The sequence below is a fragment of the Eleutherodactylus coqui genome, chromosome 11, assembly GCF_035609145.1.
Source record: "Eleutherodactylus coqui strain aEleCoq1 chromosome 11, aEleCoq1.hap1, whole genome shotgun sequence".
NCBI classification, from domain to species: domain Eukaryota; kingdom Metazoa; phylum Chordata; class Amphibia; order Anura; family Eleutherodactylidae; genus Eleutherodactylus; species Eleutherodactylus coqui.
In genome coordinates this window covers 48,408,227-48,552,405 of record NC_089847.1, presented here as the reverse complement: position 1 = coordinate 48,552,405, position 144,179 = coordinate 48,408,227, and positions in this window count along the sequence as shown.

Sequence of the window (144,179 nt, the reverse complement as noted above, 5' to 3'; positions counted from 1 at the left end):
TATTTCACATGTTTACTGATGAAAGCAAGGCTATCTGCCATTTCACGATCAGGAATGCCAAAGGTCTGATCCAGGTGTGTGATCTGTCTGATGAAAGGCTTCAACCAGTTGGCCAGTACTTTTGGCAGTAATCTTGTGGTCCATTTATGTTAGAGAGATGGGATACTATTTTTTCAAATCCTGTCCTATAAAATCCCTCTCATATGCATAAGATCATGATCATTTCTTTTCTCAATGACTGCCCTTCAACACCATCCCTGTGTCCAAAATGTCTGGGCCAATAAGATCCCAAAGTACTACAGAGAACTCTTTTAGGAAACTTTCCCTGTCTTGGATCCTATTGGGCCTTAAAATTGCATCCATATATGATTTTCCTGGTGGATAAAAAGTGCTAGTAATACCTGATAGGAAAACATCAGCTACATCCACATCAGTGGCCCTTAGGGAGTACAGATTTCTGTATTAGTCTCTGATGCCTCTTATTACTGCCTTGCCTTCCTGCCATTTTTCCTCATACCATTACTATAGATGACTAACTGTCATATGTGATCTCCCCCCTGACCATCACACTAGCAGTGGGAGCAGTGTGCCACCACATAGCAAAGGTAGGATTGAGGCGCTCACCCTTAGGTCTCTGGATATGAACACAGCTGTCATCAATGACGAAACTAAACCCGGATTTGTAGCTGAAGACAACTGAGTTCCACTACGTAGTAGTTAAGTTTAGTCGTTTATGACTCTACTGCAAATGGAGGTGACGGCTGATGGTTGTCTAAGGCTGTACTCTTAATGGGTGCCATGAAACCAAATGTCCTTCTGTCAAGTGCCTGGAAATGCTTCTGAGAAACACAAGGCTTGTCAGATGATCTGACAATCCTCTCTATTGGTTGTCTGTCAAGGGCATCCTGAGCCCGTTTGCCTTGTGTGCAAGCCCTCAAGCATCCACTGCTCCCAACACTCTCTAACAGTCTGGTCAGAACAGCCCAGGTTGTTGGCAATTTGTCAATGTGACCATCCAGCTTCTCGCATTGCACTAATGCGCCCCCCACTAAAACTTTGTTAACTGGGTGAAATCTGTTTGATTGTGTCATGGAGGCATGTCTAGTGGTCAACAAGCTCTACACAGGCAGAACAAGAGGTCTACTACACACAAGTGGCCTCTGAGAGCCTTTTTATAGGCCAAGTGTGGAACCACGTTTAGGGCCTCAGGTGGCAGTCTGTTCATCTAATCACACCACAACTCTAATCATTTGCATATCTGCTTAAGATGTCACTGCATGCCAAGTTATGCAGCAAGACAACAACTCCTTCTATGTGCTTGATTTTTTCCTACAAAGAGTGCACTTCCGGTCTTATCTTTCAGCTCAGTCAGGTGCGTGTAGATGGCACAGAACTTCTTGAAACAGAGAGAGTTATATTTTCTTTGCACTGCTTGTTGGTGTTTTTGACATCTATTGGGTATTACCAGGATCGTAGCTAAAGGCTTAGCACTCTGGGGGCAAATGTTTACCTTTGGCTCCCCCCACCTGTATCTGTACTCAAATTTTATATATGAACTGTGATTTCTGTATTTTTGTGCAGTTTTAGTACCACTAATAGAATTTTGCAGCAGAGACTTGTACTATTATTTTTAACTGCGTGCATAGAACCTTTTTCTTATTCCTCTTTCCCATCTAATTTTTTTGGCTTCTGTAATTTATGTTTTTTCTGTTTTCATTGATTTTAGATTTTAAATAAATGCATCACAGAAGGGGAAATCAAGAATTAAAAACAATCACAGAAAATGACCTTTACTTACTGACTGAGGAATGCATATAGATGCATCCTCCTCTCACCATGCAGGTAGCTGACTACCAAATGGAGGAGCCAATAACACCTGTGCAGGACACCGATATAACAACCACTCACACTGCCTCCTGATAATGAGGGGGGTGGATGCTTGGTGTATCTATTATTCACATGCAATGTGGCATTAAGACTCCAGGGGGAGCCCAGGGTGGCAGTACCAATGTGGTTCACTGATGGATATGTAGGGCAACCCGCCGAATTATCATGGCGTCATTAATAGGTTGCTGGTCTGCATGGTGAACTACATATATCAGAATGGTCAGGGACCCTGTATCGACTATGTGTGGGAGTTTACACCAAGCATCCACCCCCCTCATTATCAGGAGGCAGTGTGAGTGGTTGTTATATTGGTGTCCTGCACAGGTGTTATTGGCTCCTCCATTTGGTAGTCAGTTACCTGCATGGTGAGAGGAGGATGCATCTATATGCACTCCTCAGTCAGTAAGTAACGGCCATTTTCTGTGATTGTTTTTAATTCTTGATTTCCCCTTCTGTGATGCATTTATATTAGTGTAGGGACCCACTACAATGCAAGGAACCGTGAAGTGGTTAGTGGGCTCATGTATCTTGGCCAACATCCAACCAATGCCTTGCATTTATTATCTATCATTCACATGCAGTGTGGCATTAAGACTCCAGGGGGAGCCCAGGGTGGCAGTACCAATGTGGTTCACTGATGGATATGCAGGGCAACCCGCCGAATTATCATGGTGTCATTAATAGGTTGCTGGTCTGCATGGTGAACTACATATATCAGAATGGTCTGGCACCCTGTATCCACTATGTGTGGGAGTTTACACCAAGCATCCACCCCCCTCATTATCAGGAGGCAGTGTGAGTGGTTGTTATATCGGTGTCCTGCACAGGTGTTATTGGCTCCTCCATTTGGTAGTCAGCTACCTGCATGGTGAGAGGAGGATGCATCTATATGCACTCCTCAGTCAGTAAGTAACGGCCATTTTCTGTGATTGTTTTTAGATTTTAAATAAAGAACAAAAAAGAATACAAAACCACAAATACAATACAATATACCGTAACATCAGGTCACATGACATGAAGTCAATAAGTAAAGTGAAAAGACTATAAAGAGAAAAAAAAAACATATAAAGCCTATACATGCATTCCCTCCTAAATAATTCAATATTTATGAATTAAGAGTTGCTGGAAGAATAAGCACTGATAACATCTCCTTCTGCTAGTTCCGATGGGGGTGCTACTAGATACTGACAGAGGCTATTGTATTTTATGATGATATAGCCTTCAAATATGATTTTGTTTTTAATTTGGATTTTAAGATGTGATATTGTGTTGAGCTTAGGTTGTGTAACTCATACATATAATACTGAAGTTATGTTAGATGAGAACTTCAATCTCATGTTGTCTAGACCTATGGTATGGATGCAGCTAGTGGAATGCAGTGTTACAATGTAACCTACCTACTTGTAACTTTGTTTAATTTGCCCTAGTTGACATATTAAAACCAGTATAGACTGTTTTCTGATTAGCCAAGCATTAGAGTATAACATTTTTCACTATTAAAAAAAATAATTAGGAACTTGTTTACAAAAGTATTATACAGTTGTATTATTATTTTCCTAATATGACACGGCCAATAGGATTAGGGAGCTATTTAATAATTAACCTTTGGGTTGCTGCCAATAAAGGATGAGAGCTGTTTATGGCAGCCTGCCAGCATTTGCTCTGTGACTATAGAAACATAATATCAATAAATTGGCAAATGAAAGACTGTATATCTGTATATTTAAGTTGTAGAACAACAATAGCAATTAAGTACAATTCAATTTTACAACAGATGATAAAGCATGCTTTGTACTTTGATCAGACGAATTAATGTTCAGTCATTCTTGTGCTATCAAAGATTACATATTTAGCTTATTTTTTATTTTATCTAAGACGTTACAATTACAGTAGATTTACCTTACTATATTATTTCATATTTCACCTAAAAAAGGAAAAGCATATTGCTCTCTATTTTCCAAAAATAATTTCTGTAAGAAAACCCTTAAGTCTATACAAAAAGAGGTTAAAGTTTGGAAATACTGGAGGTCAGTTTCATTATGCAACTTTGCACTTTTGTACCTCCATAAGGCTCCATGTTCACATTCTGAACTTGTTAAAAAAAGAATGATGACTGCACAGAGACTTGTACTGAGCTGGGAAAAAACAGCTCAATAGCAGCACATACCTTAAACAGTTGAATACATGAATACAGACTAGAGATGAGCGAGCATCAAAATGCTCCCGTGCTCGTTACTCGAGACGAACTTTGCGCGATGCTCGAGGGTTCGTTTCAAGTAACGAACCCCATTGAAGTCAATGGGCGACCCGAGCATTTTTGTATATCGCCGATGCTCGCTAAGGTTTTCATTTGTGAAAATCTGGGAAATTCAAGAAAGTGATGGGAACGACACAGAAACGGATAGGGCAGGCGAGGGGCTACATGTTGGGCTGCATCTCAAGTTCCCAGGTCTCACTATTAAGCCACAATAGCGGCAAGAGTGCCCCCCCCCTCCCAACAATTTTTACTTCTGAAAAACCCTCATTAGCAAGGCATACCTTAGCTAAGCACCACACTACCTCCAACAAAGCACAATCACTGCCTGCATGACACTCCGCTGCCACTTCTCCTGGGTTACATGCTGCCCAACCCCCCCCCCCCCCCGCACGACCCAGTGTCCACAGCGCACACCAAAGTGTCCCTGCACAGCATTCAGCTGCCCTCATGCCACACGCTGGCCTCATAGCCACACCACCCTCATGTCTATTTATAAATGCATCTGCCATGAGGAGGAACCGGAGGCACACACTGCAGAGGGTTGGCAGGGCCAGGCAGCGACCCTCTTTAAAAGGGGCGGGGCGATAGCCCACAATGCTGTACAGAAGCAATGAGAAATCCAATCATGTGCCACCTCCATCAGGAGCTGCACACATGGGCATAGCAATGGGGAACCCATGTGCCACACACTATTCATTCTGTCAAGGTGTCAGCATGCCCCAGTCAGACCAGGGTTTTTTATAAATAGTCACAGGCAAGTACAACTCCGCAATGGGAATTCCGTGTGCACCCACAGCATGGGTGGCTCCCTGGAACCCACCGGCTGTACATTAATGTATCCCATTGCAGTGCCCATCACAGCTGAGGTAACGTCCGACTAAATGCAGGTGGGCTTCGGCCCACACTGCATGCCCCAGTCAGACTGGGATTTTTTATAAGTAGACACAGGCAGGTACAACTCCCTATTGTGAAGTTCCTGTGGACCCACAGCATGGGTGGCTCCCTGGAACCCATCGGCGGTACATAAATGTATCCCATTGCAGTGCCCTGCTCAGCAGAGCTAACGTCACATACAATACTGGTGTGCTTCGGCCCACAGTGCATGCCTCAGTCAGACTGGTAATATGTACCTTAACAGTAACCGTGTTGGTGGGAATGTGGTGGCGACTGTGGACCTGGTTTTATTTAGTTGGTTTTCGGAATGTGGCCAGGATTAAGTGGGCCATGGCGGGGGGGGGGGGGGGGGGGGCTCTCTTGTTGTGTCGGTAAAGGTGAAATTCTTGGACTGCCACGAGACGGACCAATGCAAAGGTATTTGCCAAGAATGTTTTCATTGTTGGAGGAGGAGGGGGATGTTTTTGAGGCACTACGTGTCCTCTCCACGTGTCTGTGGTTATATGCACCTTAACAGTAACCGCGTTGGTGGGAAATGGCCTCGCCACCATCATGTCTTTGGGAAGCTTCCGTTTCCACACCCCAGTGACATAGCATTAGCAGCGGTATAGGTAGAGCCCAGAATTAGTAACATTTCAGCGGTAGCATTAGGGACAGGCCCCAGTAACATATCACTAGCAGCATTATAGGGGGAGCACAGTATTAGTTCCATTTCAGTAGTAGTAGCAGTCCAGACACGCCCCAGTAACATATCACTAGCAGCAGTATAGGGGGAGCACAGTCTTAGTTCCATTTCAGTAATAGTAGCAGTCAAGACAGGCCCCAGTAACATATCACTAGCAGCAGTATAGGGGGAGCACAGTTTTATTTCCATTTCAGTAGTAGTAGCAGTCTAGACAGGCCGCAGTAACATATCACTAGCAGCAGTATAGGGTGAGCATGTCCTCTAGGCCTACCCCTACCCCTCAGCATGGTGTATTACGAGTAGAGCAGAAACAGAACGGTGTAAATAAATGTGCCGCTTATTGGCCTGTGGTTGGAGGCTGACTTCGCTTACGGAACGCACAGCAGAGCCAGGAAACAATTTTGCGCATGCCTGTAGTGAGACGTAGGTGCGTATGACTAAGCTAGTGGAATTTACAGCACAGAAGCAGTCAAGTGGCCAAAGGACAGTGGTAGGCCTTAAGTATTTTGCTTCAATTTTTTTAAATGGTGAGCTGAAACACCAGACAGATACTGTATGCAGCGTATATTATGTATACTGTTTCCCTCTGGCGCTATGACGGCGGTGATGTAACGGGCACAGCAGAGCCAGGAAACAATTTTGCGCATGCCTGTAGTGAGACGTAGGTGCGTATGACTGAGCTATTGGAAATCACAGCGCAGAAGCAGTCAAGTGGCCAAAGGGCAGTGGTAGGCCTTAAGTATTTTGCTTCAATTTGTTTAAATGGTGAGCTGAAACACCAGACAGATACTGTATGCAGCGTATATTATGTATACTGTTTCCCTCTGGCGCTATGACGGCGGTGATGTAACGGAGACAGCAGAGCCAGGAAACAATTTTGCGCAAGCGTGCTGTAACGCTTAGCTGCGTATTAATTAGGACTACTACCCCCAGCAGACACGCAGTACACTGAAGACGGTCACAGGCAGCCCAAATATAGTATTTTTCCCCAATTTTTTTGAAAAAGCCCACTGCCTATATAGACAGTATATCTCTTTCTCCTTTCCCACTGTCCCTGCCTCACCAGTACTGCCCCTATACTCTGTACAATGACTGCAGACTGAGGACGCAATGGTCTGCACGCCCGATATACAAAAAAAAAAAATTGTGCAACACTGCTAAAAGCAGCCTCAACAGTACTGCACACGGTCAGATGTGGCCCTAAGAAGGACCGTTGGGGCTCTTCAAGACGAATATAACACCTAACACTCTCCCTATAGCAGCTAAAGCAAGACAGCACTTTCCCTGATCTATGTCAGAATGCATCTGTGGCAAGCCGCGGGCAGGGCAGATTTTAATACTCGGGTGTCACCTGATCTCCCCAGCCACTCACTGCAGGGGGGTGGTATAGGGCTGGAACGTCACAGGAGGAAGTTGTAATGCCTTCCATGTCTTTCTATTGGCCAGAAAAGCACGCAAATGTCTCAGAGATGAAAGTGAAAGTAACTCGAACACCGCGTGGTGCTCGTCTCGAGTAACGAGCATCTCGAACACCCTAATACTCGAACGAGCATCAAGCTCGGACGAGTATGCTCGCTCATCTCTAATACAGACATGTTCATGCAGGGAGGCTTCTACATTTCAGATCTATTCTAAAGTTTTTTTTTAATTGCCAAAAAAAACATTCTATCCCAATAGGAGAAATGACATAAACAATTTTTTATACAATAGATTTTTTATAGAAAATATTTTAACAGGGCATACAAAAGACTAAAAGTAAGCCAATATTTACAAAGATGTAGGTAAATGTACATGAAAAGTCACAATGAAAACTTTGTGTTTAAATAAACAAAAGTACTTATTCACAGGGGCAGAGAAATCAAAAATACTAGCTAGTCTATTCACAGAACAGATTACTAAAATATAACTTTTATTAAATATTTTTTTTAAAAATGGGGCTTTAAAAACATAAACATACACTAAGGATACGACAAAAAACCTAACAACACAGGCACACAGCAATGTTGTACGGATTGTGGGGGTCAATTAAGAACAACAACTAGGACTGTGAATTGGAGGTGTGTCCATATGTTGGAAGCAGTAACCAGTGTATTGGAGAGGTGGTATCCCTCTGTACGTTTTTTGGAAACCTGGACCTATTTATCCTCTGTTAAAATCCACATAATCCACATAAAGAGGTTATATTCAACCACTCTTGCTTTAAGTAAAAAGTGGTATAGCAACACACCAGTGCTTACTGTGAAATCCACACTACTTACCATGAAGCATACACTGACACTAAGTATTCTGGGAAGTCGGTGGGGCTCAAATCTGAGGAGGCTTCATTGAATTATCCCATTATATAACACCTTTGTATGAAAACATCATTCAAAACTCAGGCTCCGCATTGGTAATGAGAGGAATTTTGCGTGCAACACACTCCTGTCCACGAGTGTAGGACCAGAGTACATGGAATACCACCTCTCCGATACACTGGTTGCTTCTTCCAACATATGGACACACCTTCAATTCACAGCTCTAGTTGTTGGTCTTAATTGACCCCCATAATCGGTATGACGTTGGTGTGTGCCTGTGTTGTTAGTTTTTTCATCATATCCTTAGTGTATGTTTATGTTTTTAAAGCCCCAATTTTTTAAAAATTATTTAACAAAAGTTAGATTTTAGGAATGTGTTCTGTGAATAAATTTAAAAAAAGTAAAATTAAGAGGGTAGAGCTTAGTCAAATTAGGCATAAAAAAGTTATGGAGCATCAATGGGATATAAGAGTGGGCATGTAACAGTAACTACTCTGTAGCCAGACTGTCTAATCTTTTCTAAATGTTTCTTTTTTGTTAGAAACACTTAGATTTATATTTTCAAACCAACAATTGTTGTTGACCAATCTAATTATCTCAGATATAGAGGGAATAAAGTTGCCAAGCAATGATGGACAATGCTTGTTCTACAAGAAATAAGAATATGGAGCTAGGGAGTACGTTGAATAGAAGGCAGTTGATCAGCATCTATATTTAACAAAGCCACTGCTAGATTGGGTTGAATTTGGATATTACTGAGCTTTGACATTACCTGAAAGGCCTTGCTCTAGAGGTCTAAGACATAAGGACAATCCCATGACAAATGCATAATAGAGCCATGCATTGAACCACATCTCCAACAACAGTTAGAAAAGTGAGCCAACATTTTATTAAGAATCTGTATAGTACTTTACAAGAGTACTCAAAGTGATTTGTACATCTGGAGACTGAAATATCTGAGATGTATGCTTCACCCCATTGATCATCTGAGATCAAAAATTTTAAGTCGTCTTCCCATTTCTTTTTTATGCTATCCATGGGATCCAAAAAGGGTAGTTTAGAATATGGTAGAAGACAGAAAGACCTTTGTTAGTTCCCTGGAGAGAGAATAACCAAGCATCAAGTTTAGAAGTGATAATGATATTTGTAAGGAGAGGAAAAGGTTTAAAAGTCTGAAGAACTTGGAAATATTTAAAATGGTCTAAATGAACGATTTTAAATCTGGTGACCAAACGGAAAATAATAAAAAACTCTCATTAAACCAATATTGGCTGATCTGAGTTAAACCTAATATTTTTCATTTAAAATGAGAGAGGTTTTCAACTGCAATCTCTAATAGATCTATATCAGCCTTATGTAAGAGAAATGAACTCAGCTTCTTCCTTTTTACTACTACATTCCAAACATTAGCTATAGCAAGTAGGGTATCCAAATTAAAGGGGAGCTTAGAATTAAAGTACAATTGAGCTAAAAAGTGATGTTTTAAAGAGTGTTTACCTAACCTAGAGTTTTCAATGTAAACCCAAATTTTGGTTGAATCATTTACTCATAAAGGTCTAAGTTAATTCAGAATAATGGCCCTATGCTAATGAATAATTGAAGGAGAACCAAGGCCTCCATCTTTGTGATGTATGTAGAGTATATCACATTTAACATTGGGATTCTTTTTCACTTATATAGAGGACAGTAAAATAAATTGAATATTTTTGAGATAGGAGATTGGCAGCCAGATAGGAACATTTCTGAAAAATTAAAGTATTCTGGGAAGGATTTTCATTTTTGCTGCCCAACTAAGAAATCTGAGGTCTCAATGTGATTATTTCCATTTTAGGCCTTAGTCAGACGGGCGTTTTTTTGCGCGATTTGCACATGCGCATGCGTCCGGCGATTTTTTAAAACCATTGCTTTGCAATGGTATCGGACACATGAGCGCTTTTTATGCACTCGTCCGATAAATTATAGAACAGAAATCACAGATCGCACCTATCTGCGATCTGCGATTCCTGTTCTCTTCACTATATGCGCTCAATGGGGCCGGCGGCAGCAGCGCCGACCCCATTGAGAACATATAGAAGACAAATCATTCTTCTCTGCCACAGCTGTAACAGCTGTGGCAGAGAAGAACGATGTTTGCCCATTGAATTCAATGGAGCCGGCAATACAGCCGACTCCATTGAAAGCAATGGGCTGCCGGTGTGCGCGGGATGAATTGTCAGGAAAGGCTTAAATATATAAGCCCTTCCCTGCAATTCATCCAGAAAAGTGTTAAAATAAAAAATATATACATACTCACCTGCTCTTGGCAGCCGGAGTTCCGCGCGGCCGGCCTGCAGTGGGTGTGAAGGGGGTGTGAGTCAGACCTGCCCCCTGATTGGCTCAGCGCTGAACCAATCAGGGGGCAGGTCTGACTCACACCCCCTTCACACCCACTGTAGGCCGCGCTGAACTCCGTCTGCCGGGACAAGGTAAGTATATATATATTTTTTATTTTAACACTTTTCTGGATGAATTGCAGGGAAGGGCTTATATATTTAAGCTCTTCCCGACAATTCATCCCACACTCGCCCGCAGCGCATTGCTTTCAATGGAGTCAGCTGTATTGCCAGCTCCATTGAATGCAATGCGCTGGACAGCTCCAGCCCGTTACTAATGAAACGCGGCTAGAAGCAGATTTTTGGGCGATTTTCGGGCATCGGTCACGCGATTTGTGGATGCGCATCCATCATGCGATCCGCAAATCGCGCGAAAAAACGCCCGTCTGACTAAGGCCTTAATAGGTGAAAGAAGAGGTGTATAATTAAAATCAAATAAATTAGAAGATGGGGAAGTTAAATGTATACTCAAATAAGGAGGAGCTTCTGCAAAAGGTTCCATTATTAAAGCAAAAATTAAGGTTACAAAAGAATAGCCTTGTCTAGTGTCATTACTAATTAAAAGGGGCTTTGATATAAATCCTGGGGAGTAAACATAATCATTAGGGGTGGAATGTAAAGACAGCTGCTGATAGAAAATTCCCTTGAAACCACATTTTTGAAGAACAGCCTGTAAATATCTGCAATGTATCCAATGCCTTTTCCGCATCTAGTGACAAAAGAAGAGAAGGAGTCTGATTAAGCTCAGCGATTTCAATTAGGTTGATAAATCATCAATTTGCATCAGAAGAATGTTCATTTTTATTAAAACCTATTGAATTGTTTTGAATTAGGCTTGGTAAAATATCTGCAAGCCTAGAGGCTAAGATCTTAGTGTAAATTTTTACGTCAGAATTTAATAATGATATTAGTCTAAAATTTGTAGGGGTAGTATGTGATTTGCCTGCTTTAGGAAGTGTGATAATTAAGGCATTTAACATTTAGGAAGGAAAAAAACTAGTTTGAACAGCATGGTTAAAGATCCTTAGAACTTACACGGCGAGATTGTTAGCAAATTTTTTATAGTTTTCATTTGTAAGTCCAGGGGATTTGTTAATTTTTAAAGAAGTAATAGTATCTAAAATCTCCAATATAGAGAAGTCTTTATTGAGAAATTCAATTTGTGTACCAGAGAGAGATGGAACAGAAATACCTATAAAAATTCATCAATGATATGTGAGTTGTGACACATAATATTTGGATCATCTTTCAAATTGTAGAGTAAACTATAATATTGAGAAAATTCCTCTGCTATATCCTTAGGGTTCATAATTTTAATGTGAAAATCAAGCAAAATGGGATTCTACTTTTAGCTTCTTCCATTTTGATTTTATTGGTGAGAAGTTTAAAAGCTTTATTTTCTTGGCTATAATTAATACTTTTAGATTCACGAAGATGGAGCTCATATTTATTTTGCATAAGGCTATATAACTGGAAATGCATCTTTTTAAGGTCTAGTAGGAATTTATCAGAAAAAAGATTTTGTTTGAATCTTCCAGATGTTTAATATTCATTAACAGGTCATCCATTTCTTTTAATCTACATTTTTTCACAAATGCAGCTTTTTTTTTTTTTTAGAAAGTAACCTTTCATTACTTCCTTGTGTGCACAGCAAATAGATTTAATTAGTGTGTCACCAAAGTCATTCAAATAAAAGTAATCCTCTAGAACTTTGTGAAATTCCATTGAAAAGCTTAAAATTAAGGAGGGAGATATTGAGCCTCCAAGGTGACAAAATAGTCAAGTTGTATTCTTCTTTAATAGTTGTAGAAATAGGGGCATGATCGGACCAGGTCATAAGATCTGCGTGAGATGAAAGGACTTTTTATAATAGTCATCTATCTACTAAAAAAAAGTCAATACGTGAATAGAGTTTATGGGGGTGTGAGAGGAAGGAGAAATCACACTCATTATCATGTTGTATTCTCCAAACATTGTACAGGCCTTCCCTACATATTAAGTCTTATAAATTGTGTGTCCATCTGAAAAAGATGTAATGTTTCTGTCCATAGAATTATTAGGATCTATATTAAAGTCTCCACAAATAATTACAGCACATTGTTTGATTCTAGTGAATTGGTCTAGTAAACCACAGTCTAATGTAATTTGCTTAGTATTTAGATAATAAAGTGTAAGGATAGTAAATGGAGCATTGTTAATTAGAAATGTTAAGATAATAAATCTTCCCTCATCATCTGGGACTACATAAAGACACTTAAAAGCTACAGTGTGTTTAAAAACAATAAACACCCCTTTTTATTAACAGCATGAGAAAAAAAGATATGGGGAAAGGCTTTGTTTTTTAATCTGACAATGTCTACTGCATTAAATGGGTTTCTTGTGCATAGAGGATGTAACATTTTTTGCCTGTTAGCTTCCCTCCAGTAAAAGGAAAATTATAAAGAGCTGTTGAGGCCTTTAACATTTAAAGAGGAAATTTTAAACACTGTTATATAAATTGACACATTATTCACTGTATCTTCTGTAGATATAACAATATATCCCCATTTTTGACAAAAGTAGCAAATTCTTATAACACAGAGCACTTTGGATAAGAACAATGTTGCGCCTATTTTGGAGATGATTGGCATAAGCCCAAGAAATAAACCATGAACAGTGAAGAACATGAACAGATATTAAGAGCAAGTTGAAATTTGTTATTAGTACTGGTTCTACATGAACCATTATTTTAAACAGTGCAGATACATTGAATAATTCACTTGTACTAATGGGATAATGGTGGTGGTGGTGGTGGGGGATATATATGCAGAGAACAAAACAAAAAGACTTAAGGCCCATTTAGACACAAGGATTATTGCTCAAAATTTGCTCAAAAGCCATCTTTTGAGCGATAATCGTTGTGTCTAACTGCACTGACATTGTGCAGTTTCCGTTAAGCCGTCGCTCATTGTTGTCTTTCAGCATGCTAAAATAAAACGATGAGCCTTATCAGGGATTCACAGTGGGATACAGCTGATATTATTGTTTCAGCTGTATTTTGCTCCCTGATGACAGTCTGGGTATGAAGAACAGAGCAGTCCAACTCTGTTCTCCATACCCCGCTCGCAGCACTCGGATGTACAACAGTCGGGCCCCGCTTGTTTTCTGCATCCTCCGCTTGGAGCACAAGGTGATCACTCAACATTTGAGCGATCATCTTACGCTGCAAATGACACAATGATTGTCGCTCAAAAGTCGCTCAAAAGACTTTTTTTGAGCGATAATCGTTGTCTAAATGGGCCTTTAGGCTGACCCCTGGAGGTAAAGCAGAATATCATGACCAAAGCACATAGTATTTACATGAACAAATGAGTGGCAAATCTGTGTCTCAGGTAGAGGCTCTGGGAGAGTGTTTCTGGGACACTTTAGTCCATTCCTGATAAATGGAAGCAGGACATTTGCTTGGCTTAGCTTTAGATTTTTAGCTGCTCAAATCATGATAAATAGAATCTCAGAAAAACATTGGGCCAGTCACTCCTGGCAGATTATTTATAACAATATTTATTCTCATTTATGTCGGAAGGTACATATTTAAAAGATTGTGCAGAAAGGAGACCTCGTATGTTAAAGTCTTAGAAAATCGATTCAATCTTTGATGTAATAAGGGAATAAAGCAGAGGTGTATAATGGTTTAATGTAGAATCTACGAGTCTCGCAGGGCTATGAAAGCCTCAGCAAAAGGGGAGAAAAGACTTACAGGTACCCTCACTCACTTTTAAATTCCTGCTAGATTCTGGACTCCTCTTAAAATGTGAGGTCCCCAAAGGTTGTGGTGGACCTGAGGCCCAGAGTTAGTGACACCCACCTAGCAGTACATGGCAGCTGGTGTTACCCAACTGCAGATGGTATCAGTAGCAGCTTGGCAGCAGTGCTATTACGAATCTGGCATGGGAGTGGAGTCTCTTGTTGTAGCTACTAATGAAGGGTAGTGTAATCGAGGAATAGCTGAGATCTGGTACATGAGATGGCGGGGCAGTACAGAGGGTTTGAGCAGAATCATAGTCAGGAGATAGCCGAGGTCTGGTAATACAGGAGGATGATGTAATTGTAGAGAGGCAGATATGCAAGGAGGAAGATTGGTAAACATGCAAGGAGGGGAGGAACAAGGCCAGTTTTATATAGTGTCTCTAATCAGGGCAGGGTGGAGCCAATTTAGGAGCAAGAAACTGGAGCATGGTTTAGGCAAATGAACTATCCACAGGCTGCACAGCTCAGTAGGTGCACAAGAGGTCCCAGGTTCAAATCCTGACAAGTGCGCTTTGAACGGTGCAACTTAGTTTGGGGGCCAGCTGCAGGAGCCTGATAAAGCAAGAGTGCCTGAAGCTCAACCTTAGTCCTTCACTACAGGATCCCAGCAAAGACCCTCAGTAGGTGAGTATAGTACAGGTGCCCTCCGGAGATGACTCCTTGGAGTTGCCCAGTCTCTGCAACAGAGAGTCGGCAGGCAGCGACAGAGTGTCAGCAGGCAAGCGCCGGCACCAATAATGTGTCCCACATTAAGTAGGATAAATGCTGTGCAGGAAGCTGCTTTTTGAGCTCTAAAAGTAGGTGAAAATCACCTTATTCCTCCTAGGAATATTGGAGCTTCCCTGATGGATGTCTGTTCCACTCTAAGAATAATCCATGTCCCCAATAATTTACAATGGAATATGAATCTGAACTATTTCTGCTCATATGAAAGGGCCCCAATACTGAGTGAGAATATCACTTAAATACTCTGATGTTTATTTGTGTGGACAATAACATTTGATTTACTTTAATGAAAAGAGAATATTGAAAGAAATAGCATATATTTTATACTGGTTTATTATACCGAAATATGAACACCATTTTATCATTCAAGTGAATCTCCTGTTAAAACTGTTTTAAAGATTTTTTTAGTGATTAGGTTTTCTCACACAGCAGTTCCATCAAAAGACTGTATAGGGACAGAACTAGCCTAGAGTCATAGTGATTAATGTGTGTAATGGAGACCTTTTTGATCTTTGACTTTAAAATTACACGGAGAGAAGACCTAGCTCATTAAAAAAAGACATATACCCTGTATATAACCTGAAAAGCAAAAATAAGAGACAGCAAAAAAGTATAAAGTCCTAGAAGTGATTAACAAGTCATTGGTTAATTTGTATATCTAAATCCCTAAGCTGATCACTGAGGGCTTGGCTGCTATATAGAATTGAGCAAACTGAACCAGTCAAACCCTGTTTCGGGTCAAACTTCGCTAAAAGTTGGGTTGGTGGCGAACCTAAACCTTTGGCGGTTAATCCTGGCCAAACCCACAGAAGAACAAGAAGGTGGTGGTGTTTGTCTTGTGCAGCATCCTATAGGGTGACTCTGGACACAAGGCATATGTTGAGGAGCTGGGAGGGTAGAGTGGTCACTGTGGCACCCACCAGACTTTCTCCCAGAGGGACACACGTAGCCTCGGCCAAAGCAGCGCTGGGTCTCTTCCGGATACACCTAGGAAAGGGATTGCCAATAAACATAAGAACAGGAGATAACATTGTCACTGGTGACACCACTGTTCCATTACCCATTGGAATGACCCTCGGCGGTACATAAAGAAGCTTCAGACTGGATTAATGTACCTCAGGCCCTGGGAACGGTCAGAGCCTGGCAAAACTTTACTGAATAACTTTGCAAAAATACACTTCCTAAAATACTAGTACCGGTAGGCAGGTCAGGGATAAAGCTCATAATGAAACGGGCCCTGCGATCCCAGTTATCTGCTAGGCACTGCTCCTGGAAGGGGAACTCTTCAAAAGAGGATAGGGGTAGGGTCACTCCACAGACACTCTCATTGTACAGTACCTCTGCACGATGAATTTGGTCTTTCTGCTTTCACGCTGTCTCTCTCTCTCTCTCTCTCTCTCTCTCTCTCTCAGTCTTTCCTCCTTTCTATTCAGTCCCTGGCATTCGGATTCTCAGGTTTCCTCTGTGCCTCTTCCATTCTGTTCACCACATGAGGGTTAAAGGTACCCCCATGTGGACGGCACTGCACTCCTCTCTACCGTTGAAGAGGATGAACCTCTACTACACCCAAAACACTCATACTTATAGACTACACAAATCACATGACTTGACAGATATTGATACATTTACAAGCATCTCCCAGTCTCATGCAAACATTAACCTCTCATTTGCTGCAGCTGTGCAATACACATAACAAGAAGACTAGACAACTTTGCACAGCACATCTACAAAAGACATGACATTTATGACACTTACGGAGGGGCCAGCAACATAGACTTCTGGCCACTACACTTGTAGTACAGGGGTTAGCACTGTTGTTCTGCAATGCTGAGGCCCTAGGGTCAAATCTAACCAAGTAAAATATTTGCGTGGAGTTTGCATGTTCTCCCTGTGCTTGTGTGTACCATCTCTTCATAATAATCACCTTTATTTATATAGTGCATGCATTTATTGAGGAGAGAAAGCATTTTTGCTTTGCAGCACTGGGGTCCTAGGTTCAACTCTGACCAAGGGCAAAATCTACATGAATCTGTATGTTTTTCCTGTGTTTGTGTGAAAAGATAGCATTTGTGTAAAAAGGTAGCATTTCTGACCCGCGTCATAGGCCTCTCACTAGCAAAGCCAGAGACCTATTGCACACTGATGGGCAAACACCCCAAAACAGATGTCTGTGCATTGAATCTAGCTTGGCTTTTAATTCCTAGTCATTGTTAGAAGGCTTGTATAAAGAGTCTAACATTGATTTGAAGGAATGCTGCCTTCCAATAAGTGGCGCTGCGGAGGTATTGTTTAGAGATGAGCGAACGTACTCGTCCGAGCTTGATACTCATTCGAGTATTAGCGTGTTCGAAATGCTCGTTACTCGAGATGAGTACCACGCGATGTTCGAGTTACTTTCACTTTCATCTCTGAGACGTTAGCGCGCTTTTCTGGCCAATAGAAAGACAGGAAAGGCATTACAACTTCCCCCTGCGACGTTCAAGCCCTATACCACCCCCCTGCAGTGAGTGGCTGGGGAGATCAGGTGTCACCCGAGTATATAAATCGGCCCCTCCCGCGGCTCGCCACAGATGCATTCTGACATAGTTCAGGGAAAGTGCTGTCTTGCTGGAGTTGCTATAGGGAGAGTGTTAGGAGTTATTTTAGGCTTCAAGAACCCCAACAGTCCTTCTTAGGGCCACATCTAACCGTGTGCAGTAGTGTGGAGGCTGCTTTGTGCAGTGTTGCACTTTTTTTTTTTTGTATATCGGCCGTGCAGAGCATTGCGATCTGAGTAATTTTACATTGTCCAGGGCCAGTAGTGGTGAGGCAGGGACAGAAGACATATTTAGTGTATATAGGCAGTGGGCCTTTCCAAAAACATTTGGGAAAAAAAATCTATTTGGGCTGCCTGTGGCCGTCCTCAGTGTACTGGGTCTCTGCTGGGGGTAGTTGTCCTAATTCATACGCAGCCAGCTAAGTGTTACAGCAGGCCTGCACAAAATTCTTTCCTGGCTCTGTGTTGCCTGTTACATCACCGCTGTATTCCTGTCCACAGTGAAACAGTCTGCAGTAATTTTACATTGTTCAGGGCCAGTAGTGGTGAGGCAGGGACAGAAGACATATTTAGTGTATATAGGCAGTGGGCCTTTCCAAAAACATTTGGGGAAAAAAATCTATTTGGGCTGCCTGTGACCGTCCTCAGTGTACTGGGTCTCTGCTGGGGGTAGTTGTCCTAATTCATACGCAGCCAGCTAAGTGTTATAGCAGGCTTGCGCAAAATTCTTTCCTGGCTCTGCTGTGCGTTCCGTAAGCGAAGTCAGCCTCCAACCACAGGCCAATAAGCGGCACATTTAATTACAGCGTTCTGTTTCTGCACTACTGGCAATACACCATGCTGAGGGGTAGGGGTAGGCCTAGAGGACATGGACGCGGCCGAGGACGCGGAGGCCCAAGTCAGGGTGTGGGCACAGGCCGAGCTCCGGATCCAGGTGTATCGCAGCCGACTGCTGCGGGATTAGGAGAGAGGCACGTTTCTGGCGTCCCCACATTCATCTCACAATTAATGGGTCCACGCGGTAGACCTTTATTAGAAAATGAGCAGTGTGAGCAGGTCCTGTCGTGGATGGCAGACTTCTGCGCCGTCCACTGCTGCAACTCTGAATCCTCTGGCTGCTGCTCCTCCTTCCTCCCAGCCTCCTCACTCCATTTCAATGACGCATTCTGAGGAGCAGGCAGACTCCCATGAACAGCTCTCGGGCCCCTGCCCAGAATGGCCAGCAATGGTTCCGAATCCTCTCCCACTGGAGGAGTTTGTCGTGACCGTTGCCCAACCTTTGGAAAGTTCCCGGGGTCCGGGGGATGAGGATAGGCAGACCCCTGTAACATTTTTGTGGCTGAAGTATAGGCAGACCCCTATAACATTTCGTAAGCAGACGTAAAGGCAGACCCCTGTAACATTTCTGTAGCTGAAGTATAGGCAGACCCCTGTAACATTTTTGTTGCAGAAGTATAGGCAGACCCCTGTAACATTTATGTAGTAACAGTATAGACAGACCCCAGTAACATTTCTGTAGCAGAAGTATAGGCAGACCCCTGAAACATTTATGTGGCAGAAGTATAGGCAGACCCTTGTAACATTTTTGTAGCAGACGTATAGGCAGACCCCTGTAACATTTATGTGGCAAAAGTATAGGCAGACCTCAGTAACACTTATGTAGCAGAAGTATAGGCAGACCCCAGAAATATTTCTGTAGCAGGAGTATAGGCAGACCCTGTAACATTTATGTGGCAGAAGTATAGGCAGACCCCAGTAACATTTATGTAGCAGAAATATAGGCAGACCCCGGTAACACTTATGTAGCTGAAGTATAGGCAGACCCCTGAAACATTTCTGTAGCAGGAGTATAGGCAGACCCCTGTAATATTTATGTGGCAGAAGTATAGGCAGACCCCTGAAACATTTTTGTAGCAGAATTTTAGGCAGACCACTTTAACATTTCTGTAGTAACAGTATAGACAGACCCCAGTAACATTTCTGTAGCAGAAGTATAGGCAGACCCCTGAAACATTTCTGTAGCAGGAGTATAGGCAGACCTCTGTAACATTTATGTGGCAGAAGTATAGGCACACCCCAGTAACACTTATGTAGCAGAAGTATAGGCACACCCCTAAAACATTTCAGTAGCAGGAGTATACGCAGACCCCTGTAACATTTATGTGGCAGAAGTATAGGCAGACCCCAGTAACATGTATGTAGCAAAAGTTTAGGCAGACCCCAGTAACAGTTATGTAGCAGAAGTTTAGGCAGACCCCAGTAACATTTATGTGGCAGAAGTATAGGCAGACCCCTGTAACATTTTTTTGCAGAAGTATAGGCAGACCCCTGTAACATTTCTGTAGTAACAGTATAGGCAGACCCCAGTAACATTTCTGTAGCAGAAGTATAGGCAGACCCCTGTAACATTTCTGTAGCAGCAGTATAGGCAGACCCCTGTAACAATTCTGTAGCAGATGTATAGGCAGTTACTTGACAAAGACTCTTGTAGTCGAAATGTCGTGTTTTTCTGTCTGGGAGGAAAGAAATAAAGAAACTTCATTGCTTTGCAACTTGATCTGCTGTTTCCACTACTTCATCAACATTTGTACTAAAGAGCGGCTTGGCTTGGATCCCAAACCCAGTGGGCGTGCAGGATACCTGTTCAAACCATATGGTACTCATATTGTGCTGCTGACAACTTTTTTGCCTGTAGCAGCAGTACAGGCAGACCCCAGTACCATTTCTGTAGCAGCAGTATAGAAAGACCCCAGTACCATTTCTGTAGTAGAAGTGTAGGCAGACCCCAGTAACATTTCTGTAGCAGAAGTATAGGAAGACCCCTGTAACATTTCTGTAGCAGCAGTATAGGCAGACCCCTGTAACATTTTTGTAGCAGCAATATAGGCAGACCACAGTAACATTTCTGTAGCAGCAGTATAGGCAGACCCCTGTAACATTTCTGTAGCTGCAGTATAGGCAGGCCCCTGTAACATTTCTGTAGCAGAGGTATAGGCAGACTCCTGTAACATCTATGTAGCAGCAGTATAGGCAGACCCCAGTACCATTTCTGTAGTAGAAGTATAGGCAGACCCCAGTAACATTTCTGTAGTAACAGTATAGGCAGACCCCTGTAACATTTCTGTAGCAGAAGTATAGGCATACTCCAGTAATATTTATGTAGCAGAAGTATAGGCAGATTCCAGTAACACTTATGTAGCTGAAGTATAGGCAGACCCCTGAAACATTTCTGTAGCAGGAGTATAGGCAGACCCCTGTAACATTTATGTGGCAGAAGTATAGGCAGACCCCTGAAACATTTTTGTAGCAGAATTATAGGCAGACCCCAGTAACATTTCTGTAGTAACAGTATAGACAGGCCCCAGTAACATTTCTGTAGCAGAAGTATAGGCAGAACCCTGTAACATTTATGTGGCAGAAGCATAGGCAGACCCCTGTAACACGTGTGTAGCTGAAGTATAGGCAGACCCCTGAAACATTTCTGTAGCAGGAGTATAGGCAGGCCCCTCGTAACATTTATGTGGCAGAAGTATAGGCAGACCCCAGTAACACTTATGTAGCAGGAGTATAGGAAGACCCCTGTAACATTTATGTGGCAGAAGTATAGGCAGACCCCTGTAACATTTATGTAGCAGACGTTTAGGCAGAGCCAAGTAACATTTATGTAGCAGACGTTTAGGCAGACCCCAGTAACATTTATGTAGCAGAAGTATAGTCAAAACCTAGTAAAATTTCTGCAGCAGGAGTATGGGCGAACCCCTGAAAATTGCGGTACCATGACTGTAGGCGAAGGCTGGAAAAATTAGTTAGTTAAGAGTATAGGCGAGGGCCAGAAAAATTAGTGCACGGAATGCACCCCCGAAAAATTGCTCAACTGAAAGGGCAGGTGTAACCCATAAATATTTTTTTAAAGATACAGCTCGCTGTTGCTTAATTTGTAACACAGCCTGGAGGCAGCCCTGTTAAAAAAAATTGGTTCATATTAAAGTATCAAAGCTTTTGAAACGTTGAAAAATTGGAAAAAAAATATTAGATGAGCCTTTTGGGCCACAGAAAAATTGGCAGTTCAGCGTGATGACATCATGTTTCAGGAGGAGGAGTAGAAGGAGGAGGACTAATATCACAGACAGATTGACAAAGCTAAATGTCCCGTTTTTCCGGTGATAGAGAAGAATTCTTTTATCTGCGGTTGCAGCAAAAAGAATCTTTAGGTTCTGCTGCTCTCCGCCGGTGGAAAAGAGAAGTCTGGGGAAATCCAGGCTTTGTTCATCTTTATGAGTGTTAGCATGTCGGCACTGGTAGTTGACAGGCGAGTACGCTTATCCGTGATGATTCCCCAGCTGCACTAAACACCCTCTCTGACAAGACTCTAGCCGCAGGGCAAGCCAGCAACTCCAGGGCATACAGCGCAAGTTTATGCCACGTGTCCAGCTTTGACACCCAATAGTTGAATGGAGCAGAGGCATCACGGAGGACGGTGGTACGATCGGCTACGCACTCCCTCACCATCTTTTTACAGTGCTCCCTCCGACTCAGCCTTGATTGGGGAGTGGTGACGCAGTCTTGCTGGGGAGCCATAAAGCTGGCAAAGGCCTTGGAGAGTGTTCCCCTGCCTGCGCTGAACATGCTGCCTGATCTCCGCGCCTCCCCTGCTACTTGGCCCTCGGAACTGTGCCTTCTGCCGCTAGCGCTGTCAGATGGGAGGTTTAGCATCACTTTGTCCGCCAGGGCCCTGTGGTATTCCATCACTCTTGTACCCCTTTCCTCTTCTGGAATGAGAGTGGAAAGGTTCTTCTTGTACCATGGGTCGAGAAGAGTGTACACTCAGTAATCCGTAGTGGCCAGAATGCGTCTAACGCAAGGGTCACGAGAAAGGCAGCCTAACATGAAGTCAGCCATGTGTGCCAGGGTGCCAGTAGGCAAGACATGGCTGTCCACGCTAGGAAGATGACTTTCAGGATCCTCCTCCTTCTCCTCCTCCACAGCCCATACACGCTGAACAGATGAGAGGCAAGCAGCATGGGTACCCTCTGCAGTGTGCCCAGCTGTCTCTTCCCCCTCCTCCTGCTCCTGCTCCCCCTCCTCCTCCTCCTCCAAAACGCACTGAGATATAGACATGAGGGTGGTCTGGCTATCAAGCGACATACTGTCATCCCCTGTCTCCTGTTCCAACCGCAAAGCGTCGGCTTTTATGCCTTGCAGGGCATTTCTCAACAGGCATAGCAGCGGGATGGTAATGCTTATGATTGCAGCATCGCCGCTCACCATCTGGGTAGACTCCTCAAAGTTTCCGAGGCCCTGGCAGATGTCTGCCATCCAGGCCCACTCCTCGGTAAAGAATTGGGGAGGCTGACTACCACTATGCTGCCCATGTTGGAGTTGGTATTCTACTATTGCTCTACACTGCTCATAGAGCCTGGCCAATATGTGCAGCGTAGAATTCCACATTGTGGGCACGTCACACAGCAGTCAGTGCTCTGGCAGATTAAACCGATGTTGCAGGGTCCTCAGGGTGGCAGCGTTCGTGGTGGACTTGCGGAAATGTGCGCAGACATGGCATATCTTGCCGAGCAGGTCAGACATGTGCGAGTAGTTTTTCAGAAACCGCTGAACTACCAGATTGAAGATGTGGGCCAGGCATGGCACGTGTGTGAGGCTACCGAGCTGCAGAGCCACCACCAGGTTACGGCCGTTGTCACTCACGACCATGCCTGGTTGGAGGCTCAGCAGCGAAAGCCAGAGGTTGGTCTGCTCTGTCAGACCCTTCAACAGTTCGGGGGCCGTGTGCCTCTTGTCACCTAAGCTGATTAGTTTCAGCACGGCCTGCTGAAACTTGCCCACCGCTATGCTGCTGCGCCACGCCACACCGACTGCTGGCGACGTGCTGCTCACACTTCTTAATTGAGAGGTAGAGGTTGCGTAGGAGGAGGGGGATAGTTTAGAGGAGGTGGCATAGACCGCCGCCGATACCAGGACCGAGGTAGGACCCGCTATTCTGTGTGTGGGTAGGATGTGAGCGGTCCCAGGCTCTGACTCGGTCCCAGCCTCCACCAAATTTACCCAATGTGCCGTCAGGGAGATATAGTGGCCCTGCGCGCCAGTACTTGTCCACGTGTCCGTGGTTAAGTGGACCTTCCCAGTAACCGCATTGGTGAGGGCACGATTTATGTTGCGGGAAACGTGTTGGTGTAGGGCTGGGACGGCACACGGGGAAAAATAGTGGCGACTGGGGACCGAGTAGCGCGGGACCGCCGCCGCCATCATGTTTTTGAAAGCCTCCGTTTCCCCTAAGCCTGTACGGCAGCATCTCCAGGCTGATTAATTTGGCAATGTGCACGTTTAAAGCTTATGCATGCGGGTGTGTGGTGGCGTATTTGCGCTTTCGCTCCAACGCTTGCGCTAGCGACAGCTGAACGCTGCTCTAAGAGACTTTGCTGGATGGGGTTGAGGACAATGGAGGCGAGGGTGTGGGTGCAGGCCGGGAGGCGCTCATGCCTGTGTCCTGAGAGGGGGGTTGGATCTGTGTGGCAGGTTGGGGCACAGGGGAAGAGGCAGTGGTGCGACCCGGAGGTGGTGAACGGCCTTCGTCCCACCTTGTGGGGTGCTTGGCCATCATATGCCTGCGCATGCTGGTGATGGTGAGGCTGGTAGTGGTGGCTCCCTAGCTGATCTTGGTGCGACACAGGTTGCACACCACTGTTCGTCGGTCGTCCGCGCTCTCACTGTAAAACATCCGCACCTTTGAACACCTAGCCCTCTGCACGGAGGCTTGGCACGAGAGTGCGCTTAAGGAAACAGTTGGGGGATTCTTTGCTCTGGCCCTGCCACTACCCCTGGCCACCGCACTGCCTCTTCCAACCTGTGCTGCTGCTGCACTTGCCTCCCCCTCTGAAGACCTCTCCTCAGTAGGCTTAGCAAACCAGGTGGGGTCAGTCACCTCATCGTCCAGCTGCTCTTCCTCTGAATCCTCTGTGCGCTCCTCCCTCGGACTTACTGCCCTTACTACTGCCTCACTGATAGACAACTGTGTCTCATCATCATCATCCTCCTCACCCACTGAAAGCTCTTGAGACAGTTGCCGGAAGTCCCCAGCCTCATCACTCGGACCCCGGGAACTTTCCAAAGGTTGGGCATCGGTCACAACAAACTCCTCAGGTGAGAGAGGAACCATTTTTTCCCCACTCAAGGCAGGGACCCGAGAACAGTTCCTGGGAGTCTGCCTGCTAATCAGAATGGAGTGAGGAGGCTGGGAGGAAGGAGGAGCCAGAGGATTCAGAGTTGCAGCAGTGGACTGTGTAGAAGACTGGGTGGCCGATACATTGCTGGATGCATTTTCTGCTATCCACGACAGGACCTGCTCACACTGTTCTGTTTGTAATAAAGGTCTACCACGTGGACCCATAAATTGTGATATGAAGCTGGGGACCCCAGAAACTTGCCTCTCTCCTAATCCCGCAGCAGCCGGCTGTGATTCACCTGGACCAGGAACTCAGACCCTCACTTGGACCTCTGCATCCTCATCCGCGTCCATGTCCACGTCCTCGACCTTTACCACTACCCCCCATCATAGCGGATTACGAATAGAGCAGGGGCCAAATAAATTACCCCACTGTACAGCACTGACAACTGGGCCCTAATTCACTGCATACAGAGACTTGTAGATAGCGGAGGCTCTATGCTGTGACTAGGAAAAAGTAACCCGCTGTCTCGCGCTGATACCTTGGGGTAATTTACTGCTCGAAGAGACTTGTACATTATAGAGGCTATGTGGAGTGGGAGAAGACTGTAAAGCCAGTGCATAGTGCTGGTAACTGTGGACGATCTCAACCCCACCAACGGAAATGGTATTATGGGACGCTCTGCACAGCGCTGAGCTGAAATACGTTGCAGTGGCCCCGGTAATATTACAGTACTGTTTAGCGGTGAGACCGCTGTCTAATTCACTGCAGACAGAGAACTGTATAAATAATAATGGAATTATTTGCGTACACTTTCACGCTGACAGCGGTATTGTAACGCAAACTCCAGCCAGAAAAAAATTAAATGGAAGGCTGCAAACAGGCCTAGCTGCATAATACTGAAGCACTACAACTCCCAGCAGCCACCCAGTAAAATGCACACGGTCAGAGGTAACCCTAAGAAGAACCGTTGGGGTTCTTGTAGACACTTTCCCTATACTCTGTATAATAGACTGCAGACTGAGAATGCTATAGCTTTAATAGCCTGCACAGCCCAAGATGAAAAAAAAAAAAATTGTGAAAAACTGCTCCCAGCCAGCCACAACAGTAATGCACACGGTCAGATGTGGCCCTAAGAAGGACCGTTGGGGTTCTTGAGGACAGGATCCTACACTAACACTTTCCCTATCTTGTCAGCAGCACTTTCCCTAATCTCTCCCAGTGTGTGTCTAAGGCGAGCCGCGGGCGGGACCACTTTAAATACTCGGCGGTCACTTGATCTCGCCAGCCACTCACTGCAGGGGGGTGGGATAGGGCTGGCACGTGACAGGAGGAAGTGGTAATGCCTTCCCTGCATGTCTATTGGCTAGAAAATGGCGCTAAACATGCAGGGAAGGAAATGGAATTGACTCGAGTACCGCGTGGTGCTCGTCTCGAGTAACGAGCATCTCAAGCACCCTAATGCTCGAACGAGCATCAAGCTCGGATGAGTGTTCTCGCTCATCTCTAACTAGTAGTATTGTCCATCTATTTTATTTTACCTCAAATATTTTACCCACAATAGAAGTAAGACTTACAAGCCTATAGTTTCCAGGTTCACTTTTTGATTCTTTTGTAATATTGGCACCACATTGGAGATGTGCTAATCCAGTGTAAACTACCCTGTCAGTATAGAGTCCTTAAATAAAAGAACAATGTTCTCTTTATCACATTAGTTGATTCCCTTAGAAACAAGGGGTGCATGCCATCCACGCTTAGCAATTTCTCAATTTTAATTTCTTATGTCTGCACCTCTTCTTGGGTTAAACTGGTGAAATTTGGTGGACAATTTACATTATCGCTCGGCATTTCATTTGACATTTCATTTTCCTCTGTGAATATACAGAAAAACTAATAGATTTGCTTTCTCCCTATCAACATGAGCATTATTTTTTTTGCTATTTATATAATTGAAGAACAGTTTAGGGTTAGTTTTACTCTCTCTTTGGCAATGAGTCTGTCTGTTTCCACTTTTGCTGCTTTTATCTGATTTTTACATAATATATATTTTACCTTATAAATTTTTCATACTTCTTCACTGCCTTGTTTTAGCAGTCTAAACACTTTCTTGTATTGTTTATTGTGCCCTTTACATCTTTATTGAGCCACATTGGTTTTCTCCTATTTCCAACCCTTTTATTTCTGTAAGGTATGAACTGTTCACAGTAAGTATTTAAAATGTTTTTAAACATTTCCTATTTATTGTCTGTACTCTGACTTTTGAGAACATTGTTCCAGTCAATAAGATTAAGGGCATCTCTAAGCTGATTGAACTTTGCCTTTCTAAAGTTTTGTATTTTTGTAAATCCCTATAAAATTTTTTTGAAAGACAAGTCAAAATTTATTGTATTATGTGTAAGTTGCAGATGACTGCGTATTTTGTGCCTGGTTAATGTAATGCTAGTGCCTCTAAAAAACGGACATGTCTATTCACAGAACAGATTCCTAAAGTATAACTTTTATTAGGTAATTTTAAAAACATTGGGGCTTCAAAAACATAGACATACACCAAGGATACAACAAAAAAACTGAAAAACAGCCAACACAGGCACACACAGCATTGTACCAATTGTAGAGGTAAATCAGGACCAATAACTCGGACTGTGAACTGGAGGTGTACCCATATGTTGGGAACCACAACCAGTGGAATCATAGAGATGGTATCTAATGTACTCTGGTCCTACACTCCTGTACAAAGGTGTGTTAAACTCAATATTTCTCACACTACCAGTGTAGAGTCTGAGCTTTGATTGATGCTTGCATTCAAAACCTGAATACAAAGATGTTATATACTAGGATGTATTCAATGAAGCCTCCTCGGATTTGAGCCTCAATGACTTCCCAGATACTTAGTATCAGTTTATGCTACAAAGTAAATGGTATGGATTTCACAGTGGGCACTGGTGTGTTGCTATGCCACTTTTTCTTAGAACAAGCATAGTTGAATATAACCTCCTTCTGTGGATGATTTATTTTAACAGACGATAAATAGGTCCAAGCTTACAAAAAGGTACAGAGGGATTCGACGCGTTTCCGTCGGTATAACCAACCTCATCAGGAGTCAAATAATCTGACCAAAAGATCAGGTCCTCTATAGTTCTAGAGCACCTGTAAGCCCTCTAATTGAAATGTCCGTAGGTCCTAATAGGGTAGCCAATAGATCTCATGCTACTCCTACTGGAACAACCGAACCATTCCACATAAATTACGCAGGGTTAATCAATTCTATGTCTGCCTCATGAGGCAACCTCAGTGTAGGTGCACTCAGCATAGATCGATAACCCTGCTACTTTGTCTTTTTGTAAGTCTGCCTGTAGAGTTCAAGAATAACTAATATTCCCCAGGAGCGATATACCAGTGGGTAGCCTTGACCACAACAGTTTGTAAGTAGAGATGAGCGAACGTGCTCGGCCACGCCCCTTTTTTGCCCGAATACCGCGATTTCTGAGTACTTCCGTACTCGGGCGAAAAAATTCGGGGGGCGCCGTGGCGGCATGGGGGGTAGCAGTGGGGAGTGGGGGGGGGAGAGGGAGAGAGAGAGGGCTCCCCCCTGTTCCCCGCTGCTACCCCCCGCACCGCCACGCCTCTCCCCGCCCCCCGGCGCCCCCCGAATCTTTTCACCCGAGTACTGAAGTACTCGAAAATGGCGGTACTCGGGTGCGTAAGTACTCGAAACGAGTACGTTCGCTCATCTCTATTTGTAAGCAAATCAAAGAAAAAAAGAAAAGTAAAAAGAAAAATGCAGAAAATGGAGCATAGCCTCCAGCCTTGATGGTAGGTTGGAGACATCTGTTTTCGATTCCTCTGCCCCTGTGAATAAATTAAAAAACGGACATGTGACCACTTTCATTGGAAAGCATTGGTTCTAATAGAGCCGATTTTTAAGTTCGCCTATTCATGCGCTAAAAAATTGCTCGTCTGATCACCGCCTGAAACAGCTTCTTTATTGGTCCCCTTCTCTGGCTTACGGTCCTCAGTGAATGGCTATTATCTATTATATCCATATATCTCCATTTATAGTATATACATACAATGAGAAAATGTACCAAAGCGGACACCAGCAACCTTAAATATCTTGTGTGACACCTTCAACTTTGACTGATGATTAGGATTGATGACCCCACTCAATTCCAATATGTTAACATTTTAAATGTAGAAAAACACAAAATCATTTTTCTCTTTTGATATACTGGTATTACACCACCAAAATTGTTATTGCTCTGGGGATGGGATATGTATCTATTATTGTTAGAGGATGTCATATTATAGCAAGTGAATATATGTGTTCATGATTCAGGACTCCTATGATGAATCACACAGCATGTGGTTGCAAAACACATGTTGCTCCCGAACTACTGGTTGGACCACTGTGCTAGAGTATATGCTGCAGTGCAATATGATTATATCCACTATCCTGTGAATTAAATAAGGTATTCAAAGTACCCTTACAGTATCCAAGAGTAGCATTTCTATCTCTTATCTCCACACATGATACATAGACATTTTTCAAACTTGCATATAAGCATTATCATCCATGCATTCAGTCATTTGCTGACCTGTAGCATACAATATAGATCTCGAATGCATTAAAGTTAAAAATAAAAGCTCCATTTTTTTTCTTCTGCAGAAAATTGGACATTTTTATGTGGATCAATAGCTCATTTCCCTGAATACCTCGGCCTAAAATACAATAACAATTGAGTCAAATATGCTTTCTTCTGTGTTTACCTTTTGGCCATAGGTATACAACAGGAAACAGAAATATGATTTAAACATATGAAACAAGTGCTCCCATAGAAATGTATATAAATGGTGATAAAGATGTTAGTCATTTAATAAATAAGTTTATTAGTCATTTATTTTATGCAGCAGAAATGTATTGAACTACAATATGCCACTAAAGATGCAATGGGCATCCACTTACAGTAGCTATAATCACAATCACTAAGAAATGGCAAAACAGCTAATTTATCCAATTTTTTTCTATTGAATTGATATATTCAGAATCATTATTATTCTGCATGCTTTACATTCTGCTACAACTGACTTAAAGGATTCTAGTCAAGATAAATAATTCAGTAAACAGACGTTCTTGCAACAATTAATAGAATTCTGACAATAATTTATGGTGCTTGGTTAAGATTGAAACATTTTCACTGACGTTTTCTAGATCATTTGCCTACTACAACGTCTCTCATAAGTGATATTTTATAATTATATTCAAGCGACCCTCCGGTCCTGGACAAACTAAAAAGATGGCCACATCACTTACAACAATACCAGAACAGGATGATTAGAGGACTAAATACTTAATTAGTCCACTGATAAGGATGTGAAAGTTTTGTGGTCTCTAAATTGGTGTTAGAGGGTCACCAGGCCAGTGTGTTATCTGTGCTATAGATTTCTTATATGCTCCAGTGTAGCATGAAGCCACTTGAGAGTGTCAAAGATAGTTTGAAACTTGTTCTACCAAATTCTTCTATTACATTGACATTTGAAATTGCCTTTTAATATAGTAACCTACATGTTGTATCCATGAAAAATGCTCAGCAACATGTAATTCTGTCTTTCTTTAATTAATTTTGTGGCGGTGAGACTTCAGGTTTTTGTCCAATTTCTCCAACAGGACATTTACTGCACAGGATCAGATACACAACACTAGACATCTTATAGTCCTATTATGTGTTGGGAATTTGTATCTTGTCCGTGGTCAGTACATGTGAACAGGTTTCTTTTTAGTGTGCAGATTATAAAGTTCCACAAATTTTGAGGTTGCCTCTAACATAGGAGGAAAGGAAAGTGGTGGAGCTACTCCATGGGTGGATGTATATAGTTCGTTGATGAATAGGGGTACAATTGTGGGAGGTGCTACCTGCCAGATGTGTACCTGTACAGGTAAGAGAAAAATGGCTCAAGGTGCAAAGACTCCAAAAATGGTGATGATGGTGAGATATAAAGATTTTATTATATGAGGAGTAAAACCAGCAGAAAAAACTCATATCGAGGAAAAACCTCTTCTTTAGGAATTGCTGGGGCAAAACAACACGGTGGGTATTTAGGCTGTCATGCCAGGGAAAAGACTAGGCTGCAGGTGTGGCTTCTGATGTCCAAAGTGTTGATATATCATTTTTGGAGTTGTTGAACCTTAAGCCATTTTTCTCTCACTCACACTGTAATATAGGAGGGAAGGGTCCAGTCATCTCTGTGATTGAGTTTCTTTGTAGTTTTCCTTAGGACAGCTAGCTGTAAATTGTAGGTCACTACTAGAGGTACACAATCATTTTCTTCATAAGTCTGGCCCTGCCACTCAGTGCAAGTTTATTCTGCTCCAGGGTGTTTGATTGAGCTTCTAGTTGCCTGCTATTGCTACACTACTTCTCAATACCGACTCCTGGCTTTTCCTCCTACTACATTACCCATCTCATCCATTTTACTGCAACCGAGACTTCCAAATATTTACTCCTGGCTTTTCCTCCTGACTAGGTTACCCACCTCATCCATTGTACTGCAACCAAGACTCCCCCTTACTGACTCCTGGCTTTCATCTGACTACTCTTTAGTGCCCTGCATGGCTACTACTCCTGCAGCTCCTCTTCAGCGCCGGTAAGAGATTACATCTTCTTTCTCTGTGTATTGGAGTACTTGACTTCTTGGTATCCTGGTGGCTCTGGTGATTTGATCATCAATTGAGGTGGGATGGTAGCCTTGATTTAAAAATGTCCTTTTAAGATGATATAAATGTTCATCTCTATTGAGTTAGAGCAGATCCGGTTGTCTCTGATGGCCTAGCTGTAGACAATGGACTTTTTAATGTGTTTGGGGTGGAAACTGTCCCATCTGGGGTATGTGGGATGATCAATAGGTTTTTGGTACAGGGATGTCTATATTGAGTTGTTTAAAATTGTTATGGCTGTGTCCAAAAAATTGATTTCTGTGTATGAGTAGTTAATTGTCGTGCTTATGGTGGGGTGAAATGAATTGAATATCTCATGGAATTTTATTAATTACTGTTCATTGTTGGTCCAGATGATTATGATGTCATTAATGTTGGGGAAATAGGCCAATGGTTTGATGGAGCAGGAGGCAAGGAAATCACTCTCTGATTTTGCCATGAAAAGGTTGGCACATTGCAGTGCCATTTTACTGCCTATGGAGGTTCCGTTGGGTTGAAGGTATATTTCTTTGCTAAAGGAGAAATTAGTCTAAGACACTTCACACTACTTTGATTGGCCTGTGTGCCCATGTGAGCTGCATAGGCCAGCCAGATCAAATACATACTAATGCACAGTGTTCATAAGCTTCTCAGAGAAGCGGTGCGCCCATCTTTGTCCAGCATCAGAGGGTCGCTTTAAATAGCTGGTATGTAATACGCTATGTGAATATTATTTCTACAAAACTGAATAGTAAAGCCTATAGAATTTTATTCTAATTCATAGTATTTACAAATAACAATTATGACAATCTTTATTTAATTTCTTGGCTTTTGGCCAGATTAACAGGGAAAATGTAATTTATGTGTATAAGGGCTCAGTCACAGGGGCGTTTTGACGTGCAAATATTTGTGCACATAACTGATGCATTCAAAAATTTGTGTGACCGAAGCAGGCGTCACAGCGGATAAACTGCATTTAGCAGCGATTATCCACTGTGACAGCTGCAGCAGGGGATTCCTTGGATGTGAAACCCCTGGATGCTATCACATCCAGGGGTTTCGCCTGTGGTCAGTGGGGCCGGCAGCAGCTGTGACGACCCATTGACATACAGAGAATATCGCACTCCTCTGCTACAGCTGTGACAGCTGTGACAGAGGATTTCTTCATCTCTGCGGGGAGTCCCTTTGTCACTGAGCATTTTGAAAGCAATGGGCTGCCAGCAAGCCCTGCACTGATTTTCGGGGAAGCGCTTAAAATATAAGCCCTTCCCTGAGAACCATTCTAAAAATGTGTAAAAAAAAATCTATACTCACCTATCTGCAGCTGCTGGGGCTCAGCCACGTCCAGACGGCTCTTCTTCTGCACTGCTATGAGGAGCTTTCAGCAGGTGGAGATTTAAAATCCCTGCCTGCTGAAAGGGCTGCCTCTGATTGGCTGAGCACTTTGACCAATAAGAGGCAGCTCTCAGCTATTGAATGACAGCTGAGAGCTGCCTCTGATTGGTCCCTTACACGTTTTTAGGATGGTTTTCAGGGAAGGGCTTATATTTTAAGTCCTTCCCAGAAAATCAGTGCACAGCTTGCTGGCAGCCCATTGCTTTCAATGGAGCTGGCTGTATTGACCAAGCAATTTAATGACCAAACATTTGTTTTACATTATTGCATACGAAAAGCTACAGTTTTTTTAAAATGTTTCCACTGTTATAACCGTATCAGGGCCTATTTTTGTGAAATAAACTTTACTTTTCAATCACACCATTTTAGGTTATGTATTATTTATCTCTCAGTTCTTATCCATTTTTGGGGGTGGGGAAAGAGAGAGGAAGGCATACAACAAAAACAACAAAAGCGTAATTCTGACATTGCTTTTTGCTGTGCACCAGGTGGTAAGTTAATGTTATTTAGCTTCTTAGTGAGTACAGCAATACAAAATATGCATACATGATATATATTGCATTGTAGTCTTTTTGCACAATATAAACATGTTTTAGGGTGCGTTCACACGAGCATGTTTTTGTGCGTACATACGTCCACACCTGGGTATGAGCAAAAACATGTGTGAGCACAGTTGCGTGCTTGTTGTCAATAGAGACGCGGCTGCTGCCGGTGGCTCCCTTGAAAACAATGCTCTGCCGGCCCCCTGCATTCTTTTTCAGGGAAGGGATTTACATATAAGCCCTTCCCTGAAAAAGAAACATTTTAATGCAAAACCCCCCCCAAAAAAACTTACCTCTTCGCTGCTGCAGTGACCCCCGCGGGCATGAAGAACACATCTGCCGCATGTGACAGATGTTTCCTTCACCCCCGCTAGTTAAAAGAATTCCCTGCTGCTACATCTGCCACAGATGCAGCAGAGGAATTCTTTAATTCTCAACCACAGCTGTCACACATGACAGCTGCAGTAGAGAATCCTGCTGCCGGCATTCCCGTCAATGGCTTTTCAGGGAAGGGCTTCATAAGCCCTTTCCTGAAAAGCAATTGAAAAAAGTGTATAAAAAAAAAATCAATACTCACCTCCCTTCAGCTGCCGGGGCTCAGCTGCGACTTCTGGCGCTGTCCCAGGCTCCTTAGTGCTGAACTATCAGCAGCCGGGAATTTAAAATCCCTGCCTGTTGGTAGCTCTGATTGTGATTGGCTGAGCAGTTTAGCCAATCACAATCAGAGCTACCAGCAGGTGGGGATTTTAAATCCCTGGCTGCTGATAGCTCACAACAGCAGTGCAGAGTAGGGGATAGCAGGGATAAGCCCTTCCCTGAAAAGCCAATTAAAAGTAGTTTAAAAAAAAAATTTACTTACCTGTCGGCCACTGCTGTGTCCCCCGTGGGGATGAAGAACTCATTTGCATGCGGCAGATGTTTCCTTCATCTCCGCTAGTTAAAAGAATTCACTACTGCTACATCTGCCACATCTGTGCCAGATGCAGCAGAGGAATTCTTCAATTCTCTACCGCAGCTGTCACGCATGTCAACTGTGGTAGAGGATTCTGCTGCCGGCAAATGATTTCAGGGAAGGGCTTTGAATATAAGCCCTTCCCTGAAAATCAAGTAAAAGTGGTTTAAAATGCAAAAAAAATAGATACTCACCTCCCTTCAGCTGCTGGGGCACAGCCACATCTTCTCCTGCTGTCCCCTGCACTGTGGTGTTGATCTATCAGCAGGCGGGGATTTAAAATCCCCGCCTGCTGAAAGAGCTCAATGCGATTGGCTGAGATGCTCAGCCAATCACAGGCAGCTCTCTCCCGTCATTCATTCAGAAAATAACAAATTACAAATGATTAGCATGTATATGACGATTTGTAAACATAAGTAAATCAATGTGAAATACAATAAACACTTTGGGTAACTTCAAGTTAAAATTAAAGAAAACAAGTAAAACAAGTATGACAGTTTTAGGCATGATCAGGGTTAATAATTTTTTTTATTTTTATACTTAATTTTTTAAAAAATCGGACCAGGTCATCACCCCATACACGGGAAGAGGATATATGGGGTAGGTCCATCTATCCACCAAGGCCATGTCTATTCTGGAGTAGGATTTATGCCTAGATGAGTTGCAAAAAAAATTCCCTGGCCGAAGCATTTAAACACCTGAATATATCAAAGAAGGCTTTCTCTGGTGCCAAGGGGACAATACCGGGGTGTATATAGCAGATCGTCCTGTGGAGTCTTGATTTTATCCGGTACAATGAAATCTCCAAATATAATCAGTTTTCCTGCCTTGAGGGCCCCTTACTTTTTTGAGAATTTTGTTTAAGAATTGTATTTTTCTATCAATAATTAAATCCTGTGGTGTTGCGTCAGGAAGTTTCTGAGGCAGGCTGAGCAGACGAAGGGATAGCTGAAAGGAAATCTTCTCTGCATGTGGGAACTGCTGCATTTACAGATTGTTGTTCCCTTCTGGGGTGCTGTTTAACTGGGCTGGCAGTGGGGAAGCCTTCTTGCTATACATGTGGCTCTGGTCTGTCGGCCATTTTAGCTGTTGGCACTGTATCAGGAGGCTGGGAGCTTTGCAGGCTTATGGGGCTTTCAGGAGAGGAGTTTGACAGTGTCTGCCGACTTATCATTGTGCCAGAGCGCAGTCTTTGACTTACTTTCATATTTGCTGCTTCCTGGGCTCTCTCCTCCACTGACATGTGGTGATGCAGGGAATGCTGGCTGAGACATACCCAGGCCTCTTGTGCTGCCTCTCCGGGTGATGAAATCCTGCAGTTTGCCTGGCAGGGCCAGGTATGGACACCTTCTTGTCATTCTGGAGGTGAGAGGAGGTTCAGCTATCATCAGGTCTCGCCGTGGGTAGCTATAATAGTCGCTTTAGGGATGTTTCCTTACAGAGCTCATCCAGGCCACGGCTCCCGGGTTAATAAAAATTTAAAGTAAAAGAGATGGATGGATGTCAGTGATCTAAAAGAGAAGGCATGTAACACAAAGTACTCTGCAGCCAGGCTGCCCAATCTTTCCTAAATTTTTCTATTTTATTAAAGGCACTTACACTCTTATATTCAAACTAGCAGTTATTATTTTCTATTTTGGCTATTTCAGATGTAGAAGGAATGGAATTATTTTTCCAGTGGTAAGCTATAGTTACTCTAGAAGCAATGAGAATGTGAAACAGGGAAGTGCGAAGTGGACTAGGTAGTTTTATCTATATTCAGTAAAGCCATAGAAGGATTTGGTTGTAGTTGAATGTAGCTAAAGTTTGACATCAGCTAAAAAAACTGTTTTTAGAAGTTCAAAATATAAGGGCATACATCCCAGAGAACTCTTTTTGCCTTTTCTGCATCAAGAGATAAAAGTAGGGAGGGATTCAACTAGATTCAGCTATTTAAATTAGGTTAATAATACTTCTAGGTGCAGGCAAGGAATGCCTGTTTTCATGAAATCTACTTCGTCATTTTGGATTCAGTTAGGTAGGATATTTGAGAGCCTTAAACCTAAGATTTTTGAAAATATCTTTACATCTGTATTCAGTAATAGAGATGAGCGAGCACCAAAATGCTCCGGTGCTCGTTACTCGAGTCGAACTTTTCGCGATGCATTGAAGTCAATGGGCGACTCGAGCATTTTTGTATATCGCCGATGCTTGCTAAGGTTTTCATTTGTGAAAATCTGGGAAATTGAAGAAAGTGATGGCATCGACACAGAAACGGATAGGGCAGGCGAGGGGCTACATGTTGGGCTGCATCTCAAGTTCCCAGGTCCCACTATTAAGCCACAATAGCGGCAAGAGTGCCCCCCCCCCTCCCAACAATTTTTACTTCTGAAAAACCCTCATTAGCAAGGCATACCTTAGCTAAGCACCACACTACCTCCAACAAAGCACAATCACTGCCTGCATGACACTCCGCTGCCATTTCTCCTGGGTTACATGCTGCCCCCCCCGCACGACCCAGTGTCCACAGCACACACCAAAGTGTCCCTGCGCAGCCTTCAGCTGCCCTCATGCCACACGCTGGCCTCATAGTCACACCACTCTCATGTCTATTTATAAGTGCGTCTGCCATGAGGAGGAACCGCAGGCACACACTACAGAGGGTTGGCAGGGCCAGGCAGCGACCCTCTTTAAAAGGGGTGGGGCGATAGCCCACAATGCTGTACAGAAGCAATGAGTACTCCAATCCTGTGCCACCTCCATCAGGAGCTGCAAACGTGGGCATAGCAATGGGGAATCCATGTGCCACACAGTATTCATTCTGTCAAGGTGTCGCATAGCTCAATCCACACTGCAAGGGGAAAGCCGTCAGCGCTCTGCCCTCTACCCAAGTCAGTCAGTGCCTTTGTGCCAGGCAGGTCAAACACCGCGATGGGAACTTAGTTTGAACCAACAGCATAGGGGGGTCCTAGGAATCCCAAGACATGAACAAAAAATTGATCTGAGCGGCCAAACATGGCAGACTTGCACCGCGCCCACGACATAGGCCTCGGCCCACAGCTTCAGCAATCCTAGGCAGGAAGCGGACTTTCACTGCACCAAGGACATAGGCCTCTGCACAAACCCTCAGCAATCGCAGGCCTAGAGCGGACTCCTATGCTAGCGTAGCTCTGTATGTCTCATTAGCGCTGTATTGCTCCTGGAGTTTGTCCCAATGCAGTGCCCCGGACAGTAGAGCTAATGTCAGATTAAATACAGGTGGGCTTTGGCCCACACTGCATGCCCCAGTCAGACCAGGGTTTTTTATAAATAGTCACAGGCAGGTACAACTCCGCAATGGGAATTCCGTGTGCACTCACAGCATGGGTGGCTCCCTGGAACCCACCAGCTGTACATAAATGTATCCCATTGCAGTGCCCTGGACAGCAGAGCTAACGTCAGATTAAATGCAGGTGGGCTTCGGCCCACACTGCATGCCCCAGTCAGACTGGGGTTTTTTATAAGTAGACACAGGCAGGTACAACTCCCTATTGTGAAGTCCGTGTGGACCGACAGCATGGGAGGGTCCCAGGAAGCCACCGGCGGTACATAAATATATCCCATTGCAATGCCCAGCACAGCTGAGGTTACGCCAGATTAAATGCAGGTGGGCTTCGGCCCACACTGCATTCCCCAGTCAGACTGGGGTTCTTTATAAGTAGACACATGCAGTTACAACTCCGTGTGGACCGACCGCATAGGTGGGTCCCAGGAAGCCACCGGCGGTACATAAAAATATCCCATTGCATTGCCCAGCACAAATGACGTTACGTCCGATTAAATGCAGGTGGTCTTCGGCCCACACTGCATGCCCCAGTCTGACCGGGGTTTTTAATACATACACACTGGCAGGTACAAATCCCTAATGTGAAGTCCCTGTGGACCAACAGCATGGGTGGCTCCCTGGAACCCACCGGCGGTACATAAATAAATCCCATTGCAGTGCCCAGCACAGCTGAGGTAACGTCAGGTTTAATGCAGGTGGGCTTCGGCCCACACTGCATGCCCCAGTCAGACTGGGGTTCTTTATAAGTAGACACATGCAGTTACAACTCCGTGTGGACCGACCGCATAGGTGGGTCCCAGGAACCCACCGGCGGTACATAAATATATCCCATTGCATTGCCCAGCACAGCGAAGGTCACATCAGAATAAATGCAGGTGCTCTTCGGCCCACACTGCATGCCCCAGTCTGACCGGGGTTTTTAATACATACACATTGGCAGGTACAAATCCCTAATGTGAAGTTCCTGTGGACCCACAGCATGGGTGGCTTCCTGGAACCCATCGGCGGTACATAAATGTATCCCATTGCAGTGCCCTGCTCAGCAGAGCTAAAGTCACATACAATACAGGTGTGCTTCGGCCCACAGTGCATGCCCCAGTCAGACTGGTAATATGTACCTTAACAGTAACCGCATTGGTGGGAATGTGGTGGCGACTGCGGACCTAGTAGCGCGGTTTTATTTAGTTGGTTTTCAGAATGTGGCCAGGATTAAGTGGGCCATGGCGGGGGGATGCTGGGGGGGCTCTCTTGTTGTGTCGGTAAAGGTGAAATTCTTGGACTGCCACGAGACGGACCAATGCAAAGGTATTTGCCAAGAATGTTTTCATTGTTGGAGGAGGAGGGGGATGTTTTTGAGGCACTACGTGTCCTCTCCACGTGTTCGTGGTTATATGCACCTTAACAGTAACCGCGTTGGTGGGAAATGGCCTCGCCACCATCATGTCTTTGGGAAGCCTCCGTTTCCACACCCCAGTGACATAGCATTAGCAGCGGTATAGTCAGAGCCCAGAATTAGTAACATTTCAGTGGTAGCATTAGGGACAGGCCCCAGTAACATATCACTAGCAGCATTATAGGGGGAGCACAGTATTAGTTCCATTTCAGTAGTAGGCGCAGTCAAGACAGGCCACAGTAACAATTCTGAAGCAGCAGTATAGGGGGAGCACAGTATTAGTTCCATTTCAGTAGTAGTAGCAGTCAAAACAGGCCACAGTAACATTCCCATTGCAGCAGTTTAGGGAGATAACAGTCTCTTGCACATTTCAGTAGTTGCAGTATAGACAAGGCCCCAGTTAGATTTATGTAGCAAAAGTGTAGGCCAACCCCACACACCTTGCTGTAGCATGAGTGCAGGCGAAGCCCATGAAAATTACTAGGATTACACTGTAGGCGAGGGCCCCCAAAAAATTGGTGTACCAACAGTACTAATGTACCTTTGGTTAATGTGGCTTAATTTGTAACTAGGCCTGGAGGCAGCCCAGTTAAAATAAAAATTGGTTCAGGTGCAAGTTTCAACGCTTTAATGAGGATTGAAACGTATAAACATTGTTTACAAAAGTCATATGACTGAGCCTTGTGGGCCTAAGAAAAATTGCCTGTTCGGCGTGATTACGTGAGGTTTCAGGAGGAGGAGCAGGAGGAGGAGGATGAATATAATACACAGATTGATGAAGCTAAAAGGTCCCCGTTTTTGATAGTGATAGAGAACGATGCTTCCATCCGCGGGTGCAGCCTACGTATTGTTTAGGTACCACTGCTGTCCGCTGGTGGAGAAGAGAAGTCTGGGGAAATCCAGGCTTTGTTCATCCTTATGAGTGTAAGCCTGTCGGCACTGTCAGTTGACAGGCGGGTACGCTTATCCGTGATGATTCTCCCAGCCACACTAAACACCCTCTCTGACAAGACGCTAGCCGCAGGACAAGCAAGCACCTCCAGGGCATACAGCGCGAGTTCAGGCCACGTGTCCAGCTTCGACACCCAGTAGTTGTAGGGAGCAGAGGCGTCACGGAGGACGGTCGTGCGATCGGCTACGTACTCCCTCACCATCCTTTTACAGTGCTCCCGCCGACTCAGCCTTGACTGGGGAGCGGTGACACAGTCTTGCTGGGGAGCCAGAAAGCTGGCAAAGGCCTTGGAGAGTGTTCCCCTGCCTGCGCTGTACATGCTGCCTGATCTCCGCGCCTCCCCTGCTACCTGGCCCTCGGAACTACGCCTTCTGCCACTAGCGCTGTCGGATGGGAATTTTACCATCAGTTTGTCCGCCAGGGTCCTGTGGTATAGCATCACTCTCGAACCCCTTTCCTCTTCGGGTATGAGAGTGGAAAGGTTCTCCTTATACCGTGGGTCGAGCAGTGTGTACACCCAGTAATCCGTAGTGGCCAGAATGCGTGTAACGCGAGGGTCACGAGAAAGGCATCCTAACATGAAGTCAGCCATGTGTGCCAGGGTACCTGTATGCAACACATGGCTGTCCTCACTAGGAAGATCACTTTCAGGATCCTCCTCCTCCTCCTCCTCAGGCCATACGCGCTGAAAGGATGACAGGCAAGCAGCATGGGTACCCTCAGCAGTGGGCCAAGCTGTCTCTTCCCCCTCCTCCTCATGCTCCTCCACCTCCTCCTCCTCAACGCGCTGAGATATAGACATGAGGGTGCTCTGACTATCCAGCGACATACTGTCTTCCCCCGCCTCCGTTTCCGAGCGCAAAGCGTCTGCCTTTATGCTTTGCAGGGAACTTCTCAAGAGGCATAGCAGAGGAATGGTGATGCTAATGATTGCAGCATCGCCGCTCACCATCTGGGTAGACTCCTCAAAGTTTCCAAGGACCTGGCAGATGTCTGCCAACCAGGCCCACTCTTCTGTCCTCAGTAGGCATAGCAAACCAGGTGGGGTCAGTCATCTCATCGTCCAGCTGCTCTTCCTCCGAATCCTCTGTGCGCTCCTCCCTCGGACTTACTGAAATTACTACTACCTCACTGATAGACAACTGTGTCTCATCGTCATCGTCCTCCTCACCCACTGAAAGCTCTTGAGACAGTTGCCGGAAGTCCCCAGCCTCATAACCCGGACACCGGGAACTTTCCAAAGGTTGGGCATCGGTCATGATAAACTCCTCTGGTGGGAGAGAAACCCTTGCTGCCCAATCTCAGCAGGGACCCGAGAACAGTTCCTGGGAGTCTGCCTGCTCCTCAGAATGTGTCATTTTCATGGAGTGAGGAGGCTGGGAGGAAGGAGGAGCAGCAGCCAGAGGTTTCAGAGTTGCAGCTGTGGACGGCCTAGAAGTCTGTGTGGTCGATAGATTGCTGGATGCACTTTCTGCCATCCACGACAGGACCTGCTCACACTGCTCATTTTCTAATAAAGGTCTACCGCGTGGACCCATTAATTGTGAGATGAATCTGGGGACCCCAGAAACTTGCCTCTCTGCTAATCCCGCAGCAGTCGGCTGCGATACACCTGGACCATCCGCTTATTGGCCTGTGGTTGGAGGCTGACTTCGAGTACGTAACGCACTGCAGAGGCAGGAAACAATTATGCGCAAGGCTGGGTATTAATTCACCAACTACTACCCCCAGCAGAGACGCAGTAAACTGAAGGCAGTGACAGGCAGGCCAAATATAGTATTTTTTTGAACTTTTTGGAAACAACCACACTGCCCGTGATATACACTGTATTTCGATTTCCCTGTTGGAGGCTGACTTCGCGTACGTAATGCACTGCAGAGGCAGGAAACAATTATGCCCAAGGCTGGGTATTAATTCACCAACTACTACCCCCAGCAGAGACGCAGTAAACTGAAGGCAGTGACAGGCAGGCCAAATATAGTATTTTTTTGAACTTTTTGGGAACAACCACACTGCCCGTGATATACACTCTATTTCGATTTCCTTGTTGGAGGCTGACTTCGCGTACGTAACGCACTGCAGAGGAAGGAAACAATTATGCGCAAGGCTGGGTATTAATTCACCAACTACTACCCCCAGCAGAGATGCAGTAAACTGAAGGCAATGACAGGCACGCCAAAAATAGTATTTTTTTCCACTTTTTGGGAAAAAGCCCACTGCCTATATAGCCAGTATACCTCTTCCCTGTACCACTGTCCCTGCCTCACCAGCACTGCCCCTATACTAAGTAAAATGACTGCAGACTGAGGACGCTATGGTCTGCACGCCCGATATACAAAAAAAAATAAATTGTGCAACACTGCTCCCAGCAGCCTCAACAGTACTGCACTCGGTCAGATGTGGCCCTAAGAAGGACCGTTGGGGTTCTTGAAGACTAAAATAACACCTAACACTCTCCCTATAGCAGCTACAGCAAGACAGCACTTTCCCTGATCTCGGTCAGCATGCATCTGTGGGGAGCCGCGGGCGGGGCAGATTTTAATACTTGGGTGTCACCTAATCTCCCCAGCCACTCACTGCAGGGGAGTGGTATAAGGCTGGAACGTCACAGGAGGAAGTTGTAATGCCTTCCCTGTCCTTCTATTGGCCAGAAAAGCTCGCTAATTTCTGAGGGAAGAAAGTGAAAGTAACTCGAACATCGCGTGGTGCTCGTCTCGAGTAACGAGCATCTCGAACACCCTAATACTCAAACGAGCATCAAGCTCGGACGAGTACGCTTGCTCATCTCTATTCAGTAATGGTAGGGTTCTGAAATTCGATGGGGAGGTAGTAGATTTACCTGTTTTTAGAAGTTTAATAATTAATGCATTTAACATCTCCTGGGGAAAAGAGAAGTTTTGACCAGTTTGCTTAAATGTTCTTAGATGATATAGGGCGAGAACCTTGGCATATTTTTTATAATATTCGTTCGGAAGACCATTGGGTCCAGGTAATTTGTTGATTTTTAGGGAGGTCACAGTATTTACAATTTCTGAGATAGAAAAGTCCTTATTAGGCCTCGGTCAGACGAGCAATTTTTTTTTTTAGCACATGAACAGGCGTGCTTAAAAAGCGGCTCTTTTAGAACCAAGGCTTTCCAATGAAAATGTTCATATGTGTGATTTTTAGAAGCGGTAAATAATTGCACATGCAAAAGATAGGACATGCTAGTGCAAATTCCCCCATTCATGCGATTTTTCTACACGCGATGTACTTTTTTTTTTTAGCACGGCTATTCATGCACTAAAAAATTGCTCATCTGACTGAGGTCTTGAGGAGGTTACATTGAGATTTCAAAAAAAAGGAAGGGAGATACCTTTTAAAAACTTATCAATGAGTTGTGGGCTATCTTGTATAATATTCATGTCATCTTTTAAAATATACAATGACTTATAATATTTAGCGAAATCTTTTGTAATTTGACGAGGGTTTATGATTTTGTTCTTATGTATAAAATGGGATTATGGTTGAGCTTCTTTGGTTTTACTTTTGTTTGCTAAAAAATTAGAGGCTTTGTTTCCCTGAGAGTAGTTTATGAGTTTATCTTTACTCAGATGAAGTTCATAATTATTCAGCATGTGGTTAAAATATAGCAATCTTTTGTTAGAAAATTGAATTTTATTTTGGTCCTCCAAATTTTTGATTCCTTTTAGAAGAGTTTCTAATTCTTTAAGTCTTTCTGATTTCTCAAATGCAGCCTTTTTTAGAAAATGTCCTCTCAAAACTGCCTTTTAGCACACCACATAGAAGTGATCTAATGTTTTCAGTATCATTACAAGTAAAAGTATTCTTCTAGTGTTTTTGAGTTTCTGTCAAAAATTCGACATTACTAATGAGGAAGTTATTGAGACGCCAGGGGGACAAGGATAGACTTAATTCCTCTTTGATAGATATAGCAATAGGAGCATGATCCGACCAGGTTATAAGATCCACAGTAGAGGAAATAACCTTTTGCAATAACCATCTGTCTAAAAAGAAATCTTGGGAATACATTTTGTGAGGGTGGGAGAAGAAAGAATAATTATGTTCCTTTGCATGTTGTATCCTCCATACATCACACAATGCCCCCCTAAACAACAAGTCACAGTTCTATATAGAAAATTATTGGGAACTATCATAAAGTCTCCACTAATAATTACAGAACATTGTTTGATCTTGTTGAGTTGATCTAATACATTATGAATAAAAGTAGTTTGCTTGATGTTTGGAGAATACAAAGTAAGGCAAGACAAGATTATAAATCTACCTTTGTTATTAGTGATTACTTTGAGACACTTGGATGCTACAATTCAGCCAGTGGCAATGAGTACACCGTTTTTTTTAATAGCGTGAGAGAAAAAATGTGTGGAAAAGAGTTAGCTTTCATTCTAGCAAAAACTGCAACATTCAAGTGAGTCTCTTGAGTGCAGAAGATGTGTGTGTGTATGTGTGTGTGTGTGTGTGTGGGGGGGGGGGTTGAGTGTCAGCTGAGCAATATAAAGGCATAGAATCTAGATCACCATGGTAGAAGCATGGTTATTAGATTAGAGGGGAAAAAAGGGAGAAATGCAAATTCACTAAATTCCTGAATCCTATGTTATTCCTTCAAGACTTGTCCTTCAAGTCTGCAAATTTTAGCTTATTGGCTGTGATACCAGCTTCAGCCTCTTTGTGTGTGTCCATTAAGGTGTTATGTAATGCTACAAATTCTTCCAGTGATATCTGAATGAATAGAGGAAACAGCATTTTTATATGTCTTCGAAGGGTGTCTTTGAGATCCTGGAACATATCTTTTAAATCTGATGATCTAATATGGTCTAGTTCTTTATTGACCAATAAAAAAGATTTAGGTAGGTGTGTAGCAGTTGGGTTTGTGTCATTTTAAAGATAAACTTGTAGGGTGAATTTGTGTTCTGGAGAGGGGTGTTGGTTGTGTCTGCTGATCATCAGAGAATGCTGAAGTAGCTGGGGTGTGACTCCTGGATCAGTAGAGGAGAAATCACCTTCCTTTTTAAAGTGTAGTAGTTGCAGATGCAAAGAAAGCTGTTTAGGAGGGTTGATTCCCTTCTTCTTGCCTATCTTCTTATTGTTTTTTATCTGTAGATTTGGATGTATATGCAGCCCTGATAGCAGTATCTACTTATTAGTTAGTCACAGTAAAGTCTATTTGTGTTGGGGTTCTTTTTCTCTTTTTTCTTCTTTCTCTCCACTCCTCTTCCTCTCTTTTTTCCCTCTTTCCCCTTCTTTTGGGGGTTTCCTTTATTATAAGTCAGTTAAGTTGGCTACGTTGCTAAAGGCTGGGTTAGAGCTATTACTAGCTTATATCTGAAAGGAATAATGAAGGTACTTAGAGAGAAATATAAGGCTTGATCTAGACATAGGTGCAGTGTCTGGGAAGAGATCCATGAGTCACAGTTCCAGGTATTAAGCTTAACCTTACAAGGGTTGTCAATAAAAAGGGATGCTGCAGATTTAAGAAAGAAGGGGTCGCAGGCCTGAAACAGGAAGAAAAGACAGTCAGGTATTTTATTTCCTTTTTCTTTCTCTTATTTTTCCTCTTTCTTTGTTTTTTGCTACCTTTTTTTCTCTTCCTTTCCTATTTTCCTCTCTTTTAAATTTTTTCCTCCCTGTCCCAACTTTTATCTTCCTCTCCCATTCTTTTTCTCCTTCCTCTTCGCTCTTTCTTTTTCCTCTATTGTTTTCACCATTTGCCTCACTCCTCTACTCCTCTCCCCACCCCCACGGGCTTTGCACTCTTTGCAGTAAATGTCGATACCTGTAGAAGAGTGTTGTTTTTCACCCTTGTCTTCATGGATGGTGGCAAGGAGCAGATCCAAAGGCTCCCAACCTGCCTCTTGATCCCAAAAGGCAAAATACGCAGGTGAGAGACCTCTATAACAGATGCAGGCAAGCCCGTCCTGCCGCAGCAATCAGTGATGCCGTGCCTAAGATCAGACCCAGACACTGCAGGAGAGAGCTGCAACAGCTGAGAATCCAGCGCTCTATCACCGTCAGCCCTGGGGAGGCCGGGGAAGCATCTCTATAAGTCTGAGTTAATATTATATGTATTTTTTATAGTGGATTATTTAAGAAAATACAATCAAAAAAATTTTGATTAAAAGGATGCATCTATTTTTTTGAAGAAGACTTCTTTTTTCAAATTTTACAAAGCTTAATTTCAACTTTCATTTTTGGTCAACTAGGAACTTGAAACAATGATTGTTTAAATATTTATATATGGCATACAGTGCTACACTGGCAGTTGCACTCTGCCATGATAATCCAAGGCTCTACCATAGGGACAGGCTGCATCCCAATGGGGAGGGTGTAGCTGAGCTGGGGGAGAAGATGGCTAAAAGGTTGGAGGAGTGTTTAAACCAGGGACTGAGGTAGGGCAAAAAGAGAAACAGGGTGGTAGACAGTGTAGATAGCGACCTGGGACCAAGAAATGGAAACGGGGGTCGAGAAGGGAGTGGGGTTAGTACAGCTAAAACTGACAGAACAGCCAATAGTACCATTAGTAGCAAAATGAATATAAAGAACAACAACCATGCTATTAATTGTATGGCAACGAATGAAGAAGTCTGATCGGTAAAGTGGGTGAGCTCGAAGTGAGAATGTCTCATGAAAATAACGCTATAGTAGGAATAACGGAAACATGGCTTGATGATAAGTGCATTTGGGCGGTGAATTTACAATCTCTTCAGAAGAGACCATGTAAACCAGAAAGGAGGAGAAGTATGTCTGTATGTTAAATCGTACTTATTGCTGAAGCTACGAGAAGATATAGGTGCAGGAGTTGAACGCGTGGAATCTGGGGGTAGAAATACAGGGAGAAAAAAATAACAAAATCCTGATAGGGTTTTCTATAGGCCACTGAAAGCAACAGAAGAAACTGAAATTGTATTATTAAGGCAAATAGAAGAGGTGTCAAACAGCAATGAAGTAATTATTATGGGGGACCTTAATTATTCGGATATAATATGGGAAGACGAAACCTGCAAATCTCACAAGGCTGATAAGTTTTTGAGAACAATCAAAGATAACTACCTTACCAAACTTGTGTGGGAGCCAACTATAGGGAGGGCCACTCTGTACTCACTATTAACTAACAAATAGAAAAGCGTGTCAAACCGTAAAGAAGTAATTATTATGGGGGACTTTAATTATCCGGATATAATATGGGAAAATGAAAACTACAAATCTCACAAGGGTGATAAGTTATTGAGAACAATCAAAGGTAACTACATTACTCAACTTGTGCGAGAGCTAACTAGAGGGAGAGACACTCTGTTCTTTCTATTAACTAACAAACTGGGCAGAATCACGGGGAAGCAGGTGCAGTGACACTAGGGAAATAGTGACCCCAATATAATTAACTACCAGCTGTCATTTAACAAGAAGCCTTTAATGGAGCAACAACAAAAAAAACAAAGTAAAGCAAAATTTGATCAGCTCAGAACTGCTATTGGTAAAATTAATTGGGATAATGTCCTCATAAATAACAGTACAGACGACAAATAGGAGAAGTTTAAAAACATCCTAATAGCCTCATGTGAGCAGTTCATACCTTTTAAAAATAAAAGAACTACAAGTAAAAGGAAACCAATGTGGCTCGACAAGACTGAAAGGGGGGCAATAAACTAAAAAAAGAAAGCGTTTAAACTACTAATACAAGAAGGCAGCGACGAAGCGCTAAAACCATACAGGGAAAAAAACAAATCATGTAAAGAAAAGATTAAAATTGCTAAGGAGGAGGCAAAGAGACTTATTGCCAAAGAAAGCAAAAATGATCCTAAACTATTCTTCAATTATATAAACAGTAAAAGTATTTGTACTGAAAGCACTGGCCTGCTAACAAATAATGCGGGAGAAACCATAGAAGATAGGGGGAGGCAAATCTATTAAATAGTTTTTTTTTTCTATTGTATTCACGAATGAAAATTAAATGCCACACGAGATGCAGGGGAATAAAACAACCCCTCACCCCCCACACACACACACACTAAATATTGCATGCCAAACACCGGAAGAAGTGCAGAACTGGGTATAGGATCAAAATCGATAAATCTCCCTGGGCCCAGATGGAATATGCCCAAGAGTTCTAAGGGAACTAAGTGAAGTGATAGCTACACCGCTATTTCTTATATTTATGGACACGATTGAGACCAGGGTTGTACAACTGGATTGGTGCATTGCAAATGTGGTTCCAATATACAAAAAGGGGTCTAAAAGAGAGCCTGGTAACTACAAGCCAGTAACTCTCACTTCAATAAATGGAAAAATATTCGAGGGGTTTCTGAGAGACGCCATCCTAGAATACCTCAAGGAAAACAACAGCATAACTCTTCATTAGCATGGGTTCAGGGGTTGATCATGTCAGACCAATTTGATCAGCTTCTGCGATGAAGTAAGTTCTAGGTTGGACCTGGGAGAGTCTATTGATCTTGTCTGGATTTCTCTAAAGCTTTTGACACTGTGCCACATAATAAGCTGATATACAAATGAGACAGTCTGGGTGAAAATGTGTATATCTGGGTAAAGAACCGGCCCAGATATAGAAAGCAGAGGGGGGTAATAAGTGGTTTGTACTCTGATTGGGCCCCATTGCTAGTGGGGTGTGACAGGGTTCAGTATTAGGCCCCATTCTGTTCAACATATTCATCAATGACATTGTAGAGGGACTGCACAGTAAAATATCAATATTTGCAGATTATACAAAATTATACAAGACAATTAATACATTGGAGGACAATATGTGGCTACAAAAGGGACATAGATAAACCAGGGGCTTAGGTAGAAAAATGGCAAATGAAGTTCAATATTGATAAATGTAAGGTTATGCACATGGGCAGGAGAAATGGATGTCACCAATATACACTAAATAGGTTTCCGCTAGTGAAAAGTGATATGGAAAAGACCTGGGGGTACTAGTGGACCTAACTGGAGCAATCATTGCCAGGCAGCTGCTGCAAAAGCAAATAAAATCTTAGGGTGCATTAAAAGAAGCATAGGGGCAAGGGACGAGAACATTATTTTTCCACTATACAAGGCACTTGTCAGGCCTCACATGGAATACTGTGTACAGTTCTGGACACCGGTGCTCAGGAAAGATGTTACAGTGCCTGAGGGGGTTCAAAGAAGGGCAACTAAATTAATAAATGGAATGGGAGGACTAGAATACCCAGAGAGGCTATCAAAATTGGGATTATTTGCCCTGGAAAAAAGGCAGTTAAGGAGCGACTAAATAACTATGTATAAATACATTAGAGGACAATACAAGGATCTCTCCCATGATCTGTTTATACCCAGGGCTGCAATGGTAACAAGAGGGCATCCTCTACGTCTAGAAGAAAGCAGGATTCATCACCAACATAGAAGGGGGTTCTTTACTGCAAGAGCAGTGAGACTGTGGAACTCCCTGCCTGAGGACGTGGTGATGGCAAAATCCATTGAAGAGTTTAAGAGGGGACTAGATGTCTTTCTAGAGCGCTACGATGTTACAGGATATAGACATTAGGTGACCAGCGAAGTTGTTTATCTCAAGTGTAGATACAGGGATTACTCTGGCCTCCATTTTCTGAACAGTCAGTTACCGCTATGCAGGGTACTCCACCTGTAACTCTAGATGGCATTGAGATCCACCCTTTATCTCTCCATTTTGTCATCCACATTGAGGTCTTAATTGGGAACCATAAAATACAATGCTCTGTGGTGCTAGATTCAGGAGCAGGAGTGAATTTCATGGACTTAGAATACACTCTTGGTAATAACGTTGCAAGCAGAACTAAGCCCATACCAATTGAGATGAAAACTGTGGATGGATCACCTTTATCGCCAGGACTGGTAACTCGAGAGGCAATCGAACTACAAATCCACATTGAACCTGATTGCCAAAAAAATGATTAGTTTTCATCTCATCTCTTCTTCGAAATTTCCGTCTATTCTCAGAATCCCTTGGTTTTCTATTTATAGTCCTTCAAGAAACTGGCGTTCAAGGACTATTATCTTCCCTTTAAATTATTGTAGGCAGAATTGTTAGATGACGCCGTTTGCCCCCAAACATGTGCAATACTCAATGAGAATTGTCTTCAGAATTGTGAAAAGTTGCCATTCCAGTGCCAGCTATTCAGCGATGTCTGCAACAAGACGAAAGCTGACCAACTACCACTTCATTGGCCCTATGATTGTCCAGTGGAGTTGCTCCCTGAAACAATTATTCAGTTCGGGTGAATCTACAATCTTTCTGAACCATAGTTGAAGGTCCTCAGAGAATACTTAGATGAAAACTTAAAGAAAGGTTTCATTCGACCTTCTTCCTTCTCAGCTGGGGCACCCATATTCTTTGTTTAAAAAAAACAAATAAAAAAACTTGTGGCCATGTATTGACTTCAGGGAACTAAATAAAATTATGATAAAAAATCACTACTCTCTCCCCTGAATTCCAGAATTGCTGGAGAGACTCCATGCCAAAATCTTTACCGAACTGGATCTAGGAGGAGCTCACAATCTTATACAGATTTGTCCAAGGGATGAGTGGAAGACTGCTTTTATAATAAGATATGGACATTTTGAATACCTGGTTATGCCTTTTGGCCTTCGCAATGCTCCTGCTACCTTTCAGCACTTTATTAACGACATGTTTCGAGACCTGTTGGATCAATTTGTGGTGGCATTGATGACAACCTTATCTTCTCTGACAACTTTGAGGAACATCGCAGGCACATCCAGCTGGTCTTGGAGTGACTACAAAAGAATCATCAATATATCAAACTGGACAAATATGAGTTTGAACAAACTTGGATGCAATTTCAGGGATATATATTATCTCTCCGGACGAACTGAGTATGGATCCCAGGTAGATCAAAGCAATTTAAAAGATGTACAACGTATCATCAGATTTGCAAACTTCTATAGAAAATTTATAAAAGATTTCTCCAAAATCATCTTACCTATCACCTCTCTCACCAAAAAAGCACAAGCATTTTCATTGCCCTCAGAGGTGCAGACCGCTTTTGAGAAACTCAAGACTTTTTTTACCTCTTCACCGGTACTGGCCCACCCAAATCCTGAATTACCTTTTGTCATTGAGGTAGACTCCTGCCTCCGACTCTGCTGTAGGAGTAATCTTGTATCAACATGTTGGAGATAAAATGCAGCTGCATCCATGTGTGTTTTTGTCCTATACTTTATTACCTGCAGAAAGAAACTATGAAGTTTGAAATAAGAAACTTTTAACCATCAAAGTTGCTTTTTCCAAATGGAGACATCTCGTGCAAGGAGCCCATCATCCATTAACAGTTCTTACAGACCATAAGAATCTAGATTTTCAGTACAGCAAAAAGTCTATCGGCGAGACAAGCACGATGGGCCTTGCTCTTCTCCAGATTCAACTTCATCATGTCCTACTGGCCTGGTTCCAGAAATGGCAAGGCTGATATCTTGTCCACAATTCTTGCTGAACCTGAGGAAAGGCCTAACACAGACTGTACAATTTTTTCAACCCAAAATTTCCTGGGTATTCTTAAATCAAAAGAACTACTAACAAAGTTCAAAGAAGTGTATGAAAATGACCCTTTCCTCAATCATCCCTCTGAGGATGTGGACCTCTCTTTCAAAAAGCGGTTTTGGATGAAAGGAGACCAACTGTGTGTTCTGGATGCTGGTCAACTCGAAACCCTTAGACTGGTCTATGATTCCCAACTTGCTGGCCATCTTGGGATCACAAAAACCTTGGAACGCCTGCTTCATTCCTTCTGGTGGCCTAATTGCAAGGGCAATGTGAAATATGTTGCCTCTTGCGACATGTGTGCACGAAACAAGACACTACAAGCTCATCCTTTGGGCTTCATGCAGCCACTTCCAGTCCCATCCAGGCCTTGGGGATCTATATCAATGGACTTTATTGTGGATCTTCCCCCGTCCAAAGAAATGACTGCCATTCTAGTTGCAGTGGACCAACTCACAAAAATGACTCATTTTATCCCCATCAAAGGGGTTCCCACAGCTGAACACACTGTGGAATTGGTGATCAGCAAAATATTTAGACTTCCTGGGATTCCTAATAATGTGGTCTCAGACAGAGGGGTTCAGTTCACATTAAGATTATGGTTGAACTTCTGTACTACCTTCTTGATAACTATTACCTGTCTTCTGCTTTCCATCCCTAGTCCAATGGTCAGACCGAGAGCATGAACCAGACTCTAGAGCAATATCTCAGCCTTCCCATCTGAATTCCTGTTACTATGATTTGCCCTATTTGATGTTACCTGTGTTTTTGTCATTAAATATTTGCCTATACGGGTCTATTATGGACATTAATGATTTTATGGTCTAATATGTTGGTGACATCCATGAGGGGTGCTTTACTTGCGGAAAACATGAACGTACACCTACAAAGACTCCCTTGTCATTGATTTCAAAGCTGTTGCAAACATTTTCAATTGTATGTATAAACCTGGTTGCTAAGATGACTTGTATTCTGCTATATATTTACTACATATTTGCCTATTTATACTTTGCATAGCCAACATGAATTACAAAACATTTTTGTTTTCTTTTTTTACTCAAGGTAACAGTTTTCAATTTCTAATGCCTAGATGTACAATATAAAGAAAATGTTTCCTTGGAATCTGTAATATTCAGTATTGATACCAAAACACTGCAGAAGATAAATAGAAGAATATTCTCGCAGGAATGCTTTTTTTCATTCTTGTGAAGCAATTTACAAGACATCTTTGAAATCTAATAATGTTTGCAGTGAAGCATACAGAAGGAAAGGAAAAAAAAACTCCAGCTTGTTGAAATCGTTGATAAAATCTTAGAAGTAAAATAAATGTGGCTGTTAGAGATGGTTCTGTGTTTAAGTAAAATACTTGGGGTAATGTATTTTCCACTTCAGCATAACTTAGACTCTCCCCTTGACCTTCAGATGTTCTAGTTTGTGACAAAGAAGGAAACAATTTTCATTGGACAAGACAAAGTAATTTATTTCTAAGCTCAATGAGTTATTATATTGAGATAAAAGAAAAAAAATATCTTTGTATGTGTAAGCCAGGAGATATAAAACATAAAAAGTGAGGACTTTATATCTTTATATTTTCAGATAAGATATTAAAAGGGCAGAGTCCTAAAAGAGAATTAATGATTTAAAGGCGTTTTCAAGGACTTTAAAAAGGTGACAAGAGTTTAGTCAATAACAATTGAATACTCAAATATCCTGGTCATTCTGTCCAGTGTTGCAGGCCTGGTACCTGCTGCATTGAACCTAGAAGAAGAGGCGGGCCATCAAATCCACAATGAGCGGCACATTACTGCCTGCAATTCATTGTGCAAGGGTCCGTTCAGCCACTCACAGGCTTCAGTGGCCATGGAAGAATTACTGCTGAAGCCTAGGAGTGGCTGAGTGGTCATGTGCACAAGGAACGGCATGTGCCTGCCTGATGCGTCTCCGGATTCCATGCCACGGGCGCTGCGCCGGTAGTGCTGGATGGGGAGTGGTCGGGATAGTTGAGTATTCAATTCTTAGTGATTTTAAGCCCTTTTAACTATTCTGGAAAACCCCTTTAACCACTTAAGGAACAGGGAGTTTTGGTCCAAAAGGATACTTTGTAGGGATTTTACTAGAGATGAGCGAACGTACTCGTCCGAGCTTGATACTCATTCGAGTATTAGCGTGTTCGAGATGCTTGTTACTAGAGGCGAGCACCACGCGATGTTCGAGTTACTTTCACTTTCATCTCTGAGACGTTAGCGCGCTTTTCTGGCCAATAGAAAGACAGGGAAGGTATTACAACTTCCCCCTGCGACGTTCAAGCCCTATACCACCCCCCTGCAGTGAGTGGCTGGCGAGATCAGGTGTCACCCGAGTATATAAATCGGCCCCTCCCGCGGCTCGCCACAGATGCATTCTGACATAGCTCAGGGAAAGTGCTGCTGATGGTGGAGCTGCTATAGGGAGAGTGTTAGGAGTGATTTTAGGCTTCAAGAACCCCAACGGTCCTTCTTAGGGCCACATCTGACTGTGTGCAGTACTGTTGAGGCTGCTTTTTGCAGTGTTGCACTTTTTTTTTTTTGTATATCGGCCATGCAGAGCATTGCGTCCTCAGTCTGCAGTAATTTTACATAGTCCAGGGCCAGTAGTGGTGAGCCAGGGACAGTGAAAGAGATATACTGTGTATATAGGCAGTGGGCTTTTCCAAAAAAATTTGTGAAAAAACATTCTATTTGGGCTGCCTGTGACCGTCCTGAGTGTACTGCGTCTCTGCTTGGGGTAGTAGTCCTAATTAATACGCAGCCAGCTAAGTGTTACAGCAGGCTTGCGCAAAATTTTTCCTGGCTCTGCTGTGCGTTACACATCACCGCTGTCATCCTGTAAAGAAGGAAACAGTCTGCAGTAATTTTACATAGTCCAGGGCCAGTAGTGGTGAGCCAGGGACAGTGAAAGAGATATACTGTGTATATAGGCAGTGGGCTTTTCCAAAAAAAATTGGGAAAAAACATTCTATTTGGGCTGCCTGTGAACGTCCTGAGTGTACTGCGTCTCTGCTGGGGGTAGTAGTCCTAATTAATATGCAGCCAGCTAAGTGTTACAGCAGGCTTGCGCAAAATTCTTTCCTGGCTCTGCGTTGCCTCTTACATCACCGCTGTCATCCTGTCCAGAGGGAAACAGTCTGCAGTAATTTTACATAGTCCAGGGCCAGTAGTGGTGAGCCAGGGACAGTGAAAGAGATATACTGTGTATATAGGCAGTGGGCTTTTCCAAAACAATTTGGGAAAAAACATTCTATTTGGGCTGCTTGTGACCGTCCTGAGTGTACTGCGTCTCTGCTGGGGGTAGTAGTCCTAATTAATACGCAGCCAGCTAAGTGTTACAGCAGGCTTGCGCAAAATTCTTTCCTGGCTCTGCTGTGCGTTACACATCACCGCTGTCATCTTGTCCAGAGGGAAACAGTCTGCAGTAATTTTACATAGTCCAGGGCCAGTAGTGGTGAGCCAGGGACAGTGAAAGAGATATACTGTGTATATAGGCAGTGGGCTTTTCCAAAAAAATTTGGGAAAAAACATTCTATTTGGGCTGCCTGTGACCGTCCTGAGTGTACTGCGTCTCTGCTGGGGGTAGTAGTCCTAATTAATACGCAGCCAGCTAAGTGTTACAGCAGGCTTACGCAAAATTCTTTCCTGGCTCTGCTGTGCGTTACACGTCACCGCTGTCATCCTGTCCAGAGGGAAACAGTCTGCAGTAATTTTACATAGTCTAGGGCCAGTGAAAGAGATATACTGTGTATATAGGCAGTGGGCTTTTCCAAAAAAATTTGGGAAAAAACATTCTATTTGGGCTGCTTGTGACCGTCCTGAGTGTACTGCGTCTTTGCTGGGGGTAGTAGTCCTAATTAATACGCAGCCAGCTAAGTGTTACAGCAGGCTTGCGCAAAATTCTTTCCTGGCTCTGCTGTGCGTTACACATCACCGCTGTCATCCTGTCCAGAGGGAAACAGTCTGCAGTAATTTTACATAGTCCAGGGCCAGTAGTGGTGCTTCCTCCACTAAACCACCCTCCTCCTCCTCCTCCTATGCAACCTCTGTCTCGCAATCAAGATGTGTCAGCAGCAGCAGCACGTCGCCAGCAGTCGGTGTCGCGCGGCGTGGCAGCACAGCGGTGGGCAAGCGTCAGCAGGCCGTGCTGAAACTACTCAGCTTAGGAGAGAAGAGGCACACGGCCCACTAACTGCTGCAGGGTCTGACAGAGCAGACCGACCGCTGGCTTGCGCCGCTGAACCTGGTGGCGGCTCTGCAGCTCGGCAGCCTCACGCACGTTCCATGCTTGGCCCACGTCTTTAATTTGGTGGTTCAGTGCTTTCTGAAAAGCTACCCACGCTTGTCAGACCTGCTCGGAAAGGTGCGCCGGCTCTGCGCACATTTCCGCAAGTCCCACACGGATGCTGCCACCCTGCGCACCCTGCAACATCGGTTTAATCTGCCAGTGCACCGACTGCTGTGCGACATGCCCACACGGTGGAACTCTACGCTCCACATGTTGGCCAGGCTCTATGAGCAGCGTAGAGCTATAGTGGAATACCAACTCCAACATGGGCGGCGCAGTGGGAGTCAGCCTCCTCAATTCTTTACAGAAGAGTGGGCCTGGTTGGCAGACATCTGCCAGGTCCTTGGAAACTTTGAGGAGTCTACCCAGATGGTGAGCGGGGATGCTGCAATCATTAGCGTCACCATTCCTCTGCTATGCCTCTTGAGAAGTTCCCTGCAAAGCATAAAGGCAGACGCTTTGCGCTCGGAAACGGAGGCGGGGGAAGACAGTATGTCGCTGGATAGTCAGAGCACCCTCCTGTCTATATCTCAGCGCGTTGAGGAGGAGGAGAAGGAGGTGGAGGAGCATGAGGAGGAGGGGGAAGAGACAGCTTGGCCCACTGCTGAGGGTACCCATGCTGCTTGCCTGTCATCCTTTCAGCGTGTCTGGCCTGAGGAGGAGGAGGAGGAGGAGGAGGAGGAGGATCCTGAAAGTGATCTTCCTAGTGAGGAAAGCCATGTGTTGCATACAGGTACCCTGGCACACATGGCTGACTTCATGTTAGGATGCCTTTCTCGTGACCCTCGCGTTACACGCATTCTGGCCACTACGGATTACTGGGTGTACACACTGCTCGACCCACGGTATAAGGAGACCCTTTGCACTGTCATACCCGAAGAGGAAAGGGGTTCGAGAGTGATGCTATACCACAGGACCCTGGCAGACAAGCTGATTGTAAAATTCCCATCCGACAGTGCTAGTGGCAGAAGGCGCAGTTCCGAGGGCCAGGTAGCAGGGGAGGCGCGGAGATCAGGCAGCATGTACAGCACAGGCAGGGGAACACTCTCTAGGGCCTTTGCCAGCTTTCTGGCTCCCCAGCAAGACTGTGTCACCGCTCCCCAGTCAAGGCTGAGTCGGCGGGAGCACTGTAAAAGGATGGTGAGGGAGTACGTAGCCGATTGCACGACCGTCCTCCGTGACGCTTCTGCCCCCTACAACTACTGGGTGTCGAAGCTGGACACGTGGCCTGAACTCACGCTATATGCCCTGGAGGTACTTGCTTGTCCTGCGGCTAGCGTCTTGTCAGAGAGGGTGTTTAGTGCGGCTGGGGGAATCATCACGGATAAGCGTACCCGCCTGTCAACCGACAGTGCCGACAGGCTTACACTCATCAAGATGAACAAAGCCTGGATTTCACCAGACTTCTCTTCTCCACCAGCGGACAGCAGCGATACCTAAACAATACGTAGGCTGCACCCGCGGATGGAAGCATCGTTCTCTATCACCATCAAAAACGGGGACCTTTTAGCTTCATCAATCTGTGTATTCTATTCATCCTCCTCCTCCTGCTCCTCCTCCTGAAACCTGACGTAATCACGCCGAACGGGCAATTTTTCTTAGGCCCACAAGGCTCAGTCATATAATTTTTGTAAACAATTTTTATACGTTTCAATGCTCATTAAAGCGTTGAAACTTGCACCTGAACCAATTTTTATTTTAACTAGGCTGCCTCCAGGCCTAGTTACAAATTAGGCCACATTAACCAAAGCGATTAGTGGGTTTCACCTGCCCTCTTGGTTGGGCATGGGTAATTTTTCTGAGGTACATTAGTACTGTTGGTACACCAATTTTTTGGGGCCCTCGCCTACAGTGTAATCCAATTAATTTTTTGCCCACCTGCATTAAAGCTGACGTTACATCAGCTGTGCTGGGCACTGCAATGGGATATATTTATGTACCGCCGGTGGGTTCCAGGGAGCCACCCATGCTGTCGGTCCACACGGAGTTGTAACTGCATGTGTCCACTTCTAAAGAACCCCAGTCTGACTGGGGCATGCAGTGTGGGCCCAAGCCCACCTGCATTAAACATGACATTACCTCAGCTGTGATGGGCAATGCAATGGGATATATTTATGTACCGCCGGCGGCTTCCTGGCACCCACCCATGCTGTCGGTCCACACGGAGTTGTAACTGCATGTGTCCACTTCTAAAGAACCCCAGTCTGACTGGGGCATGCAGTGTGGGCCCAAGCCCACCTGCATTAAACATGACATTACCTTAGCTGTGCTGGGCACTGCAATGGGATATATTTATGTACCGCCGGTGGCTTCCTGGCACCCACCCATGCTGTCGGTCCACACGGAGTTGTAACTGCATGTGTCCACTTCTAAAGAACCCCAGTCTGACTGGGGCATGCAGTGTGGGCCCAAGCCCACCTGCATTAAACATGACATTACCTCAGCTGTGATGGGCAATGCAATGGGATATATTTATGTACCATTGGTGGGTTCCAGGGAGCCACCCATGCTGTTCGTCCACACGGACTTCACAATAGGGAGTTGTACCTGCCTGTGTCTACTTATAAAAAACCCCAGTCTGACTGGGGAATGCAGTGTGGGCCGAAGCCCACCTGCATTTAATCTGACGTTAGCTCTGCTGTCCAGGGCACTGCAATGGGATACTTTTATGTACAGCCGGTGGGTTCCAGGGAGCCACCCATGCTGCGGGTGCACACGGAATTCCCATTGCGGAGTTGTACCTGCCTGTGACTATTTATAAAAAACCCCGGTCTGACTGGGGCATGCAGACACCTTGACAGAATGAATAGTGTGTGGCACATAGGTTCCCCATTGCTATGCCCACGTATGCAGCTCCTGATGGCGGTGGCACAGGATTATATTTCTCATTGCTTCTGTACAGCATTGTGGGCTATCGTCCTGCCCCTTTTAAAGAGGGTCGCTGCCTAGCCGTGCCAACCCTCTGCAGTGTGTGCCTGCGGTTCCTCCTCATGGCAGACACACTTATAAATAGACATGAGGGTGGCGTGGCATGAGGGCAGCTGAATGCTGCGCAGGGACACTTTGGTGTGTGCTGTGGACACTGGGTCGTGCGGGGGTGGGCGGCGGTGGGCAGCATGTAACCCAGGAGAAGTGGCAGCGGAGTGTCATGCAGGAAGTGATTGTGCTTTTTTGGAGGTAGAGTGGTGCTTAGCTAAGGTATGCATTGCTAATGAGGGCTTTTCAGAAGTAAAAATTGTTGGGAGGGGGGGGGCACTCTTGCCGCTATTGTGGCTTAATAGTGGGACCTGGGAACTTGAGATGCAGCCCAACATGTAGCCCCTCGCCTGCCCTACCCGTTTCTGTGTCGTTCCCATCACTTTCTTGAATTGCCCAGATTTTCACAAATGGAAACCTTAGCGAGCATTGGCGATATACAAAAATGCTCGAGTCGCCTATTGACTTCAATGGGGTTCGTTATTCGAAACGAACCCTCAAGCATCGCGAAATTTTCGTCCCGACTAACGAGCACCCGAGCATTTTGGTGGTCGCTCATCTCTAGATTTTACCCATGTGGTTGTTTTCCGGCCTTTTTTTTTCTTCAGCTAGCAAAATTATTTTTGGTGTATTTTTGCTTCAGTGATATAGAGGGCTATCTTTTTTATATTTTTTCACAGAACTTTTTTCCGTTTTTAACTTTATTAGGGGTAAAAAGTAAAAAAAAGATTTTTTCGATTTATAGGTATTTTAAAAATTTGCATATTTACTCTAAAATAAAGTACTGGAATGGGTTCCTCATTTTGTTTCCGACAATTAGATATATAATTTGTATAGTCTTGGGTTACATGGTGCATATGGCAACGGCATAGGTTTGCATCGGCGGTGGGTTATTTTCTTTTATATAACTACTAGCCCGGGTCCCTGATACAGAACGTGTGCAATACAAAATGTGATATTTTAAGTAAGAAAAGATTATATCAGAACGTACACATAAATACGTCGAAGGACACCTATGAGGATTAATCCTATGTTAATGTATTAACTTAAAATAGACAAATGTAATGATCCTTGCATTTAACATCTTTATTATCCAAGTTATACTGCAAGGCCTTTTGATACACAATGTTTCTGGTTTTTCCATTAGTAGCATAAACAAAAAGATTTTTTCCATTTCCAACTCTTGTACAACTGACCGTAGGAAAAGCAGGACTCCTCAGGTTATTTCCCGCCACCTTCAAGCTTTGGCCCTGTGCTGTGATTGGTTGCTATAGGCAACAGCTTTTAATCCTCTTAGTGCTGAGGTAAAAATGAAACCTGTGCACAGTGGGCCAGCATACCTTAAAAGTTGGACAAAAGTGAAATTTACGAATTTAATGGTCAAAATTGGTAGTTTTACTAATTCGGGGATGCAGAATAAGAATCTGATTAGTTTGTTACGATAATCGGCGATATGGCCGTATGCTGGGCAGCTTTCCTATATAAACGTGGTCAAAAAAATAAATTTGTTATTAGCCTATATAATCTTTTAGTGAAAAAAAAAATATTGTCAAAATTAACTTAATAAACATTTTATTTCAAGCAATAATTAATTTCTGTATTGTTCATAGCTGTAATAATGTAATATATAACGTTATGAATATAGCCTAATCATCATCTGAGCTCTCTTTCTATTTCGGCTTCTGCTGCTGATGGTTTCAATGGCAGGTCTGACATTTTTTTGGGCTGAAAATCTCGACGTATACTCAAGTGTATACGGTATTTAAAGTTTTTGATGGATTTTAACCCCTTAAGGACATGGCCTATTTTGGCAGTGAGAACCAAACGATTTTTGGTATATTTTCATTTCCATTTTTTAAAACCCATAACGTTTTTATTTTTCCGTTGACGCGGCTATATAAGGGCTTGTTTTTTGCGTGGCGAACTGTGGTTTTTATTGATACCATTTTTGGTTACATAGACTATATTGTAAATAGAGATGAGCGAGCGTACTCGGAAAAGCACTACTCGCTCGAGTAATTTGCTTTATCCGAGTATCGCTGTGCTCGTCCCTGAAGATTCGGGTGCCGCTGCGGCTGACAGGTGAGTCGCAGCGGGGAGCAGGGGAGAGCGGGCGGGAGAGAGGGAGAGAAAGATATCCCCTCCGTTCCTCCCCGCTCTCCCCTGCAGCTCCCCGCTCCGTGCCGGCACCCGAATCTTCAGACCCGAGCACAGCGATACTCGGATAAAGCAAATTACTCGAGCGAGTAGTGCTTTTCCGAGTACGCACGCTCATCTCTAATTGTAAAACATTTATTATTTTTTTTATGATCGTAGGGAGAGAAAACACATCAATTCTGCCATAGATTTTTTTTTTAAGTGTTAATTATGCAGCATAAATGACACACTATATTATTTTCTGTGGGGTCGTATGGTTACAACATTACCAAAATTTTTATATTTTTTTTAGGTTTTTCCACAATAAAAACCCTTTTTTTGGAAATTATTATTTTTTTCTAAAATCACTGCATTCAAAGTCCTGTAACTTTTATTTTTCCATGGACGGAGCTCTATGAGACAAGCTGTAGTTTTTATTGGTGCCTTTTTGGGGTGCACACTTTTTTAAATCCCTTTTATTGCGTTTTTTGGAAGGCAAAATGTTAAAAATTAGCATTTTTTAGCATTTTATTTAACGCTTTTTGCCATGCAGGATAAAAAGCATGTTTGATTTGTTGTATGGGTCTTTACGGACACGACGATACCAAATATGTGGGATTTTTTAAATTTTATTTTATTTATGCTAATATGAGAAAAAGCTCCACAATGCAGCAATACTCTGTGTGGGAAGCACATGAGCGGGCCCAGGGTCAAGCTCGGTCCCAGCCTCCACCTTGTGTGACCCAAGGTGCCGCAAGTTACATAGCAATGAGAAATCTATGCAATTCATTCTGTGTAGATGTCAGATAGCTCAACACCACAATGGGAAGTCTTTGAGTTCCTTGGGCTCGCCAAAGCTGTCGGTGCACAAAGATGGTATTACACAGGAAGAAATCAGAGTGCCCAAACATGGCAAAGTTTCACCCCGCCAAAGACTTCGGCCCACATTTCTGCTCTAGTCTGTCAGTGTATTTGTGCCAGACAGGTAAAACACCGCAATGGGAAGTCTTTGTGCACCCACAGCATAGGCGAGCCCAAGGAAATCAAACATGGTATTACACATGAGGAAATCAGAGTGCCCAAACATGGCAGAGTTTCACCCCGCCAAGGCCCGCCACCAACATTTCTACCCTAGTCAGTCAGTGTATTTGTGCCAGACAGGTAAAACACCGCAATGGGAACTCTTTGTGCACCCTCCTCCAAAACGCGCTGAGATATAGACATAAGGGTAGTCTGGCTATCAAGCAACTCCACATCTCCTGGCTGGCTGTCACTCCCCATCTCCTTTTCCAACCGCAAAGCGTTGGCCTTTATGCTTAGCAGCAAACTTCTCAGCAGGCAAAGCAGCGGGATGGTAACGCTAATGATTGCCGCATCACCGCTCACCATCTGGGTAGACTCCTCAAAGTTTCCGAGGACCTGGCAGATATCTGCCATCCATGCCCACTCCTCAGTAAAGAATTGCGGAGGCTGACTACCACTATGCCGCCCATGTTGCAGCTGGTATTCCACTATTGCTCTACGCTGCTCGTACAGCCTGGCCAACATGTGCAGTGTAGAATTGGGCACGTCACACAGCAGTCGGTGCTCTGGAAGCTGGAACCAACATTGCTGGGTCCTCAGAGTGGCAGCATCCATTGTGGACTTGCGGAAATGTGCGCAGACATGGCGCACCTTTCCGAGCAGGTCAGACAAGTGGTGGTAGTTTTTCAGAAACCGCTGAACCACCAGATTGAAGATGTGGGCCAGGCATGGCATGTGTGTGAGGCTACTGAGCTGCAGAGCCACCACCAAGTTACGGCCATTGTCACACACGACCATGCCCAGTTGGAAGCTCAGCAGCGAAAGCCAGAGGTTGGTCTGCTCTGTGTACTTGTCCACGTGTCCGTGGTTAAGTGGACCTTCCCAGTAACCGCGTTGGTGAGGGCACGATTTATGTTGCGGGAGACGTGCTGGTGTAGGGCCGGGACGGCACACCGAGAAAAATAGTGGCAACTGGGGACCGAGTAGCGCAGGACCACCGCTGCGATCATGTTTTTGAAAGCCTCCATTTCCACAAGCCTGTACGACAGCATCTCCAGGCTGATTAATTTGGCAATGTGCACATTTAAAGCTTGTGCATGCGGGTGGGTGGCGGCATATTTCCCCTTTCGTTCCAATGCTTGTGTTAGCAACAGCTGAATGCTGCGCTGAGAGACATTGCTGGATGGAGTGGAGGACGGTGGAGGTGAGGGCGTGGGTGCAGGCCGGGGGGCGCTCGTGCCTGTGTCCTGGGAGGGGGATTGGATCTGTGTGGCAGGTTGGGGCACAGAGGAAGAGGCAGTGGTGTGACCCGAAGGTGGTGAATGGCCTTCGTTCCACCTTGTGGGGTGCTTGGCCATCATATGCCTGCGCATGCTGGTGGTGGTGAGCGGAGGCTCTATGCTGTGAATTGAAAAAATTAACCCACTGTCTTGCGCTGATACCTAGGTGTAATTTACAGCTCGCAGAGACTTGTAGATAAGAGAGGCTGTATGGAGTGGGAGAAGACTCTAAAGCCAGTGGATAGTGCTGGTAACTGCGGCTATCTCAACCCCACCAAGGAAAGGATATTGTGAGAGGCTCTGCACAGCGGCAGAACTGAAATGCTTTGCAGTGGCCCAGGAACTATTACAGTACTGTTTAGCGGTGAGACCTCTGTCTAATGCACTACAGACACAGAACGGTATAACTAAACTAATAAAGTAGTTTGCAGTAGGCTAGGAAATGTTAGAGTGCAGTTTCACGGTGAGAGCTGGTTGTACGGCAATGCAGGCTGAGAACGCTATTACTGAAAGGCTGGGAACAGGCCTAGATGCGTAATACAAAAATTGATGCACTACTGCTCCCAGCCAGCCACAACTGTAAAGCACACAGTCAGATTTAGCCCTAAAAAGGAGTGTTGGGGTACTTGTACAGAGGATCAGGAGGACTGTAAGACTTTCCCCAAATAAGTAGCTGTGTACACTCTGCCTTATGCACTGCACACACAGAACAGTATAGCTGAAGTGGCCTGCACAGCCCGAGATGCTTAGAAAAAAAAAAATTGGTGCACTACTGCTCCCAGCCAGCCACAACAGTAATGAACACTATGAAGAGTGCCCGTTGGGATTCTTGAAGACAGGATCCGACTCCAACACTTTCCCTATATCAGCAGCAGCACTTTCCCTAACCTCTGCCAGCATGCGTCTGAGGTGAGCCGCAGGCGGGACCAGTTTAAGTACTCGTCGGTCACCTGATTGGCCCAGCCACTCACTACTGTGGGGGGAAGGGAGGGGGGCTGTCACGTCACAGCAGGAAGTGGTAATGCCTTCCCCGCATGTCTATTGGCTAGAAAATCGCGCTAAACATGCGGGGAAGGAAATGCCATTGACTCGAGTACCGCGTGGTGTTAGATTCATGTTACGAGCATCTCGAGTACCCTAATACTCGAACGAGCATCAAGCTCGGACGACTGTGCTCGCTCATCTCTAGCCAGTATTAAAGCTCAGGACCAAGTGCCGTAAATTTACAATGCTAGGTCCTTAATGAGTTAAGCATTTAGTAATATGTTCTCAATAAATTTAATTAATTAATGTTATCATTACCATGAATAAAATAGAGGAAACTAATCCATGAATTTACATTTTGAATCTAATAAAACCTATACAGTTGGTCCCCGACTTGCGAACAGGTTCCGTTCCAGGAACCTGTTCGCAAGTCCATTTTGTTCGCAAGTCGAACAAATGGTAGTATGGAGCGGGATTGCGGGTGGATCCCGCTCCATACAATGTCGGGTGCCGGTTGTTCTTACAGCAGGCACCCGGCGGCAGCAGTTCCGACGAGCCGCGCCGCTCATCAGAACTGTTAACACTTTAAATATCGCTCTAACAGCGGTATTTAAAGTGTTAACAGTTCTGACGAGCGGCGCAGCTCGTCGCAACTGCTGCCGCCGGGTGCCCGCTGTAAGAAACAGCCTGCACCCGACGTTCAGGGGGCCCGTACAGCGTCCCACGATGAGATCGCGGGACGCTGTGTGGTTGCTAGGCAGCGGGGGACCATCGCACGGCTTGATAGGCGCTCTGCATAGACAGCCCTAGGGCCTTTCAGAAGGCCCCCGGCTGCCTAGCAACCGCGATCTGAGCGGGCAGGCTGCTATCAGGCTTGATAGAAGCCTGTCTGGTCCCTGCACAGTATGATGTAATGCCATAGCATTACATCATACTGTGCAGGACAGATAGTTCGTATCTAGCGAAATTCGTAACTCGAATGTTCGCAAGTCGGGGACTATCTGTAATAACAATAAGCAGTAAACAATGTAATATTACAATACTACCCTCCCTTCACCACTGGAGGGACGTACTTTTTAAGGAGCAATTTGTGGAAAACCCTATGGATTCTCCACGTTCTGGCAGGGCCAGCTCGAATGCCCTAGGATTAACCACTCTGGTGACTGGAAAAGTGCCCACAAATCGGGGAGCCTGTTTCAAAGAAGGCACTTTTAATTTCAAGTTCTTGGACAACAACTATACTAACTGGCCCACAGAAAAAGGTTCCGAAATGGTACGGGTACTTCTGCTCCTCCTTAACACTGCACCTCTGGACTGCTCCAAGTTGCCACGCACCTTCTCTCACACTTCCCGCAGGTCCTGAACCTGAGTGTCTGCAGAAGGATTGTTAGAGAAGGAGGATAAGGACACTGTGAAACTAGGATTAAAACCAAAATTACAGAAGAAGGGAGAAATGCCAGATGCCGAATATGTATGGTTATTGATTAGAGATGAGCGAGCACCAAAGTGCTCGGGTGCTCGTTACTCGGGACGAAAATTTCGCAATACTCGTGGGTTCGTTTCGAGTAACGAACCCCATTGAAGTCAATAGGCGACTCGAGCATTTTTGTATTTCGCCGATGCTCACTAAGGTTTCCATTTGTGAAAATCTGGGCAATTCAAGAAAGTGATGGGAACGATACAGCAACGGATAGGGCAGGTGAGGGGCTACATGTTGGGCTGCATCTCAAGTTCCCAGGTCCCACTATTAAGCCACAATAGCGGCAAGAGTGCCCCCCCTCCCAACAATTTTTACTTCTGAAAAGCCCTCATTAGCAATGCATACCTTAGCTAAGCACCACACTACCTCCAACAAAGCACAATCACTGCCTGCATGACACTCCGCTGCCATTTCTCCTGGGTTACATGCTGCCCAACCCCCCCCCCCCCCCCGCACGACCCAGTGTCCACAGCGCACACCAAATTGTCCCTGCGCAGCCTTCAGCTGCCCTCATGCCACACCACCCTCATGTCTATTTATAAGCGCGTCTGCCATGAGGAGGAACCGCTGGCACACACTGCAGAGGGTTGGCACGGCTAGGCATCGACCCTTTTTAAAAGGGGCGGGGCGATAGCCCACAATGCTGGGTGGTCGATAGATTGCTGGATGCACTTTCTGCCATCCACGACAGGACCTGCTCACACTGCTCATTTTCTAATAAAGGTCTACCGCGTGGACCCATTAATTGTGAGATTAATCTTGGGACGCCAGAAACGTGCCTCTCTCCTAATCCCGCAGCAGTCGGCTGCGATACACCTGGATCAGGAGCTCGGCCTGTGCCCACACCCTGACTTGGGCCTCCGCGTCCTCGCCCGCGTCCACGTCCTCTAGGCCTACCCCTACCCCTCAGCATGGTGTATTACCAGTAGTGCAGAAACAGAACGCTGTAATTAAATGTGCCGCTTATTGGCCTGTGGTTGGAGGCTGACTTCGCTTACGGAACGCACAGCAGAGCCAGGAAAGAATTTTGTGCAAGCCTGTAGTGAGACATAGGTGCGTATGACTGAGCTAGTGGAATTCACAGCGCAGAAGCAGTCAAGTGTCCAAAGGCCACTAGTAGGCCTTAAGTGTTTTGCTTATATTTTTTTATAGGCTGAGCTGAGACAGCAGACAGATACTGTAGGCAGCGTATATATGTATACTGTTTCCCTCTGGACGGGATGACGGCGGTAATGTAACGGGCAACGCAGAGCCAGGAAAGAATTTTGCGCAAGCCTGCTGTAACACTTAGCTGCGTATTAATTAGGACTACTACCCCCAGCAGAGACGCAGTACACTGAGGACGGTCACAGGCAGCCCAAATATATTTTTTTTTCCCAAATTTTTTTGAAAAAGCCCACTGCCTATATAGACAGTATATCTCTTTCACCTTTCCCACTGTCCCTGCCTCACCACTACTGGCCCTATACTATGTAAAATTACTGCAGACTGAGGACGCAATGCTCTGCATCGCCGATATACAAAAAAAAAAAAGTGCAACACTGCTAAAAGCAGCCTCAACAGTACTGCACATGGTCAGATGTGGCCCTAAGAAGGGCGTGATGACGCGTTAATCTCGCGCGACATAGTACAATCAATGGGGCTGTTGGACTGACACTGCAATATGAGATTCATGACATGGTGCGGAGGAACACACGGCGGACACCAGTGGAACACCTGTAAGTCCTTTTAATTGTTTGTGGGTGGATACTCAAATGGTGATTGGGTATTGTTACTACTTAATGTGAACAGTGATGCCTGTGGTATATGCTTGACAAAGACCATAGCAACATTGGTCGAAATGTCGCGTCTTTTTTACTGTGGACTACGATTAAAAGACCATATATGATTTACATCTGCTAAGAAGATTTATTCCCATGTACTGCCTCTCCTCTATCTAAGGGTTTGGACACCACCAAAGAGTTCTTATAGAACTTCCGATAAAAGTTTGCGAACCCCAAAAAGCGTTGTAACGCCTTTAAGTTGGTGGGTTGCACCCATTCGGTGATGGCCTTGACCTTGTCCGAAAAAGAAAAAAAATAAAAAATAAAAAAGAAGTGCTTTCACCATCACACATTGGACTTTGATCTACATCTTCTAGTACCTTAGGAGGTTGCACCTCCATGCCAGTTTTTTTCACATCCTTTTCGTGTCTTGACCTTGTCCGAGTCCATCCGGATGGCTGATGGAAAAATGACATATCCCAGATATGAAATCTCATGTACCCCAAAAAGGTATTTCTCAAACTTAGCATATAAGTGATGGGCTCGAAGACGGGAAAGAACTGTCCGTAAATACTTAACATGTCTCTCCCAATCAGAAGAGAATATCAGAATGTCATCCAAATATACTACCATGAACATGCCCAAAATGTCATGGAAAATGGTGTTCATAAAACCTTGAAAAATAGCTAGCGCGTTACATAACCCGAATGGCATGACTAGACATTCAAAATGCCCAAAAGGAGTATTAAACGCTGTTTTCCATTCGTCCCCTTCTCTGATATGAATGAGGTTATAGGCTCCCCAAAAATCAAGCTTGGAGAACCAACAAGCTCCTATAATCTGGTTAAGGAGGTTAGGAATCAAGGGCGAAAAGAACACACCTCAGAATGTAGCGGCCCCTACAGAAAAGACTAGTTCAGAAGTTCTCGTACTGATTAACTCTGCTGACAACGGAGTGGAATCAATACCTGAGAGGTCTTAACGGCAATATACACTCAGGCATAGACTTGGCGTATTCAAAATTAATAAAGTTCGCGGCAGCCCCCGAGTCAATGAAGGCCCGACCGCTGAGGTGATGAGCATTATACGAAAGAGAAAATGGCAAAAACTATTTAGAACATTCTGGAAGTACCTGAGCTCCTAGGTGATCCCTTTGGAGATCGCCTAGGAGCAGAAGTTTTCTGGCGGCTCTTTCTTGAGACAGTTGGCAAGCCGATGACCTGGACCTCCGCAATAAGGGCATAATAGGTTCCTAAGCTGGAATTCCTTGCGTTCCTTTGGGGACATAGATGCCACTTCCATCGCCTCTACTTCGTTGGTAGCTGAGGACATTGATGGATTCTCAGACCGGTTCACTGGCGGTTCGGTCCGAGTCTTGCATCGGACCCTAAGATGATAGTCGGCCTTCACCGCGATAGCCATAGCCTGCTCTAACATCTTGGGTTCCGGGTGCAACAACAACAGATCTTTTACGGACTCAGACAACCCCGTTAGAAATAGATCTTTCAGAGCATGGTCATTCCATCTTGACTCCACACAAAACTGCCGAAACTGGGAGCAGAATTTTTCCGCGGTATGTCCTCCCTGCCGAAGACTCAATAACTTACTCACGGCGTACCCCGCCCTATCTGACTCATCATTAATCTGCCCAAGGGCCGTAAAAAAGACATCTACCGATTGGTAGGGCCGTGAGTCGGGAGGTAGCGAGAATGCCCAGTTTTGAGGGTCGCCCCTCAAACGTGAAATAATTATGCCCACCCTCTGGTATTCTGAACGCAACGAGTGGGGCCGTAATTCAAAATATAACCTGCATGCTTCCCGAAATGAGAAAAACGTCCTACGGTCACCCAAAAAAATGTCAGGCAGAGAGACCTTAGGCTCAACCCCCGACCCCAGGACTGCAGCAGTTGCAACCGAAGCGCTGGTAGCGGACTGCTCCTAAAGCTTAAGCCAAGAAGACAGGTCCTGCACCAAACCAGCCAAGACCTGCCCCTGGTTGGCAAGCGCCACACCCGCCTCCATCTCAGGGTTCAAGCGGGGAAGTCGAAATGGTACCTAGCAGCAATATCGGCCAGTATTTCTGTTAAGGCTGGCCGGGACAGGTGGACAGGGGGTCCCTACGCCAGCACCCTCTCTTGTCCCTACCTACTTGCCCCCCTGAGCTAGGCCCCAGGTGGACAACTGGGCAACGGTCCCTGCACTGCACTAGGGACATGGACCCCAAGGAAAGAGGGACAGGGAGACTAGCAGGTGGGTACCGCGTAGCAGACAAGACGTAAACAACAAGCAAACAGAGAGAAGTCAGGAAACAGGCCGGGTAAAACTAGAAAGGCACATGCGCAGTACATTAAGACAAACCAAAAACAGAGTCAGAATAGAAGCCGAAATCAGAACACAAGTAGTTAGGTCAATAATCCGGGTGTAGGCAGACAGAGTCAGAACCAATCACTGGCAACCAGTGTCTTGCCCAGCCAGGCATATAAGCAGAAGTCACATGACACCAAGGGGAATCACAAGGTCACCTCCCCCTGGAGGCGCGCACTGACCAGAGCACCGCGCGGCTGAACAGCGGACAGGTGCGCCCGCCGCCGACCGTCCCGACACACTACCGGAGCGGGGGAACCCCGGAAACAGCCGCCAGGCCGGGCACGGCAGCACCCAGACACCGGCGCCCCTAGTGGAAACCCCCTCTCTAACATTGACAACTTGTGTGCAGTGGCATAACTCATGTATCCAATAGCATACAGTTGCTAGGGTGTCATGCTGACTCTGACTTGGTTTCCATTCGCTTTCTTATTCTTCGACTGCTCCTGAATAGTGGTAAAGCGAGCTCTGTGAAAAATCATTCCCAGGTATCATTTGTCCCTTTCAGTTAATATTTTGGGTTGTCCAGTTCTTGGTTTGGGCTGGTATGTCCCATTCTCCTCCACCTTGTGATCATGTAACTCACAATTGACCCAGCAACCTGGGTTTTAGCAGAAATGTCACAAACCAATAGACCTCTAATGTGACAACCAACAATAATATAACATGTAAACTCTGTAAGTTCCGTTGGAATCAGGTATAATAAGTAAAAGCAAAACAAACTATAGCTGACACCTCCAAGGATCTGCAATGCATGTGGCATGATTTAAGACATATGAAATGCAGATAAGACATGATTCATTCTACTCATAGGGGTGTCCAAGTATTGCATAATAATATTACTCATCTACCCAAGCCGGTTGTGGCTTATGTGATCAATCCCAATTTTTCATATCTGACATGTTTCACTTTTTGTGGTAATAACTTTGGAATGTTATTACTTATTTGAGTGATTCAAAGATTGTTTTTTCATGATACATTTTACTTTATATCCATGGTAAACTTTGGTTGGTATGCTTTGTGTTTACTTACAAAAACATTTTTTTTTTGTGAAAATTTGGAAAGATTAGCATTTTTCAAAATGTGACATTTTCTGCTTGTAATACAGATAATCATACCACACAACATAGTTAACAAATCATACTTACCATATGTCCACTTTATGTTGGCATCATTTTTTTACTTTCCTTTTTATGAGATGAGCTGCCTTACTTTTGAGATGAAGAGGACACAATTGTCTTTCAGTCTAACAAGCACCACTCTGTTAACAGCTAGGACATTGTTCTGATAGATCATAGGGAGATACTTTGTTCAATATATCTACTCCTTTAGCAGGCTTGATGAAACCAAAATTGACATTTACAATGCTTGACTCATTCTGGCACAGCTTCCTGCAATGGGAAATAAATCCTGGAAATTTGGAAAGAATTAATATTTCTTCTGAAATTGGCTTTATATATGTCAGGGAGATATGTCAGTGCTTTGTCACTGTGCTGACTGTGACTGGCTATCATGGTCACCACATGCCTGGAGACCATGCTGATTGGTCTCAAGGCAAATCTCTATGATCTGAGCTGTCATTAGCTGTAATGGAGCTCCTGCACAGAGATTCTTGGGGATTCTCTGCAATGCTGTTTTATCTATCTCCCTGCAGACATAGATAGGGACTGCCTGGACATTTAAAGCTTATTGGCAGTCCTGAAGAGGTTAAGTAATAGTGAAATATTATATACTAAAATTTCTTTAACCCCTTAACACTACAGGATGTAAGTGTACGTCCTGGCTGCGAAGTACTTAATGCAACAGGATGTACACTTACGCCCTAGGAATAGCGCAAGATCAAAAGAGATCCCGGGTCAGGACAGCGACCCCCACTGTTAACCCCTTACATGCCGCGATCTATGTAGATTGCAGCATGTAAAGGGTCCACAGAGGGAGCTCTCTCCCTCTGTGTGACATCATCATACTTTCGCGATATAGTCGCATAGAGCCCAACGGGTTGCCATGGCAACAGGATGCCAGATACTGGCATCCTGCATTGCCAGTGCCTATGATCGCTATTACAAGCCATAAGGCATTGCAGGACAGAAGTCCTGCAATGCTTTATCATAGTGATCATAGGTGCTATGGTGCAAGTCCCCCACAGGTGCACAAATAGTGTAAAAAAAAGATCAAAACAGTGTCGAAATAAAAAAAAATGTAAAAAAAGGTTAAAAAATCCTTTTTTATGCCTTTCCCGCTATCTGGGCTTGGTCACATGAGCAGCTTTTTGAACGCATGTATAGATGCGATTTTAAATCGCATCTATATAGAACCAATGGTTTTCACATGTGCAATTTTTACATGGGCTTGAAATTTGCACCTGCAAAAGATAGAGCATATGGTTATCAATGGACACAGTGATGTGATTTTTTTCCTGCGCGAAGTGCAATTTTTTTTTTACACAACTATACACACGCATAAAAATTGCTCGTGTGACTGAGTCCTCAGTATGAAAAAGCATTTTTTAAAAATTGAAATCCCACATATTTGGGATATTGTCGTATCTGCAATGACCCGCACAACAAATTGAACACACTTTTTAACCTGCACGGCAAAAAGCGTAAAAAAAAGGAGGCAAAATCCTTATTCTTTCATTTTGCCTCTCAAAAAATGTACTAAAAAGGTCGTTTGTACCCCAAAATGGTACCCATAAAAACAACAGCTCATTATGCAAAAAACAAGCCCTAAGTGAGCTCTGTCCATGGAAAAATAAAAAAGTTATAGGATTTTGAATACAGGGATTTAGAAAAGCAAATCATTTCCAAAATAAGAGTTTTTATTGAGGAAAACTGGAAAAATCTAAAAAAAAATAAGATGTTTGGTATCGTTGTAATTGTACTGTCTGGTGGAAAAAAATTATTGTGTGATTTATGCTGTATGATTAACACTGTAAAAAAAACACAAAAAAACAATAGCAGAATTGATGTGTTTTCTCTCCCTGCAATCATAAATAAATAAAAGTTTTACAACATAGTCTATGCACCCCAAAAGGTGAGTTGCGGGAGTGAGCGGTGAGTTGCGGGAGTGAGCATGGTGGAGCGGAGGAAGAGAGAGAGAGATCTCCCCCCTGTTCCTCCCTGCTCTCCCCCGCCGCCCCCCGCACTTTGCCGGCACCCAAATCTTTTGAGACGAGCGGGCATGTACTCGAAAATGGCAATACTCGCTCGCCCATCTCTAGAGTTAAACCTAATGTCATGTGGATCAGCCATATGTGATTTGCAGTTTTATTCTCAGTAAGCAGCTAGTTTAGGCCTTGGAGAGGCTGACTTAAATAATCAGATTACTAGCTGGATGTCCAGAAAAAAGTTTAGACTTCCTGTGTTTTTTTTTTTTTTGTGAGAGCAATGCCTATACTAAGCTACCTGGTACATGAATATTATGCTAAACCTTCCTTACTGACACACAAACAGAACATTAGAACACAGGCAGCAGAGACAATCACTGTGATTACCATAGTGGCTACAATTCAAAGAAGAAAACAAGTCAAGGACTCATATTTCCAGTCCTTCTTTTTTTTTTTTAGCGGGAACTATTCTCTAAAGAGTTAACTCATTTGTCCTCTGCTGATACCACTTTCCATCAGACAAGCAATACATTGCACTCACTATTTTCTTTCTGAAGCTGTCTAAGACAGTACCATTCTTCCTGACATATATAAAGCCAATTTCAGAAGAAATATTAATTCTTTCCAGCTTTCCCCGATTTATTTCACATTGCAGGAAGCTGTGCCAGAATGAGTCAAGCATTGTAAATGTCAGTTTTGGTTTCATCAAGCCTGCTAAAGGGGTAGATATATTGAACAAAGTATCTCCCTATGATCTATCAAAACAATGTCATAGCTGGTATTAAGAGAGTGGTACTTGTTAGACTGAAAGACAATTGTGTCAGAGCTGTCAAAGCAAGAGAGGAATTTATGCAACTTTACCCATTCGGAAGGTACAGCAAAAAGGCCATTAATATATTTAGTTTCAACAGTGTTTCATCATAAAGAGTGAGCAGTAATATTGCAGTAACTGTATCAATCAGACTATCCATTCCATACTTCAGGATTCATTGCTGTACACAGCCATAAATATTCCTCCTTGCAAAGCAGCAGCTCAAGTGAAATGATATACTCTCTCTAGCTAAATCTCAATCTTTCCAGCTATGGGCAAGTGATAAATGTACAACATAAGGTCACCTTGATATGTAACAGTGTACTTAGTCATGAGTCTATAAAACTGCAATTACTAAGAATATATAAAATAATTACTGCTATTGATAACTATTAGAGATGAGCGAGCACCAAAATGCTCGGGTGCTCGTTACTCGAGTCGAACTTTCAGTGATGCTCGAGAGTTCGTTTCGAGTAACGAACCCCATTGAAGTCAATGGGCGACTCGAGCATTTTTGTATATGACTGGTGCTCCGCTAAGGTTTTCATTTGTGAAAATCTTAGCAAATCACCAAAGTCATGTAAAAAACACAGAAACGGATAGGGCAGGCGAGGAGCAACATGCAGGGCTGCATTTCGGGCTCCGAGGTCTCACTATTAAGCCACAATAGTGGCAAGAGTGAGACCCCCCCCACTGTCAGCATAACGATCGATCGTTCTCCTCTGCCACAGCTCTAACAGCTGTGGCAGAGAAGAACGATGTTAGCCCATTGAATTCAATGGAGCCGACAATACAGCCGGCTCCATTGAAAGCAATGGGCTGCCAGCGAGCGCAGGATGAATTTTCGGGAAGGGCTTAAAAATATAAGCCCTTACCTGAAAAAGAAAGATTTTAGTGTAAAAAAGAATAAAAATGCAGGCATTCTCTTCAATGGAGCCGCTGCTGCTGCCGGCGACTCCATTGAAGACAATGGTCCACTGGCACACCTGAATTCTTTTCCAGGGAAGGGCTTTACATATAAGCCATTCCCTGGAAATGAATTAAAAGTGATTTAAAAAACAAAGAAAATAGATACTCACCTCCCTTCAGCTGCTGGGGCACAGCCGTGTCTTCTCCTGCTGTCCCCTGCACTGTGGTGCTGAACTGCTGTCATTCAGCTGAGAGCTGCGCTGAGCCAATCAGAGGCCGCATTCACTCACCCATTCATGAATTCATGAATGGGTGTGAGTGAGATCTGCCTCTGATTGGTCAGGCTGTGACCAATCAGAGGCAGCTCATTCAGCAGGCGGGGATTTTAAATCCCCGGCTGCTGAATACTACTCACAGCTGTTCAGAGCAGTTCAGGAGGACTGCCGCCGGCCGCAGCTGAACTCCGTCTGCCGGGACCAGGTGAGTATATATATATATTTTTATTTTTACACATTTCTTGATGAATTGCAGGGAAGGGCTTATATATTTAAGCCCTTCCGAAAATTCATTGTGCGATCGCCGGCAGCCCATTGCTTTCAATGGAGCCGGCTGTATTGCCGACTCTATTGAATTCAATGGGCTAACATCGTTCTGCCGGGACAAGGTGAGTATATTTTTTTTTTTACTTTTTACACATTTTAGGATGATTTTCAGGTAAGGGCTTATATTTTTAAGCCCTTCCCGAAAATTCATCCCGCGCTAGCCGGCAGCCCATTGCTTTCAATGGAGCCGGCTGTATTGCCGGCTCCATTGAATTCAATGGTCAGTGCTCGTTTAATTGAGACGAGTACCGCGTGGTGCTCGTCTCGAGTAACGAGCATCTCGAGCACCCTAATACTCGAACGAGCATCAAGCTCGGATGAGTATGCTCGCTCATCTCTAATAACTATCTATAAATATTTATATGGACAAGTATACACATTCATACATATACGAGCACAACCATCGCACGATTAATATGAAATAAAGCAAACAAAAACAGAGTAGCAGAATGAGCTTGGAGAATATATATATATATATATATATATATATATATATATATATATATATATATATATAATGTGTGTGTACATTGTGTTCAGATATAACATGTCTGATGAAGAAATCTAAGTAGTCACAAAGGCTTAAAATAATGGGAAATTGCAGAAAAATTTATTACTTTAGTTACCTTTGTAGCCGTTCAAGCTCTGATATGTCCTTCTTGAGTACTGTTGCCCAAAACGTGTGGCGCAGAGTGCTAAGAAACCAGAAATGTAGTCCTAAGCTCTCACGACCTGAAGATTATAGATTCAATCCCCACGTAGTTCAGGTACACGACTCAAGGTTGATTCAGCCTTCCATCCTTCTAAGGTTGGTAAAATGAGTACCCAGCTTAGAGGAGATTCATTTTTATTTTTGTCTGTAGTCTGACCAGTGACTTGTAAAGAGGAGGAACAATGTTCTCGTCATGTGCCCCTATACCTCTTTTGATGCACCCCCTATTTGCCTAGACAGCAGCTGCCTGACACTAGTTGCTCCAGTTCAATTTACAGTTAGCTAAAATCCATAAGTCCTTTTCCATGTCAGTGTTCCCCAGTGGTTTCCAATTTAGCATGTAATGGTGACATGTATTTCCCTGGCCCATGTGCATAATCTGTTCAACCTCATTTGTCACTTTTTGGTCCAAGCCCCCAACTTATGCAGATCAATTTGCAACCGCCTTGTGTCCTCTCGTGTGTTAATTTCTTTACATAGTTTTGTATCATCTGCAAGTATTGCTATTTTGGGGTGAAATATTTCTACCAGGTAATAAATATATTAAAAAGAATAAGGGCCCCAAACCGACCCTGTGGTACCCCAGTAATAATGGTCATACAATCATAGCATGTACCATTTAAACCCTCCCTTTGCTTTCTATTACTGAGCCAGTTACTTACCCACTAGCACACATTTTCACCTAGAACAAGCATTCTGATTTTATATACCAACCTTTTATGTGGCACTGTATCAAACGCTTTGGAAAACTTCAGATACACAAGATCCAATAACTCTTCTCGGTCCAGCTTAGAACTTATCTCCTTGTAGAAGCTCATCATGTTTGTTTAACAGGAGTGATCTCTCATAAATCCATGCTGATACTGTCATACAGCATCTCTTACAAACAATTCAAAGATTTTAACTACAATGGAAGTAAGACTTACCAGCCTGTAGTTTCCAGGTTCACTTTATTGAATTTTGGCATCACATTGGATATGTGCAAATGCAGTAGAACAGACCATGTCACTGTTGAGTCTTTACATATAAGAAACAAGGGTCTGCGTATCACATTACTTAATTCCCTTAAAACTCGAAGGTGTATGCCATCGGGACCTAGCGATTTGTCTATTTTAATCATTTCAAGGCGGCTCTGCACTTCTTCCTGGGTTAGACTGCTGACAATTAATGGAAAGTTCAATTTATCACTCTGCATCTCATTGACATTTCAATTTCCTCTGTGAATACACTGGAGAAAAAGTCATTTAATAGATTTGATTTCTCCTCATCAGCCTCTACAATTTTTCCTACATTATTTATTAAAAGGCCAACACTTTTAATATTATTTTTTTTACTATTTATATAGTTGAAGATCCATTTAGGGTTAGTTTTACTCTCTTTGGCAATGAGTCTCCCTGTATCCATCCTTGCTGCTTTTATCTTATTTTTACATAATTAATTTTTTCCTTTATAGGTATTTTGTGCTTCTTTGCTGCCTTCTTACTTTAGAAGTTTAAACACTTCCTTTGTGCTGTTTATTACCTCTTTTCCATCTTTATTGAGCCATATTGGTTCTCTCCTAATCCTTTTATTCCTATAAGGTATGAACCTTTTACAGCAAGTAATCAGGATATTTGCAAACATTTCCCATTTATTGTCCGCACTCTTATTATTATTATTATTATTGCAGTCAATACAGTTTATAGCATCTTTGAGCTGGTCAAACAGTGGAGAAAAAAAGGCTCTTAGATTTTCCGCTTTGAAGAAATCGCAGCTTGGAAAATAGGCTCAAGGGACAAATTCCAGTCATTTTGGACACCATGAGTTGGTTATAGTGAAGACAAAAAACCCAAATGTGGATCATAGTATCTAATATGTATATGTCTCTTTTAGTAATGGCCACTTCAGTTTAGCTAAAAATGCTAATAGACCTCTCGCAATCCCCCCCCCCTCTCACCTCCCTCCCCATACACCCATACCCGACATCCCCACTTTCTCCCTTCCCTCCCACTCCCATCTCTTTGAGTTGCTTTCTATTTCAATGGTGCTAGGTTGCACTAGGTACAAAGACAAAATTTGAATTTTATCTTAGGTATGTCAACCAGTTTATGCAATAATTTCTCTAACTGAACACAAGGGTTTCTTTTTATTTTGTTATTCATGTGCTGCAATTAAGCCACAAGGACCTGCGTCTCCACTTATGTAGATGATTTTTCAGGGAGGGGGTTACCCTGCCTTTTGTCTGGGTTGTTTTTCAATAAAAAAAGATTGTTTAAAAAAACTTTGCCTTCCTAAAGTTTAGTATTTTTGTAGCTCCCCTATAAAACTCTCTCTTGTTGAAGTTGACAAGTTGAAATGTATTATATTATGGTCACTTGCAACAGCCAGAACGTTGTCTACATGCTGCAATATCCTTGTGGTAAAGCTTATGTGGGACAGAAATCTCAGGCTATTAAGGATATATTTACAGAAAGGCGTGCATAATGAGTCATCTGAAACTGGACAGTAGAACAGTCACGATGAGACAGTATTAGCACAACACTTCTATAAAATGGGCCATAAAGTATTTGATCTAAAATGGCTTTTGAGGAAGAAATTGAGGGTAAAGACATGGTTATGAGGAAGCAGCAGTTTTTACAAAAAGAAGTATATTGGATCCATTATCTGAAATCATTCCAACCTAATGGGTTAAATGAAATGTGTAATTTTAGAGTATTCTGATGTTAGGGACAAATGGGTGTCAGTGCTTTGTGCTGTGTGTAATGTATCTACTGGCCAATATTGAAGCTACGGCACTTTGAGTTGGCACCCAGACTTTGATCCTAGTGATAGCACTAGGGGACTTCAATATTCTGTATATAATTCATTTGTTTGTATCCCACTAATTCTGAGCTGTATGCTTTCTGGTTCTGCTCACCTGTCAATCAGGTCTAGCCAGCACACCAATCATTGTATTTCTCCAGGAACCAATGAATGTGCTTGGTGCACTATATGTACCTGCTCAGCTCTTCAGTCCTGGTCAGTTATTATGGAGTTTTCCTGATGTTTGTTCCACATTCTTTTCACTATTTCTCTCATTGCCTGAACGTGTTCTGAAACTTTGTTTACTTGTTTTATCAGATTCTGTTTGTTCTGACAATTTGCCCTCCTTATCTGACCTGCATTTCCCTTTCTATTTTACTTCAATACCCTTCTGTGCAGATACCTGGTTTCAACCATGGACTTTCCTTATTATCCATTTTCCTGCCACTCTAGTTCATGTGGTCCTCCTGTTTTTTTTTTACCCTGCTTTGTTTTTAAGAACCCCTATACAGATTAGACTCTACTCATCCAATTCCACAGAGAACAGTGGGGCTAGAAGATTCTCTGATGTGTATGGAGGGGGGGGGGGGGGGTGAATTTGTTTCCCAACAGATGTCAGGGAATTTCCACTTCCATCCTTTTGTGCCCCAAGAGGTAAGCAAGAGCTCTCTGGATGCAGTTTACCTCCCTAAACATATGAAAGTTTGGCCAAGTCAAACATTCATGTGTATGTGGCAGCCAAATGAAAAAACTGCAGGATGAACTGTCATTTGTCTGACTGTTGTTGAATGTTTATGGACAGCTAAACTGTATTATCACTTGGCTCTACCGTACCTTCTTATTACTTGGTTCTAACACCCTGATTGTTTGACACTTTCACCTGATTGCTCCACCAGTCATGGGCTAATCTGGAGATGCAACCTATGGATTGTAGCAGTAAAGCCCAGATCCCACAAAAAAGAGGTTAAGGGATGAAGACCTGTAGTCCCTAATATTTTCTGATCAGAGTAGCCAGCTCAAAGCATGGCTGTTGACATGTGTCTGCTGAACAGTTTTTACCTCCCAAAGCAGCTTCACACTCTGTACTTAGTAGGTGCCTGATAATGCTACAGTATTTCATACATTAAAAACATTTGTAATTTGTAATTGTAGTGTAAAAGAGGTGTATGTAGATCTGAGTCTGGAAAAACCATGTAATCTAATTAATATGTCTGACACTGCAACAGCTTACAGTTTTTATTGGTTAACATATACTTAACCCCTTAGTGATGAAGCCTGTTTGCGCCTTAGTGCCAGAGCCAAATTTGGAAAATCTGACGTATTACTTTATCATAGAATAACTCCGTAAAGGTTTTGCATATCGAGGTGATTCTGACATTCTTTTTTCGCCACATATTGTTCTTCATTTAGGTGGTAAAAATAGACTGATCGAATTTGTGTATATTTATTAAAAGCACCAAAATTGGGAACATTTTGAAAAAAATATCATTTTTTCACATTTTCAACTGTAATATCTCAAATATGTGCAAGCATACTGTACAAATTTTTGATAAGATATATGCTTCCATCTGTTTTCTTTATTCTGGAAGCACATTGGAAAAAGCTTAGTTTTTTTAGCCATATCGAAGACGTACAAATTAATTATAACATTAATTATCAACATTTTGAGGAACACTTCGTTTTCCTGCACCAAGCCAATATTGCAAAGGCTCATAGGCGTCAGAATGATAGATACCCTCACAAATACCTCCTTTTTAAAAACTACACCCTTAATATATTCACTGAGGGGGTCAGGAGTATTTTGACCCCACAGTTTTTTTCAGGAGTTAATGCAATTTAGAGGAGAAAAAAATAAAATTTCATATTTTTGCAAATATGTCATTTTAAGACATATTTTTTTCTATAGTGCACATGAAAATGAGGATTTGCACCCCAAAATGGACATGCCTGTTTATCCTGTGTTCAGAATCATACCTGTTGTGGCACTAATTTTATGTCCGCGTGCACAATAGGGCCCAAACAGAAAGGAGCAGCCGGTGGCTTTCAGAACAGACATTTTGCTTGAAGGTGATTTAGGCCCCATTGCCCACTTGTAGAGCCCTTGAACGGCAAAACAATAGAGAACGCCCACAAATGACCCCATTTTGAAAACTAGACTACTTAATGAATTCATCTAGGGGTGTACTGCGTATTTTGACCCTACAGTTCTTAAATAAATCTGAGCAAAGCAGAAGGAAAAAATTCAGATTTTCATTTTTCTGGCAATTGTGTCATTTTAAAAACTTTTTTTTGTACAGCACACTAGAGATGAGCGAGCGTACTCACTAAGGCAAACTACTCGAGCAAGTAGTGCCTTATGCGAGTACCTGCCCGCACATCTCAAAAGATTCGGGTGCCGGCGGGGGAGAGCGGGGAGGAACGGGGGGGGAGATCTCTCTCCCACTCTCTCCCTCCCGCTCACCCCTGCTCACTCCCACAACTCACTGCTCTTCCCCGCCGGCACCCGAATCTTTTGCCACTTGCATAAGGCACTACTCTCTCGAGTAGTTTGCCTTAGTGAGTACGCTCGCTCATCTCTACAGCACACATATGAATGAAGACTTACACCCCAAAATTGATACCTCTGTTTGTCCAGTGTTTAGAAACATATGCATTGTAGGCCCAATCTTATGTTGATATGACAATAGGGCCCAAACGAAAAGTAGCATTAAATTTCAACTGTTTTTTAACTTTCACCTGATTGCCATTACCCATTGGATAACGGCGATCACATGACGGGGGCCACTCATTGTGGCCCTCAGTCACTGGTCCAGGCTCTTGGCTACCTTAAGTAGCCAGGAGCAAGGAGATTTAAAATTTCCTGGTCCCTCCCCAGCTTCTGCGCTTGCGTCTGCCATTTTGGCGACAGGCACATGCGCCAAAGCTGGGGAAAGGTTCGCTGATAAAGATCCCATCAAGAGACATTGCCGGAGGCCTTAGGTAAGTAATTTCATCCCCCCCCCCCCATGGATCGGATCCTGTGACGGGAGATGAAAGTTTAACATTTTTTTACTTTTATGTGATCGGTGTTATCCATTGGATAACAGTGATCACATGACCAAGGACTGCGTACCACGGTCCCCCGTGAATTCTCCAGGCTCTCACATACGTTTGGTAGCCAGGAGTAGGGAGATTTTAATTTACCTTGGCAATCCACGGCTTTTACACATGCGCCCGCATTACGGGGAACGGACACATGCGCAGAAGATGGGGTAAGGTCCATGGATAAATCTAGGAGCCTTGGGTACGTAATTTCATCTCCCCTCACAGATATGATTTGTGAGGGGAGATGAAACTTAAAACTTACCTTTTTTTTTACATGATTGCCATTATCCATTGGATAACAGTGATCATCTGACCAGGAACCACATACAGTGGTCCTCAGTGACATCTCCCTGCTCTGGGCTATTCATATTTGCTGGGAGCAGGTTGATTTTAAATTTCCCGGGTCTCCTGGCCTTCTACGCATGTGCCTGATGTTTTACGTCTGGCACGCATGTGCAGAAGGCGGCAACCAACAGCAGGAAGCTGTCATGTCTACGGCCCCCGCAGCTTTAACCCTTTAGGGTGAGAGTGTTTTTACGGCCCTAAGGATTAAAGCCTAGAAACCGAGGACGTAAAAAGGCAATGGGGCGGTCACTGAGAGGTAATTATAGCTTGTATTTGCTGTTATCAAAAAGAACGCATCCGGCATTCAAAAAACATAAATGGAGTTGCTTGTCCACAATTAATTATGTGAATAAATAATAAAACAAAACCTGGAGTTCCTATTCATAATGTTGTATGAAGACCTTTTTCAAGTATATGCTTTTCAAGGACAAGAGTCTGTGCTAAGGGAGGAATTGGACATTGATTTTTGTTGTGCTAGTTTTTCATCTATATATGAACAGTACATGAACTCCAAAGTTGGTCATTCATTTTGAACACACAGCAAGTAATATACTATCAGCTGTTTCCTGGGAGCTTCAGAAGCTGAACCTGCAGCTATCACCAGATCTCCCACTGGCTTAAATTGAAAAAGGGTTGTTTTTATGAGACAAGTCTTTTGCCGCAATTGACAGTGGACTAATAACAAATGATGGCTGAGTAGGTTTGGGAAAGTATGTTTTGGTAAAACATTATACCTGTGTAATTATACCAACGTTATGAATACATATAGGTTAAGATTTAAATTTAAGCGCATTAAAAGGGTTTTCCAGAACTCCAATATCGATGACCTCTCTTCAGGATAGGTAATCAATATCTGACTGGTGGTTTGCCACTCAGGACTCCCACTGATCAGCTGTTTGATCAGACTGCAGTATGCATCTGATGCGAGTACCAAGGTCTATTTTCAAGCTAGTGATGTCACGTTCATTTGTCACATGGCTTGAGAACAGCTGAGTTTCATTCAAGGGAATTAGATTTAGCCATTATACCAGGCACCTCAACTTGAAATGTACAGCACCGCACCATGTATGCAGTGAAAAGGCTGTGGCTCTTGCCCAAGCACCACGACCTTTAAATGGCGTAACTCCATTAATATTGGAATTCTGGAAAAACCCTTAAAGGCATATCTTTTGGTTATTAGTAGGCTTTTGGAAAGGAGCAGTAGAAAAATGGAAAATAAGCATTGGCACATTACTTTCCTGAATTAGTTTCCTATTAAATTGGCCCTAATAAGCCTATATTTATGACATAAGAAATTTAGATTGAACCCCTACTGGGGCCAAGGTCTGATGTTAGTATTCACCTCTGCATAGCACTATATTGGCTCTGTATATAAGCAATAAGTAAGACAATAAATGTTAATCTTGCTAAAGAGGTGCCACCAAATACCACAGTTTCTCACATTTGTAAAAAGCACAATTGGAATGAGCCCCTAGAATGACAGTTTTAAGTGAAGTAGAGAATGCTTCATATGCTCTAAAATTGCATTATGCTCAATTCCAGTGGTTTAGATATATTAGGAAGTATAATTCTCTGTTTCTAGTGCACCAAGTGTAATATGCCAGTAAGATTACAGAATTCAAAGGCCATGAATTCCTCAATATATTAAAGGAATCACTGACTCGTTCTATCTTGAAGCACATGGTATTTTCATCTGCTATGCCCAAGGCTCTTCCTAAAGCCTTTTGCAGCTGCCAATCACTGTAGTTCCCATTGAAAGACAAGATTACTGGTTGAAAAGGAATGTAGATGGTCAATCAAGCCTATTGCTTTCTTTTCCATCCTAGACATTCGTTATAGGTGCATTCAGGTAACATTGGATACATACAATATGTAGTTTAAAAGCACTAAGCAAAGATAAAACCTAACATTGTGTTGATTCTATTTCAGCTTCATTACAAACACAGAGACATAATGAAAATAACTTTTGCCTCTTTACACAGTATTTCCTTCTGTAAATGCATTAATATCCAGTCGTGGAGGCTAATATGGCTTGAACTGTAACACAACACACCAATTTTGAGCACTAATAAATATTAATGAGTTGTTATGCCTTGATTGGCTCTGACAAATAAATAATTGCTAATTAGACTACAGCAGATTTGTAATTGTAACAGGCAAGTTGAATTTATGTTTTTTCATGAAGATAAATTAATTAAAGCTTGTGACAACTTCAATCAACATTTACTTCTCATGTTGTAGTAAAGCACAGTGACAGTCAAGGGTTTTTCTTCCTTTGCTAAATGATTAACAAGGACGGCAGAATAGATATTCGCACTAGTCAGTTACCTTATTTAATCAAAATGCTAGCTAGAATGCTTGGATATGTAATACTGGTCTATGGCTGAGTAAGGTGGAAGACTAGGCTTACAGACATCATGTTACAGTGTGCCATCCCTAACAAGTAGTGTAACCGAGGTTAGCGTTATTATGTCAGCCTGGTCCATGTGGTTATGCCTTTAGATTGTCTTTTGGAAATACCTCCCTAGGGCTTTCCTCTCACTCCGCTGTAAACTCTCCTGTGTTGTATGGATTGATTGGTCAACAGGGTGGTATGTTCCATGGTTGGTCAATCAGCCATGGTATGAGTATATTTAACACCATCACACCCATACCAGGGGTGGTTGATTCTTTAGTCTAGCTGCTTGTGTTAGGATGTGCGCTGTACAACTCTCTGTCTGGATCCTAGTGTGTGTCTATATGTTCTCTCAGATGGGTATATTCTGTTTGTTGGTGTTTGATTCTAGTTTCTATGTTCTGTCAGTGTTTGCCTGGATCCAGACTGGTATCCGTGTTCTGTTTGGTGTTGTTTGTGCCTTTCCATCCATTAGTGTGTGGATGTCTAAATCCCCTCTATCCATAGATATACTGATGCCTGAATCCCCTCTGTCCATAGATATGTGGATGCCTGAATCTCCTCCATCTATAGGTGTGTAGACACCTGAATCCCCTCTGTCCATAGGTGTGGTGATGCCTGAAGGCCCTTCGTCAATTCGTGTGTGGATGCCTGAATTCCTTCAATCCATAGGTGTGGGGATGCCTGAACACATGTCTCGTTTGGTTTCTGTGATGTGTATGTGACATCTGAATGTTGAGTACCTATATGGCTTATTTTAAATCTGTCTGGGTCTGTCCTTTTTCCTATTTTCCATCCAGGGACAGATTAGGTCTTTAAGTATGAGATGCAGGGCCGTTGTTGTCAGGATGATCGTCCTGCTTGTAGGCAGGGTCCACTCCCTCAAACGTTGCTGGGAATAATTTTCCTTTCTATGTTTGTTGATGAGGTCCTTCTTGCACAGTTATGTCTTGGTGTGACCCCTTTCTCAGTTTGTTTGTGCATGCCAGGTGAAGCTCTGCATGAATGTAACAATTGAATGTTCTTTTAAATTGGCAGATTTGATTAGTTGTTGACTGTACAATTCATGTACCCACTGCATCCACTTTTTTTCTCAAATGAATCTTTGCAGGTAGGCTTTATTACAAATATCCTACAATTTTTTTTATAAACAGTCTCAATGCTGACTTATACGTATCCATGCTTGCAGACCACAAACGAACCCTGTTTATAGTCTGATTCCACTCATCTGACACAACGTTTGCAAACAGTGTGTTATCTTTTCTTGAGAAACCTTTGAGATGCATCTTCTCTCAAATAACTCTTGGCACACCTATGTAAGAGAGAGACATGAAGGAGCATGGACAGATTCACATGCTTGAAGGCCTCTGAACTTGCTGGTATACAAGTTGGCATGTCAGAGAAACCAGCTCCTGTAAGTAAAAAAACAATATGGTAATCAACCAACAACACCATGCAACATGCAGGGCATAACAAGTAACCATGGAAAACAATTGCAAAAATTAAAATGGGTGCCAAATCCACTATAGTCATCATCATCATCAGCGAGTTCAGAACAAGAACAGCTTATAATCATTTTGGTCTCCACGCAGTGCTATGAGCTTTCCCATAATTCATATGGGTAATATTGCAGCAGATAACACACATAGTAATAATACACATAGTAATGTCACGGTGAAAATATCCTGTTAACTCAATGAAATTATTGAATTATAATCTCCACCACAAAAATAACATAGTAAGTAGGGTTCAAAAGCTGCACAAGTATGTCAAGTTCAACCCATAATCCTAATTTCCAGAAAAAGGCAAAATCTCCTACCGTAGTAGCTACCAATTGCCCCATTTTTATAAAGATTATAATTATTTATCTATTAATTCATAAATTTGTAAATAGTTATAAGATCATCCCTAAACTGTCTTTTTACCATACTGAAGGATTCAAAAATGTTCTCTTCAATAATTTGTATTAGATTTTACAAGTTGACAAAAGGAAGAAGGGATAGTAAAGTATACATAAAGGTCAAATTGAGAGAGGTATGAGGTATAGTGATCTACAAATGATAAATCGTAGAATACAGGGTTATACGCTGAAGTTAGCCTGTAGCCAATACTATTACAATTTTTTTGCTATTATCGTGTATAACATTTGAGAGCAAATCAGTAACTAACACCAGTAGCCACTGTGAGCCACTTTTAGAGATAATAGAATTATGGGGTTCTAGAAATGTGAGAGAGAATTGTAAATTAAATAGGTAGGGCAAGTGTGCAAGCCATGAGTTCTATTTAAAGATAAAGGTGTCAAGATTTCCGACTTGAATTGCTAGCACTTTTTCATATATGCTGTTATTTGATACTATAAATATTATATCTCTTATAGAAGATATTTTTTTGCTTTCCCAGTTGCACGCAATGGTGAGGTGGGATGCATGTAGGATGAGGCAAATGATGGTTCTAAATTCCAATGGGAAGTTATCAGATCCCAGCAGCAGGAGGGCCAGGCCTGGATTAATTTTATGTTAGTGAGTTTACAAGATGGAACACAGATTCTTCAGCACATTGCTGAGGAATTAATATAGATGTGTGATAGTCTGTCGGGGTGTAGTACCATCTTACTAATAGTTTGAAGTGGGATGTGCATGCGGTGGATTTTACAGCCCACTTTAGTGCAACTTGCCAATCCCTAATAGGAATTTGGTGCGATTAGTCTGACTCTGACTCCTAATTGTTTTGTTTTTTTGAGGTACAGGTTGTCAGAAAGTAAAGTGTTGATTTGCTTTATGTTCTTTTGCGGAGTGTTGGGAGTAGGCAAAATTGGATCATTTTAAGAGACCCCGAGACCAAGACACACCAAGCCCACAACTATGTCCAGGATGAACTTAAGGTTGTGTTCACACAGGGCGAGAGCATGTACATACACAACAACACACACAACAGATGTCAACAACAATCTGTACTACGAAGCTACAACAAATAAACCGCATGTGCATACAAACAACCAACAATGACTGACAAACAAAAAAAACTTACCCATAATACAAACTTGCATAAGCAGGTGGAATAGCTAAGGTAAAGGTATTGGTTCATATTTTGGCCAAGATACTTAAGATCTTGAGCCAACGACAAGAGTCCTAATTGTCTCATGAGTCCCTACTCTAACAAGACACCTTAACCCCAGGCGTCCTGCATGCAAGCGAGGCAATTGGCCCAATTGAGTCAGCCCCCTGATGTAACCTAGGGACCTGGCTCGCTCTAGATGGTATACAACATATACACTTAATAGAACGAAGTTTACACACACAAACAGACAAGGAACATACATCTTGAACAAGGAGCTGAGCACACCAAGTGTCTAGTCATTTACACAGACACTAAACACATCATTGCTCACACCGACAAGCAGGGAATCCCACCCAGAACCTCATTCAAACAAGCAACACCACAGCAGAACATGCATGACTCCAAAAACCAAGGATTTCAGAGGGAATGAGGAAAATAGCAAAAGAAATAAATGACCAGTTCACTCTAGAAAGAGGGGCTGGTATATATATGCAGCAGACCAGTGGTGATTGGCTGGCTGGAGAACTCCACACCCAGCTAGCTCAATCATTCCACACCTGTGGAAGTGTGCTACTGGAAATCCATAGAGCTACAGGTCCCAGAAGCACAACATGAAAATGGGCATGCATTATTGAGTGTATTGATGAATTTTCTGATTTGAAGACAAGTGTAGGATTCAGATTTGTAGAAAAGTTTAGAATCCTGATTTGGAGACAAGTGTAGATATGGTGAACAATTTAGAAGGGAGCCTATTCATCAGCACTGAAGCTGAGAGAGAGGAGTATAGAGCTTTAACAGCAGCAAATGTTGGGTCCACAAAGCCAAATCTTTTCAGTGTCTGAAACATATATCCCCAGTGAACTCTAGTGAATGTCTTCCCTGCATCTTTTGGTGTCTATATTGGGGCTTCGTGCTCTATAGAGGGAGCCCTACCACTAGCACACTCAGTGGGGCCTTTCTGAAAGGGCTCTTACCTTTTTGCTTGTGTGTCTGAGCATTATCTTCTGTCTGTCCTCTGGCTGTGGCATGTAGGTCCCCTAAACACTTTCTAGGGGCTTTACGCTATAGCTGTCCAGTCCTTATGTGTGTATGTTTTTAGTGAATTTTCTAATAAAAATTAAATATTCACGTGATTTTTAAAAGAAATCTAACCTGTGAAGATCTTCTCTGCATCTAAGGATAATAGCAGGCGTCCAACTTATAGTAGCAGCATCCACTAGGTTTATCAGTTGTCTAGTGCCATCAGGGGTTTGATTGCCTTTTGTAAAACTCACTTGATAATTTTTGATTAGGCTAGACATCAAGCAGAAAAGTCTGTTTGCTATAATTTTTGCATAAAGTTTCAGGTCTGAGTTGAGGATAGAGATTGGACGGAAATTGTTTGGAGTCTTAGGGTCTTTACCTGTTTGGGGAGAGCTCTTAGTATGCTTTTTAAGTTCTCCCTTGGGAACTCTCCTTTAGTCATTGCGAAATAAAAAAATTGCAGATATGTGGGAGAAGAATGGTCTGGAATCTTTTTATATATTCGTTAGAGAACCCATCTGGGGCCGCAGCTTTTTATGGTTTTAATGATTTAATAACAGTTTTTTAGCATATTTCTAGAATTCTAGGGACGTGGTTACAATGGTAATTTTGGGCTTCTTTTTTTAAGAGTGAATGTGTTTGGGTTAAGGGTTAGATTGCTTTTTTTCTTCTGTAAGGTTGAAATTGTTCAGGAGATCTTGTATTTTTTGTAATTGTTTTTTTTAATTTGCAGCATGTTGAATTCATATGCTTCTAAAGAAGGGAAAAGAAGATGCAAGCTGTTGGTTTGTTAATAGAAACAAATTCTATCACTTGGCTAGTTACCTGTTTTTTTCAAAGAAATTGTATATGTATTGTTTCTCCAAATATATGTATTGTTAGGATACTCTGGGGTTTGAATCGTAAGAGTGATAGGTACATTGTCTGACCGTGTTATCTGGCCAATATTGCAGTGGCGTATACCTGGGATGTACCAGTTAGCGGTGATAAACATGTCGTGTGTTAGGGCTCAGTCACACGGGCGTTTTAATGTCCGTTTTTTTGCGCGTAAAAAAGATTGCACTATATAGAACCAATGCTGTCGCATCCAGGGGTTTCACACTGTGCTCAATAGTGCCGACGACAGCAGTGCCGACCCCATTGAGAACATATAGTAAAGATCGCAAACCTCTGGCACAGCTGTCACAGCTGTGGCAGAGGAGCGCAATGTTCTCCCTTTGAATTCAATGGAGCCGGCACTCGGAAACAGAGTCGGGGGAAGACAGTATGTCGCTGGATAGTCAGAGCACCCTCTTGTCTATATCTCAGCGCGTTGAGGAGGAGTAGGAGGATGAGGAGGAGGGGGAAGAGACAGCTTGGCCCACTGCTGACGGTACCCATGCTGCTTGCCTGTCATCCTTTCAGCGTGTATGGCCTGAGGAGGAGGAGGCGGAGGAGGAGGAGGAGGAGGAGGATCCTGAAAGTGATCTTCCTAGTGAAGACAGCCATGTGTTGCGTACAGGTACCCTGGCACACATGGCTGACTTCATGTTAGGATGCCTTTCTCGTGACCCTCGCGTTGCACGCATTCTGGCCACTACGGATTACTGGGTGTACACACTGCTCGACCCACGGTATAAGGAGAACCTTTCCACTCTTATTCCCGAAGAGGAAAGGGGTTCGAGAGTGTTGCTATACCACAGGACCCTGGCGGACAAGCTGATGGTAAAATTCCCATCCGACAGCGCTAGTGGCAGAAGGCGCAGTTCCGAGGGCCAGGTAGCAGGGGAGGTGCGGAGATCGAGCAGCATGTTCAGCACAGGCAGTGCAACACTGTTTAAGGCCCTGGACAGCTTTATGGCTCCCCACCAAGACTGTGTCACCGCTCCCCAGTCAAGGCTGAGTCGGCGGGAGCGCTGTAAAAGGATGGTGAGGGAGTACGTAGCCGATTGCACGACCGTCCTCCGTGACGCCTCTGACACCTACAACTACTGGGTGTCGAAGCTGGACACGTGGCCTGAACTCGCGCTGTATGCCCTGGAGGTGCTTGCTTGTCCTGCGGCTAGCGTCTTGTCAGAGAGGGTGTTTAGTGCGGCTGGGGGAATCATCACAGATAAGCGTACACGCCTGTCAACCGACAGTGCCGACAGGCTTACACTCATCAAGATGAACAAAGCCTGGATTTCCCCAGACTTTTCTTCTCCACCAGCGGACAGCAGCGATACCTAAGCAATACGTAGGCTGCACCCGCGGATGGAAGCATCGTTCTCTATCACATTCCAAAACGGGTACATTTCTGCTTCATCAATCTGTGTATAATATTCCTCCTCCTCCTCCTCCTGCTCCTCCTCCTGAAACCTCACGTAATCACGCCGAACGGGCAATTTTTCTTAGGGCCACAAGGCTCACTCATATAATTTTTCGAAACAATTTTTATACGTTTCAATGCTCTTACAAGCGATGAAACTTTAACTTGAACCAATTTTTCGTTAAACTGGGCTGCCTTCAGGCCTAGTTACCACTTAAGCCACATTAACCAAAGCGATTAATGGGTTTCACCTGCCATCTTGGTTGGGCATGGCCAATTTTTTCTGAGGTACATTAGTACTGTTGGTACACCAATTTTTTTTGGGCCCTCACCTACAGTGTAATCATTGTAATTTCTATGTTCTTCGCCTGCACTCATGGTACAGAAAGGTGTGTGGGGTTGGCCTACACTTTTGCTACATAAATGTAAATGGGGCCTTGTCTATACTGCAGCTACTGAAATGTGAAAGAGACTGTTATCTCCCTAAACTGCTGCAATGGGAATGTTACTGGGGCCTGTCTTGAGTGCTACTATTACTGAAATGGAACTAAGACTGCGCTCCCCCTATACTGCTGCTAGTGATATGTTAGTGGGGCCTGTCCCTAATGCTACCGCTGAAATGTTAATAATTCTGGGCTGTGCCTATACCGCAGCTAATGGTATGTCACTGGGGTGTGGAAACACAGGCTTCACAAAGACATGATGGCGGCAAGGCCATTTCCCACCAACGCTGTTACTGTTAAGGTGCATATAACCACGGACACGTGGAGAGGACACATAGTACCTCCAAAACATCCCCCTCCTCCTCCAACAATGAAAACATTCTTGGCAAATACCTTTGCATTGGTCCGTCTGGTGGCAGTCCAAGAATTTCACCTTTAACGACACAACAAGAGAGCACCACCACCATCCCCCCGCCACGGCCCACTTAATCATGGCCACATTCCGAAAACCAACTACATAAAACCGCGGTACTAGGTCCGCAGTCACCACCACATTACCACCAACGAGGTTACTGTTAAGGTACATATTACCAGTCTGACTGGGGCATGCAGTGTGGGCCGAAGCCCACCTGTATTGTATCTGACGTTAGCTCTGCTGAGTAGGGCACTGCAATGGGATATATTTATGTACCACCGGTGGGTTCCAGGGAGCCACCCATGCTGTAGGTGCACACGGAGTTTAACCTACATCTGTCCACTTCTAAAGAACCCCAGTCTGACTGGGGCATGCAGTGTGGGCCGAAGCCCACCTGCATTAAGCACGACATTACCTCAGCTGTGTTGGGCAATGCAATGGGATATATTTATGTACCGCCGGTGGCTTCCTGGCACCCACCCATGCTGTGGGTCCACAGGGAGTTGTTACTACATCTGTCCACTTGTAAAGAACCCCAGTCTGACTGCGGCATGCAGTGTGGGCCGAAGCCCACCTGCATTAACCACGACATTACCTCAGCTGTGATGGGCAATGCAATGGGATTTATTTATGTACCACCGGTGGGTTCCAGGGAGCCACCCATGCTGTAGGTGCACACGGAGTTTAACCTACATCTGTCCACTTGTAAAGAACCGCAGTCAGACTGGGGCATGCAGTGTGGGCCGAAGCCCCCCTGCATTTAATCTGACGTTAGCTCTGCTATCCAGGCCACTGCAATGGGATATATTTATGTACAGCCGGTGGGTTCCAGGGAGCCACCCATGCTGTGGGTGCACACGGAATTCCCATTGCGGAGTTGTTCCTGTCTGTGACTATTTATAAAAAACCGCGGTCTGACTGGGGCATGCAGACACCTTGACAGAATGAATAGTGTGTGGCACATAGGTTCCCCATTGCTATGCCCACGTGTGCAACTCCAGATGGAGGTGGCAAAGGATTGGATTTCTCATTGCTTCTGTACAGCATTGTGAGCTATCGCCCCGCCCCTTTTAAAGAGGGTCGCTGCCTAGCCGTGCCAACCATCTGCAGTGTGTGCCTGCGGTTCCTCCTCATGGCAGACGCACTTATAAATAGACATGAGGGTGGCGTGGCATGAGGGCAGCTGAAGGCTGGGCAAGGACAATTTGGTGTACGCTGTGGACACTGTCGTGCGGGGGGGGGGGGGTTGGGCAGCATGTAACCCAGGAGAAGTGGCAGCGGAGTGTCATGCAGGCAGTGATTGTGCTTTGTTGGAGGTAGTGTGGTGCTTAGCTAAGGTATGCCATGCTAATGAGGGCTTTTCAGAAGTAAAAGTTGTTGGGAGGGGGGGGGCCCACTCTTGCGGCCAAGGCCCAGGCCTTTAGCTGGGCAAAACTCTGCCATGTTTGGGCACTCTGATTTCCTCATATGTAATACCATGTTTGATTTCCTTGGGCTCGCCTATGCTGTGGGTGCACAAAGACTTCCAATTGCGTTGTTTTACCTGTCTGGCACAAATATACTGACTGACTAGAGCAGAAATGTAGGCCGAGGCCCTTAGCAGGGTAAAACTCTGCCATGTTTGGGCACTCTGATTTCCTCATGCGTAATTCCATTTTTGAGTTCCTTGGGCTTGAATATGCTGTGGGGTTCACAAAGACTTCCCATTGCGTTGTTTTACCTGTCTGGCACAAAAACACTGACTGACTAGGGCAGAAATGTGCGCCGAGGCCGAGGTCCTTGGCAGGGTGAAACTCTGCCATGTTTAGGCACTCTGATTTCTTCCTGTGTAATACCATATTTGTGCACCGACAGCATAGGCGAGCCCAAGGAACTCAAAGACTTCCCATTGCGGTGTTGAGCTATCTGACACCTACACAGAATGAAGTGTGTGGGGACACATGGATTTCTCATTGCGATGTAACTCGTGGCACCTTGGGTCACACAAAGTGGAGGCTGGGACCGAGTCTGACCCAGGGCCCGCTCACGTGCTTCCCACACAGAGTATTGCTGCATTGTGGAGATGTGTAGAAGTGCTAGCACCTGAGTACCCTTTATGCCCACGTTTGCAGCTCCTGACAATTTTGTGACGAAGGTGGCACGTAGAGATGAGCGAGCATACTCGCTAAGGGCAATTACTCAAGCAAGCATTGTCCTTAGCGAGTACCTGCCCGCTCGGAGGAAAAGATTCGGGTACCAGCGGGGGGGGGGGGGGGGGACGGGGGACGGAGGGGAGATCTCTCTCTCCCTCTCTTCCCCCCGTCCCCCCTGCTCAGTCCCGCAACTCACCGCTCACCCGCGCTGGCACCCGAATCTTTTCTTTCGAGCAGGCAGGTACTCGCTAAGGACAATACTCGCTCGAGTAATTGCCCTTAGCGAGTATGCTTGCTCATCTCTAGTGGCACGGGATTGGAATGATGATCGTACGTCAATTTATCATCAATTCTCAACAGCACTGTGGGCTATCGCCCCCCTTTCAAAGAGGGTCGCTGCCTAGTCCTGCCAACCCTCTGCAGTGTGTGCCTCCGGTTCCTCCTCATCCATTACGCTTCTATAAATAGACATGAGGGTAGTGTGGTTATGAAGCGAGCGTGTGGCATGAGGTCAGTTGAATGCTGTGCAGGAAAAGTTTTGGGTGTGCTGTAGACGCAGGGTCATGCGGGGGGGTTGGACAGCAATGCCAGCATGTAACCCAGGAGAAGAGGCAGCGGTGTCACTAGGCAGTGATTGTCCTTGGTTGCAGATAGTGTGGTGCTTAGCTAAGATGTGCCAGCGCATGTGCCTTGCTAATGAGAGTTTGTCCCAAGTAAATTGTTAGGGGGGTGACAGCCAGGCTCTTGTCTCCATTTTGGCTTAATAGTGGGACCTGGGAGCCTCAGATGCAGCCATGCATGCTGCCCCTGCCCTTTCCTATCCATTTCTGTGGTGTTTCCATGACTTTCTGATGTTTTCTGGCGTTTGACAAGTAATCACCTATGCGGAGCATCGATCCCATACAAAAATGCTCGAGTTAACCATTGACTTCAATGGGGTTCGTTACTTGAAATGAGCTATTGAGCATTACAAAAAGTTCGACTCGAGCAACGAGCACCTGAGCATTTTTGTGTTCGCTCATCTCTAGTAATGATTACATTTCCAACCTGCACTAATGCATACAAGTGACACGACTTTGGGTTCAGTGCTTGTAGCACCAGTAAATGACTCTAAACATTATGTTCCTGTAACCTCTTTGCTAGGAATCCAAGTTTCATGCACAATAACGGATATTTTGTGTGTTTAAAACATTATGTTAATAAACCTTTTTAATCACTGTAATTTACAGTACGGCTTACAATACACACAGCCTATGTTTAACTTTGAGAAATAATTTCCAAAGGGCTGTACAACTATATAGCACTATAAAGTGAACCGTGAGTCGATGATAATCTCATTGCCCAAATTATGCAACCAAATGCACCTATGAAGACCATGCAAGCATGCACACTAGACATTTATATTGTTTTTGGCATCTATACCATCTCCAGATCAGAGAACTGAATGGTATTAAGACGATTTAGATACATTTATCAGAGGCAGCTGTTATGCTAATCTCAACTATGCAGTTGTCAGCTGATGAGGAAGCTTAGTGGGGGAAAATCATTATTAGATCCCTATTGTGATAAATGCTATTTATTACTGTCAGATGGTATTAATGTTTGATTCACAGATTGGAATTGGTGATCATAAATGTGCAAGTTTGCCCAGTCCTGGTCAAGGATGACAAAAGCAGCTGCTGTATTCTATCCAAACAAACTTCACTTTTGCTACAAAGACAGTGAATGGATCCATTTGCATATGTTTTAAAAGGGTAATGAAGTAATATGATGTTTATCTTGCTTGAAGAGTGGTAATTTTTTCACTGGCAGCCCTCCAGCACTTTGGAGGCTTTGTGTAACATTCGGTTGCTGTGGATGAAAGTTTTTTTAAAAAGCGGCAGGTGCAGGAAGGGATCAGAAATGAGTTATTCATCTGTCTGCAAATGAACAGTCTCTTTATCAAAAATATATTTACAGCTTTCTAATTCCCATTTGAATTAAACATGTGTGCACTCCCCACATCCCTGCACCACTTAACACAGTATACTTATGAATAATATGAAAATGCCTTTGACTAAGATTTTGTTTGTTAATATCTCTTGATTTATTTGCACAGAATTATGAGGATTATAGATGATGACGGAATTTGATACTTGTTAGGAAAAGTTAACTTCGACTTCTTCATCTTTGTTTTAATGAAAAGCCGAACAGGAGGGATGTTTTACCAGCTGGCGGGAATAGAAAACCGTGTCAGATATGGACAGAATGATATAGAAATGATCTTACATCTATGGATGGATCAGCTGTGGAAGAACATTAAGGTCTCATTCATGTAGATATATTACGGCTTGGTACAGCCTCCATATTATACTGAACCATAACAGAGCATACACTGAAGTAGATAGAAATTTACTGGGGGCAACATAAAGGGTTAAATACCCTTTTGATACCCTGCCTATACACGGGTAGAAGGACCTTCGGAGACAGATGTCACATGATTGTAACATCACTAAGGTACTGGAAATCATTAAGACTAGCTCTGTGTGCAGGGGCTGTGTATGAGGACTCAATCCCCCTCCAGGTCATGTGTCATTGACCATCTGGAGTATTACTAGAGTTCCATCACAAGTGGGAATACGGAGCAGCAACATGTGAAAGCCTGCAGCATCAACAGCCCTGAAGTGACAGAGGCTATTCACAGCAGCAATGCCAGCAGTTCCCCCATTCCAGGGGGCTGTTAGGAGAGTGGGCAGGAGGCAATGGACTGCATGAGGGACTGTCAGTAGCGCAAGCTTTATGTGCAATAGTTTCGCCACACTGGATGCAGCCGGAGCCGCTGAGGGGCCTGAGGAGCAGGAGCTCAAAATGATAAACTGTGTGGAAGAAGTGGGAGACTTCCTTTCTATAAGGGACTTGTCCCCTGAAGAAGATGCTGATGACACCCTGGATCCGGATACAGAGCTTCAGAACGCGTAAGACCAGTCTAATGACTATGTACTATGTGCACACTAGGGACAATGATGGATGAGTATGGACTGTGGGAGCATCTTCCCAGTAGGGACTGTGACGGGGAATGCGGGACATGATATAATGTTGAAGCTTACAGAGTTAGTGAGTGACGTTTAGTGTATTACAGTTAGTGAGAAATGTGATGTGTATTAGTACATTTGCAATGATGGGGCGACATGTGTAACTGAACAGGTGAAGTGATGCCATATGAAGCTGTGATATATTGTGATGGGGAAACAGGGCATTTTGGAATGGCAGCACTATATTTCAGAAATAGATGATGTTAGAAAAAAGTTTGAAAAATGGCAGTTTCTACCTAAGGTTCATTGAATCCGCAGGGACGTGGAGTGTATAAATTGGTACGTACTCTGGCATCTATGGTGCTTGAAGCCGTGATGTTGACATGCCACGCACTTTCATGGATGTAATATAAAGCACAGTATTAAAGGGCTTTTCCAGTCAAAAATAATATAGTTGATTGGCTGGGGTCTGCCTCTCGGGACCCCCGACTGATCAGCTATGCGAGCGCAACCTGTCAGCGCCACAGTAACAGAGGTCGTAGTGGAAGCCCCGCGACAACTTCCTAATGGGAGCCGTGCCTGCAATTTCCAGTGCCGGTCACTACATAGGAGGTCGACGCTGGGGCTTCCGCACTGACCTCTGTTTTTTGGAACAGAAGTTTCTGCGCCAACCTACCATGTAGTGGCCAGCGCTGGTAACTGCAGGTACGGCTCTCATTAAAATCAATGGGAGCTGTGCCTGCAGTTACCAGCGCCAGCCACTACATAGGAGGGCGTCGCGGGGGCTTCCGCTCTGACCTCTGTTTTTTGGAACAGAAGTCTCCGCGACAACCTCCCATGTAGTGGCCAGTGCTGGTAACTACAGGCACAGCTGTCATTGATTTCAATGAGAGCCGTGTCTGCTGTTACCAGTGCCGGCCACTACATGGGAGGTCAATGGGGAGGCTTCCATTCTGACCTCTGTTATTGCGGCGCTGACAGCTTGCGCCTGCACAGCTGATTGGTCAGAGCCCCGAGCGTCGGACTCCGGAGGATCAGCTGTTGATGACCTATCCCGATAATAGGTCATCTATAGTATTTTTGACTGGAAAACCCCTTTAAGTATGGAGTACCACGAGGATAATGGTTAATAATAAGTGGGTTGAAGTGCCTTGTTTCGCCGAGGTGTTTCCCTGACATGGAAATGTAAGCCTGGAGTCCAGTTAAAGATGCATAATGGCCAAGTATATTATGCGTGACTTTCAGTAAAAACTACGTAACGTTCAAGTATGCAACAACCTCCTATGGAGTATCATATCTTTATGCTTAAATAAAGTTTATTTTTATAAAAAATGCTGCCTCCGTCTATCACCGCCGCTTCATAGTACCTCTGCCCTCATTGACATGTACAGAGATTGTCATCACTCACATTAATTCCTGTCTCCAGTGAGGTTTACAACATAATTTTTCTATCTTAGGCAGAAACACTAGAACAATTTTCAAAGAACCTAAAATAACTAATCAGTGTGTTATTGAAGTGTGGAAGGAAAGCAGAGAACCTGGCAGAAGCCAATGCAGACAAAGTAAGAACATACAAAATCCATGCAATCATGTTACCTCCTTTAATAACTATTTCTTGAAAGACTTAATAACAATAGAGCTATCATGAACTCTTTTTAGCTCTGCAATGGAGGTTTTATTAGAGGCTTCTGTTGCCTTTCTGGTAAAAAAAAATGGACAAAAAAGCACAGAATTCTGCACTATTTCATCTTGGAAAATGATGGACCTCATGATATAAACCCAATGGACCACATTAGATTCAATAGTGTCTGTCTGGTGTAGTTTATATCTCTCCTGTGTCTAAAGTTGCATATCTACTACTTATGCCGTGAAATATTCAACACTCTCAAGATGCTCTATATAGTAGTTACTAAAACAAAGATTTACAACATGTGGAACATAGTCAATCAATAAATATAATAATGACCATGGACAGATATAAGTAACCAAAGTTTAACAACTTAGGAAGAGCACAACTTTTTTCATTCTAGATATTAAGCTATTCTCATCCACACCACATGTGGACTAATAGCACAGTCCCTGTGCCAGAATCCCTGGCACTGAGCACTCCGGCTGGTGGTGCCACGACTAAAATTAGGCTGTCACACTGGTGTGCAAAGATGGACATACTCTTCACAGATGTATTTTAGAGCATTTTTGTGCAGTTTTTGTCAGGTGGTAATACATTCAACGGTGTACTTACGGTAATAGTAGGTGTTTCATTTGCTATGAGGACCAGCATCACTGCCATAGTGCTAAAGGCAAATTAATAAAGGGCAGCTTAGGTTGTCCCCAAAGGTAAAAGAGCCTTAGAAGAGAGAAGGAAGGGATAAGTATTAGACTAGAATGTGGTGCGTTTAGATGCCAAAGAAGGAATGCAAAGAGCAAGTAACCTTTCAATTTCCAAACTTGTTACTGTCCACTGATGGTGAGCATGGCAATATAATGGAGGGATATTATGTGACGATGGCATGGCGAAGACAGACAGAGAAGAAGGCAGCAAATTCTTAAAAAATCAAAATAACTTCACTGAACAATAATGGCATAAATGTAATTTCGCTCCATAGGAAGGTTTTCATATCTAAATGTTGCATTATAACTCTGGACATAAATTATTTTAAAGCGACAGTACTAAATTATCTGCTGTGCACCAGCATGTCATCTCTCAGACTTCTCCACTGGCAGCAGCACGGCACTTGTCTCTAAGGCCTTCTCCAATAACCTTTTTTTGTCTGAATGGAAGGCACTAGAGATGAGCGAGCATACTCGTTAAGGACAATTACTTGAGCGAGTATTGTCCTTAGCGAGTACCTGCCCGCTCGGAAGAAAAGATTCGGGTGCTGGCGCGGGTGAGCGGTGAGTTGCGGGAGTGAGCAGGAGGTAGCGGGGGTTACAGAGGGAGAGAGAGATCTTCCCTCCATTCCCCCCTGCTCTCCCCCGCCGTCCCCCGAATCTTTTCTTCCAAGCGGGCAGGCACTTGTTAAGGACAAAACTCGCTCGAGTAATTGTCCTTAGCGAGTATGCTCGCTCATCTCTAGAAGACACATTTCAGGTTTAATGTACTCAAGTATGCTGATTTCAAAAATCAAGACGAAAAAATTCTTTGAAAACCGGAACACCTCCCTATTTACACTTGAAAAAAATGAAAAATCAGATTTTTATCAATAATTTTCATATTTTATATATTTATTTATTTATGTTGTTCATTATTTATTTTATGCCCAAAATAAAAGAAAACATTTATTTGTTATTTATTATTAATTAAAACCAAAATACATGAAACATCATAACCATATTATTTGTTATTTATATTTCTGTACGTACAGTAGAAAAAAAACCATTACAATCTTTACAACGGTTATATACTCATTAGCCTACTCAATTTACTCATATGCTATTTAGGAGAAGGATAGTTAAAGTCTTTGTTGTATTGAAACAGGACAGTGATTTTTTTCCAGTTTTTTCAGGCATTTAGGGAGGTGTTCCGGTTTTCAGAGAATTTTTTCATATCGATTTTTGAAATCAACATACCCGATTACATAAAACCTGAAATGTGCCTAACAATTCGGCCACGATGCTACAGCCTATTCTCCAGTCATGCCTGACACCGGTTACACTATCCACTATACTTTTTCACTCTCTAGAAGTTGCACCCTTTCCTCCCAGAACTTCCGACGTGATAGATGTCAGAAGTACCAGGGTCTCTCACAGAAAAACATACGTCACTAGCTGGCATCACATACAACTTTAAATGTCTCCTGCTCAGGTGCCTTACTACCCAATTACAATCAGCATACATATTTTACATGACATTATACATATTGCATCATAAGTATATAACATTGCAACCCTAAAGTGACTACCCTGCAAGGCCTTGTATTAACCTAAATTATGGTGCAATAGCTACACTACATTCTTGTCGTTACAGTCCCAGTGAATCTATGACCTCCAAACCCTAGCAAGAGATTTACACCTATCAGTCCCGGGGTAAACATGTGCTTCACTGAATATTGACCTCTCTATCGTGCCAGTTTTTCTCTTCCATGCTGACAGTCCTTTCGTACCTCTTTTTTTTTTTTTTAATCATTGAATTTTTATTAAGGAGCATGAAAATCACATGAACATTTAACGCTTGGAAGACAAAATCATCAAAGCATAACAGTATAAGCAACGATATTCTATCATGTCTTCACTTTTCCTTCCTCAGTATTTTCAAGGGTAAAACATTTTCTGTATACATATAGGCTTTACAGCCCGATGGGACCGACTAGTACACCTATTATCAGACTTCTTAACGTTAATCCCATCGAGTTGTGTTGTGATTCAAATTGCGTAAATTACATATATAAGTGATTATATATAAGAGAAAAAAGAAGGTTTCTGTAAAGGGTAACAGTAAAAACAGTAAAACAAGGCATCTTAAAGCATTTTGTTGTAACTAGTTATATGGGCTCCCTCCACACGCTCCACATCTCCTCGTGTTTGGATATATTGTTTTCTCTGAATGCCAACCACCTCTCGAACACCTTCTGTTCGGCCATCCTATCAATGAACTCGCGGTACACTGGGGGGTCTAACCCTCTCCAGTGTTTTGCAATTAGGGCTTTCGCGGTCATTAGGGCATGGCCCACCAAGTTTCTAGACGGGGGCGGAAGTCCCTCCAGACCCACCAGCAGCAAGATCCGCTTCGCTTCTCTGTGAACTTGAATCTGAAGGGTTTTGTCTAATACGTTTAGTATTTCGTGCCAGTAGTTCTGCAGTTTAGGGCACGACCAGAATATATGGGAGAGAGTGCCTTTACCCCCACATTCCCTCCAGCAGGCGCCCTCTCCTCTCCGGAATCTGCTACAAAGTAGTGCTGGTGTGTAATACCATCTCATATTAATCTTTACTTGCACCTCCAGGATTCCCATCCCTTTAGTAGCTTTTCCAGCCAGTCTAAATGCATTATTCCAGCTGTCAATTGGGATGGCTGTCTTCAATTCTCTTTCCCAGTTCAACATATGAACTCTTTTGGATAGGATATTGTTACCTGTCAGTATATCATAAAAAGTCCTGGTCTCAGATTTATCCAGAACAGGGCAGGAAGAGATTCTCTTTATAACATCAAGTGGGATCTTGATTTCATGCATTTGAGATTTGGATATAAAATGGGATATTCTGGAATATCTGTATAGGTCTTGCTGCTGCAGGTTATACATTGAGATAAGCTCCTCAAAAGGTCTTATTGCATTTCCCAACATTAAGTCCGACACATTTACTATACCCCTACTCCTCCAATCTCTCAGATCCAAGTCTGGAAGGAACAGGCATAAAGTCTCGAGAGGGACCGCCGGGGACTCCAGCGTGTCGTATGAGGCTACTCTTTCGGTCAAATCTCTCCAGACCTTGAGGGAAGCGGTCGTGGTGGGGGAGAGAGGTTTTGTATCTACTTTCAGGTTTTTTAACAAGTTCAAGCGGTTCGACATAGCCTCCAGGGATGCCGCCAGAAGGAGAGGTCTGCACGAGGCAAGCCTCGCGAAATTACTCTCCATACCCGCCCAACCCATCCTGTCCTCCTGTAGGAGCCAACCCCTGGTCTGGTTCAGAAGGGAAGCTTTAAAATATTTTTCCACATTAGGAATATCTGCTCCGCCCCTGGACCGGCGCATGGCTAAGATAGGTAATGACAGTCAAGGTTTTTTACCCCCCCAAATATAATTTGATAATTGTTTCTGAAATTTAGATAGCGTGCCCATTGAGATGTCAATCGGCAGAACTCTGAAAACGTATAGAATTCTTGGTAGTAGTTTCATTTTAAATGTCATAATTCTACCGTACCACGTTAGCTTGAGCCCCGCCAAGCGATCTATCTCCTTCTGTATAGAAGCTAGCAGTGGGGGAAAGTTAATTTTCTCCAGATCGTTCGTGTTGGGTGACAGATATATTCCCAGGTACGGGAGGTCACTCTCTCTCTATTCAAAGGGGAACTCTCTTTTTATAGAATCTTTCAGATCCCTTGGAACATTCACCCCCATAATCATGGATTTATCTATATTGAGTTTGTATTGTGATACTTTACTAAATTCTTGTAGAATTTGCTGGGCCGCTCTCAGGGAGTTTAGCGGGTGTGACAGAGTGAGTACTACATCATCTGCAAAAAGTCCGATCTTGTGCTGACGGAGGTTTAAGGGGATCCCCCTTATTTCAAGCGATGACCTAATAGCCTCCGCCAACTGTTCAATCGTAAGAACGTACAGGATAGGGGACAACGGACATCCTTGTCTTGTGCCATTGGTTATTTTAAACGGCTCAGATAATGTCCCGTCTACCAACGTCCTAGCTGAAGGTGTAGAATATAAGGCCCGGGTGGCACGTTGTAGCCCCTCCCCCATGTCAAACTTCTCTAATGTTTTGAATGTATAATCCCAATGGACACCATCGAAAGCCTTTTCGGCATCGAGTGCGAGCAAGACCGTTGGGGAACGGGAAGTTTTCAAGGAGTGCAAAAGATTAATTATTCTTCGCGTGCCATCCGAGGCCTGCCGTCCCTTCACAAATCCGACCTGGTCGGGGTGGATAATTTCAGGAAGAATTTTTAGGAGTCTCCTTGCTAGGGTTTTAGAGTATATTTTTACGTCCGTGTTTAATAAAGAGATTGGCCTAAAGTTTGACGGATCATCAGGGGGTTTACCTTGTTTGGGCAATACTACTATGGTTGCCTGGAGGGACTCCGCCGGAAACACACCGCGTCGCATGGCTGAGTTAAAATGATTTACTAGATATGGGGACACCAGCCCTTGGAACAGTTTATAATATTCGGCAGAGAAGCCATCGGGGCCTGGTGCTTTTTGATTTTTCATTACTGAGATAGTGTCTGTAACTTCTGTTAGGGACATTTCTCTGTCAAGTTCAACTCTCTGAGAGTTAGTAATTTTGGGGAGCTTTAATTTGTTTGGTAACTCCTCTATCCCAACCTTCTGTGGTTGTTCTATGGAGGTGTCTTCTTTCAAATTGTACAATTCGCTATAATATGAGCTAAATCTATCTGCAATCTGTTTCTGGTGAGATATTTTAAACTCCTTCTTTTTAGAGTTCCACACAAAAGGGATGCTGGATTTAATTGTCTTTTTTTTGACCAGGTTGGCCATCAATTTTGTCGGCTTATTTAATGAGGAGTATATATTAGCTCTATGTGTGGTAATTTCTTTTTCAAAATCTCCTTGTAAGATTTTTCGGAGTTCTAATCTTGTTTTAAGCAACTTGTTATGGGTAGCCACGGATGGGGTTGTCTGTAGTTCGCTTTCTAGAAGCTGGATGTTGGTCACCAAAGATTCAGTCTTGTTAAAGGGGTTGTCCCGCGCCGAAACGGGTTTTTTTTTTTCAAACCCCCCCCCCCCCGTTCGGCGCGAGACAACCCCGATGCAGGGACTTAAAAAAAAAACAGCACAGCGCTTACCTGAATCCCCGCGCTCCGGTGACTTCTATACTTACCGGTTGAAGATGGCCGCCGGGGTCTGCTCCCTCCGTGGACCGCAGCTCTTCTGTGCGGTCCATTGCCGATTCCAGCCTCCTGATTGGCTGGAATCGGCACATGACGGGGCGGAGCTACACGGAGCTACACGGAGCCCCATAGAGAACAGCAGAAGACACGGACTGCGCAAGCGCGTCTAATTTGGCCATTAGACGGCGAAAATTAGACGGCAACCATGGAGACGGGGACGCCAGCAACGGAACAGGTAAGTGAAAAACTTTTTATAACTTCTGTATGGCTCATAATTAATGCACAATGTATATTACAAAGTGCATTATTATGGCCATACAGAAGTGTATAGACCCACTTGCTGCCGCAGGACAACCCCTTTAAGCTTCATTCTCTTGTACCAGGCGCCCAACTTTATGAGCACTCCTCTTATAAAAGCTTTATGAGCATTCCAAAGAATACTTGGGTCTATATCGGGGGTATCGTTTAGGGCGAAGAATTCCTCCAAGCTATCTTTTATTTCTTTTTTGTATTCACGGATTCTCATTAGATATAAATTATTTTTCCACGACTTGGATCCTTGACGTGAATTACCTATATGAATTGACGCTGTTATAGGGGCGTGATCCGACCATGTGGCCGTTCCAATGGCCGCCCCTGACACTGAGGTAATTAATTGTTTATCCACCAGACACAGGTCTATACGCGAAAACGTTTTATGTCGTGGTGAGTAAAACGTGTATTCTCTTGCCGACGCGTTTAGGCACCGGAAAGTGTCGAATAAAGCCATCTTACGAATCCAACGGCCAAGAGGGGCATCCCTCCTGTGTGACCCTGGGTGGAGTCTACTATGCCCTCAGGCACCAGGTTAAAGTCCCCACATAGAATCAACGGGCCCCTCGCTACTCTGTGTATTTTTTTCATGAGTTTATTTAAGAAGTTTATTTGTTTCGCGTTGGGGGCATAAATGTTAATTAGTGTAACCTGTGATCCCCTCAGGGTGCCCACCAATATTATATAACGACCTTTAGGATTGCATACTTGTTTGTCAATTTTAAACGTTGTAGAGTCTCTGACAGCGACCAATACACCCGCTTGCTTCTTAGGGGCACAAGCAAACACCGTGTGGGGAAATCTCTTATGTGTCATGCGAGAGCTGTCTAACTCAAGTAAGTGAGTCTCCTGGATACATACTAAGTCAGCGTTGCAGCGGAAAGCCTCCTTCCAGACGGCGCCTCTCTTGTTCGGAGAGTTTACCCCGTTAACATTCAGAGACAATATCTTCAACGCCATATTCCCTGGAACAGCAGTACGGAGCTAGGAGCGAGGGGACCTACATGGTAGACGATGCCTGTCAATACAAAACTACAAACAAAACTAGAAGAACATATTCTGGTTATGCAGAGAAAGGTACGACTGTAAGAAACAGTTTCAGAGAGCAATAGCACACTGCAAACAACCAAAAAAAGAAAGGAAGACATACTAAGATAAACTGGGCAAGCAAAAACTTGCGGTCTCATTTTGGGGGAAAACAGTTCGCGGGAGAGTGTGAAGCAACACTCAAAACCTGCGGATCCGTATTACGGCAGGGCTTGATAGACAGGTATGGCATACTTGTCTGTACTTCAGGGGACTTTTATTTCTTCGTATAACATTAATGAGGTTAGGTGTTTCGGGCCCCTCCTCCTCGGTTTTTTTCGGGGCCCCTGTCGGCACGGGAGGGCGAAGAGTCCTTTGTTTTGATACCCCACATTTTCAAGGTGGTTTTTGCAGAGGCAGGATCAAGAAAAACGTGTGAGGAGTTCTCCCTTGACACAATAATCTTAGTGGGGAAGCCCCACCTGTATGGGATTTTCGCTTCTCTCAAGGCTAGAGTTACTCCTGCAAAGTTTTGCCTCGCCTCCATGGTAGCTTGGGATAGATCAATAAATAGGCGTATATCTGCATAAGGGCTCATCAAGACCTTCAACTTCCTTGCGACATTCATGAGAGCCTCTTTCGTGCTGAAATGGTGGAAACGCACGATAATGTCCCTTGGACTATTTTCTTTCAGAGATTTTGGTAATGGAAGTCTATGTGCTCTGTCGATCTTGAGCTCTTGCTCAGGGATGTTTGGTAGAACTTTTTGAGTCAGACGCGCAACATACTCTATTAATTCGGTGTTCATAATCTTCTCAGAGACACCCCTTATTTTAATATATATATTTAATATATATTTTAATATCCAGGGAGTCAGGGGTCTCTCTTACCGGAACGCCGGCTTCAGGTGCAGCTTCTTCCTCCGCCGCCATTACAGGGAGAGGAGCGCGCGGGACGAAAAACTCCTCCAGCCGCGTCGGGTGAGCTTTGGAAGCTCTCCTCCTGGATGCTGCCATGGTCCCTGAAGCTTCTCCTTGCAGGATTGAAGGTAAGGAAAGCCCTCTGATGCTTTATAAATGTCGCTGAGCGATGCTTCCGAGCGGAGTCTATCTAGACACAGCCGTCTCGGTCTCTCCAAGCCACGCCCCCCCTTTCGTACCTCTTTGACATCGACGCCTTGATGCTGCAAGGACCTTTGCCCTGGTTGTCCAGAAACTCCATCTGGCACTGCTTCTTCATTTTTAGCCACTAGTCATCAGGACCCTCTGGGCCTTGTAATCTCCCCAGCCTGGGGAATCTGCTGCTGAATCACGATCTATGTGAATCCCTCCCACTACTTTAAGCCTTGCTGGTTTCTAACTCTGCTGTGCTGAACTTTCTCTCTTCTGCATCTAAAGGCTCATTTGCACCTAACGATTATCGCTCAAAATTTGCCCAAATTACCCAAAATTAATAATAATCGTTACATGCAAACGCAGGCATCGTGCACTTTTTGTTTGAACAATGATTTTAAGGTGAACTTAAAATCCATCTTTCACCTTCTGAGAGGTAAAGCAAACACAATTACCACTCAGTAGCCCGCAAGCTGTTATCTCCACCGAGTCAGCAGATAACATTGTAATCTGCTGTCAGCAGCGAGCAGAACAATGCAGCTGTGTGCACAGTTGGGTGTGTGATTAATCACATGCTGGGCTCCGCAAACAGCTCCTGGAGGCCCTTTTACATGCAAATGAAGATGATAACATGTTAATGGCCGTTAATGGCCATTAACACTTTATGCAAATAGATTGCAATATCTTTCAGTCATTTGAAAGATTATCTTCATAGATAAATGGGCCTCAACCCTCCCATCCTTGAGCTGTGTCACATACCTGTAGCTCTAATTTTTTTATATCCAATGATTACAATGTTGACAACTTTCTGACCAGTATAGACAGACAGGTGGGGCTTAGCCCTCTATTCTCTATCCCTACCAAGTCGCATCAATAATAACATCACTAAAGAAGGTACAATTTTCTACACACAGCATCTCACCAGTGCTGTACTATCGGTGCTTTACAGTGCCCCTCTCCTTCCCAGCACTGGCCAGTGGTGGGTTTCTACACGGGGCTAGCAGCACCTCACAGTTCCTCTCTCCCTGGTAGTGGGCAGGGCTTAACTTATGACTCTTGTCTGCATGTCAGAGTAGCTGTAAACTGCTTCTGTAAGAGGGGGAGTGAAGCACAGATCACAGTATGGAGACTCTCTTTAAGTCTTATTATGTGCTCTGCAGTTACTTGTTAGGCCCTCGGCTGCACCCATAGCTACTGTACTAGGAAGTACTCAGAATCTTTGGTCAATTTGAGTTTTCCCAGCAGCCTATGTCTATAGAAGAAATCTCTATTCAGCGGCAGAAAGCACTGGAATGCTTTCTGATTAATAAATGAAAACTAATTATAGTTTATTTAATTTTACATTCTGCAATAAGATGATATTTCACTTTTTAGTTTATGTATCCTTTATTACAGCACAGTTTATGTGGTTTTCTTATTGCCCCATATTTCAGGAGCATTTATTTTCCGTATTATTATTTCAATCACATTTCTTTGTTTAATATAGCTTGCCATTCCGTTCTGAGTGCATTTCTAGAAGGGTAGCAGCATGAAAACATACTGCCAATGATAAGAAAATATCATATATACATATTTCATGTACACGTTTTACTCTTTCCATAAGACAATCACTCAAATACTGTGATTGCCACAGCTAAACACATCCCTGGAGATCAGAACAGAATCTGAATTTGCAAATTTAAGTAGTTTGTTGTTCTGAAGATTTATAGTGAAAATAAAAAGCAGTTTTTCCCTGTATTATAGTTCCCAGGTATTGTGCTGTAAATCACTGCACGGCTCGCTGCTGAAAATGAGGGAACAGCATTTATACAACCATATTAGAATCAAAGAATAGATACAGTGAAATGGATTCTGGTCCCTCATAAATATAAACTTATAAAGGACTTGACAGCCGTGGTAAGGAAAATCAAAAGGATCACAGTACTTATTTACAGAACAACAGTAGCAAGTGCAGCTTTCAGCAAAATGGTCCTATTCATAAAGGAATGGCAGGTTTTCAGAGGGAAGTTTATATTTTTAGTACGTCTTGTATTAGTTACATTTAGTCAGGATGTACATGGTATACAACGAATAATACTAGTAAATATTACAAAAACGAGCAGTCATGGCCAAAAGTCTCATTAGTGTGTCAACTAGTGTGGCCGCTTTTACACGAATACATTGTGGTTCTGTTGTGGATGGTGGCACGATGCAAGATTCAGGATATGATGCAGAAGATGGAATAACCAAAGTTTACAATACTTATTGATAAACACAGAAGTGAAAATAAACCATAATAGTATAGCAATAATGTTTAACCTCTTAGTGACCAAGTCTGTTTGCGCCTTAATGAGTAAGCCAAATTGTGGAAATCTGTCGTGTCATTTTAACATAGAATAACTCTGTAAAGGTTTTGCATATCCAATTAATTCTGACATTGGTTTTTTTTGCCACATATTGTACTTCATTTAGGTGGTAAAAATAGACTAATAGAATTTGTGTATATTTATTAAAAGCTCCAAAATTGGGAAAATTTTGAAAAAATTGTCATTTTTTTCACATTTTCAACTGCAATATGTCAAATTTGTGCAAACATAATGTACAAATTTTGATGAGCTATATATTTCCTTCTGTTTAATTTATTCTGGAAGCACATTGGGAAAACTTTAGTTTTTTTGTAACCACTTACCAGACATACAAATTTAGCATTGATTGTTAACATTTTGAGGAACATTTTGTTTTCTTACACCAAGCCAAGATTGAAAAGACTCATAGGTATCAGAATGATAGATACCCTCACAAATGACCACATTTTAAAAAATGCACATCTTAATGCAATAAACTGTGGGATGTCATGAGTATTTTGACCCCACAGTTTCTTTTCAGGAGTTAATACAATTTAGAGGAGAAAAAATAAAATGTCATGTTTTGGAAATATGTCATTTTAAAGATAGGTTTTATTCTATGGTGCACACCCCAAAAATGAATACCCCTGTTTGTCCTGTGTTCAGAAAATTACCCGTTTTGTCCCAAATATACAACGGGGCCCAAACCGAAAGGAGTATCGGGTGGTTTTCAGAACAGACACTTTGCGTGAAGGAGATTTAGGCCCCATTGCATACTTGTAGAGCCTTTGTGCTGCCAAAATGATAGAGAACCCCCGCAAATGACCCCGTTTTGAAAACTAGACTCCTTAATGAATTCATCTAGTGAGGGGAGATAAAACTTTAATTTTTTTCTTTTAGATGATCGCCGTTATCCATTGGATAACGGTAATCATGTAACAAGGGGCCATGTACTGCGGACCCCCGTGAAAACTCCAGGCTCTCAGATGAAACTTAATGTTTTTAAACTTTTTTCTTTTGTTTACACTTTTCTTTTCACTTTACATGATCACTATTATTCATTGGACATCCCCGGTGACATCTCTCTGCTCAGCTCGGTTGGGGGTTTTGACTTTTAGCCACCACCCTTCACGAGACTCCAGAGAAGTGACATTTATTCCACTTACCCCTCATTTTTCTAAACTTGCCAATCAACCTTTTTCTATTCTTTTGTCTGGCTGCAGTGATGTATTTTTCTCTTTAGTATTTGGGGAGAAGAGTTATGCAAGTGCCCCATAGCAATGTTAGTGGATCCTAGATTACATCCAGCCTAACAGTATTTTTCCATGGTTATGGCCATACCACTTTGTATACACGCTGTCATATATTACGGCTTTACAAAGAAAGTGACGTCTTAGGTAGTCTGAGTACACTGGGATGGGTAAGCTCTGAGTAGTAAACAAAGGGGGAGTATGTGTTTACAGATTTTGCCTTGCACATTCCATGACTTTGTAGATAGCTTTCTAAAATGATTAATGAGTATAACATTTAGAAAGACCAACTCCGGAATATTCACTCTGTTTTAGGTGGTGCCGGGTTTGGCTTATTCTAAGTAGGTAGGACTGCAGTGGCCCAGAGTTAGTGGGGCCCCTCCATAATGTTATGTGTTTGTGTCGTGCAATGGTATTGTCATTATCTTCTATGTAGTATGCATTTGATGTGTATTGCACCTCTGCAGCACTGAATGAGTTAACGCCTGGGTTATGTCTGGAAAATGTATCTTGAGTGTCATGTGATTGTGTTTCATATATATGTTTGCAAGGTGTAATGCAAGTGAGCAGGAGAAGTAGTGATTGGTGGACAGTCAGTCTGTGTGAGAAGAATGGAAGAGGCTGAGCGACATCCTTCAACTTAGCCTGGGCCTACTCTAGCCAGGATGTACCGTTGCTACAATCAAAGCATGAAAAAGGAGGAGAGGAGAGAGAGACACCTAAAGCATGAGTGTTGAGTGGTAGAGAGTTAGATAGGGAGAAAGTTGCCAGGATCAGGATCACACAGATAACTAACACTGTAGATTTTCTGGATTACCCCGAGAAGTCCTCCCTGTCACACCACCTTCAAAAGTGTAACTTGTACAGATTTATTGACTTTGTTGGTGTTTAAATAAACGGACATTACCGACCATTCCCAGTTTGTCCATGAAAGTTTCACTGTGTGTGGACTATTTCATTACATCATCCAGTTTTCACGAGTGACAATGGACTTTAAGGTAACTGCTAGTAGTTACCCTTTCCCTGTGACCTCCTCCAGCAGTAACTTGGGCGGGTCCCAAGCTACCCTCAGGGGAGGAGATGGTAGAGCCACTGTGACAAAAACCTTTATCTACCCTACCATCTTCTTAGCTGTGCGCCTGTTCCTCGTACACTGCACCAGGAGTGCTTAAATCCCTATCACTGTCCAGGTATCCTATTGGTCTGGAGACACAAAATTGGCTCTTTCTCTCCCTTGGCTCCAGACACCAGGCGGTATCTGGTCAGTCACTGTACTTTCTCAGCTGCTTCCCCTCACAGGCAGCAGCTCTTCAGCTCTCTCAGTCCCAGCCCCAGCAGCACTTCCAGTTCACTCTACCCAGCACTGTCTCTCTACTCTGACATAGCACAAAAGGTTCCTCTTACAACCAAGGTTCCAGTTTTAAAGGAAGTTTCTACTGAGCATGCTCAGTTCTAGTGTGCTGAAATGTAGTGTACAAAGTGATTTTGGCCAAGTCACAGTCCATCTTCATGGCAATATTTTAACCCTTTAGGGTAGCCACTTAAATTTCCATTCAGGAGCCTAGCATAGTTTCCTGAGCAAAACCGAAATGAGATTTCACTCCACCATGATAACTTTCAGTAGCAAGTGAGCTCACAGCATGACAATGAAGGGTCTCCTGTGTCTTTTCTTCCTTTTCTTGGTCCCCCAAAGATCAGCATTTGATATGCCTCTTTTGCTCATTGCTTTCATCCTGTGAAGTACTCTCCTGCTATGCTTCCTTTGTGTGAAGGGCTGAGGTGCCAAGCCCCATAAAAGTTGCCATGTCAGCTACCCTGGTAATTATGCTACAGTATAGAGTCTGGAAAGAAGACGTATGCTGCGCCATATTGAGATCAAAGTTTTTGAAGATTTTGGCAAAGGCTTCCTGCATTTTACAGGATGGGAAATGTTAGGCTATTTGCTCTAAATATATACTTCCTTGACAGAGCTGTAATTCACATGTGTGAAACTGCCTAATTGTATTTTTCATAATCCATGGGTTTACTTACTTCACAGCATAATACAACAAGGGAATCAATCATGACCTTTGATGAGGAGCGCTGCTAAACTACCTCCCCCTACCTTTGCCGGCAGCTCCCATAGGCTTCTATTGCCATGATCAGCCGTCAAAAGGACAGGGAGTGAGGGAGAGACAGCTTAGCATCGCCAAACTCTCTCCCCTCGGCTGACGGAATTCCAGGCTGCGGCGTATATACGCTGAACCTGGATTTCTCTCGTTCAGATGATTTTTGGATGCAAATTGTAATGCCCATGTGAATAAAGCCTCACACAATAAAAACACATCGAAAAGTAATTCACAGTGTAAATAAACCACCATGATAGCATGGCACACCATAATATTATGTTACATTAAGAGTCCAGCTAAAGAATAACCCATCTATATGTTATAGGGCTCAAAGGGAATGGGGATCTGTATTTTATACTCTCCGGGTACCCCATTTCAGATCTGTGTCCCTGTGGATTTGGCACGGGAACACAGCATGACTCTTTTTAGCTGGCTTTGTGCGGCTGCTCACCCATTGGTCTTTAAGGGAGAGCACATAGAGAGCTGTCTGAAAAAAGTTGCTCTATGTTCACTTGCCAACTCGCCAACGTAGGACATAATGCTGAAATGTGGTACCACAGAAATCCAACTCCCCAGACTCCATTTAGTTTATGGGGTGTAAAGGTGATATCAGGTTCCTTAAGTCCAATCTATTAAAATAAATGTGATATCATTGCAATCACACTGCCTCAAAGAATAAAATGACCATGTTATTTTTGCGGCACAGTGTACGCCGTAAGAAAAAGATTCTCAAAAATTATGAAATTACGTTTTTTACTATTGCATTCTACTTAGAAGTATTTTAAAAGTTTTCAGTACATAATATGGTAAATTAGGTGGTAGATTTCTTGTGAGTCGGTCCTGAAAATTGTTACAGCATTGTCAACAGGGATTAGATTTAAACTGGTTTCATCCTTTTGAATCCCTCAAGATACACTAGTAAAAAAAATCAAGCACCTAAAAGAGCTGTTGGAGTTGAATGAAACTTCATATGTGTGATTGTAACATTGATATAAGTGATTAAAATATCAGAGCGAAAGGAACATTTATTTCTGAAAACTGCACTCTTGAAAGCTGGCTCTAGTACCCTGTTGTACCGCCTCTAGCTTGGATGCAAGATGTAATACGGGGGGACATGGAGGCTCTAGCACCCTGTTGGTCCACATCTAGCTTAGACGCAAGATGTAATACGGGTGGCATGGAGGCTCTAGTAGCCTGTTGGCCGCCTCCAGCTTGGATGCAAGATGTAATACGGGTGGCATGGAGGCTCTAGTACCCTGTTGGTCCGCATCTAGCTTAGATGCAAGATGTAATACGGGTGTCATGGAGGCTCTAGTACCTTGTTGGGCTGCGTCTAGCTTGGATGCAAGCTGTAATACGGGAGGCATGAAGGCATATAGGTTGATGTGGCATATTGGTCCATATTTGCTGTAACTGAACCTCTAGATTGTGCAAACTTGTAGGCTGTCAATGTTGGTATTCCAGATGGTCCCATACATGTTCTAGGTCTCCAGACATGAACACAGCCGTAGCCAATGCCCAAACTAAACCTTGATTTGTCACTAAAAACAACTAAGGGGTGCATTTTACATCAATATTGTCTAGCAGATGCCCATCTGAAATAATAAACACATTCTGCTAAATAAAATCTGCAAGTTTTTAAGAGATTCAGGACTGATTAAGAAAAGATCATGTAGTTGACAGCCAGTATATCTCTATGGCTAGCTTGAGAGCAAATTTTAACTGTATTGGCTAGAAAATGAAAACTATGTATCTACGAGTTAATGGTATAGCTTATGAAATTGTGTCTAGTGAAACCAGGTAGAAAATAAAAAATCTTCGAAAGAAAAGAAAATGAAAATTATTTTTAGTCACCGATTTGGTGTTCTTATCCAGAGTGCTCTCAATTTATTTGACTTTGCAGCCTGTTATGATTAATAGGTACCCATATGCATTCAGCTGGAGTGATTTTGATAACTTATCTTTGCTTGTTAAGATTAAAGAAGTCAAGAGGTCATTACATACAAGGAAAAAAAATGGTGACTGAATAAAAAGCTGTTTCTTCTATCTATAAGATACCGTAGAACAGTGACATGCAATACCTAAATATGTAAGCCAAAAACGGATCAAATTTAAAAACAGAAAATGTTACTTTTGACCTCCTTAAACTTTCTGTAACTAGAAATCATTGCTCAAGCACAGTACAGCGGTACGTATTGCAGCATATTCTTTATTGGTCATTTTTTGTCATTTTTCATGATGTTTGAAATTAGATGGAAAATGCAAATATTAGGATGCTTAGAAATGTAAGTGGATTTCTTGTTCAGAAAACCTATTTTCAAATACCCTACTTGGGAATTCTGAGTTTTAAAGGAAACCTATCATCACATTTGTGTGCATAAATTGGCTATTTGAGTAAAACAATGAAGTATTGTACTTTGAAAAGGGTATTTTGATAAATGCTTTGTTCAATTTATACCTTGAAAAATCAGTATAAAGTTTTCCCATGTTGCCTGTAAATTCATGGTGAATGGTCCGGTGGGGAGGGCAGACCGTTTTCTCCTGGTTGGACTGTGTTCCCTAATGCCATGTGATGACATAGGAGATGTCAGCACTGCTGATCGTAGATCAGGAAGTGGAGGATTATTGGTTCATGTACAGTTAGATCTAGGGAAGCTGCCCACTTGAAGGCCAGATGAACTGTGCATGCACTGGGCTGGGATATCCGGGACCCATGTGTAGTCTTCTACATCATCTATGGCCCAGTTTCAGACAGAGGCAGTGTTAGGAGATCTAGTCTGGTTCAGAGAAACAGACTGGACAGCCCATCAGAGATGCTCCAGCCCACCAACCAGACTGCTTGCCATGAACTTACATGCGGCGCAGAAAAAAGTCTATAGTATCTTCTTTAAGGTATGAACTGATCAAAATGTTTACCAAGATAAGTTTTGTAAATACAATACTTCATTGTTTCACCTATATAGCTGATTTTATGCACAGAAAAGGGATGATGGGTTCCTGTTTTTGTTTTTTTTGCTTAATTTCCCCAGCAATAATGCTGCATGCTCTGTTCTCCTGCAGCAGAATAGCCTGAAATCAGCCTAGTCTTTGGTTACTCTTCTAATAAAAAGTAATGTGTGAGGTAGGTTCAATAAAAATAGAACTATAAATAGAGAACTATATTACTATTATATTTACATCACAAATAATACCAATGGTGAATAGGGCAACTGTGAGAAACTTACATTTCTTATGGTTTTTGAAAACTCTCTGTTCTTGAAAAATCTACAGAGAAATTATCATGCTAATCTATCATCTACTGTACAAAGTTTACAAAAGCATAGGGAAGTTACTTATAGCATTAAGTTGATATAAACATTTATAGTACTGGTCAAATGAATAGCATAATCAGAAATTTTGCATTGTTATACAGTGGGCCTCATTTATCAAAACTGTCTAAAAGAAAAACTATCTTTGCTGCCCATAACAACCAATCACAGCACACTTTTCATTTTACCAGAGCAGTTTCCGAAATGAAAGCTGAGCTCTGATTGGTTTCTATATGCAAAAAAGACAGGTTTCCTACTCGACAGTTTTGAGGCCCAGTATTTATAGCTGTATTTTTGTTGTAAAAACATGTTATTGGTTGGAATTGTGTGGGTACTACAGCAAGCACTGTTACTTACTATATGGTTGGTTCACTAAATTTCGACAGTAAAAGCTAGCTACTGTGCATGTACAGGATTTGCTGATACTGGTGCATCTTGTCGCCATCGGAAGAAAGGGTGGAGACATGGGTTGGCCGGGCTCAGTGGCAGGGAATTGCCAGGTCACATCTCCAGCTGTGGATTGGCTGCTGCAGTGCTGTAGTACCCATGCAGCCTTCAGCACTGTTCATGAGGGCTGGGTGGGAGGGTTGAGGGGTTGCTGGAGGACCTGGGCAGCCAGCAGCAGTAGCGGATGCACCTTCTGTGCTGGCGTGGCTTCCAGCAGCAAGTGTTCGTAGGGGCCGGGACGGTTTAGGGGGTTGCTAGAGCCGCAGCTTCAGTGCTGGAGGGGTTTCCAGCGGCATGTGTCGGTGGGGGCCGGGGGGGTTGTTGGAGGAGCTGGGCGTGCAGCAACAGTAGCGGCCACAGAGTGCCGATGCGACTTCCAGCGGCATGTGTTCCTGGTCGGCAAAAGGGGGGTTACTACAGGAGCTGGCGGTCCAGCAGCAATAGCGGGTGTAGCTTCAGTGCCAGCACCGCTTCCAGCGGCATATGTTCATGGGGGATGGGAGGATGAGGCAGGAGGCTGAGCTCAGGAGGGCACGTCTGCAGCAGCCAATCAGCCGCTGGGGGAATTTCCTTATGCTCAGGACTGCCAAACATGTCTCCACTGATTATTCTGGTGGAGATATATGACACCAGTACCGGATTTGCCTTTTTGTGTTGTGGTTTGTCTGGTAATCTACTACACAATATTGTTAGAGCTTTTGCAAAAATGGGCAGAAAGTTAATTCTTTACTTGGGCTAAAGAAATTAGGAATTGGAGTTCCAAAGACTGGAAAAGGGTAAACTTGTGTGATGAGTCAATGATTGAAACAATGAATGAACATTGCCTGTATGTAAGAAGGAAGCTGGGAAAAGAATTCCTAACAGATTGCGTTCTCCAAAAGGTTAAACATCCGTACAAACTGATGGTTTAGGGTGTCATCTCACGTTCAGATCATCTGCCCACAATAAAAAGAATAATGCATTAACTCCAGTATCAGAGCACTATTAAGAATTGCCTTTTTAATTAGCTCAATGAGTGGCTTTCAGATGGGAACTGCATTTTTTATGCTGGATGGAGCTTCTTGTCACTCGGCAAAAAGTGTAGTGCATATATATAATGAATCTTGACTCGAGGTACTTCCATTGCCTGGCAATAGCTGTGATATGAACAACATAGAAAACGTTTGGTGCAGCCTTAAAAAAAATTAATGCAAAAGGACTAGAGTTGAGCGATTAGTAAAATATTTGGGTCGGGCCTGCCCAACCCCATTTTAAAAGAAATATATATTGTGAATTGGAACAGTTGATTCTGACTCCCATTGTAATCAATAGAAGTAAAAATCAGCCTCACTAACAGTATGTGTGTCTCAATTGTTAGCTTTTAGTGCTGGGGCCTAGGTTCAATTCCTATCAATGATAACATCTGCATGGACTTTGAGAAACTCCATCCAGATGTTGACCTTGGTCAGAACGAATGTGCGCAATAATTGTTACGTGTAAATGCAAAGCCATAGTGCACTATTAGTTCACTTGTCATTTATCACTGAGTTTCAGCCTGCATAAAAATGGTCATTATTTAGTTTGCTTTTTTTCAAGTTGCTTGAAAGACTAAATGACTGTAGGGGAGGGGTGATTATTTGCTCTTGCCAACAGCCCATTGCTTTCAATAGGACTGCAGAAGTGCCGGTCCCATTGAAAGCAATAGGAGAACATCGCGATCCTCTGCCACAGCTGTCAGGGGATTCTTTACTTCCCGCAGGGAATCCCCTTGTCATCCTATTGTGTTCAATGGGCCCGCTGGCAGCAGCCGCAGCCCCATTGAAAGCACTGCTATACGGACTTGCATTCATGTGCATTTGTGCATGAACGTGGGTGCACGGTTTTGTGCACACCTATGTACGGCACATGCACACGCTCATGTGAATGCACCCCTAATCACTTCTCTACACTGTAAAATCATACAGATGCTGCTGTCATGGCGCACCGTGGCATCTAAACGTTTTACAGAAAAAAAAAGTTAAACTTTTTCCCCCTTAAACATAATTAGAATTGCCACATTCATAACAACCCATACAAAAAATATTACATTATTTATCCAGCACAAAAAATTAAATAACAAAATTAAATAGTCATTTTCTGCTAATGTTGCTGTTCCTAAACAGGACTAAAAAATAGTTAAAAATCGTATATACCTCAAAATAGTACCAATAAAAACTACAAGTTGTCTCAAAGAAGAAAAAGACTGATGTAGCTCTGTCCACTATGAAAAAAATGCTCTAGTTCTGGAATGTGGTGCCACACAAAGTATTTTTATGAAAAAAAAGTTTTTATACTGCACTAAAGTGGTAAAACATAATAAATCCAATATAAATTTGGTGTTGACATAATTGTATTGAGTTGTAGAATAAAAGGTAACATAATATTTATACCATACTGTGAATCCCATTAAAAAAATAGCAAAAAACAATGCTGTGGTAAAATTGTTTTTTTCCATTGCTTCCAGCAACAAAAAAATAAGAAAAGGTATTTTCTTATTTTTGAGAGGGCTTTTCCTATTTTAGTATGACTCTGAGGGTGGCTTCACACGAGCGTGTTTTTGTGCGTACATACGTATGTACATAAATGCGCACCCATGTACGTGCAAAAACACGCATGAATGCAAGTCCGTGCATTGTTTTCAATTGAGCCGTGGCTGCTGCCGGCGGCTCCATTGAAAACAATGGTCTGCTGGCAACCCTGCATCTGCCGCTAGTAAAAAGAATTTCCTACTGCTACATCTGCCACATCTGTGACAGATGCAGCAGAGGAATTCTTCAATTCTCTACCGCAGCTGAAACACATGACAGCTGCGGTAGAGGATTCTGCTGCTGGCACCCCGTCAATTGCTTTCAGGGAAGGGCTTTAAATACAAGCCCTTCCCTGAAAATCCTGTAAAAGTGCTGTAAAAAACAAAAAAAATAGGTACTCACCTTGCTTCAGCTGCCGGGGCTCATCTTCTCCTGCTGTCCCCTGCTCTGTAGTGCTGATCTATTAGCAGGCGGAGATTTAAAATCCCCGCCTACTGAAAGAGCTGACTGTGATTGGCTGGGGTGCTCAACCAATCACAGGCAGCTCTCGCTGAATGAATGAAATTTTCGTGTGGTGTGATTGGAATTCCTACTGTCAAAGCCATAATCTAAGCCCTAACTGCAAGGAGAAAAAAAGTCTACATCACCTTAGAAGTGCTGTTATCTTCGGCACGTCTTGTCCCCGCCATTATTCTCCTTCATCTCTTCTGGAAGCGCTGGCTGTGATTGGCTGACGTTTAGCCAATTAGAGCCAGCATTTCCAGGAGTTGTGGGTTTTTCAATCCCTGGCCAGAAGAGATGAAGAAAACCAGTGCCGGGGACGGGAGGAAGCTCCAGCGGAGTCCCGGACAGCGCTTCTAAGGTTTTGTATACTTGTTTTTTTTAATTTTTTTCTTCAGCTAGGGCTTATTTTCAAGGTATGGCTTATATTTCAAGCCTCACCCTCGGAGATCTTCACATGTGGTGCTACAAAGTCTCATTACTCATGAGACTCAGAGTCTCATTACTCATGAGACTCAGAGTCTCATGACTTTGTAGCACCACATGCGACTTTGTAGTGCTACGAAATAGTGATATCACAGCGAAAAACCGCAGCGATATCACACGTACCAACGATGCGATATCGCTGTGATTTTCTCGCGGTGTCATCCGTGTGAACGAGGCCTAAAAGCCAAAGTGGGACATACAGTATTAAACTATATTGTTTGATGTTGCTTATACAAATGTTTTGTGACTAAATAAAAAAAAAAAATTAAGAAATGCATTCATGCTATTAATTTGGCCTATATTGTATATTGGTTTTAGGCTCAAGTCAATCAAAGTTGTTGTTTGTTTTGGATATCCCCATTTCAAATTGGAGGTGCTTCTGAATCAAGCTAATAATTAAAAGTTGCATTGCTTAGTCCTCATGCTTTGCTGATTATAAAAATGTTTCTTAATATTCAGCGGACACCTTGAGGGTCTCCAGAGCTAGGGCTGGACTAGGTTGGCTCACTAAAGGATCTTCTGGTGGGCTCAGATTCGGATATTACAGGGGGTCTCACCAGTAGCAGGGAGTTTATCACATTCTTTGGGGACAAGAATAGGGGATAGGCTATCGATCCTTTTTGCTGATATAGACTATATGTAATACAAAACAAGAGAAAACAACCAGCACTCAGGGGTAATGCTTCACAATGTAAATAATCAAAAATATATGTGAAATGTCCGCTTCACACTTTATTAGTAATTCGGCATTCCAAGGACTACTCGGGCCACCACCATTATAATAATACCATCTTTAATAATATAATATCATTGAACACTGATTGTACAACTGCAGCCATAACTGTAAAGTGTTTCAGAGGAATAGCAGAATGGACCTCATTTCTCCAGCAGATAAGAACATGCATGTAAAGACAAGCCTTTTTATGTACATACCTTCATTGGCGTCAGTGAGACAATCAGGACACTGTGCTGGCTCTTGTGCGGCGCATCCTCAGAGGACTGCAAGTGACATCCACCTAGAAGTGTTCTGCGTTCCACCCCTGAGAAGCACTATAAGTTCGATCCCATGTTAAATGTTGAATGGGCATGCATTTCAAAAAGCAGGAAGCCACATTGACAGTGCGTTTAACAGTGTATGTGATACTATGGGGAAAAAAAGAAACTATGCTATTTATTGCTATAAAACAGTCAAACCAATTAGTCCCAATTAATAAAAGAGTATAATGATTCTTAATAGGCTAAAAAAATATATCCATAATAAAAAAAATCAGCAAAAGATAAATAGAAAAATGGCACATTTATATGAAGGTATATTGAAAAAAAAGGAGGGTCAGGGAGAGGAATTACAGTGACCCCATATGTTAAACTGCAAAATGATTTCTGAGTTGCAAGTCTTCATTCATTTGTGTTGCATGTTTTTATAGGACAAACATATGATAATGGGTTGTCATGAGATAAGCAAGCAACCTAAGTTTACAATTAGGGCTCAGTCAGACGAGCGTTTCCCCCCCGCATGTATAGGCACGTTTTAAAACCGGCTCTATTAGAACCAATGCTTTCCAATGAAAGTGGTCACATATCTGTTTTTTAGAAGCGCTTAAAATTTGCATCTGCAAAAGATAGGACATCTGAGTCCAAATGTAATTTTTTTCTACGCATGATGTGTGATTTTGTTTTCCTGCACCTATGCATGCATTAATAATTTGCTTGTCTGACTGACCCCTTATAATGAAATGGTTATGGAATGACTATAGCCATGTATAATCTAAGTTGTGTTATATTCAACAAAATAGTTATACTGCTTAAAGTATATTACTGTGAAATTTTAGGGTGTTTTATCATATTTCATCTGTCATCGAATCTATTTGACATTATACAGCAACCAGTAAGAGCTGTTTATAGAAAAAAATGCTGTGGCCAGATTTTAGCTGTAGTTACTAGAGAAAATCCAAAATGCACTCCAAGCAACATGTTTTTGTAGCACTTTTCCTCAGTCAGACGAGCCTTTTTTTCACACATGAATAGGCGTGTTTAAAAAACGGCTCTATTAGAACCAATACTTTCCAATGAAAGCAATCACATGTCCATTTTTTACAAGCGCTAAAAATTTGCACCTGCAAAAGATGTTTTTTTTGCGATTCGATGCAACTTTGACAGTAGGAAATCCTACTATCAAAGCCCTTAAATAAGCCCTAGCTGCAGGAAAAAAAATACATCACCTAGAAGCGCTGTCTGGCTCCGGCTCGTGTTCTCCTTGGATCCTCAGTACTCTTTTTCTTCATTTTCTTCTGGCAGGGTATTGAAAAATCCATGCCTCCTGGAAGCGCTGCCTCCGATTGGCCTAGCGCTGTGACCAATCACAGTCATTCATCTTTCTTTTTCCTGCAGCAAGGCCTTTTTTGGGGATAGGGCTTATATTTCAAGCCCTTCCCTCTCAAAAATCCCTGTGCGGGTTGCTTTAATCCCATTGCTATCAATGGGGCGGCAGCAGTGCCAGCCCCATTAAAAGCAATGGGATAGCACCACGCTCCTCTGCCACAGCTGTGACAGCCATGGCAGGGTATTCCTCCATCCCCGCAGGGACTTAGTATGGGGATAAAGTAATCCCCTGCCACGGCTGTCACAACAGTGGCAGAGGAGCGCAATCTTCCCCCTATGTAGTCAATGGGGCCGGCCTTGCTGCCGCCGACCCCATTGACAAGTTGAAACCCCTGGAAGTGACAGCATTAAGGGGGTTTTACATCCAAGGAATCCCCTGCTAAAGCTGTCACAGCCGCAGCAGGGGATAGCGATCCTCTCCCATTGCTTTCAATGGGTCCTCACTATTTATGCGCGAATTTTAGCTTCAATCGTTTTTTTCAAATGCGTTTTATGTTTTTTGTACACGTGTATACACATCCGTGAAAAATTTGCTCGTCTGACTGAGCCCCAAGTGTTTTTTTAGTCCATTGTGTGTGTTTTTTAACACAGCATGCTGTGGGAGTGAAATTTTTTTCCTGTGCATTTTTTCATAGACTTCCTTCACTACAGAGAAAGAAAATGCCTGAAAAAAGTGTGAATGAAAAAAATGCCACCACCAAAGTCGTGTAAAAACACATGAAATTAATAGCGTTCTTTACAAGCCAGAGACAATGCTAGAAAAAACTGCATGTGAAAGAAGTCCTAATACTATCCATGGATAATCATGAATGTGGAAGAATTGTTTTAAGTTTATGGCTCATAGGATTTTATTGTTATTTACACAATCAAGACAAGATTTATTCGTGAAAATATAAATCTGTGTTCAGAAAACATGCCTGCAAATACAGATTTATAGAAGTTTAAAAGGAGGAATGTAAAATTGTTGTATTATTGATCTCAGCCTTCCACTAAGGTACAGCTTGTTAGGTGTATTTTAAAATGCCACATTCTATTATCAATTGAGAATGAAGTTAAGATGAAGAACCAGGGATTGTTTTTCTTCAAATGGGTAAGCATTTTTCTCAAGCATAATAAATCTTTGCAGGATATAAATTTGTAATAGAGTTTATATTCCAGTTTCTAAAGCTTTTCCTTGTCTCCCACTGGCTGCTCTATAATGTCAAACAGATTCAATCACGGATAAAACATTTGTGTGAATGTACAATCAAATTCTATCCTTTGTCTGATATTCATCTCAAATTACCACTTGTGGAGTCTGAGAATAAATAACGTCTTTTTCCTTCGTATCCTTTATCTCATATAACAAATTCCTTTAAAACATTACCAAGTGAGCTCTATCTTACAATATCTGCATGTGGTTTTAGTACAGCAATTTGGAGGTAATCCACCACTTAAAGACATAATTACAAGCTCTTTGGCAAATCTCTCACCTTTTCAAGTACTAGTTTTCATTTATGTTTGCAAGTGTTAAGATAATTGTTTCCAACACATATCAGTGTAAAAAAAAATCTTCTATATGTAAAAAACATGGAAAAAATTGTAAAATGCATATAAAAAAATATGTACATATATGTATATATAGGCCAATACTTCTGAGATCCCAAAATGTAAAGCAGGAAAGAATGAAATGATTATGCTAATTTTCTGTATTCTCAAACTGCAGTACATTTGCTACATAACATGATTTATCTATCTATTTTGTGTTTTGGACAGCTAACATAGTAGCATAGTATGTTAGGCTGAAAGGAGACAATGTCCATCTAATTCATCCTGTTTCCACCCCCCTTTCCTACAACCCCTTTGTTGATTCAAGGAAGGTAAAAAAAACAAGGAGACAGAAGCAAATTTAGCCTATTTGGGGGAGAAAATTCCTTCCCGACTCCATAATGGCAGCCAGAATAATCCCTGGATCAACGTTTTGAAAGTCCCTACCTAACTCCAAGACCCGGATCAACAACCCCGCTGATTATTTCATTTCTATATCCTGCAATATTATAGCGCTCTAGAAAGGCATCTAGTCCCCTTTTAAACTCCTCTATCGATTTTGCCATCATCATGTCCTCAGGCAGAGAGTTCCACAGTCTCACTGCTCTTACAGTAAAGAACCCCCTTCTGTGTTGGTGATGGAACGTCTTTTCTCTAAACAAAGAGGATGCCCTCTTGTTACCGTCGCAGTCCTGGGTATAAACAGATCATGGGAGAAATCCTTGTATTGTCAACTCATGTATTTATACATAGTTATTTGATCAACCTTTAACCGTCTTTTTTCCAGGGTGAATAATCCCAATTTGGATAGCCTTTCTGGGTATTCTGGTCCTCTCATTCTGTTTATTAATTTAGTTGCCCTTCTTTGAACCCCCTCAAGCACTGCAACATCCTTCCTGAGCAGCAGAGTCCAGAACTGTACACAGTATTCCATGTGAGGCCTGACAAGTGCCTTATATAATGGAAGGATAATGTTCTCGTCCTTCGCCCCTATACCTCTTTTAATGCACCCCAAGACTTTATTTGCTTTTGCAGGAGCTGGCTGGCATTGATTTCTCCAGTTAGGTCTATAGTCAATGAGTAGCCCCAGGTCTTTTTCCATATCACTTTTCCCTAGCAGTACCCCATTTAGTGTATATTGGTGACATCTGTTTCTCCTGCCCATGTGCATAAATTTACATTTATCAACATTGAACTTCATTTGCCATTTTTCTATCCAAGCCCCCAGCTTACCTAGGTCAATTTGCATCGGTTCATTGTCCTCTGTTGTATTAATTATCTTGCATAATGACACAAAGAATTAAAAATGCAAATGATGAACTCTATAAAGGGGCTCATCTTTCTTTTCCCCACTGTATATTTGTAAAGACCACACCAAGAAGACAGTAAGCTCGACAAATATAAAACACTTAAATGAAAGGGAAGTTATGTGCTACCATTTGGACTACAGGAAAGAAGAATAGCATAATAAATTAATTCCTGCACAACAGTACCTACATATAGGGATCTATAGTAGCACAAACTCTTACATGTGGGAGATGCCAGAAATTAATATAAAATTCCCAAAGAAAGACTCAATTGCTGAGAAGTCTAGTCTGTAATGGTGTATGAAGGTCTTAGGGGTACTTCATGATGCTGGCTCACAAATGCTCTTGGTCAAAACCTGAACATGCTCTGCCCACGATTTTGCTGTGGCCATGGTATTATGAGCCCTGATGCCTTCCAAGGAAGGTGTACCCTTTCTCCTACAACAAGAAACAATAACCCCTTTCAACCATTTGCAGTAGCTATGGTGGATTTCAAGGCTTTCTCCCCTTTTTTCAGGACACTCTTAAGAGTAAATAGGTGATGTCTTCCAGAAATCCTCCACTCACGATAGATAGATCTCACTGGTCTACAAAAAAATATGATTTCTTTGTCACAAATGAAGCAATATGTTGTCTCAATATAACTTTTTGTGGTGATTTCAAATATACTTTTAGCTTTTTTTCTATCACACAAGGTTTCTGAGTGACACCCACTGGAATTTTAGGAAAATGTTTATTTTAATACATAGGCCAACATGAAAAAAATATATTTCTTTTCTTAAAATGTAGTGACAGAAGATTTTCTGCTATATTTTGCTTGTGGTAGATCCCTGTTGAGTGTCCAGCAGTAATCAGCAAGCATACTGGGACTCCATTTGCCTTGGTACGGCTTCTCCATGCTTGCGATATCTTGATGAAACCTCTCACCATGCTCATCGCTAACTGCACCAAGATTGTCCGGAAAGAAATCCAGATATAAATGGAGAAAATGGATCTTGAGAGACATGTTACATCCCAGTGTTTTGTAGGAAAGCAAGAGTTCATTAACTAAGTCACTGTAGTTTTCAGCCTTGACATTTCCGAGGTTCTTGCAAACGTTTCTAAACGAAATCCATGCTGCTGCTTTAACTTCTTTTAAGCGATCTCTGAAATTTCTATCCTGCAACAATTCTCGAATCTGTAATCCAACGAAAATCCCTTCTTTAATTTTCTCATCACTTATGCTAGGAAACTTTTGCTTTAAATAGGCAAATCCAACAACATTTTGATCCATTGCCTTGACAAAGTTCTTGGTTAATCCCAGTTTAATATGTGATGGTGGTAAGTAAATATTTTCAGGCTTGACCAGTGGAGGATGTGCAATATTTTTAAGTCCTGGAGTAAGGGTTTCACGGTTTGGCCAGTTCTTTTTGATGTAATTCTTTTCCCTGTCTCTACTATCCCACTCACAGAAATTAACAAAATTTTGTATATCCAAGCTGTAAACTAAGCAAGAGAGCAATGACTTTCAAGTCACCACAGATTTTCCAACTGCATCTGTCGTACTCTATCTTTTTCAAAAGCAGTTTCATGTTTTCGTATGTCTCTTTCATGTTAGCTGCATGTGCTACTGGCTCTGATGGGAACCTTTTTCCGTTAAAAATATAATTTAACAAAAATGCTGTCACACAAAAACCATGGGTGATAGAAAATTTCTGATTACATTTTTGAATTTAGCATGACAAGTTACATTAGAAACACCATCAATGTTTCTTGTGACAAAAATTGTGTTTACCATCTTCAGACATCTGGTTATATCCAATGTTTGTAGCCACCTTTACTCCTCTGAGGACAGTTTAGCACAGAGGGCTAGCAAAACCATCTCTTGATTGATATTGGCATAACATGAACACTGAGACCTAAATGAGAAAAGAGTACTTAGTATTATATTTTCAAAATGAAATGATAGGTATGGCTCCTTTGTGGTTAACACTTACCCTCTTAACTGATGTAATTGTCACTCAGTAAATGATTTTCTCATTGGGAAAAGACGAAACGGCATCTTATAAAGGCTCAAAAGTATGTTTGCACAATCTCCTTAGAATCAAAGGTAAATTCTACTTTGGAGAGGGATTGACTATAGTCAGTCATAGCTTCTGGATGGTCACCAAGAATTGCTTTACCAAAAGCTTCCTAACAATGGATCTACCAAAGTCAACGGAGAGAGCTGCAACTTGAATCTAAGTAGTACTGAGTCTTTTGTTGAACCCATCATGCAAAACTGGCAGTGTATCTGCCACCAATAGTTGTTCTGCCAAGAGCTTTCTTGGTCACACCAGTTCTTCAAGGTGAATACAATGTGGGCATTGGCCTTATCTGCTGCCGCACCTCTGGTGGCCAATAAGTTGAAGAATACTGAATCTGATAGGCTTATGTTCCCTAAAAGGGGCCAGTTAACGTCTATGCTTTTAGATCCTGGGACAACTGGCTGTTCTGGAACACCATGTCCAGTCTGAGAAGAAGCCTCCACTAGGTTCCCTGACTCATCCTCAGGAGCAGAAGGAGCTACACTCTTTTCAGTCATATAATCAAAGGTACAGTTGCAAGGGACCTCCAGGGTGATCAGGTCCAACCCCCTGCTTAATGCAAGATCCACTAAATCATCCTATACATATGTCTGCGCAGCCTGTTTGAAAACCTCCATTGAAGGAAAACTCACAACCTCTTGTGGCAATCTGTTTCACTCCTTGATCACCCTCACTGTCAGAAAGTTGGGACTGCATTGGACTTTTCTGAGGGCAGTAACTAACCCAGGGAGGACAGGAAAAAATTACTCTGTTCATGTTGGAAAGAATGATAGTTTCTGACTCTGCCTTGATGAGTTAACTATCCACCAAGTAGAGCATTGTCGTTATATCCTCTAGACCAAGACGAGATGCTATACTCAGGACTAATTTTGAAAATGTAATGGCAGCTATTGAAATATTAAAAAGGAGAACAAAAAACTGAAAATATGGAATTCTTAAACCCTCGTGTCATTGCCAGTATGAAGAACCTTCTCAGTGTTGGTTTATCGCAAGGTTAACTTACTTGAGGTCCAGCACCACCATGTAATTATCTTATAATCCATGACTTCCCAGAGTAATCCAAAAACACTCCCCCCCCCCACACACACACTTTGAGGTACAAGGTAACGTTAAGTGATGGTGTCAATAGTTGACTGAAAAAGAATCTGTTCCACAAGATTCAAAGGGAAAGTCCATTTTGATTATTGATAATAAAGAATATAAATATATTTCAAACAGAAAAAAAGAACACACTAATAAAAAAAAAATGAAAATGTATGTAGAAAAATCCTCCCCCCTTTTTTAATAAACTGTTTTTTGAAACATTTTCATTTTTTTTTTCTTTGCTTCTATGTTCTTTTTTACTGTTTGAAAGTGCAGGAGATTTTTTCATTTATTTGTTTCATGGTTATGAACCTGCCATTGAGTTTGGGTATCAGAAAGATTCAAGAATATACATTACAGCTCTTCTGGTATAAAGAAACTACCTCCATAATATATTTTAACTTGAAGAAAAAAACTTTATCTTATAGGATAGGAAGTCAGACTGTCTCTTGGAGGACTATAGAAATCTATAATGCAACCATGTTCTGCCAGACATGTAGCCCATGGATCTCTGGATCATGGATTTCATTTCTCACCACTGAGAAATGAAAAAAATATAATCTGCCTCCTACAGGTAAATCTACTGTATGGCATTAGAAGTTGATATGCTTGCCGCTTTATGCTGAGGAGAGTTTTCCTCTGCCTGTATAACTCTTTGTTCTTTGAAGATTGGAAGACTTCCTTGAATACTGGGGAAGGAAATATAAGTGCCTGGAAATTATTATTTTTTCCCTTTACATCCATGACAACAATTATGTTTTTTTTTTTTTTTAATCTCACTCTACCTGGGCAGTTTCTGTTTTCTGGGAAGAGAGAGTTTTTGTATCTATTGATCAGATCTGTAGAGCTGCTACTTGGAGCTCGCCAAATACTTTTTTTCTTAGCATTACAGTTGTGATAGCCAATCTGAGGATCAATTATCCTTTCAAAGGAAGATCCTTCAACAATTAGTTCCCTTTTAGGATAATATTAAACTGTTTATTTTCTCACAGCTGCTGTCATAGGCATAAGAGAAACGGAAGATCACTTACCAGTAATCCGTTTACCATGAGTCCATGACAGCACCTCAATAATATTCCCTTTCCTTTTGGGGATGTATTATTCATTTAAAGTGCAGATAAAAAGCCTAACAATATTCAAAATGCATTAAAAAAATAAATATAAGACAAATAAATAAATACATAAAACTAAAAAAAAATTAGGATTACACTCCCATGGACTTATGAATATTGGTATACAAACTGATGACATGAAGGGTGTTCCTGCCTTTTAAGCTATCTGGGAGGCTCCTGCTTCCAGTCTGGATGAGAGGTGGTCTCTCATAGGTGCTGTCATAGACTCATGGAAAACCAATTACTGCTAAGTAATATTACATTTTTTTCTGTAAAAGGAGTGTTCTATGGTTCCAAGCATTCAGCCGATATTTTCCTGATCTACAAATCTAATACTGATCCTCTTTTTTCTACTATTGTCTTATATGTGATTTTATTTGCTTTTGGCTTCAGCAATAGAGATGAGCGAACGTACTCGGTAAGGGCGCTTTCGCAATCGAGCACCGCGATTTTTGAGTACTTCACTACTCGGGTGAAAAGTACTCAGGTGCGCTGTGGGTGAGCGGGGGGTTGCAGCGGGGAGTGGGGGGGAGAGGGAGAGAGAGAGGGCTCCCCCTGTTCCCCGCTGCTACCCCCACTCCCCTCTACAACCCCCCGCCCCACAGCGCACCCGAGTACTTTTCACCCGAGTAGTGAAGTACTCGAAAATCGCGGCGCTCGATTGCGAAAGCGCCATTACCGAGTACGTTCCCTCATCTCTATTCAGCAATAGAGATGAGCGAGCACGTTCGTTTAAGGCTGATACTCTATCAAGCATTGGTCTTGTCGAGTAACTGATTACTCAACCGAGCACCATGCGTTGGGGTGGGGGGCGGCTGGGGGGAGAGTAAGAGAGATCTCTATCTCCCCCCCACACACACACCCCGCTGCCCCCTGCCCCCCCCCCCCGCAATGGTGCTCAGTCGAGTAATCAGTTACTCCACAAGACCGATGCTCGATCGAGCATCAGCCTTATACGAGTGTGCTCGCTCATCTCTATTCAGCAACATAGCTCGGAGTCCATGGTTTCTGAAGGTCTTTAAACTTGTGATATTTTAAGCTATGTTAAAATTCATTTATATAAAGTATAAGAAAATTAAATTTCATGTTATTTTTTTTGCATAACCCCAAAAGTGAAAAGTGTCTTTTTATACACTCAGCCTTCTTCATAATTAAATTTTCACCTACATGACATTAAATTCTGACAGGTTTGACCATATGCTGTAAAACTAAATACATTTAATTTTAGTAAGGTTTTAACCATTTTTACTATTAAAATTTCATTAAAATGTATTAACTGCATTAGATATAAGCCCCATATTAACATTTTCTACATTATAATGCCATTTGGACAGTGATTTTCACAGAAATTGTAAAATGCAAAGAATTTAAACACATCTTGGATTAATATATCTACACACATCTATCTTAAGCTAAAAATAAAAAATAAGTAATATAACGGCAAACTAAGTGGTCTTTTTTTGCTGTCAATCTTTTAAGTTTCTAAGCAGCAGGAATATACTTTCCTTCAAAACAGAGGAGGAGTAGAAGCACTACAGATAAGAGCTCATTTGTTAGCACTGGTGCTAGAGTTGTGGGCTTAAGGCCTCCTTCACACAAGCGACAAAGTCGCTCGATTTTGTCGCGCTGCTACAATGCTACAAATCACATGTATGTGAAGCCCATGCTTTCCTATTGGTTCCTTCACATATGCAATGTTTTGTAGCATGCAACAAACCAACACATAAACCTCGCGGGTCCGTCAATATGCCCGTGACATGCAATGCTTTGTAGCCCATGTTTCCCTTTGGAGCCTTCCTCTCAGTTGCATCGCATTGCACAAAAACGCCATTTTCATGTGGTGCGATGCAACTTTGACAGTAGGAAATCCTACTGTCAAAGCTTAATCTAAGCGATAGCTGCAGACTTTTTTTTAAAAAAAAAACCACATACATCACCTTAGAAGCACTCTCCGCCGTCACAGCTTCTCCCCGGGTCCCGGCACTGCTTCTCTTCTTCATCTTCTGGCCAGGGATTGAAAAATCCCCGCCTCCTGTAAGCACTGGCTGATATTGGCTGACGCTTAGCCAATCACAGCCAGGGCTCGATGAATGTCTGTGATGCAGGGAGAGGCTGCACCGGTGCCCCAGACAGTACAGGAGAGGTGATGTATACTTTTTTTTTTCAGCTACAGCTTATTTTTGGGGTAGGGATTATATTTCAAGCTTCCCCATACCCCCCCAAAATCCTCTAATGTGATGCTACAAAGTCACGCGACTTTGTAGCGCCATGAAAATCACGGTATTGATGCAAGAAGACACAGCGATATCGCACGAACCAGCGATGCGATATTGCTACAATTTTCTTGTGGCGATGCCGTGTCGCCCACGTGAAGGAGGCCGAAATCTCAACAGGGGCAACATCTGAATTTATTTTAAGAGTATTCGTATGAACTATTCTGCCATTTCTAACTGCACTAACTCCTTCCACCACTTCACCCCATTTTCATTACTTAGTTCCAGGTCAATGTCTAAATTGTCTTTCCCTCTAGTTCTCTAATAGCTCCCCTCCCCCAGTCACTGGTTTAAAAACTCTTCCAACCTTCTAGCCATCTTCTTCCCCAGCATAGCTGCACCCTCTTCATTAAGATGCTGGCCATTCTAATGGTAGAATCTAAAGCCAACAGCAAAATCGGCACAGTTCTCCAGGAACCTAAACCCTTTCTTCCTACATCAACCTTTGAGACACTTGTTTACTACCCTAATCTCCCACTGCCTTTGTGGTGTGGCACATGGTACAGTTAATATTTCAGAGAATACTACCTTGCTCTAAGCCTATACCCTAGTTCCCTGAAATTGTTTTTACGTACCCTCCATCTAACTCTAACTTTGTCATTGGCACCAATGCGTACCATGACCACTGGATCCTCACCAGCCACTCTTAGTTATCTACCAACCCGATCTGTGATGTGTCAAACTGGAGCGCCAGTAGGAAAACAACACACCAGTCTGATGATCCCGGTCTTTGTGGCAGATTTTCCTGTCTGCCCTCCTCATAATTGAATCTCCCACTACCAGTACCTGTCTAGTCTGCCCTCTGCTCCTATCTCCCGTCAAAAGCAAAGTATCTGTGCCCTCTTTCATGGCTTGCAGTCTCATTAAATGTGCACAATTCTGTATTTGTATACACAGGGAACCAAAGTTAACTCCTTCGCTTTTTCTTTGACGCGGTCTGTTTCCTGCAGTCAGGGACTAGTGGTCCCCATCATATGAAGTACAGGCATAGGGACCCAGTTGCAAATACAAGCTTCTTTGGCTATGCTGCTTAGAAAATTAAATTTCATAATAAGGAATTACCGTAGAAAGATAATTGTATAAATGGAACATTTGCATAGACACCCACACGACTTGTATACATAACACACTGGAAATTCTCCTGGCAGTGTGGAGGTTAATAATTCTATGTGAATCATGCTGGGAAGAGCAAACATAAAAAATATGTCCAACAAAGACATTTGTATTAAAATGTATGAACATTCTAATAATGTTAAGAGTTATAACAGTTTCTCATTCCTTTGAACATTTCCTTTCAAAGATAATCCATTATTTTCTTAGGCTGAATAGTCTTTTCAAGCTAGCGGTAGTTACTATCAAAGCAGTTTTAACATTGTTAGGATACCATTATGGTTCATTATATTTTATGTGGGAATCTGAGAACGAATCATTTTCAATACATTTCTTCCAAAATTAAAATCACAAGTTGTAAAACTAATCTAAGAAGTGTCAGATATAATGAAATGTAATTTCAGTCTTCATAGTTACTCGTTATTAACTGCGGCAGTTGGGAGCGTATGACTTTCTAACTAGTCGTAAGCTGGAATGAAAAATACATCACTGAAAATTGGATTTTTGTTTCCTGTTCACTGCTGGATGGAAATATTTAACCATTTGCAGAAGCAGAAGTTATAGAAATTCTTCTCATTTGCAGGCAGTGTATAACCATTAGAATTTTAGTTTATTGCTCTTCCAACTGTTTCTAGGCTGAGTTCACATGGCTTGCATACTTAAAATTATTTTGTGGCAAATTAGGGACACATAATAACAGTACTCAGATAATTGGGTAAATAAGAGGTTATCATTCTCCTTACTGTTGCTGCTTTTATTTCTTCAAACTTTAAGAATGAAATACAGAGTAGCAAAGTAGACGTTACAAAGTGTGAATATTTTTTGGCCACCAAAATTGAACTATGATTGGAATATTTTCAGTTTTTTTTCAATATTGTTTGTGTATGTTTGTATGTTTTGAAGGGCTTGATCCCAACAATGAGAATATGTACTTTTGAAGAGCTAGTACACATGGCATCTAACATAGCCAACAAAAGTCCTACTCTGTACTGATGAAAAGAAACAATTCCATTACAGTGGTCTACTGATAGGTATTCTTGGTTTGGTTACTCAAGCCATGAATCCAAGGTCTTTCATGGATGGGATATTGATTTATAGTGTAACCAGCTGTAGATGGCACTAGAAAGGCAACTTTTGGCCTTCTAGAACTCAGGGCAATACTGATTCTCATTGAAAAGACCAAGTGGGTTTGTAGGTGGGGTGAAGAAGTTCTGTTCCCCCACTATGTGTAGTTTTGGGAAGTACAGTATAAACTGTTTAAGGATGGTTATAATTGTTTTAAAATGTGTTAATATTTTATTTGTGACAGGTTCTGGTGTGGTTCAATTTGGTTCAGTGTGAATCGGCCTTTGCCCCAGTATAGTAGTGAAGAGAAAGATTAAAATAAGCAAAATAAAAGTGTTCAAAAAGATGAATGAGTCTGTTAGGCCTGCCACTGGGAGAAGGAGGTGTGTTCCGGCGGGGTATAAGTGAGTGAGTATGGCGGGACAGTTGGGTGGATGTTGTGAGTGCTACTGGTGGAAGACGGGCTATGCTGTAAGGTGTAGAGAGGTTGGGCGTGGTAAAAATGTTGTTGAACGAGCTCTTTGAGGTGTTTTTAAATGTTGTTTGTCAGTGCTCTTGCATATTTATTTCAATAAAAGCCTCTATTTTTTAGAATGGTCTTTGATATTGTCAGAGTGCTTATAATATATTTTCACATACAATTTTTTCTACTTCTTTGCACAGGAAGATGAGTGATAACAATGTACAGTCCTGCGGAATATGTTGCCTCTATACAGCAATACAAAAATAAATATATTGCTCAGACAGATATTCTGGAACAGGCAATGTTTTCAGGCTTTATTAAATGCAATTGGAATCATAATGACTACGTACAGTATCTCCACGCTCAGCCATAACATTATAACACCTGATAGGTGAAGTGTATGATATTGGTTTTATTCCAATGGCACCTGTCCAGAGGTGGGATTTAGTAGTCAGCAAATGAACAGTCTGTTCTGAATTTCTTTGACAAAGACCAAATTGTATTGCTTAGATCACTGGGTGAGAGAATTTTCAAAACGGCAGGTTCTCTTGGATGTTTCTTGTATGAGTGGTTAGTACCTCCAATAGTGGTCCAAGGAAGGATGATGAATAGAGATGAGCGAGCACCAAAATGCTCGGGTGCTCGTTACTCGAGACGAACTTTTTGCGATGCTCGAGGGTTCGTTTCGAGTAACGAACCCCATTGAAGTCAATGGGCGACCCGAGCATTTTTGTATATCGCCGATGCTCGCTAAGGTTTTCATTTGTGAAAATCTGGGAAATTCACGAAAGTGATGGGAACAACACAGAAACAGATAGGGCAGGCGAGGGGCTACATATTGGGCTGCATCTCAAGTTCCCAGGTCCTACTATTAAGCCACAATAGCGGCAAGAGTGGGCCCCCCCCCCTCCCAACAATTTTCACTTCTAAAAAACCCTCATTAGCAAGGCATACCTTAGGTAAGCACCACACTACCTCCAACAAAGCACAATCACTGCCTGCAAGACACTCCGCTGCCACTTCTCCTGGGTAACATACTGACCAACCCCCCCGCACGACCCAGTGTCCATAGCGCACACCAAAGTGTCCCTGCGCAGCCTTCAGCTGCACTCATGCCACACGCTGGCCTCATAGCCACACCACCCTCATGTCTATTTATAAGCGCGTCTGCCATGAGGAGGAACCGCAGGCAAACACTGCAGGGGGTTGGCACGGCCAGGCAGTGACCCTCTTTAAAAGGGGTGGGGCGATAGCCCACAATGCTGTACAGAAGCAATGAGAAATCCAATCCTGTGCCACCTCCATCAGGAGCTGCACACGTGGGCATAGCAATGGGGAACCCATGTGCCACACACTATTCATTCTGTCAAGGTGTCTGCATGCCCCAGTCAGACCGGGGTTTTTTATAAATAGTCACAGGCAGGTACAACTCCCTAATATGAAGTCCCTGTGGACCCACGGCATGGGTGGCTCCCTGGAACCCACCGGTGGTACATAAATATATCCCATTGCATTGCCCATCATAGCTGAGGTAACGTCAGGTTTAATGCAGGTGGGCTTCGGCCCACACTGCATGCCCCAGTCAGACTGGGGCTCTTTATAAGTAGACACATGCAGTTACAACTCCGTGTGGACCGACAGCATGGGTGGGCCCCAGGAAGCCACCGGCGGTACATAAATATATCCCATTGCAGTGCCCATCACAGCTGAGGTAACGTCCGATTAAATGCAGGTGGTCTTCGGCCCACACTGCATGCCCCAGTCTGACCGGGGTTTTTAATACATAGACACTGGCAGGTACAAATCCCTAATGTGAAGTCCCTGTTGACCCACAGCATGGATGGCTCCCTGGAACCCACCGGCGGTACATAAATAAATCCCATTGCAGTGCCCTGGACAGCAAAGCTAACGTCAGATTAAATGCAGGTGGGCTTCGGCGGTACATAAATGTATCCCATTGCAGTGCCCTGCTCAGCAGAGCTAACGTCACGTACAATACAGGTGTGCTTCGGCCCATAGTGCATGCCCCAGTCAGAGTGGTAATATGTACCTTAACAGTAACCGCGTTGGTGGAAATATGGTGGCGACTGTGGACCTAGTAGCGCGGTTTTATTTAGTTGGTTTTCGGAATGTGGCCAGGATTAAGTGGGCCGTGGCGGGGGGATGGTGGGGGGGGGGGCTCTCTTGTTGTGTCGGTAAAGGTTAAATTCTTGGACTGCCACCAGATGGACCTATGCAAAGGTATTTGCCAAGAATGTTTTCATTGTTGGAGGAGGAGGGGGATGTTTTTGAGGCACTACGTGTCCTCTCCACGTGTCCGTGGTTATATGCACCTTAACAGTAACCGCGTTGGTGGGAAATCGCCTCGCCACCATCATATCTTTGGGAAGCCTCCGTTTCCACACCCCAGTGACATAGCATTAGCAGCGGTATAGGTAGAGCCCAGAATTAGTAACATTTCAGCGGTAGCATTAGGGACAGGCCCCAGTAACATATCACTATCATTATAGGGGGAGCACAGTATTAGTTCCATTTCAGTAGTAGTAGCAGTCCAGACAGGCCCCAGTAACAATTCCGAAGCAGCAGTATAGGGGGAGCACAGTCTTAGTTCCATTTCAGTAATAGTAGCAGTCCAGACAGGCCCCAGTACAATTCCGAAGCAGCAGTATAGGGGGAGCACAGTCTTAGTTCCATTTCAGTAATAGTAGCACTCAAGACAGGCCCTGGTAACAATTCTGAAGCAGCAGTATAGGGGGAGCGCAGTCTTAGTTCCATTTCAGTAGTAGTAGCAGTCAAGACAGGCCCCAGTAACAATTCCGAAGCAGCAGTATAGGGGGAGCACAGTATTAGTTCCATTTCAGTAGTAGTAGCAGTCTAGACAGGCCCCAGTAACATATCACTAGCAGCAGTATAGGGGGAGCACAGTATTAGTTCCATTTCAGTAGTAGTAGCAGTCTAGACAGGCCCCAGTAACAATTCCGAAGCAGCAGTATAGGGGGAGCACAGTATTAGTTCCATTTCAGTAGTAGTAGCAGTCAAGACAGGCCACAGTAACATTCCCGTTGCAGCAGTTTAGGGAGATAACAGTCTCTTGCACATTTCAGTAGTTGCAGTATAGACAAGGCCCCAGTTACATTTATGTAGCAAAAGTGTAGGCCAACCCCACATACTTTGCTGTACCATGAGTGCAGGCGAAGCCCATAAAAATTACTAGGATTACACTGTAGGCGAGGGCCCACAAAAATTGGTGTACCAACAGTACTAATGTACCTCAGAAAAATTGCCCATGCCCAACCAAGAGGGCAGGTGAAACCCATTAATCGCTTTGGTTAATGTGGCTTAATTTGTAACTAGGCCTGTAGGCAGCCCAGTTAAAATAAAAATTGGTTCAGGTGCAAGTTCCAACGCTTTAATGAGAATTGAAAGGTATAAACATTGTTTACTAAAGTCATATGACTGAGCCTTGTGGGCCTAAGAAAAATTGCCCGTTTGGCGTGATTACGTGAGGTTTCAGGAGGAGGAGCAGGAGGAGGAGGATGAATATAATACACAGATTGATGAAGCTAAAAGGTCCCTGTTTTTGATGGTGATAGAGAACGATGCTTCCATCCGCGGGTGCAGCCTACGTATTGTTTAGGTACCGCTGCTGTCCGCTGCTGGAGAAGAGAAGTCTGGGGAAATCCAGGCTTTGTTCATCTTTATGAGTGTAAGCCTGTCGGCACTGTCAGTTGACAGGCGGGAACGCTTATCCATGATGATTCCCCCAGCCGCGCTAAACACCCTCTCTGACAAGACGCTAGCCGCAGGACAAGCAAGCACCTCCAGGGCATACAGTGCGAGTTCCGGCCATGTGTCCAGCTTCGACACCCAGTAGTTGTAGGGGGCAGAGGCGTCACGGAGGACAGTCGTGTGATCGGCTACGTACTCCCTCACCATCCTTTTACAGTGCTCCCGCCGACTCAGCCTTGACTGGGGAGCGGTGACACAGTCTTGCTGGGGAGCCATAAAGCTGGCAAAGGTCTTGGAGAGTGTTCCCCTGCCTGCGCTGTACATGCTGCCTGATCTCCACGCCTCCCCTGCTACCTGGCCCTCGGAACTGCGCCTTCTGCCACTAGCGCTGTCGGATGGGAATTTTACCATCAGTTTGTCCGCCAGGGTCCTGTGGTATAGCATCACTCTCGAACCCCTTTCCTCTTCGGGTATGAGAGTGGAAAGGCTCTCCTTATACCGTGGGTCGAGCAGTGTGTACACCCAGTAATCCGTAGTGGCCAGAATGCGTGTAACGCGAGGGTCACGGGAAAGGCATCCTAACATGAAGTCCGCCATGTGTGCCAGGGTACCTGTATGTAACACATGGCTGTCCTCACTTGGAAGATCACTTTCAGGATCCTCCTCCTCCTCCTCCTCCTCCTCCTCCTCAGGCCATACACGCTGAAAGGATGACAGGCAAGCTGCATGGGTACCCTCAGCAGTGGGCCAAGCTGTCTCTTCCCCCTCCTCCTCATGCTCCTCCCCCTCTTCCTCCTCCTCCTCAACGCGCTGAGATATAGACATGAGGGTGCTCTGACTATCCAGCGACATACTGTCTTCCCCCGCCTCCGTTTCCGAGTGCAAAGCGTCTGCCTTTATGCTTTGCAGGGAACTTCTCAAGAGGCATAGCAGAGGAATGGTGACGCTATTGATTGCACCATCGCCGCTCACCATCTGGGTAGACTCCTCAAAGTTTCCAAGGACCTGGCAGATGTCTGCGAACCAGGCCCACTCTTCTGTAAAGAATTGAGGAGGCTGACTCCAACTATGCCGCCCATGTTGGAGTTGGTATGCCACTATAGCTCTATGCTGCTCATAGAGCCTGGCCAACATGTGGAGCGTAGAGTTCCACCGAGTGGGCACGTCGCACAGCAGTCGGTGCACTGGCAGATTAAACCGATGTTGCAGGGTCCGCAGGGTGGCAGCGTCCGTCTTGGACTTGCGGAAATGTGCGCTGAGCCGGCGCACCTTTCCGAGCAGGTCTGACAAGCGTGGGTAGCTTTTCAGAAAGCGCTGAACCACCAAATTAAAGACGTGGGCCAGGCATGGCACGTGCGTGAGGCTGCCGAGCTGCAGAGCCGCCACCAGGTTACTGCCGTTGTCACACACGACCATGCCCGGTTGGAGGCTCAGCGGCGAAAGACAGCGGTCGGTCTGCTCTGTCAGAGCCTGCAGCAGTTCGTGGGCCGTGTGCCTCTTCTCTCCTAAGCTGAGTAGTTTCAGCATGGCCTGCTGGCGCTTGCCCACCGCTGTGCTGCCACCCCGCGCGACAGCGACTGGTGGCGACGTGCTGCTGCTGACACATCTTGATTGCGAGACAGAGGTTGCGTAGGAGGAGGAGGAGGAGGAGGGTGGTTTAGTGGAGGAAGCATACACCGCCGCAGATACCAGCACCGAGCTGGGGCCCACAATTCTGGGGGTGGGTAGGGCGTGAGCGGTCCCAGGCTCTCACTCGGTCCCAGCCTGCACTAAATTCACCCAATGTGCCGAAAGGGAGATATAGTGGCCCTGCCCGCCTGTGCTTGTCCACGTGTCCGTTGTTAAGTGGACCTTGCCAGTAATCGCGTTGGTGAGGGCGCGTACAATGTTGTGGGAGACGTGGTCGTGCAGGGCTGGGACGACACATCGGTAAAAGTAGTGGCGACTGTGAACTGAGTTTTTGAAAGCCTCTGTTTCCACAAACCTATACGGCAGCATCTCCAGGCTGATCAATTTGGCTATGTGCACGTTTAACGCTTGAGAGTGCGGGTGCGTGGCGGCGTACTTGCGCTTGCTCTCAAACAGTTGCGCTAGCGACGGCTGGACGCTGCGCTGAGAGACATTGCTGGATGGGCCGAGGACAGCGGAGGTGAGGGTGTGGGTGCAGGCCGGGAGACGGTCGTGCCTGTGTCCTGTGTCGCTGTCTTTTTTATTATGGGAGAATAAAAGGCTGTTTTACTTTTCTGCACCTTTGGATGCTGCCTTATTTGCTATAAACTGTCGACACAAGATTTTGGAGACGGTCTGGCTCCATTGGGCTGGTGCATTCCTATATTTTTGATCCAACCACTGAAGTGGGAGATTGGAGTGCTGCAGGGCTCTTGTTTTATACTGCTATAAGACTTCTGGGTGTCATGCACATTCAATTTTTTACTTTTTTAATTTACATCGTTTTGCTGTCACTGAGGCATCCATAGGAGCCCCAGGTACAGGGAAAAACACCCCCTGTAGTGACAGTAGTCACTAACACAGCTGATGAGGATCTGCTAGGACCCTGCTGTGAAAGAGGACACCTGTGGTCAGTAACACTTCCTCCTTCACTATTTAGTACATAGCGCTCATTGAGCACTATGTAGCCTGGAAAGGAGTAGGCAGAAGTGATTAAACACTGCTTCTCTCTTCTCCTCCGGGTCCTCAGCTGTGTTTGACAGTCGAAGACCAGACCAGCTCCTGCTTGATTGCAGTAGCAGTCTTTTTCCTTGCGTCACACTTCTATCAGACTAGATTGAATCACTCTTGGTCCTTAAAGGGGTTGTCCCGCGCCGAAACGGGTTTTTTTTTTTTTCAACAGCCCCCCCGTTCGGTGCGAGACAACCCCGATGCAGGGGTTAAAAATAAAAACCGCACAGCGCTTACCTGAATCCCCGCGCTCTGGTGACTTCTTACTTACCTGCTGAAGATGGCCGCCGGGATCTTCTCCCTCGGTGGACCGCAGGTCTTCTGTGCGGTCCATTGCCGATTCCAGCCTCCTGATTGGCTGGAATCGGCACGTGACGGGGCGGAGCTACAAGGAGCCGCTCTCCGGCACGAGCGGCCCCATTCAGCAAAGAAGAAGACCCGGACTGCGCAAGCGCGTCTAATCTGGCGATTAGACGCTGAAAATTAGACGGCACCATGGAGACGAGGACGCTAGCAACGGAACAGGTAAGTGAATAACTTCTGATAACTTCTGTATGGCTCATAATTAATGCACAATGTACATTACAAAGTGCATTAATATGGCCATACAGAAGTGTATAGACCCACTTGCTTTCGCGGGACAACCCCTTTAAGGAGTTACAGAGGTTGTCTGAGTTATACTTTATAGGTAAAAGCCGTTATCCATGAAGTAAAATAACAAATAGTGATATACTCACTGAATGAGTAAAATCCCTTAAAAGTGTCTCAAACACCCTGATTCTTAAGGGGTTAAACCATTCCCGAACAATGTTTGTAGTGTGAATAATTATGCTGATAGTGTTGTCTGCAATTTCAAAATTGAATGTTATCAATGAATCTGAATGGTTTATAAGGGAATAACATTTTAAGGGCAATGCACTTTCTATAAAAATCTAGAGCGGTAGCCTGGTACCTGTTAATTTAGATTAAATATTGATATTTTTTGTCTAACTGTATTCATTTTCTTGGTAATTGTTAAGTGAAATGTGTTATGCGCATCTTATAAAAGTTCTGATGCGCTTGTAATTTGGTTCGGCATTGATTTTTGGTTTGTGTTTCAATTTTAAAAAAAACAGTTTCTGATCGCTCCTGCTCTATCATACATTCTTGAATGCTTTCTCTACTAGTGGAATCCAGAATTATGTCTGACAAAAATGAGGAAAATATTTGACACTAGCTTATGTCATTCTTAGAACTAAGACATGCATTATAAAAAAAGTAATAGAAACAATTTATATTGAAAAAGGGCATTCAACAAACGGCATTCTGCAAGAAAATGTCATTAGTAATTATGTCCCTAGCACTTCTGTACAAAATAAAGCCTTTGGATGATGTAGTCATGTGATTATGTCATTTAGATAGACTGGTGTTGGATTATTAGTTTGTAGAGATGAGCGAGCGTACTTGCTAAGGCAAATTACTCGAGTGAGTATTGCCTTTTTCGAGTACATGCCGGCTCGTCTCCAAAGATTCGGGTGCTGACGGGGGTGAGCGGTGAGTTGCGGGAGTGAGCAGGGGGGAGCGGGCGGGAGAGAGAGATCTTCCCCCCGTTCTTCTCCGCTCTCCCCCGCCGTTCCCCGCCCCCTGCCGGCACCCTAATCTTTTGAGACGAGCGGGCAGGTACTGAAAAAAGGCAATACTCGCTCGAGTAATTTGCCTTAGTGAGTACGCTCGCTCATCTCTACTAGTTTGTTTTTGATACATAGTGCTGATCTTAGGGCTATATAAAAGCATGAGCAGAATGTCACAAAGAAGACTTTTACCCGGGGTCATGTTCTATATATCCACAGGTTTAGTGCATTGGAGACCAGGGATATAAAAACTCTTTATAAAATAAGTGTATGGTACTGCAATACCCAAAAACAAATAAAAATATTGTTTATTGATAGCATCACATTAAGAAATTAATATGCTAAACTATTACTTAGAGAAAAAGTTAGGGCGCTAACATAACCAAGCCAAACCATTATACACATCAAAACGTATTCTCTTGATGTCAAAACACATTCTACATTTCCCTGATCAATATACTGTAGAATGTAGTATTACAATAAAGGCAAATGCACCAGCAACTTGGTGTATTCTACAGTGTATTGTGGAAATAGTATGTAACCATCACCTGGTTGTATTAACATCCAACTCAAAAAAAATAATATGTACCTATCACGATATATAGTTAAATATTAGAGTTGAGCATACACTTCCGAGCTTGATGCTCGTTTGAGTATTAGCGTACTCGATGGTGCTCGCTACTCGAGCGACCATCACGCCGTGTTCGACCCCGCCCCAGTTTTGGCCCCTCCCGCCACTGACATATCAGATTTGACCCCTCCCCGCTGCGACGCTGTGCACGTCAATGGTAGTTTGTGGCTGGCTTGGCGGAGGAGAGAGAGAGAGAGGACACAAGCACAGAGAAAGAAAAAAAAAGCTCGGCAACTGGTTGGCCCCATACAAAAATGCTTGAGTCTCCCATTGAAGTCAATGGGGTTCGTTACTCAAATAGAGCTCTCGAGTTTTACGAAAAGTTCAACTCGAATGACGAGGACCCGAGCATTTTGGTGCTCGCTTATCTCTATTCAATATACTAACACTGGCAACAATAAAAAGCCATCCACAACTACAGATTGAATAATAGTTTTCAAATACACAGATATAGGCAAAATCCCAATACAAACCAATAGCAACAATCAGAGGAAAACCAAGATGTATACACCATGAAGGCCACATAAGCCACAATTTAATGAACGTAGTGAAAAAAGTATTGAGTGCACATAATACCCCCCGCCCCATCAAAGAAAGCTTACATATTTATGACATGTATTTATGGAACTCTCTGCCTGAGGATGTGGTAATAGCAAATTCGATAAAAGAGTTCAAGAGGGGCCTTTCTTCAGTGATACATTATTATATATTATAATCATTAATAACTTCAAGAGGATTGTTGATCTGGGGATTATTCTGATTGCCAGATTGATGTGAGGAAAGAAATTTTTCCCTTAAACGGAGAAAATTGGCTTATACCTCGCTATTTGTTTTACCTTTCCTCTAGATTAATATTTTGGGGAAATAGGCTGAACTGGACAGACATATGCCTTTTTTCGTCCTTACATACTATGTTACTATGATCTTTAAACACTAAACTCCCTGCCAAATAATATTTTGGGTCATGGCAAAGACTTGTTCCAAACTTTTGGTAGTTTGGTAGAACTCTTTAAAGACTTCCTGTTTTTATGCTAGGAAAACTATCCATTTACACTGGAAGCTTCCCAAGATACCATTTATCTCTCACTGGATACATTTCCTTTTATAAATTGGTGTACTCAGCCAGAGGGATGTCAGACAATTAGAGATGAGCGAGCACCCAAATGCTTGGGTCCGTGTTATTCGAGCTTTTCGTAAAATTCGAGAGCTCTACTCGAGAAACGAACCCCATTGACTACAATGGGAGACTTGAGCATTTTTGTATGTGGGACGCCGGGTCCTGAGCTTTTTTTTTTCTTTCTTGGTTCTTGTGTTTTTTCTCTCTCTCTCTCTCTCTCTCTCTCTCTCTCTCTTTCTCTCTCCCCCTGCCTGCCAGCCAAAAAATTTGCCATTGATGCGC